Raw genomic sequence first — 141,528 nt, forward strand, 5'->3', positions numbered from 1 at the left:
TTTTTCTTCATGCCTGTCTGCCTGTGATGTTGTTGAGATGTCTTCCTTTAGTCTCCTGTGTTCTCCTCCGCCCTCTCAGCGGTGTGTGACTGAGGATCCAGCCGCACCTGCCGCTGACCACACCTCTGGATGCGCGCATCCTTGCCTCCGGCACTCACCTGTTTTCCAGTTAAGACTCCGCCCCGCTGGACGTGAGCGGTATATGAACCGCGGCCGACTCCCGGAGCCGGCAGAGCAGCGGAGGCAGGCCAGCTAGCCCGGGACCGACGGTCAGTAAGCAGCCATTCATCCAGAGAAGCCGAGGAGCGGACAGGAGGAGCGCACGATGGCCGCGGAGCAGCGCTTTGTGATCAGCGCACGCATGATCAGCGCCGTCCAAAGGGACGCGCCGAAACTTAAGGCGAGTTGGCACCTGAGACACGTGGGATCTGATTTTATTGTGTTTGAGAGAGTTTCCACTCTCTGATCCTTATTTTTTTCCCTCCCTCTCTCCACAGGTGTTCATGATATCAGTGTTATGGTCCGATGAGAGTGAGGTGATTGTCTACAGGTCCTTTCAGGATTTCAAGAAATTTCATGTAAGTCCAAACATCAACAACAACAACAAAAGCACGTGTGTACTTAGTCTGCTGTTTACATGAAAAATGCAAAAAAAAAAAATGCAAAAAAAAAAAAAAAAAGATAATAATATAAGTATTTGTCTTTTTCAAACAGAGGCAGCTGAAAAAGAAGTTCCCTCACTTTAATCCTTTCCGGAGAAATGACAGAGTGATCCCCAGATTTAAAGGTAAGATGTTCCATCTCTTTGAATATTTCTTTATATGCATTATTAACTTTACAAATAGTTTTTTATGCTCATCTTCTAATGTTAATCTCGAAACCCTTTCCTCTCCTCTTTCCAGAGAAGGCCAAGGGGAGCGGCCTCCAGCAGAAAGCAGCCAATCGATCTGTCCAACGCATGAAGATCCTGGAGAGCTACTGCGACAAGCTGTTGAGGTGCAACCAAGCTGTGACTCAGAGCTCAGAGGTCACGCAGTTCTTCATGCCCAAAGACCACGACCTGCAGTCAGACTTCACCAAGAACAGGTGGGCTTGCCGTGTCTGTGTCTAGTTGGAACTGTGCGAGGGGTTTGATGGGAGTTCTGTTCACATCATAGCTCTTCTCTCACACAGCGTCATGATCCTGCTGTCTGAAGATCTGCCCGATGGAAGCGGTGATGTGGGGCACCAGCTGGCCGGCGGCGTCAGCCACCCGTTTATCACCCAGACTTACCGCTGCCTGGCCGCTTATGAGACAAAAGACACCAAGAATCGCGATTTCATTGTTGCCATGAATGAGAAGCTGGACGTCCTGATTAAAGATCCTGCAGGTCAGTGTTTGGCATTCCCCCTCTCCTCTGAACCCCCTTCACGCTCATTTCTGTTGTGCTGAAAGTTTTATTTGCTCTCCAGGTTGGTGGCTGGTGGAGAACGAGGATAAGTGTCTGGCTTGGTTTCCTGCTCCCTACCTGGAGTTATGGGAAGGAGAGGAAGAGGATGACGCTGAGTTTCAGGAAGGAGGTGCGATATTTACCTTTGGTTAAGTTTATTTTTAATGTGAGCACTCAAGCAGAAAGATCTCATTTTACAAGCTTGGTTACATGACTCTAGTTTTGTGAGCCTGACATTGGTGTGAACATTGAGATCATTTGGCATCAGGTGCTCATTTGACTGTGAAGCCTAGTTGTTACAAACAACCAACACTGGAGAGCACTCTTTAACCAGTTAACATGCATCTGCTCCTTTCTGCCAAAGCTCTGTGCACTCTGTTTATAGAAGATAATCTGTGCAGATTTTTGCCGTGCAGCAGTGCCTGCTTTGATGCTTGAGCTAATTTTCTTGTGACCTTCAGGTTCCCTGTACATTGCCGTGAGGAGTTACTTGACTAAGAAGAATGACGAGGTGTCTGTGCCCATTGGCTCTGTGGTTGAGGTGCTGAAGAAGTCTGACAACGGCTGGTGGCTCATCAGGTATCTCACTCTTTACTGTCTGCACTGCAAGTAATAGAGAAAAGGAAAGGGTGTTACCATAGTGAATTATGATTTACAGGTTGAATAAATTCCCTTTTCCTTGCCATCCTCTCTTCAGATTCAATGACAAGGCAGGTTATATCCCATCCATGTACCTACAACCATACAACAACCCACGGGCAGGCTTTTACAACCTGCAGAGAAGGATGCATAGCTCCACTCTGAACCTGGCAACCAGCAGGGAGCCTCAGGCGTCTTACCCAGACAGCATCAGCGAAGAAAGCAGCCCACAGCTAGATTCTGCAGGTGAGTCCAGAGGTGCGGCTGGGCGTCTCTACCAGGCCCGATCTCTGGATGCTCTCTCTGAGGCCTTGTCACAAACTCAGACGGAGAGGGACGCCTCCACGCCAGACGGCCGCACACGCAGCAGGAGCAACACAAGCTTCTCCTCCTCAAGCAGTGAGTCGTCCTCGAGTTTAAAAGAGGAAGCGCAGCATCAGCGCCGCCGGCCTGATGCCAGCGAGAGCAGCCCCGATCTCAGCCTCTCACACCGCAGAGGCTCCATCACGAGTTCCAGCTCCGGCTCTGTCACGTCCAAAGGCAGCGAGACGGCCTCGGTTGGTCCCAGAGTGCCACCCAGGCCCAAGACTGAGGAGATCCTGAGCCGCTGCACCACCATGACCCGCAAGGCGGCCCTGGCCACCAAGACCCGGCTTCAGATTCAGCCAGAGTCCACCCACAGCCGCTAGAGAACTGAACACTTTGAGTTATATTCTTAAACATAATCTCTTGTTTAATGCAATGTTTTTAAAAATAGTAAATCTGTTCAGCTCCACAGACCTCTCCAAGGGTCTGTCAGTCAAAACTGTTTTGTCCAGTATTGTTCATATCTCTGTCTTAAATTCATGCAATACAATTGAAGAGATAGCAGTCATGACAAGATAAGAAAAGTGTGTGTTGAATACCATAAGATGATGTCAAGAAAGTGTCTGTATCATCAAGTGGAGCACAGCATCTGAGGTTGGAATGTTTCACTCAGTATAAGAATAATGTAGCTTCAGTGAAGCGCTGAACAGCAGAAAATGTGGGTGACATTTTCATGCAGTAGTAAAGCTCTCTTTGCTCTTTATCACAGTTTTGAACACATAGAAATCAGTGCATGGTTACAAGTTTTGAAATGTTTGATGCCTGATGAAAAAGTTAATAATGATATTAATGATAATAAAATGTGTTTGTATAGCACATACAAGAAATGCCTTCACAATAAAGACATGGAAGAAGGACAAAACAGGAGATAGAAAATTGATGTAAAATGAGATGGAGAATTTGTGACAAAATTATTATGAACCATTTATTTGCTATGCCATTTACAGCAATACATTTTCCTGTTATGTTTATTTTATTTTAAATAGTATCTCTATTTGGTTCTTATATCTTCTGTTTTTGTGCTTATTGTGTGAATGTGTTGTTGTACCTTCATGTGCAGCATCTCCTGAATTATAGCCCATAAGAGTTCACATGTAAGTTTCACCTAAACAGGTCAATAAAATCAAACTAACAAGCACCAAAGTAACAAGATGTCCCTCTTTCATGAGTGTTTAATGAACATAGAAGAGAAGAGGAGGTATGTATGTATTTTCCTATAATGTCTGGTATTTCTACATAAAACATGGGGCCAGACAGAGACAGTCACACCACCATGTTTTACAAATGTCTGAACTTTCAATATACAATTCTGAGCATATAAAAGATTCTTATGTTAACAGGAAAATGCACTCTAAAGCATACTGATTTTTCTGTACTCATAGAGCCAAAAGTATTAATAGCATTATGATAGCAATAATAATCTTTATTTATACAGTAAAAATAACATTGTATATATAGCACTTTGCCATAGCTTTCAAAGTGATGTCAAATGAAAACAAACAAAAATAAAATCCAAAGCATAAAATATAAGAATAAAATAGTTTTGATAATTACAACAAATACCATCAGTTAAGAAAACGCAGTGAGATAAAGGCGAGTGTTTTAAGAAGAGATTCAAAGAGGTGCAGGGCTGTAACACCAGAGTTCAGGTTTCATGTGTGTCCTGTTTGTCTGTTTAGTCGAGGCGACAAAAACACTTTGGTTTAGTTTTGGTTAAGATCCGCATTTTGTTTCAATGTCAATAGAATAAAAAAATCACTTTCTGAAATAATCATGAAATTTAATCTATAGACGCAATTTGTGCAAGACACAAATTTTCCATTTAAAAGTCGTGCTGAGTGTCATGAAACAATGAAAAATTTGTGCTACAAGAATTGTTGAAATTTCTATGCATGACAAGAGGTAACGTAAAAAATAAGAGGATGCCCAGAATGGAGCCGTGGGGGACTCCACAAAATAGAGGAGCAGGTGAGGAGGAAGCATCTGACAGGTAGAAGAACAGATCCAGAGCCCCATCACTAACACATCACATTGTGATCAAGGCTTATATGGAGTCTTTCTTAGCAAGGTTACAAGGTGCTGCACAAATGAATGCAACAAACATTAAAAATAACTGTCAAGCAATAACACAAGTATCAAGTATCTACCATGTGATTAATACATCAGAGGTACATTGAATAGTATATATTGAATAGTGTTATGAAAATGAATTATTAGATTTATTATTATTATTATTATTATTACTATTATTAGTAGTAGTAGTAGTATTAGTATTACTACTATTATTGTTATTATTATTATTAAATTATTAGTAATGGAATTGATTAGAACATATTAATAGTTAAGATTATAGGGGTAGGCTTAGATAAGTTTATACTTCTTCCTACTCCCGTTCGCTCATGTAAACTACGTTTCTTATGAGATGTACTGTTTTCTGGGTTATTTTTTTTTTTTTTTTTTTTTTTATGTGCACTTATTTCCTTATGATTCCTTATGATTATTATTATTTATATAGGTACTATGTATGTATGTATGCATGTATACATGTGTGCTTTTATTTTTGTTTTCTATTTGTTTATTTTGTTTACGTGATCGAAATAAAGTTATACAACGAAGATAACACAAGCACCAATAAAATCACATCATAAGAAAACATAAAATAAATGAATAACACATCATAAAATCACCCAATAAAAGCTTAAAAAATGTTTTTCATTACAAATATCAAAGCAGACACAGAGCTAACTGACCTGAGAGCTTCTGGTAAGCCAGTAAATCATTTACCACTAAATCTACAAGGAAGTGTTGAATTGTTGTCTTCGGGTATATCAGTTTCTCAGTAATCCACTTCACATGATAGTGTGGCGGCATAAACTAGCTGCCTTTTTTTTTTAGATAAGGCCACCATGTAAAGCAATTCAGTTTATCACAGTAGCTCACAAGAAATACAGCAGCGTTTCCTCCATAAACAGACAACAAACAGTGACAGTGTCAGTGACGTCATTGTCAGGACATGCACATGCTTTCTTATGACAGAATCTGACGGGAAAGCGGTATTTGCTGACATTTGAGTCTAATAATACATCAGACCTGAGGTTCAGTGTCAATCAGAATGAAGGGCTTCTTGTTGGAGCTGCTGTCAATCAAAGATCTGTCCAAGAAGAGGCTGATGCACCTGTTTTAGAATAGACAAGAGTCTCAGCGGACCAAAATATCTGTTGCTCTCAGGTGTCACCACAGGTACTGATGTCTCTCAGTCGACCGACAACTGAATAGAAAAGCAGTGAAATGAACTGACCAACTCAAAAGTAAATGAACCTGACATCATTGAAAACCCTTGTGTTTCAGTTATTTTTTGACAGTGAAGCCAACATACAATTGAAGGTAAGACCGAGACATTTATTTGGATTTACGTGTGCTTGATGCCGCTCTGAATTGTGGAAATACCTTCAGAGACGGTTCACCACTCTGCTGCCACAGCCTCACTCCTGACGCTCTCTTCCTGCCCTGAAAATCTCCGTCATGATGGACAAGTCGCAAACCCAGTGAACTCAAAGGAACCCTGCGTTCCAGTGTAATCATCAGGAAAAGAACACATTAAGCCAATTTTTAATCCCTTCTTGCACTCCGTGGCTGGGAGGCCTGACCCTGAGCTCCCTGCATTCACACCAATGGGTGCTGATGGGCCGGTAAAGGGCCATTTTGTGCATTCACAATGCTGCATCACTGTGAATTACCATCAAAAGCATTTTGGAGGGTTGGGGAAGCGCATCCACGCAGCATTTGATAAAACATGAAAAAATCTTTTTTTAACCATGATAAAAAGGTAGCAAGTGATTATACAGACTTTTATCCAGACTGAAATATCTCAACAACTATTGGATGGATTGTAATAACATTGTACAACAGACATTCATGGTCCCCAGAGGATGACTCCTACTGGGTCCAGTAGCTGTTCATCAACTGCAACCAACAGGTCAGAGTTTTAACTCATCCACTGCAATATCTTGATATTTGCACGATGGTTTGGCACAAAAATTGTAGACATTCATGGTCCCAAGACAGTGTGTCTGAATGCCTTTTCCTCTAGCACCAACATGAGGTCGACATTTGTGGGTTTCAGTGAAACATTTTGACCAGTATCGGATGGATTGCCTGAGATTTGGAACATACATTCATATAGCCCATTCGAGATCCATCATCAGATCATAGTTTGTATGAATCCATTTACATTTGCTTTGTGGCCACCTTTGTGCTTATGCTTAGTGCTAATCAGCAAGAACAAGAGCTTGGTAAACACCTGATAAACATCAGCATGCTGTCTTAAGAACTCAGGTGAAAAACGATGTCCATCCTTTTCACCTCTTTGCTAAAATTCCAAATTTGTAAAGCATATAAAATCATTTTTTAAAAAAAATATTTAATAGTTGTTTCTTTTTTTGTCAACATTTTGTCAGTGTTTCAGGATTTTCACGCAGGTTTATGAAGACATTCCTCAAAGGCCGTTGGCTGGAATCACAAAGACATCAGAGGGCTGAGATTTAAAAAGTCAAACAAAAAGTCCTGCAGTAATAAAAGATTGAACCAAAGTAGACACATACCGATACAGTACACGATTACCAAATGTACCATGAAGCCAGGGTCGTGATTAGTCAGAAAATGAAATACATTTAGCCAGTGACATTTGATCACATTCGACAAAGAGTAGGTAGGTAGGTAGGTGGAAGGTTATCAAAAATGTCTCTGTTCCAAACAGACTATGTGACCTGAAGCTGCAATATATCACCACACTGTTAAATCATTGGCTTTACTAGTCAGACTATCTTATGCAACTGCATCGTTGCATCATATTCTGTTCGATCACTAAAATGTGGCAAGAAAAACTTAAATATACCAAACACTTGACACTAATATCATTTGTTTTTTTCCGTGCAGTAAAAGGAAGTCATTGGTGCATTTTTCTTATCAAGACTCACTGGAACTCCTCAGTTTCCTTGAGGAGGGACAGTCAAGAAAGGATTTATTGTGTTTATGGAGAAAGACAAATAAACCCAAGGTTAATGATTAGTCAGAAATGTGGTGCTGATGGGAAAAGATGCCTTCTGGTTAAACTGCCGCTGCACTTTTTACAATTTTATGGTATAATGACTCTGTGTCTGTGGGTGTGGGTGTGTGGCGTGGCACACGATGTTGTTTTGATCCATCAGTTATGTTGAAGCACTTAAGAAGTACATCAGACACTCTATTACACACACTGTAGTGTGTGTACTTAACTTTGATTCTTTTGAACAGAAACATTCCTGCTTTTTATAGTTTTATTATTATTTTTTTATAATTATTTATTTATAAAGCAGATATTTCTTGTCTTTTCTCGTGTCCATTTGCACCGGAAAAGAAACTATTGTTCTATTGGACCGAATATGCAATTCCCCCATTATGTAAAAAAGTAGGCATTTAAGAGCTGAAAACCTGCAAGAGCTATGCAACACCCACAGTCAACCATATATTTGCTGATGATCAGATAAAGAGATTATTTGCTTGTAAACACATACTTCCTTCAAGGACTTGCATTCATTTTTGAACAGGAAAAAAAGGCTCTCAAGCAGAACTAACCACAGTGACTGCATTATCAATGTGGCGGCAGGGCTGAAGTCTGGGAATGTCATTATGATTATGATGAATTATGATGGGTAAAGGGTGATTCCAACTGTTTAGGTGCAGGATTCAGAATTCAGAGTTGGGTCTCTCAAAAAAGGAAAGGTATATATATATATATATATATATATATATATAGTGTGGTTGTACACTATCTTTCCCCCCACTTACATTGAAAATGCTTTAAGACGAGGAACAATTACAGCCACCAATAATTACTGTACCTTCAGTACCTACAGTAGCGAGTTCTGGATTAAGACATGATCATATCTTTTAAGAAAGAGTCGTGTGGTTGGCAGGTCAATGGAGTGCTGTAGCAGTGGCAGCTAAGTACTGAACAGTGCTGCCCTCTTTTGCTTGCCTGTGGACTCTACGTGGCGTATGATCAGTTTTCAACAGCTGTATGTTATGTGACTTTACATCCCACCGCACGGCATGAAGGAGGGCCACACAGACTTGCCCTTTTCACACGCTTATTCTTTATTCAAACAGCATCATGCTCAATCAGAGCCAGATGTTTTGGCGTACACTTTTACCTGGGGCCAAAACAAGAATAATGGGTTGAAAACCTCTTTATCTGCATTTTTCCAACATCATCCAAGGCATCCCCGCCACACTGCACACCCCACGACACTCCCAGGGCGTTGACTGCCAGTGACACAGCACCAGGACAATGCCAGGTTGGACAAGCTTTGAAAAACTCAGCATCAGTAGCATCAACAAGTTTTGTCGAAAGACTAAAAAACTGAAAAAAGGTAAGAGTGCTCCATTTAGATTTGCCTGCAGTTTCATGTCCAAGCGCCGATCACATGAAGACCTTAAAGTTAGCTTTTCTAAGCAGCAAAAGAAAGAAGTCACGAATCTTGTAAACACGGTCAGTAAGATGTTCATAGTTATTATAAATGACTTCATAACGTGGATTATTTCCACTGTGGAATAATTACATTCACTGCAGCGACGAATCTGCATCTCATAACAGTTTCAAACACAGTCCTGGGGCCTGTCTAATGAACCATACTGCAAATAACTCAACAGCATCCCACAGAGTGACACACACACACAAACACACACACACACACACACACACACACCCTCCCACACATTATCACACTTCTATTCCATGTGATTTAATTTTATGCATCAGGACCTTTTCTCTGGTTCTGAATTTTGTACAGGCTGTTTTTCCACCACGTTCTGTTGTCGTTTCGTCCAACAGTTCATTCGTGTCTTTGCATCTTGACTTCTGTGTCACTGATTTACTTGTTTGTTTGTTTTTATCAATGAGCATTTGTTACCATTATCTTCTATTGCTGTGTTTTCATCAATTTGTTCCAATGTTTGATCCCATGCCAAAACTAATCCTGGCTAGTAAAACCTGATGAAATACTCTCTTTTATGAGTGTTTCTGTTTCAAGCTCAAACAATTGCTAAACGGATATGTTGTTCCTACACCTTAAATTCAGGGACTTGCATTTGAATAAATCTTGAGGTAAATGAGTCATGATTTCTGAGGCATCCGACCATGAAAGACTTTTTTCAAGTACAAAGAAGCACATTACCCCCGGCTTACAATTCACCTTATCTGTCCTGTGAAATGAAGCTCTGCATATGAGATGATGGATGACAGTCATTTGTTCTCAACCCCAAACGTTTGTCAATTCATAACAGCTGCAAATGACATTCGCATTAATTAGGTCAAGTGATCCAGAGCCATGTTGTTCCTTTTGAGCAAACCAGAAAAAGAATTGACTGTGCACCGAGGAGTATATGCTCACCCCGGCCTGTAGGGGGCAGATATTTTCTCCGTCTTTAACTGTGACTGAGGTTGAGACGCTGCTGGCACTGATGTTAGAAGTGTCAAAACTGTTGCTGAGCTTCGATTATCTGTACATATAAAATCCAAAACATGGTTTAAGTATATAAACACCATCCTCTGCATTCCTTACTAACCCTGGAAAAGGACATGAATGCAACCTTGTTATTGACATTGCAAGATATATAACGTAGTAAAATAATTAATTCATTTCCGGCAATTCTAAGATATTTAGAAAGTAACTAACGCATGTGATGAACTGTTTATCAGACTTCACTCAGACTTCAAGCAGGCTTTCTGACAAATATATCATAATAAAGACATTAATGTTGAATACAGCTGTGAGCACCACTGTTGCTCTCTGGTTCAATGTGAAGCTAATTAGCTTCACAGGTAACTTAGCTAGCTAACGTTAATGATGTCTGATTGATTAGGAGGCGCACATCTGCCCATTTTCACCAAAAATGTTTGTTTCCATGCATTTACTGACACTTTTTAGCAAAATGCTATTCATATCTACAATTACAAAAACTGACGTGTTGATGTTAGCGTACTTTTCATGCGAGTCCGGCCTAACATTAAGGGGTCCGCACCACACAAAGCTAGCGTGCGACATGCTCAGAATGTACGGGCTGTTTGCTAGCTAACGCATGGAATATATGCCAGCTAGCTAATGTTCTGACAGGAATTTTGCATAACAGTACAATAAAAATTCACAATTTTCATTAAATTACCACATTTTACAGTTATATAGCCAATGTAACACTCAGATTTCATGTACTTTTCCACTTTTTAATACATTTAAAAGTTATGAATGTGAGGATGTTTGCCATTGCTTGTACCTAATTAGGAATGAACCATTAGCACACCATGGGCTTTTAGGGGTTGGATTTTTGTAAATTATAAGCATTTTTTTAGATTTGCCATAAGGCTGAATATTAGTATTGTCTTTAGCATCCATTAGAAAGGGCAAACAGCACAAAACAGAGAATGGTATGTTTGTACGAGGACAGTGTACGATATGTCAGATCATAAGCGAAGGATCAATGAGCTGCACACCAGTAAAATATGAATTACATGTTTTAATACACAGAAATAATATGTTTAATACATTTTTTGAGACATTTAAATTGAGGGGGAGGTCCGCGAAAGTGCTGCACATGAAATAACTCAAGTATGTGCAGACCCATTCACAAACACTTCATCTTTGCTATTGTTGACTAATAGAGGGAAATGTAAGATTTCTAGAGGACGTGTGCTTTCTGTGTTCCATGGATGTTTCACATTTCCTCTGTGTATGACTGTCATGTGTTTGAATCAAACTGGCAGGAGTTTTTATCGCTTTTCTTTAATAATATCCATCATCTTATATCCAAAGTGACATTGAGCTGTAAACATCAAAGCAGCAAATATTTAGATATATAATCTCATAGGGATCATTCACATGTAAACATTTGCAAAAGGTATCACTTGTTGCTTGTTTTTTGTTGTTTTTTGCTTTTACATCCCGCTCTAACTATAACCCATTATCAAGTTATCCTCTGTTAGATGGTACAATACTCCTCAGACTCTCCATCACATCACACCCACAGCGCTAAACATCAGACCTTCAGAAACTCCTGGTTCAGACGCAAACACAAAGGTTAGTCAGTCTGCCAAAAGAGCTGCTGAAGTCTAGAGGCAAAAAGTCTGTTTGGTGAGTCTCATTTTTCTTCCCTTTGTCTTACTGTGAATATATAATGGTTTGAATCCATTTTGCAGGGTCAGTTGTCCTTTGATCATGGACAGCGAGGCACTAGTCAGACTCTGCCCCAGAGATCTCAGGTGGGATCCTCTCTATGGACTCTGTGGAGGAGCTTTGGGACCGTTGGGACTGAGAGGACAGACGCTGCGATGCTTGAGGGCTGTCTGCCCCAGAGTTCATCAGCGGTAAGTAGATGTCATCCATGTTTGGCAGCACGAACACTTTCTGGAGAAGAAAGAAAACATGACTTCATGAGAGGGGAGGAAAGCTGAGAAGAAGCCAAACAAGGCAGCATTTTTTTTTTTTACCTGGAATTCATCTTGCAGTTTCCTTTCAATCCACTCGGTCACATGACATAAAGTCACCTCCCTCTCTCCGAGCTTGGGTCGGACATGCAGATCCAGCTTTGGGGGCACACAGAAGCTGTACCTGCAGGCGAGATCATCACATTTCAGACTGTTTCAGTGATGTTTTCAGCCACATTTCAGTCTGGTGCTGCAGAATGAATAAATGCTCCGCTGGCAGGAGGTGGAGTGTGAAAGGCGAGTCACACCACAGAAAGTCACAAACACAACATGCTGCTGCTGAACATTGTGAACTGAGCATTGCTTCTGAAGCATTTGTGACATGGCAGTAGTTAATACATCAGGGTGACACTGATTTTTATTGTATACAGTCTGAAATCAGGAGGGTAATCTCAATGTCTGTATCCAGAGCAGAAGCACACCGACAAAGCTGCTGATATAGGCTTATTTCAGCTATATCTGTATGTATAGCTATATACATAAAACAACTTATAGTGAGTATACAAACATATATCTATGTGCATTATGTATAGATATCCATTACATAGTTTGTCCACCAGAGAGCACAAGTTGAATTTTACACTGAAAAATGTCCCACTTGCACGCATCTTGGTCAAATTTTAGGAAAAATAAGAATGAAATCTAAGGGATCTATATAAGGATTGTTAAAAATTACTATCAGCTGATATATCATTAGCATTAGTCCCAAAGTCCCAAATATCAATAACGGTATTGGTTTAGATCCAATACAGAGCCACTAAAATAGTACAAATCTCAAATTCTGATATTGATTCAGGTTCTTAAACAAGGAGCAAAACTACTCTGTGTCTCAGTCTGTCTCCTCTCGGCCACATCCCCAGACTTCTTCACTGCCATCCATCCACCACATGTCCTCGGACTGTCCCTCCTTTCCTCACCACCCGACTGCTCCACCCATCCACACACCTGTTCCATGTCTCCCCCAGTCAGCCCCAACTACATATGCCAGTTCACTTGCTTTGCTCCCTGCCCCAGTGTTATCATGTGGTTCTCTGCACTTGTATTCTGTTTATCTCTAACCCTGAAATCTGCAGCCTGTTGACCTTTTGCCTGTTTGTGGGACTTTGGATTCCTGCCTGCTCTTCACTGGCTGGACTGCCTATGTACCTCAGTATATATCATTAAATCATTGAACTGCACCTGATTTGCATGGTGGACATGCTATGAACTGTGTTGAGCCACTATGCTGGGCTGAAGCCTCAGCACTTACCATATCCTGTCTGTAGGGGGCGGCGGGATGTTGACCACCAGAGTCCCCGACAGCTCTTGGACCTCCACCGTGAGCAGCAGGGGCGTGTTGGACATCTCCTCGAACTTCTTCTTAATGAACTCGTTCTCTGCCGCCTTCTGGAAGTACTTGGATTTAGCGATTTTGTCCACAAATCTCAAAATCTTCCTCCCGGTCTTCCCACCCCCTGTCCTGTGAGAGAGGATTAGAGGAGAGGAGTTTTGAATTGGAGAGCAGATTTAGTATTCAGATGCTAAAGTCAAAACCCGAGGAGAGATGTGAGCCTGAAATGTAAATGGAAGCAACAGCCATCTGGAGTGTGATGTCGCCACAGTTTATTTTCTGCTGTAGAAAAATGAGCATTCACAACACAGAAGGGTAAAAGTAACACTTCCTGGTGCTACTAAACATCACACTTTCGCCCTTTTTAAATGGCTCTTTACGTAAAACTGTTGACTGTCACACGAAAGTAACGTTTGATGTCACATATTCATTTGTAATGCTTTTAATCAGCGTAACATCCTCTTTGAAACATCTCTTTTCTTCGTATCAGTGTTTACCCATCAGTGGCCGGTGTGGATCCCTTCTCCCCCACTGGACCCTGAGGCTCAGACAGAAGCAGCTCTTCCTCATCAGACGAACCAGCGCTGGAGGACTCCTCATCGCTGTCTGCCAGCACGCTGAAGATGGGCCTGTAGGAGTGGCAAGATGGTTGACAGAATGAAGGTATGGATGGAAAAACTTTTGCATTTTTGGCGTAAAAAAAGCAAAAATAAATGGTGCAGATTTAAACCCTCGTTTATATCTCAGCGGACGTGTGCACAGATATATGCATAACAACAAATCTCGTAATTACAGTAAGAGTAAAAGTGGCTTGAAAAGATTAGCAAACAACTACAAATTTTATATCTCTGTGTAAAGCTTCAGATGCACCACAGGCAGCTGTGTGAAGCTTTGCCTGGACTGTAATCCGCACCACTGTGGGCCTACGACAGGCAGCTCTACGCTAATCAATGTAATGTGACGCTCTGCCCTGTGGATCAGAGAGTGGAGGGGATCAGGGGATAGAGAGATGAGTAGGTGTGTGTCTGTGTGTGTGTGTATGATGACGCTGGGCTATCACTCCTGCTACTAGACCTGGGCAATATAATGAAATACACCTTAAGATGGGGATACTGAAGTATTGATTTCCTTTTTTTTTCCAAAGGGGTGCCCCGCAGATTTCACGCAAAGGGCAGTTCAGCCATCGCGAGGATTATCACCCAACCCGAAAACACAGCTGTGTAAAAACAGCTGCGCGATGTCTGCGTTTGGTTTTGGAGGGAGCTTTTTAAAGTCTGACAAAATACCCATGATGCCACCAGGCAGGGATGGTCTAATTAAAGATGCTGTTAAGTTGCGTTATGGGGGTTGTAGGCTCCAGCTGTTGCTGGACTGCTTGACTAAGGACTGAAAGTAGGGACATATCTGATTGTACTGCTTCTATTTTCACGATTGGAAAAAAAACATAAATCTATATCTATATATAAAAATCTGTCTCTCACCTCCATAAAAACCACAGCTTTATGGAAGTACAACACTAAATCAGCAATGCTGAGAACTCCTTTAATATCTCTGGGTGTATTAGATCATACACTGCTTTATCGTATTATTGGATTTATAGGATTTTTGCATCAAACTGATCAAGTCACTTGATTTGTCATGTATTTCATGTACTGGATTACTTGCAAATACACCCTGTGGTTATTGTATCCATAAACTACCTCTGAATTCCATTAAATGTAAAATATCACAGTACAAATGTGTACATATCAATATAAAATTACATGTATATAGTGAAAGAAAACCAGTCACTGATACTGATGCTTGTCCTGGCTGCTGCTACTACAACAAACAATATCACATTCCCATTATTTTTATCCCCAACAGTAGATTTAACAGAATTTGGAAAAATGCTCCAAAACTACTCAGAAAGCGTATGAAGGTGAACAGCTGGAACATGTGTTTGTAGTGACTGTGTAAAGCTTTGTGTGTGTGCTGACCGTGGGCTGCCAGCTTCAGTGGTACACTCCGCATCCTGACCGCCCTCTTTACCCAGCTTGGACAAGTTGAACTTGGTCTGCAGGGTCATCTGCAGGGCACCGGTGTAGACCAGCTGCAGCTCCACCCACAGGCCTGCAGGGGGCAGCACAGAGAGGTCAGCGACCAGACCAGCAAAATGAAGACAAAGCCTAATCTGGACACACGCCGCTTAGTGGCAGATTAAACGGCTTTGACTGTGATTATCAAGCCTCGAAATTAAATTTATAATAAATTACGGCGGATTATAAATCCCCTTTAGGACCTGACACATGTGGACTGAGCAGCAAAAAAACAGGGAGAGGCTCAAAACAGGATCACATGTTGACGTGGGTTGTGTAACGGCGAAGTGGGCGCAGAAATGGAAAAAATCATGAGGGCGCACACGTAGACACACGCTGACACACTTAAATTCCCCCCGTCATTAAGAGCGTTGTTGTTGCCAGATTGCCTGATTTTAAAACACACACATACACGCACACACACAAGCCAATATGCTCTAAATGTTGGAGGCCGAGTTATGGCTCTCCTGCTCTCTGAGATTACAACAGGATAACAGCGTCTGATCTGATGCTCTGCAGTGCTCAGCTGTAATCACGCTGGCATCTTCTCGCTCATCTCTTGCTATGATGGTGTGTGTGTGTGTGTGTGCTTGTGTGTTTGCACTCACCTCTGTGGTTGACCTCTGGTCTGGAGGTAGTGGTGATGTGGGGCATAGAGCAGCCCATATCCAACTCAGTCAGAGTCAGCTCATTCATGAAATAAGGCAGCTGTAAAGAATATACCGCATGGTTTTAAAACGATATGACACGTCTCACGCTTGTATTAAACCGTTTCTGTGACTTTAAATTAACTTTTGAGTGAAACCCCATCGCACTCTGATTTTGCTCAGCTTCTTCTGGATCTTGTGGGAGACCACGTCGGCCCAGTGCTTCTCTCGCAGGAAGTCCCAGAAGATTCGGCCAATTAGAGCGTTAGCCCATGCAGTCTGGCTGGTCCCAGGGTGCTCTGCTAGATCACAGGTACACTGTACAAAAAGACACCTGAGTAAGAGCTGAGCAAAGGCAAGAAAAGTGCAGGTTTAGTACAGTTTGGAACTAAAAACAGGAGAGTGGGAATAGAATAATTAGCTTTTTTTGCTGGGAAATTCCCTGCAAGCTTTTCCATAAACAACAATCTCTTACTTTCACTTAAGGAGGTCACTTTACTCTCTGTACATGCTATACACCATATAAACTGTCCAACTCTTGAACGTTCCGACAGCTTCAGTTACTTTGCTTAATTTTATCTGCAAGCATGACTCACGTTGGCTTTGATGGTGGGACTTGTCTCTGTGCTGCTCGCTCCAGGGCTGGGGAGGGGGGTCACCTCCTCTGCGACCAGGAGACGAGCCATGTAGCGGGTATAGTCTAGTGTGGGGCCCCTGGTGCCGCCGGGGGTCTTACTCACGTGAGCCGCGGAGGAGCACGGTGGAGGCGAGGAGGGGGCGTCATCATCGCTGCTGCCCACTCTGCTGGAGCCTCTGCTGCTTGGTGCATTACCTGAGGCGCTAACGCTCCGCACCAGCGCTGGGTTAGCTGGGAGAATACAGGAAGTATTAACTTGGCTGGTATCAGTGTTTGGGAAATGAGTGTTTTGTGGTAACATCAGTCATTCATGGAAGGAGTAACTAGTGTGATCTTTGCAAGAGAGGATGCAAATGCAAATTTCAAAGGGGTTTCCTCAAAAGTGACATTTTGAGGAATACACTTATTTCCTTTCATGTCTTGGGTTAGATAAAAGGATGAATACCACTCTTAAGGGGCCACACCTTTGGACAGAACCAGGCTAGCTGTTTCCCCCCTTTATGCTAAGCTAAACTAGCTGTCTCCTGGCTCCATGTCTCCTGTCCCAGCTCCATGCTGGACACACATGCACAAACATGACAGCGGTATCAGTCTTCTCATCTGCATGCAAAAAAGCAGATGCGCATATTTGCCAGATGCCAACTTCTCTTTAAAATCACTAAACCAAAACCTGTTCTTTCATTAATCACAAGCTTTTCCCAGGAGTGCAACAGAGCAACTGTTTTTACATGGTGCCCATAAAGTGTAGCAATGGAAAAAGGAAGTGTGACAGATGACAGATCAGATGACAAATTTGCATGAGAAAAGCAAAAACAAATGAGTAATATGCCTGCTCCCTGCAACAACTCAGTAATTTTCTTCAAAGCAAAGCTGGTGCTTCTGATAGATGTTTTCTGATGCATTTGCCCTGTCAACTGTGAGATCTGTGTGTTCCCTCAAAAGGGATTGGCTTTGAAATGCAAAGAATTGGAGCATGTAATCCATAATCCACACATATAGCAGTTGTATAGATGCCTTATCTGGAAGCCTTCTCTTCTCTAATGCATTATTAACGTTACTCGTACCCGATCTGGACGCACATCTGCCAGGCCTCTGTTTGTCCCTCTCTGCATCCGTGGATGCGAACAGGAAGTGACGAAACCACTCTTCTTTCTCTCGTCCCGTGCGGCCGAAGAGGTAAAGAGTGGTGGGCGGGTCATGGGAAGGGTGTTTGGAGGAAGTCTGCCGTGGACTCGCTGCTTCTGCTCCTGGCTCCTCCCTGAAACTATCGTCCAACCTTCCTCCCTCGTCCCCCTGGGAGTTCGCTCCCCCCGCCAGTTGGATGCAGATGGGATACTTTGGGTTCCACACCCTCTTCCGAGCCAACACAGATGGCAGTAGGAATACCTTTGGGGAACAGTGGCAGAGTTTTGTTGTGTCAAAGCACAAGGCAGCTGTCAATTGTGCAATGCTCAGATGTTATTAATCAATGCTGAAGAGTTTCCACGTCGACTTAACTGTTTCTTTCCAATGAACCTTTACTTAAAGATGCTTTTCTCCACCTTTGTTTATGTTCTCCAAGGCATTACTAGCAATTTTCGGGATTGTACTAAATGGAAATGTCATTGCAACATGCATGCATGAATTAGTCCAAATCCTATACGTCCATTAATTGGATCTTGAATGCTTTCATAAAAAGTGAGTACATAGGGTATTAGAACATCACCAGAATACCAAAATATATCAGATCTTCACTTTCCTTTGTATGAAACAAAGGAAAGTGAAAACAGCCTCAGATACAGAACAAAGACCCTTAATGCAGTTACTTAGGCAGGCATCATACTTTGCTCTTTGCAAGCTGAAAGCAGCGTGACTTGACGAAGGCGGCCTCGGGGACTCTCTCGTCATACGTGGCCCTGCGACTAATGTTGGTACGCGGGGAGTCCAGACGGAGACAGGAGCCCTCCAGGGTGGCAAACACGGAGTGACTCAGCGCTGGATGGTAAATTTCAGGGTCGTAGTCTTGTATCTCATTCATCCAGCCCTGAAATGGTAAGGAGCAAGTGTTCGTTTCAATTAGCCCCATGCACAGTTTGAGTTTGCGTGATTAACACTTGATGTGGGAGTCAGTCTGGGAGTTCTGGTGTTTGTAATCAGCCTAAAAATGAGGTAAACAGCAATAAATACATGTGTGATTTCTCAGTGATAGTCTCAGTGACAGATCTCAGGAGGCTGATCTAAACTAATCAGGGCAAATTCACCTCAGTGGATTTCAGCATAAATCATTTTTAACACAATCTGTGGAATAAACGTAGTGCAAATGGCAAATTTGCGATCTGAGATCTTAGAGGACAATTCAGCCATAACACTGTTAGAAGAGGAGATGCATGGAAAATAGCAAAGAAAAAAAAAAAGCTTTTTGTTTGGAGGGACACTGTGCCCTGGATTTTGCTTCTCAGGCAATGCATCATTCCTGGCTTCTTACTGCTGTCAACTAACACAGTCAAAGGCTTTAGTTTACAGATGTTAGATGCAGGGTTGGGGTTAGAGGAGACCAATCCAACAACTGCTGACCCTCATTTACACTTTACATTCAATGTCAGTGTGATGGATATGAAATTCCAGTTTGTCATTTGGGGAAAACATGCTTATTTGCTCTCTTGCTTATTTGCCCAGCTAACCGAATTAGCTTGGCTAAGCTAATCAACTAAGTTATGTGTAAAGCTACGTGCTAGAACTATTACTGGAGAATGACAGACTGGCACATTGAGACTTCCTGGAGACTTCCTGACAACCTCATCACATTGACAAGACAGGCATGAGTCCTAAAACACAGACAGTCAGGATTGTTCTACTTTCCGGTTCTTCTCAAAGTCAAAAGGTTGTTTTGAGTAGGTTTTTGGTTAGATGCCTGAAATGAGGTCTAAGGTTCACACAAACATAAGAGATTTTCATGTTTTTTTTTTTTTCTCTGACATGGTTTGGACATGCGTATCAATGGACACTAGCTTGAGAGACTGGAAAATTACTGTGAGATGTATATATGAATGTTTTATGTCAATTAGCATTTACTTTTGCAAAGGTGGCAGGTGAATATCTTCTCTTCGGACAGAGCTAAGCTAACCTTTTCTTTCCTGTTTGAGTCTTAATACTAAGCTACGCTAACAGTCTCCAGGAGCTAGCTGCATAGCGTACAGATACGAGTGTTGTTGATCTTATCATGCAAATGCCACCAAGAAAGTAAAACTTTGTACAATATCGTGCTATTAGTTATAGTTATTTAATAACTGGACCTCATTAGGTCAGCGTAAATCCAGATGCTTGAACACAACTCCATGATTTTGATAGACATAAAAGCATAGGCTTAATTAGTGTGATGCCAAAGTGTTCATTGGAACAGCTGTATGTGAGCTGAATGCTGTAAAATGAACCTCTTGCTTCTCCAATTGACCAATAAACTACGTATTATACATACCGAAAATTTATTTGTACTTTATTAATAGCAGTCTCTGCCCTCGGCTCAGATGTGTTCCCTCAATCAAACCCCACAACTGATCTCATTCTGTCATCCGATTACCCATCATCCTCTGAAACACCTCACAAACCCTGCAGCTCCGACTTTCACATTGTAACACCGCTTAGACTGAAACCAAACCGCTAATGACCAAACAAGGGAATTATCTCAACACTGAGACAGTAAACCCCCTGTTTCCAACCATCACCACCACTCTCCTGCCTCGCGCCCTGACAAATTGTAGCTTCCTGCTGCTTGGATCCCCCACTAATTGCCTGTGGAACTGACGGTGTCTGGGTGGTAGCTGTCCTCTCCACTTGCTCTGTGTCAAGCTCAGCCAGGAGGAGAGCAGTAATTACCACTGCAGCTCCAGCCGGTTTTATTATTGAAGGCTTTAATTGCATTCTGGGCACCTAGTTGTATGCCCCGTTCAGAAGCTTTAATCTGTGACAGAAACAGTCAGTGGAGACGCTGCAGTGACTCGCCGACTCGACGCTTTCCTAACTGCTCTATTAGCACGGCCCAAGGCTAATTATGAGCACTCCTGTTACTGTATTTGGAGTAGCCTTTGAACACGCTTTTTAAAGTTCACTTTGAAATGAGTCACTTTCACTGCGTAGGTTTTCTGATGAATGGTCTGCAGTTCTGCTATTATGGCACAGTCAGAAAGATACTAAGTTTCAGTTTTTAACCTTTTTTCACTCAATTTCTGACAGAGTTTCAGCAGCATCATTGAACTGGAGAAAATGTGGTTGCTAAGGTATTTTTATATTTCAGTTGCTATGGTCAGAATCTGACACTGGCCATTTTTACAAAGTCCATGTAACAATTTTGTCTAGTAATATGTGTGCCCTATCCACCTGTGTATTTTCAATTTCTGCATAAAAAAAACAAGTTTAATGAAATTTCAAAAAGTAGAAACATCCCAAGATTGGTTGGAACAAACACGAAGCATGTGATTTCCGTTCCTCTGAAGAGACGAAGACTTGTAGAAACCGTGAAGTATGTGTGGACCAAAAGAGTGTAACTCAGATACAGGAGCTTGGTCAGTCGCCCTATGCTTCAAACTACATACCTCCTCTAGTGTCTTTCAAAATAAAGCTTGTAATTGTAATTAAATGTAATTAAAGCTATACTATGCAGGAATTGCCAGTTGCTGTTTCTTAAGAATTTTCTGCACTGTGTCCACTATTTTTGTAGCTTCCTCTTGGATACATGCTGCTTACAGTCCGGCTCCTGGTCACCACTTTTTTCTCAAGTTTCGGGCTCACCTGTGCGTTTTTTATCGGCTGGTGGCAACACACCAACTGACCAAAGGTTGACGGCTAGAAATGTCAACAGCAAAATAAGAACATCAGAAAGTACAGGCAACTGGGAAAGGCGATACAGTTCGCCTGGCTCTGTAGGTAACCATATCAGTGACCATCCACCGATAGCCAGCTATTCCTTTAAGAGAAAAGATTCGAATTGACATTCAAAGTCTGATGATTTCTTTCTGACACCTATACGTGCTCTTTCTCAGGTGTTATTTATAGAAGACATGTTGAGAAATGTGTCAGTATAGGAGTGAGACTGACGTGGCTGAAAATAAGGTGAGAATGAAAATTAGCCATTTTCCTCCTTAACGACTCATTCGTTTACCTTGAGGGTGTCAGGCTCAGTGGTGACAGTGCCTCCTGTCATAATCCCCTCTCCCAAAAGAGTCTGTGGGGGTCTGTATGGAGCATCTGAGCAGCGAGACCTGGAGGAACCCATCCTGATGAGCAGCAATCCTAGCAAGAAGCCCAATGCTAATCCCAGAGCCAGGCCCGAGAAGTATGGACTGAGCGGCAGGATGAAATAGCCATAGGACAGCACTGCCACGCAGAATAAACTCATGCGCGGCAGAGGATGATGGGGTTGAGAACGGGGAGAAGTCCGAACCAGGGGTGGTGCAACAACCTGAGGTGCAGCAGGTGTTCCCCTCAACTTCCCATGAGTCTCAATGGCCAATATTTGCATCATGTCGCCGTCTGTACATATTTCCAGCTCCTCGTCCCTGTGATGTTGTCTGTTGTGATGCACAGGGCAGTGGCTACAGTGACTTCTCCCAGGATGCCTAACAGAGGGCCAGTCAAACACCGGCAAAACATCTGCATCTGTTCTTCTAGTGTTCCTCACAGGAGACTCAGAAAGAACCGTGTCTGTGCTGCCTTCACGCCCCAAACCCCTGGAGCTGACCTGGTGAGCAGCCTGGGTCCTACCCTGGTGTTTGGGGCTGCCTACGCTCTCCTCCCTCATGATCTTGCTGAACATGCTGCTCAGAGGCTCGTGCACAGCCTCCGACAGCTTCCTCTTGGTGTCCTCTAATTCCATTTTGAAGAAGCCCCCTTTCAGAGCCTCTCCACTCGGGGAGAGTGAGCTAGGAGAAGGGGGCGCAGTGCGGGAGTCCCCGTTGCTGCGGGTTTTCGATTGGGTAAGCTGCTTCCACAGGTGGAGGTTGAGGCGGGAGTCTGATTTTGACTGCGACACCTCGGGCTCTGAGCGGGAGATCTCCGTGGAGATCGACTTGACAAGGCTGAGAAGGGGCTTAGGTCTGAGGGTGGAGCCTTCTTTGAGCTCCAGCTCTGTGGAGAGAGATTTGACCAGGCTTGCAAGGGGTCGGTGGGTGGGTGAAGAAGGGCCTGGGGAGAGGAAGCTAGGGCCAGTGGCGGAGCAGTTGCCCAGAGAGCCAGGGGACGAGGGAGAAAGAGGGACGTGGAAAGCTTGGGACTGCAACCCTCTGTCATCCTCAACAGAAAGCTGCCTCTCCTTAGAGAGGGAGATAGAGGGGTAGTCATCATCGTGGTCCAGCGAGAAGATGAGCTCACTGTCGTCCAGACTGTCCCATTCCCCCTCTGTCCCAGTCAGCTGGATCACAATCCCTCGAGGGAGATGCCTCTTGGTCCCAAGGGAGGGGGCACCAACCGGGGAGAGGCCAAGAGCGAGGCTGTGGGTCTCCTGTAGAGGTCTGCCACCTTGTTTCCCGTCGTCCTTGCTTCTTCTTTCCCCACTTGCGTCACTCTCTGCCATGTCTCCACTTTACATCTCACAGCCAAGGCACCTAAGAGTCAGTGAAGGAGAACAAATAAAGAACAGGGTCAGCTACATTATTAAGCCTCGGAGGCAGAGCAAACAAAAGCAGCCAAGGCATGAGCCACAGAGAGGAGAGGATGGGCATCCTTTCTACGCTCGCGCCTCATTTTCACAAAAACTGCTTACCAGTGCCAACTAGGCATTAATGTGTGAATGTCATGTAGTTTGGCTCTGAGGACATGTGCAAATCTTCATTATTCTGAAGACGAGAGAGCCTGAATCAGATCCAAGTAAGTACCTCTCCCAAAGCTGTCGTTCCACATACTCAATGAGTTTTAGAGGCATGCAAAAATAGACAGCTCGTCTTCCCCAAATGTTGCACAAACTAGGGCAGTTCAGGCTTGGATCTTAGGTTTTTTTGGGGCTGATTGGATGTCTGTACACGGTAGAACTCATTCAATTTATGTGCAGGGGCTTTCTGCACACATGAACCTGAAATGAAAAAACTAAATTTGAGTAAAGATACAGCCTTTCGGTAAAAAACAAAGAGCAAATACTAAATGTTTTCATGAAAAAAATAAGCATTACCACACATAGTCAGCCTCATACCCTAAAGGATTAACTGTCAGCAGTAAAAACCCAGAGTTATAACCCTCCTTCTGATGTCTTCTCGAGCTGTTTAAAGGGTTACTTATGCAACCCTGAGATGCACAGCAGGGGGGAGTCCAACGATGCTCCCCGTCACTCTCCTCATGTGGCTTTTGTGTGTCAGTAGCACTGCATGTTTCCACGTAACACATTAAACAGCCACCACACGCTGACTTGTCAAAATAATACGAGCAAAACCCACTACAGGCCGGAGAGGCGATGTGTGTTATCAGCTGTCATTTTGTGGGAGAAAAGAGCAGTTCTGCCTCACTGGACACAAGCTGAGAGACAGCACAAAGGCCCAGCGGGGACCCTTTCATTCGCCGCCTCTCTGGGTCAAGTGCCTTGCTCTTTATGCAAGTTAAACCCTACCTCTGACTGGTCAGATTTACGTAACTGTATTACAAAGCTGTGTGGCACAATTTCAACCAATTCCACAGCAGCTGGTGGACTCTGACTAATCCGCTCTCGCCCAAAATGGACGGTGGGGAGACAGACACACATGCAACCAGGCAGCATTAGACCTTCCTCATAGCTTTTCACAGGGTTGAAAGGGGGACCAGAGCCTGCGAGGAGCCAAAAAAACAAACACACACTCACAGGCACATTAGGCACATTAAACTACTTTTAAGCTAACAATGTTTCGTCCAGGCTAATAACAGGACTGGCAAATGTTGCCATATTGTCATGCTAGTTATGAAACTGCTGTGTTTGGACTCCAGATGCTGCTGTAATTTTCACTAATGCAAATGTTCTTCACAGACAAGCCAGTCCCCCTACTGGACCAGATCAACAAGTTGGTTTTGAGTGGTAGCCTACAATATCCACTGTGGAGAGGACTGGAAAGTAAAGCATGTTAGTTTGTCTACACAAAAGGCTTAAGTCTGAACCAAGGTTTATGTTTTCACATTGCAATTCTGCAAGCACACTAAAGAACTTTACGTGACATATCTATGTCCTGTCATCATGCCTATGTGGGCGGCATCCACCAATACTTAAAATTAGTTTGTGTCTGATGCTGGCGTGTTGTCGATTGGGCAGGTAGCATTCTATTTCTGTTGGGAACATGCATGCAACAGGCTCATTTCATTTGCTGCCAGGATAATAATGTTATTATGGAATTGCTACCAGCCGCTCCGGCTGTAGGGCCCAGACTGCGGTCCGGTGGATGTTTCACACCTGTGCTTTCGCACAAGTCAAGTTCAAGTCAACCTGAAAAGTCCAAAAGTCTGGACCAAACAAGTTAAGGGTGAAAGCCCCTTAAGTCTCTACAGCCACCCTAGCAGCTCTGTGAGGCTGTACTTAGGTACAGTGGTGCTTTGAGTGAAATGCAACCAACATCTTTGGGCACAAGCTCACTGAGCGGCGCAGTGCAAACCATTAGAAATAATGTGTTTCAGAGTGCTGTGGTGCCATTGTTGCATCGTGTCTGAAGAGGCCTTCATGTTAAATCGTCCTGCGGGGTCATGAATGTGAGTACCAAATGTCATGAAAATCCAACCAATAGTCGTTGAGACATTTTGATCAAAACTACAAACCTCATGTTCAACAAAGTCAGTAGGATCAATCTTCTGGGAACCATGAATGCGTGTATGTATGTTTACATGATGCAGACTGGACAAAGTGCCAGCTGCCTGCAAAGCTATCTGATTCAAGTTTTAAAGTGATAAACTAGTCATATAGCCTGTGTGTGGTATGCACAAATTACCAGTCCTATTTTTAAACGTTTTATTATCAGAAATATGAAATATTTCCCCCTGTCTCTGATCTCTGCTGAATCCCCCAACTCTGTCCTTTGGGTTTTTGGTTTAACTGCGTTGTTGGAAGTACTCAGCTGTGACAAACCCAGGGGCCACAGAAAGCTGAGTAAAACTGCGGATTAAATGAGGACAATGAAAGAAAGGCAGAGGGTGAAACTATAAAAATATTACATGCACGTATGTGTGTTTTGTTATTGTTTTTTTTTTTTATAAATCAGTGTCTTCTTGATTTTAGGATTCCACAGGCTCTGGCTCTGGTCACAAGGAGTACCACGCATTTCAGGTCCCCAGCAAGATGCTTAATGACAAACCCCTGATCATGTGACGGCTGCAGCACGAAACACATCTGCTCTGAGTGCACTGCAATGTGTTCAATCAATCCATTACATTCTCAATCAGTAGCAGTATAAGCCTAACAGCGTGTCTGTGACTGTGTGTGTGTGTGTTTGTGTGCCACCCTCTGATCAGACACGAACAGTAACAATCTCAGATTAACATTAATGCAGGGTTTTACTGTGAAATCTGACAAATCACACAGCCGGATTATGAGCTAAGACAACATTTGGTGATGTGTGTTTCCAAGCTAGCTCATCTCCGCGACCCAGTGTTTATTGTAGTTATTAGTAACACCACAACCCTTCAGAGCCCCTTTGCTATCAGTGCTATTATTCTTATGCCAAAAGTCATAAACAAATGCTTGAAATGTAAAAGGAAAAATGTGAGTAATTGAGCAAAGAAACAGATGCTTCTGTGCAGACTGAAAAAAACAGATTGCAACCAATGGGAACTTTGAACTGAAATGAAATGCAACACTTTCTCACAGCAATCGCAGTGAAGTTACTGGGTATGTGGGCTGTGAAATAAAGCAGTGAGTAAATATTGGGTACTGTGTGGTCTGTAATGTGTAGCATTACTCATTCCTGTGCAGTCTTACTATAAAACAGGAAACACCTCAGTGCTAAAGCAGATGTCGAACTGTAATTAGAAACAGTAAGCAAAATGTAGAACATTTGTTTTGATTTATTATTAATAAAGCACAATGATGATTACTTTTACTTTTTAATGATGTACCTGTGGTGAAGGACACATAATCTAAGTCTGTTGGTCCCCTGTCTGAACCCTCTAATTAATTAATGTCTGCCAGTTCATTTTAAAAGTAGTTCTACTGGTATTTTTTATTTTAGCTCCCCTCTAAATGCAAAGCAATGCACACACGGCAGACAGCTGCTAAATCAAACTTGCCTATACACTCTTTATTAAACCTTTATTGAACCCAAACATACAGTACGAACTCACAGAATGCCTGAGAAGACAGACAGGAGGAAGTATTTGCAAACATGAATGATCTCTCGAAGCACTTTGTATCATTTCATGTGAAAGCAGACCTTGAATCAGTTGCCACACTGTATGAAGAAACTATGTATACAGTGTGGCATGCAAAGCTGAAACAATTAGTCGCTTCATCAATTAGTCCAAAAACATTCTCAAATATAACTAAAATGGAATTATTCTGTAATCAATTAGGTCTAATCAGTCACTTTTCAAGCAAACGTGTCAAATATGAGGATTTGCTGCTTTTCTTTCTTATATACGACAGTAAAGTGAGTTTTGGACTCAAACATTCGGAGTGTTCGGACTCAAATAAAACATGCAACTATAAATATGTCACTTTGGGCTCTGGAAAGCTGAACCAGGCATTTTTCTCTATGTTATAAAATACACACACAATAAAGCATGCGGCCCCAAACTTGTGCAGTGGCTAAAATTCACACAGGTCACAGAAATCAGTGTAACACCTCCAGTCAGAGCTGCACACTCGCATCCACGAGGGAAGTGTGACATGCAGACATGAAGAAGCGGCTGAAGCGCCTGAGAGCACGTCCCAAAACGCTGTCAGGGTAAAACGAACTGGGACGAGACCTGTAGTCTCACTTTTGCGTCAAACTGCAAATGTCTGCAGAGCTGCTGATGTTTTGCAGAAAGAGAATTGCAACAGAAACGGAGATGATGGATACATACTTACCCGAGAAATACTTCTGTGCATGGAAGTGTGGCTACGGCCGCCGGTCTGCGGTGTCTTCTGCCGCTTTCCTCTCCATTCGTGCGCGCAAAGACCGCGGAGTGAGGAGTCTCTACGCCCTCTCCCTCTCTCCCTCTCTCTCTCTCTCTGTCTCCCTCACGCAGTCACACTCACCTCCCCTTTGCCGACTGCCTGCATCCAGATGTGTCATGCGCTGCCGAGAATCACAGCTCACCAAACTGATTATGAAAAGCGTAGCCGCGCTGCATGATAATCCAGATTAGGAGTCCTGCAGCCCCAACAGACGCACACTCAAACGCACCCACGCAGCCCTGCATCCACAGTCCGCAGTGTGAGTACTGTCTAATTGTACAAAACACGGTGACAGACGAAGTTCAGCCTGAGGGTTAAAGAGTGTTGTTCTCTATTATGGTGAGCGTCCATGCAAAACTGAAGTCATCACCCCCTATAATAAAACGCAGAAGTACCCAAATAGGTTACATTTTCTCTCATATTTCCTTCATTAACGTGTCCAAAGAGATGGAGTTTGAGATATTCTTGTGACAGTACAGAAAGAACGAGGAGTGTAAAAGAATGAATTTAACCCCCCATCTCTCTCCCTCTCCGTCTCCCCCTCCATCTTGGCCTACATAAAACACACTGGAAGCCCTAGAAATGACAAGAAGAAGAACGGGGCAGGGTGGTGCGCTGGCTGCAGCTGGGGTGAGAGACAATAACCCCCATCCATCATGGACGGAGGAGGAGGTGTTTCTGAACAGGCTGGCCGGCTGGATTCATGACTAACGATACTCACTCAGGACCACATAACATGTACATGCACAGTTTCTATTTTAATGTAAATCTCTCATCTGTTGCCTTTGGATGATTAGATTTTGCTGACTGGCCTTAATATCTGCAGAGTTTTTTTTTTAGCTTTAGTTATTTTATCTGCGCTTTTGACATTTTGCATGTGTTGAAAATGTTCTATAATGTTCAAAATCCTCATGCTGAAAGCTTCACGCAGTAATTACAGTATGTCAATAGAAGCGGGCTGAAATATGCAAAGACTTCAGACTATGGAGACAGTCTTAAAAGCGCTACCTATTACCATAATAACCACTACAGCTGCATTGGAGAGGGGAGCCCACCGAGGCTTTGTATGTACAGAGTTCACATTTTTGTGCTACACCACTGCTTAGAGGTAATGTAATGATTGTAGTGGTGAGATTATACTTTTCATTATCATACACACATGTCACTTTATAATGGAAGCGTTACTGACATTGTGCTTTTTTCCTCAGTCTCTACACGGGAGGTGCAGCGTGAGCACCACGTCAGCCGGGCAGCAGCTTCAGTCCTCAGTCTAATCGCTGTAGATATGACTGTAAAACACCTCGAGGTGCTGCTTGAACCACAGCAGGGCAGGAAGCGTGAGGTGAGAGGAGGTGGGTGGTGACTGCACTGAGTTAATGACAGAACGGCCACTGATGACTTTTGAAGGAGTCTGAGAACTTTCAGCAGCTCACTGAAACTAAAGCTTAATAAGTGCAGTATTCCAATATTACAACATACAAGATACTTTTACTGACTCAGCTGACATTAATTGTATTATTGAATTATTTGTTGATTTGTTTCCTACCTTGTTCCTCACTATTTATCTCAAACCGTTTCATGTCACTTTTATATTAAAGGGTCTCAAATGTTTGACATTTGAGGGGACGCATTCAGGAACACAATAACAGCAGGGACATATAGACCTGAGTTAGATCAATAATGCCGGAAACTCTCCCTGTGTGTCTGGGTAATGTGGATGTGTTGCACTTTTGATGGTGTTCTGCTCTATTAGACAAAAGTGACTTCATGTTGTGTCCCTTTGCTCTCCTTCTATGCAGACGACCTGCAGGGATTTAAAGGAAGCACTTGGCAGGTGTCACAATTGGTCGAGGCCTTCCTCAGGGAGGGCGGCTTTGGTTTTGTATGCAAATGCTGCAGCACTGAAACAGACAGGGCGGTGGCCATTATTCACTCTCAAACTGCTGGACTGGAAAGAGAGGAAACTGCCATCCTGAAATGGCTGCGGTGTCTGGATCCAGACACCTTCAACATCGTGAGGTAGAACAAGAATCACAGCAGCCTCAACTTCAAACTCCTGGATCAACGGCTGTATGACATGGACAACAGAAACAACCAGAGTCTTCTCATGACAGAGCTGAGATCAGTTATTCATCAGCTGGCCACAGCCTGTCCCACCTGAGGTCCAGTCCACACCCCTACATGCTGACCTCAGACCTGACAGTGTTATGGTTGTGAACCATCAGCAGCAGCTTGCTGACTTTGCCCTGTGTGTGCACACCACCTGGTATAGAGTACCAGAAGTCATGCTGCATTTTCCATTTAATAAGGCTGCTGGGTACTCACTCTATGATGAGCTTCATGTCAGAAACTCAGGGCCACCCAGCAGAGTACGTGCTGGACTGTAGACACGGAACAGATTCCAACTTCCACAGACAGCAGAACAGCCAGCGTACATACAAACATCAGGCTTGTGTGTCTTGGTGACCTTGAGCAGGTGATGAAGATGAACTGTGGACACCAGAGAGACTAGCATCTATCAACAGATCTGATCAAGAGGACGCTGCAGCTGGACACAGACCTGCACGTCTAACCCCTGGAGGTTGTGCAGCATCCAGTCTTTACCCGCAGAATCCCTGCTTCAAATATTCATATTACTGTAGTTGATGCTTATACCCTAATAGCAGAACCACCAAGTACCCATAAACCCTAATAACCAGTACAGTATCTACAGGCGATGTTTGTATTAATAGGGGAAGGGGGACCCTCAAGGCTACATTGTTTGCACATGGTTCAGATTTTTGTGCTCCAGAAATCTTCTTTCCCACACTAGACAAACTGTCAAACTTTTACAGGTCATGCAGCATTTTGACATACAGCTGCTTTTCATGATATTCTTTTTAAACACCCAGAAAGTCCCAAACTGGGACTGGCTGAAAGCACTAAACTAGAAATGGTATTATGCAATGAGTGCTGTGATGGAAGCAGTTCCTTCAGTTCATATAAAGTGCCATATAAAGGGACAGAAGGCAAACACTGTACTTAAGGTGGATTAAAGGGAGCATCTCATTTTTTGTGATAGTGATGAATGCTAAATGATGGCGTAATAGGAAAAGGAGTGACGAGTCATTCGCATATGACGAGCATGCTAACATTCGTGGCTCAGTCATGTCAGTTATGCAGTTATGTATATTTATAATAGGGTTGTAAACATTATGCACGAGCCACCATGAGTTCCTGGTCATACCAGACCGAGGTCGGCCGCAGCAGCAAAACTCCCGAGTGTACTACAGTGAGTAAGGGTACGTTTCATTTCTCACAAATCCACTGTTTCATTTGCAGGGGAAGGGATGTTATTCCCTTTGCCTCATGCATATAGTCTCACTTTAAAGCGCCTATCTTGATCTACGATCTCTGTCATTTCTGAGTACACATGATGTACACATGAAAAAATCACTGCACATTACAATTTGCGCTGTAACTAACGGGTGCTATACCGGGTATGAAGTAACTCTGATTTAAATACTATGTAATTAATACCTGATTTCTTTAGACAGAAATTATATAACTACTGTAAATCACCTGACATAGTTTGCAGGAGCCTTTATTCTCAATCATGCGGTGTATAGTGACTATAAAAAGTATCTGCTTCCCTTTTTAAATATAATTTCTCTCCATATTCTTAAACTCTAATTCCATTATCATAATACATCTCCACAGACCTCTTTATCTCGGTATATTACTTTAATTGCTGCTTTGCATAAGAAAGAAATCCAGAGTGTATTTGCGTGGCATGCCTATATTTAGAGCGCAGCTCTGAAAGGCCGGCTGTTTAACATATCTCCCTGGCATATGGCATTATGATAATTACGCAGCTATTACTTCGGTACACGGGTTTGTGAAATTGAATGAGCGGCGAGTCCCGGGGGGCTTTGTTGCTCCCACGAACCCCACCTCAGTCTCTGTGCACGTCCGGCGCGTGTGAGTGGCTGAAAGCGTGTGAGTGCTGGCCGCCCCTTCCCCACACACACACAGATAGACACACATACCTTGCCATCTGTTGACATATGTAGCTGTTCAAAAATAGCCCTCTACCAGAAGCTTCCCTGAGTGGCCCACAGATAGGCAGAGCAGGGATCTTGTCTGTGCATGTTGTTGTGTCTCCAGTACGACCACGTGCAAACTACTGCAAGACTGTTTGACTGGAAAGTTTTAGTAAGTTTGTCGTGTCTTTTGACAGCTGCCCGACCGGGAAGTTCTTGCTTATGGTCCTTTCTGTTCCCTGAATCAGAGTGACTGCTTCGTCTGGTGCGAACAGAACTGAAAATGGAGCCTTTTTCTGACCAGTTCATGGAGTTCCACCCCATCCATGGTACCAATGTCAGACTGGACCACTCAGGGACCCAGGCCACCCGGGTGGAGAGCTTTGCAAATGGAGTGTGTTTCAGCAAACATCCTCTGAAGCCCGGGGAGATTTTTCTCATTGAGATCGAGGATAAGGAGCTGGGCTGGTGTGGCCACCTCCGGGTCGGCCTGACTGCCAGGGACCCCAGGGGCTTAGAGGCGGTACCTGAATACTCCATCCCGGACCTGACAGACTTGGGAGACAGCTGGGTATTTGCCATCACTCGCAACCACAACAAGATCATAGAAGACGCTGGAGCAGAGGGTCAAGAGGGCGGAGACGGAGGACTGCATGAGGGCCACAGGCTCGGACGAGGGGAGGTAGAAGATGGAGCTGGAGGTGGAGATGGAGGAGGAGACGACAACAACAAACCAAAGACTTTCTTCACTGATACTCACCTGTACATTGAGAGCGTTCGGATCCCCAGAGACAAGCTGGTTGGCCGGAGCAGGCCCGGGCGCTACAGCCACATTCTGGATGACTTGTATAAGACTAACGCCCTGCCTCCCACAGCCAGACGCAGCCGGATAGGAGTGCTGTATGTGCCGAAAGGGCCAGACCTGGCCGACATGCACATTGTGATCAACGGTGAGGACATGGGAGCTAGTGCAAAGGGGATCCCCGCCGTCCAGCCTCTCTACGCTGTGGTGGACGTCTTTGCTGCCACTAAGTGTGTCCGAATTGTCCAGGTGGAGTATGGATGTGAGTGTCGCAGTGATGCTTTCAGTCATGGACTGCCTCTCTGGGCACAGACACGTTACTGTGTACTACTGAAAGAGATTCTGAGACCCTCAAAGACATAAAGACGACTGTTATTTGTAATTATTTAGCCTCTTTGGGGTCATTTCACTTGTCTTTGTGGTCATTCTGAGTCTCTTTGTGGTCAATTTGAGCTTCCTTGTAGTAATTTTATATCTCTGTAGTTGCTTTGCATCTCCTTTTAGTCCTTGTGTATCACCTTATGGTTGTTTTCTGTCTCTTTGTAGTAGTTTTGTATCCCTTTGTGGACATTTAGCTTTTTTTCAGTTGTTTTGCATGTTTCTGAGGCTGTTTTGCATCTCTTTGTCGTTATTTTGCGTCTCTTTGTGGTTGTTTTGCATCTCTATGTGCTCATTTGATTGACTTTCCAAGAATAATTGTTAACATCTTTGATATCTTTACATATATTCATTCACTAATTCATAAATGCTAATGAATATTTCTCAATTATTCATTCCTAATTTCTCATCAGATTTCTCATTTCTCATATATTTTGCTAATCCTGTCTTTTTGTCCTGTCTGTCCTCTTCCTGTGTCGCTTCAGTCTCGTCCTTGCAGACGTTGTGTAGGAAGGCCATCCAGAAGCACATTGTCCACAGGATGGCCATCGACTGGCTGGAGCTGCCAGAGGCTCTTAAGCACTACTGCAAGTATGAATGAAGGATATGGACCGGCAATGAACAGAAACAGCATTTATGAGCTCTCTACCACCACTTTGTACCAAGGATATCATTTCCATGATGCTTCATTAATAAAGTAAAGCTAACAGGGTTATACACTTGATACATGCCCAGCACAGAAAAAACTTACATCCTTTGCAATGACAACAAAACTGAAATAAATTCACAATACTGGTTAGAAGTCTGTCTGTGTGCTTCAATTTCCCCTCACAGTATGTGTGTGTGTGTTAGGAATAACTGTGTTCATCATCACTGTTTCTCTTTCAGCAGCCTTTAAATGACACATTGCTTCTATGTTACATGAATTAAATATTTTAACATTAACTCTGGTGTGAAAGAGCCTGGGAAAACTTCCTGCGGTCGGACAGTGACACCTGCTGTTCTTACGGAGTACAGCAGTGGGCGGAGCTCCTGCTAAATCTCCATCCAGGATCTCTTCACACGAGAGGAGGAAAGCTGGATCATCTGCGGCCGCCGTTTGAGGAAAGACTGGACCAGATTAGGATCTACTTTGCCTTCCGCTGACCTGTGCGGATCATGTCTTTCTGTCGCTTTTTTGGCGGTGAGGTCTACAAGGATCATTTCAAACCAGGTGAGCAGGCGGCGGCTGAGCTGTCATGTGACCCCCTTATCGACTGGATTACCGTTTTGTTTTTATTTTCTGCCTTGCTTAAAGCGTCCTTCCTGCAACAAATGAGCGATTTTTGTAATGGAAAATGATTTGTCGGTTATTGTGTGGCATGACAGAGAGGAAGAGCACGTGTTGTGACAACATCAGGGGATATAGGCGGTTGATAAAGAGCAGTTTACCTTAATTTTAGCTCAGATACTTCGGATTTGTAAGATTTCAGTTTCTACACATGGAGAACAAATACAACTGCTGATCACTGATAATAGTGAGAACAGAGGTGTGATGTAGATAATTTTGTTTCACATTAACAGCCTGTCCAAGTCATGGTTCATTTAGGAGAGTGTTTCCAGCTCTGTTCAGCTGTGTGACCCCTTCAAATGAACATGTTATGGCCTTTCAGCTGTATAACCAGACTTTTCCCTCTCAGATTATTTCAAGGAAACAAAAAAAAAAATCTGTTTGTTCATTCTCATCCCTCTAATCATCTTGTGACCTTCGGATTGACCTTATTTATCGTGGTATTGAACCCCACCATGGGCACCACTGCCCTGTTGCACTATTTAAAATCTTTGTCATGAAAAAAAAAAAACTATGCATTTATAGGTAACTGTCCCCTACAGGCATGTATGTGTGCTCCCAGTGTAACCATCCGCTGTTCTCCAGCCGCTCTAAGTTCGCCCACTCGTCTCCTTGGCCGGCTTTCAGCGACACCATCCGAGAGGACAGCGTCACCAAGATGATGGAGACTCTCACCGCCTACAAGGTCTCGGATCAATACTTTCACGCAGTAGCTTTCAGAGGCACGTGCCGCATCGGGGTGTGACACAGGTGTTTGATGTGATTGCGTTTCGCGCGCGCAGGTGCTGTGCGGGAAGTGCGGCAGCGGGCTGGGCCACGAGTTTGTGAACGACGGCCCGGAGGAAGGGGTGTCGCGGTTCTGAATCTTCAGCCACTCGCTCAAGTTTGTCCCCAGCAAAGGTAAGACAAGATCCTCAAAACCAAATCTCGACCTGCAGCCAAAAGTGGAAAATGATGAGAAATGTCAGCAGCGAGGGCTGCAGAGCCTAGTCAGTAAGTAGGGCATCGTCTCTGGAGGGAGAGATAGCCTACAGCTTTTTAAAGGTGTGTGTTTTTTTTTTTTTTTTTTTTTTTTAACTCCTTCCAAATTAAAATCATATCCCTCCGTTGTTCTGGGCTTGGAACGACAAAGAGGCCAAACAGGTCCAGAAATGCAGGATGGCTAAATCTCATGTCTGAGAGTTAGTGTGGAAGTGTGTTTTTAGCAGAACTATTCAGATCCTGGTGAAAATATTCATTTACATAATAAAAGTAAACATAGTCATGCCAAACGGCCCTTAGTTGCACTCTACACAGTATATTACAGTGTATTATAATTGATTTCATTATTGAAATGTAATGCACCACTTGATGACATGTTGGCTGCTTAACATACAGAACATGGTTGGTTGGGATTTTTTTTCAGTTCTTTGAGACATTTGATTTGAAAACCAGCTGAAATATTCCTTCACTTTTTATAAGAATATGAAACTTTAAGGACTCGATTCAACTAAAATAACTTGATGAGGAGGAGATTTTATCACTGATCACTGCATGACATTCTAGAAGCAGCTCACATGATTTTTATGGAAAAACAATCATTAAAATATAGTATAAAGTTACGTTTAGTTACTTTCCACCGCTGCATTATATTCTATGTGTGTGTAATTTGAGCATAACTTGAGTTACAGCTTCCATCCAATGTAAAACTTCTTTATTCTGCTTTGACGCCTCCGTTTGTATGTCAGATTATCAGAACACAACATTAATGCCGTAGCTGTCGCTTTGGTCGGGGACAGAGACCTTGACGAGCTCGGATAAGATATGGAATAATGTTTTTTTCCTTCTCCTCCAGCCGTGCTCATCAGCTGATTCACTCCAAGTTTGCACGTAGAGTCTTCTTTAGAGCAGAGCTCAGATTTAGACTGGAGCTTAGTGATCTGTCCGACAGGTGTTCCCACTCTAAACCGGGGTGATGTCTTGGGATTGGGCGACTGTGAAATCTCTCTGGATACGTGTTGTTGAAACATTAGGAAATGTTTTGATAAACATCTTCCACTTGGTCCAGCCATCTGGCTTTTTGGTCCTAACCCAGAGGTTGTTTCACCACCAGGAGTGAAGCGAGTCATTCTTTCTGCCTCGACAGCTGCACAACAGACCGGCCTTCAAAAGCTGTTTCGGGCTGAGCATTTTATTTATCTTCCACAAAATTCTGCTGCCAGTGTTAATGGTGCACAGCTGGAGACACCATCCACCTGCTCTCATGCTATTGCATACAGGCTGTTCTAACATACATCTTCATTAATGCAGTGGAAATAGTGTTTTTTTTGTTAACTAATGTTTGGTCTGCTTTTTAATTTGATTCATTTTATTTTTTTTATTTCTTTCTTTATATAATTTGTTTTAATTCTAACACTATTTCTCACATTCACTATTTGCTGTGTACTGTCAACCTTTAGAACAAATAAGTACCTGTTCAGAAAAATAAAAAACTTTCAGTGTAATTGACAACGTTTTTCTGACTACACGTGTTTGTGGCAGTCAGTGAGCGTCTCTTGTTTCTCCGTCCCAGGCGAGGACAAGCAGTAAAGAGCGAGGTTGGACTCTTCCCTCCAGCTGCTGGATCTGCTGCTCGGTCCAGGACCAGTGAACAGGTCGGGTCGGCGGGTGACGTGGACGGGAGAAAAGGCCTGAGAGGCGCATCCTGTCCGCTGAAGAGTCTCTGACCGGCCTGTGACACGGGGGCCGGACCACCCCTCTGCAAATATTCCTTTACGAAAACGTCCCTCGAATACCTCATATTTAAATATGTGTTCATTATTGTGGCACTATTGTTGAGATGTATCAGTACATGCATGTGATTTTAGTAACAATTTAGGTTTTCCAAGAACAGAAAGATGCGAGTTTAAAGAAGCTTTCATTCAGCAGGCCCGCACCAGTCACAGCTGTGCAACAGCCAAGAAACTGTTAACCGGCTGTGTGAATCAGCTATATCTTTGTTGTTATGTGAGCAGGTGTGCTTGATCTGATAGGTGGTCCTGTATTTACGCCTATGCAAAAACACAGGTTGATCCACCTGTCAGGACTTACTTTGAAAAACTCACTTCTGAGTCCAGAACTTAGTGGAAAAAAAGGAACATTTGGATTTCTCCTCCATCGTCTGTGTATTCATATGAAGGAAGGAACCGATAATGCAAATAAATTATAGTTTGATAGATTTTTGTCTTATCTGTTATGAGTTATTTCCTGTGGTGAATTTTTAACACATTTACTGTACAATTAGTGTAATTTTAAGGTACTTCACACTAGTACTCTACTGCATATATTATGCTAGTTTACATTAACATTTAAAATTTTAGCTTCCACATTTTTATAAATAAGAATGATCATTTTAAATGCAGGACATTTATTTTCTGTGGAGTGGAGCATTTGTTCATGTAGCCACTTTGACTAAAGTAAGAGATCTGGATTTTTCCTCCACCCTTGTCTGTGCGACACTCCTGACCTGTCAGATAGGCGGCGGAGCCGGGGTTCCCCTAGACTGACCTCTAGATGGAGTTCTCCTCCTGCCAGATCACAGTCGCTCCTCCGCAGAGGTGGAGGTGAAAAGTATGATATGAACAACATCTGTTCTCGCGTGTCGTACCTGCATGCTTCCACTGCTGCAGGTGTAGATTCTTCCTGTATGCGAACACCGACCGGGTGTGTTTGCTACCTCGCTGTAATCATGAGTGTTGGATGTTTCAGGAGCTCGCAGGGGCTCAGCTCTCTCTGTGGCCCAGCTGCAGGCCATATTCTCTGGGATCCGGGGGTTGGCAAACACCCTGAGGTTTAGAGGAGTAGCCTGGCCGCCTGGCGAGAGACTGAGGGCTATCATTACAAAGGAAGTGCACACACACACACACACACACACACACAAAACAAACACACACGCAATCCTAGAAAAACGCATGTGCCAATCAACACACTCTTGGACATCACACACATCTCTCACATCTCTTTTCACCTTATGTCACCACACACATTGATGGATGTCTTACGTGCAGTGTTCACACGTACACACACGGTGGAACACACGCCAAAGGACACACACTGTCCTCCATTTTATTGGTCTCACCACAGACGAGTAAAATTTGAAGCATATTTTCTTTCAAAACATCGCTGCTGGTAGCGTGCAATTACGAGGGGTCATCATAACATTGGGAGATGTCGCTGAACTCTCGGCATCGACAGTTTGAATATTCTGGAGCGCCACTCCGCATCCATCCAACTTGACTTCTCCGCGCTGCCAAAGGTATTCAAATGAATTTCAGCCGTCAGCGTGGTGGCGAGGCCTGACCTTGCATTGAGGTTGTCACGGCTGAGTAAATTTCCTCTTGTGTTGTCTTGGCAGGAACGCTCAGCAGTGTATTCTCTTTACACAGCGCAGTCCATTTGGTGGGATGTTTTTAACCCAGGCTGCCTCGCTGCACTGCGAGCGGCCACGTTTTTAGCATAGGTGGTCCCGCTAGGAATCAGAGCCACAGCCTTGGCGGCGGCGCTGTTTTGCGCCGCCCGTCAAGAACCACAGGAGGGGCCGCGTGAGATTAGCATAAAGCAAATAAAGGGATGTGAGAGTGCGAGTGCTGCATCAGATAAGTGCAGCGAGCTCACTGCAGCTGTTCCTCCATCAGTCTGCGAAGCCTGCATGCCAGCCATAAGTCAACTTTCTGATGAGCGCACTGAGCCTTTAACCTGTCATTAAGTTTAAGTTACTTCACTTTTATTTCCCACAGTAGCCTTTCCCTCAGGATTCTCAGAGGCCGACTCCTTCCACTGTCCCTCTGTTCTTCTTCTTTCTTCTGCCTGAGAGGGACGGCCATTTACTTTAAAGTACTCTTACAGCCGTGCTAGCAGCTGCGCTCGGGTGCATTGCACTGAAAGCTAATGACAATAGCGTGACATGCTGTCAATAACAATACTAACATGCTGATGTTTAGGCTAGAAGGTATAATGTTTACCAATGTAACCATCTTTGTCCCGTGTGTCAGCATGCATGCTAACATTTTCTAATTAGCACTAAACACAAGGTACAAATTAAACTGCCAGCTCGAGGTGAAATGTGACGGGAGGATGGTCAGAAAGAAAGCGAACTTTCACTTTGTGTTATTTGTGCAAACTTGACAGCTGGAGAGTTTGCGTATTCCCCCCAAACAGCTCATGCACCAACTGTGCGGACATTAGCTGTAAGCTGGCTAACGCACGCGCCATTAGTTATTTCCTCCCTCTTCTTCCTCCTCTCCACTCTCTACTTTTGTGGAGTAGATTTATGCAGCTATAGGTAAAACCTATTGCTGCACAATTTACCATTTTATCCACTTCGGTTTGCGATTTCCTTTTTTTTTTAAAGAATTATATTTATGATTTTCAATTTAGATGACAAGAAAAAACATACAGAACACAACAAAAACAACAACAACAACAAAAACAACAAGACACCTGTAGGTGTGACAAAACATACTGCCAAACAGAGAAAGAATATGTGCTCATGTCAGTCCATAATGAAAGAAAAACTGTCCGTGGATAGATGGAAGGCCAGAGATTGTCCATATGCCAGGGCAGGGCAAAGCATATTAATATAACCAAACAGAATGCCGGAGAGTCCATGTAACACAGTAGAGCAAACTGTAAGGTCCACAACACCAGCCAAAGGTCATTAGACCGGGCAAAGAAAGACAACAGGATTAAAATAAAAAAACAGAGGAAAATAGGGAAACAGCAGGGCAAATTACAATTTATTACAATCAATTACACGGAAGACATTTTTCCTTCTTGATGTGTTTAATAAATGGTCTCCAGATCTTGAGGAACTTAAAGTGCATATCAGAGAGAGTGTATCTGAGCTCCTCAAGGTATACGGTTTGCGATTTCTAATATTGCTCACAATTACTTTTCTTTGATTCTCTGAGACTGAACCTTTTGCCCTCATTTTTTTCTTTTTCTTCCTTTCGTTCTTTCTTTCTTCGCCTGACTAGACACATGACTGCTTTTAATGACATAATGGCATCCTCAGGAAAAAAGAAAATACACCCTGAGACACTGTGCTTAAATGCTTTTTTCCGGGAAGGTTGATGAACGTAAACGATGGTAACCTTCCTGTTAGTGCGTTATAATTCTATTTCCCAGTAAACCAGAATTCAAATGGGTGTTTTGGCAGTAGCGGAGTGGCATCTGTCTGAACCACAAACACGCTAACTGCCAAACTGGTTTAAACGGCGATCCTCGTGGCATTTTGTGCTCAGATACTCAGACAGATGCATCAGCAAAAATTTATCTTCTCATCAGCAGCGTCACCCACTGTGACTCACATTTGCAGTATCTTCAGACCCGTGCAGCATTCAGGTTTTCACATTGTGCACAGTTTCAAGAATCTACAGAAGAGAAGTCCTTTCTTAAAGCGGACACCTTTTTTTAACCACTGAACTCGAGGTTAATACTGAACCTCCTCAGAGGTCACACAGTACGCTGCTGGGTCGCACAGGCGCTGCATTAACCTGGCTGCCCCGAGACGTTTTAAAGACGGGGTTAATGTTTGATTCAGTGAGAGGGAAATGTTTCCGTCGGCACAAAGGAGCTACCTACATTATATTATAAAAGGAGAGAGCATTCAGAGGACAGCTGCACCTTCTAAAAGGTCATTTCAGAGCGTTTCTATTGCGCTGTTGCATTCAAGGACTTTCACCTTTCCTTTCTGGGCTGTGCAGGTGAATCTTCCATCAAATATGAACAGCTTTTGTAAAAACCCCCTCCCACAAAATGATTGGATAAATGAAACCAAATTAGTGTATTTTCTGAAAGCAGACATGATCAACATTATTTTAGAGAAACAGTGGAAAAAACACCATTTTTCCCAAAGTGGATAAAGCCCCAGAGTATTTTGGAATAGACGACTTTTCACATTTACAGTCTGTAATTTCTCTGGGTTTCAGCTCATGAGCTCCAGATCAGATAAGATGATTATACGAAATTGTCCCATCAGTCATCGCAGCCCCTGAGCCAAAATACAGGTGAATGACATCATGACCATTAGGGCATATTAGAGCCGCCTGTCATGCCAAAACACACACAAACACTCAAACACACACGCAGACAAAAGCTGTGTTATGGGACAGTGACGCGCTATCCGCTAGATCTAGATAAAGAGACAGGTTTAACCCATGAAGCATTCAAATAGAAGTGCGTCTGCTCACAGGAGCAGCTGCACACTTTAGCACACCAGCACTGGGGCATGTTAGTGGTATCCTGCCCGACAGGAAAACAGATAATCTTCTTGTTCAGGAGTATTATACAGACTCTGGCCTGGTCCAAACCACTGAAAGGGAGGTGTGACTGGGAGCGTGTCAGCCTTACGGGAAGACAATCTCATCATGGTGGATATCACAAACATGTTGCAATTTACATTTTTGGTGTGAGGTTGCAGAAATCAAGCCTCAGCTTGCTCTCAGTTAAAGGTGCGTGATCTAATTTTGCACCAAAGTAATTATATTCTGCTTAACTGCTGCTGGCTGCCAGCTTGTTTTTTTAACATCTGGGTGTGTCGGTGGTGTCTGCCTCTTATGCTGTGATGCATTCCCCCTGCATGAACACTGGTGCTAAATGATTTGAGAGGTGGTGTGGTGGTGTGGGATGGTATGATCGTGCTCAGTGAAGGAGCTGCGGCCTTCTTTATTTCTTTGCTCGTTTGTTTATCAGTCGTCACTGTTCAGTGGATGTAACGCTAGATGGCTGAGAGAGGTTATTCCACTGATTAAGTCTGTGCTTCCCTGAAGCTGGGGGCATTTCTTTTAAAAAGTGTGGTCAAAATTAATGCGTCAGAGGCTGACTTTTAGTTTCTAGCATGAGTCAAGGTCCAAGAACACCAAATCTGTAGCATCCTCTTGGCTTGGTTGTTTGTGTTTTTCTTCATTCTGTATTTCCATTTCAATTTTTCCTATCAGCAGTATCCTCAGTGTTGCCAACACACACAAAAAGGTTTTCATTAACACCACCACTTTCAATTCTTTTAGCTTCGCTTCTGAGAAATCATGTTTTATTCATCATGTTGGCATGGCGGCCAGCAATACCCACGGGCCTCAGCTGCCATTGATGTGGAGACGAACCCTGCCAGAGGCGGAATCATCAAAATGCTTCAATGCTGCAGTTGTCAAAAAAAACAACATGGCGCCATAGTTGCTGAAATGAAATGCAACCAAAAATGAATAGTGAACTGATTTCAGAATTCTAGAGAATCGAGAATAATCTTTAGCTTTAACTGGACCCTACATTTCCCATAGAGTAACTCGGTAGCATCTGTTCAATTAGAAATTTAGAGACTGTGAATTTGTGTGAAATATTCAAACTGCCAGCTAACCAGTCCATCAAAGGGACAAGAGTCACTCAACATCTGGGCTAAATTATGCCCAATCCTCTGGACACAGAGCAAATCTCCACCATCCATCTTGATGTCCTGACAGGTGGAGCCTGTAGACTGCAGCGCCCAGCTCACTGGGACCGCTTTGTCCCCAGTGTCAGCGGCATGTCTCAGGCCCCGGCGGACCCCACGCACGTGTCCCCATACATCATACCCGCAGATCCAGAGCATTGAGCCGCTGCTCAATAAGTCAGTGAACAGACGGCACGGACGGCAAGGAATCGACACCTTTCAGCTCCAGATTGGATATGAGCTAGAATGCAACAAAGGACTCTCCTCACTTATTGCCTTTCTTTCTAGATATTTCACAATGACTCTGATTCAGTCTATATGTGCAACACTTGTGTCTATATGCATGTCATTCCCTGGTATGTTGCTCAGACACACTGTTGCACCATATTTCTGTTGAAGAGGAGATGGTGTTTCAGATGAATACGAAAATTTATTTCTGCAAAAGCACAAGTCAGACCGCTGAGTCCAGAACACCACAGCTGAGGGCAGCGCGAAGCCTGAGGCCGGGGTATGCTGGACATGAACTAGCGTCATCCAAGTCTAAAGGCGCAGTTATATCCCTTCCATACTAGAAGGCAGGTTGAAACCCTGGCATCATATAGAGGGCGAGGGGTGTCGGGTGTGTCACCTCGACACACCGGGCCAGTTGGTGTGTAGAAAGGGCATTTTAAGATAGAAAAAAACAGTCGGACGGCCTTCGCTTCCCAAATCCGAAACAAAACGCTAAATGTCAAACGTTCTGTGTAAATGCATGTGGAAAATGATATTCTCGCACTTATTCTGGAAGAAATTTGAAATAACAGAATTATTATATTATTATTATTAATTATCATACCGACCAGAACATTGCTTCTGGAAATATCTGTTTTTAAATGGTTTTCTGGGGTATTTTATGCTTTTATTACATTGATAAAAACAGAGAGGGGACAGGAAACAGAGGGGAAAGAGATGTGGAAAGGCAGACAAGACATCAGGGTGTTGTGGTTCATGGTTGACTTTAACCACCAGATTCCTCCCACTGTTTGAGTTTGGAAATATTATTTTCAGATGGTTTGAGTGCCACAAATTAACCTCTGATCACCTTGAAATCTGGGCAAATAAAACCAAAGCTGTATCTGTGCCTCCACATCCTACTAGTACAGTAAAGTATGTTTCTTTGTCATTTGGGTGAACTGAACAGGGATCAAAGGAAAATCAGCTGACACAAAGTGCTCAATGGCGTGTCTGGCGGCATGCCCAGGTTTCAAGCTACATGCGCCCAGTCACTGCCGTCTGATTTGCCTTCAGTCGAGCCACAGTTCTGCTGCACCGTGGGTGCCTCCTGACAGCGCCGCTGACTGTTTGTAAACATCATCTCTGGGCGCTGTCGAACTGCTTTATCTTCAGGCCCGAGAGCAGATAACAGCCGAGCACAGCGACCGGCTTCAAAGCCGCTGAGCTCCCCGAGCCGGAGCGCCGCACGCTCCAAAACTATTTAATCAGGAGCTTTTCTCTTGGCCTGCCGCTGCAGACCTGGAACTGCGATACGCTCTGAAAGCAGACGCTGGTGTGTGTGAGCGCTGCTCGTGTGTGGCTGTGGTGGTTAAGGGGGTCGTGTTTGTTTAGGCTGCCTGTCTCTTCCACTGGGTCAGGCTCAGCATCATGGAGGTATAATTCTGTGGCGAGACTGCTGAAGATCTTACTAGTTTTCTAAGTTTTCCTGAGGCCCCTGGTGCACCACACTCCATTGATTTCTGCAGCTTAAATTGTCATATAATCAAATAGAGGATTCTAAGGCATGTCGGTGCAGCTCTAACTCTGAAAAGATCCCGTTCTCCAAACTTAGGCATCTACACAAACACAATGTCAGAGCCCAGTGCAAGCATTAGTCATTTTTATTCTGTCCTTGGGTTCTGCAAGTACCTATCAGATGGTCTACCAGGGCGGCGTGCCTCTATATTTACAGCCGTGTCCAGCTTCTGATATATCATCCTCCTCTGTGGAATTTCATAGCAGAGAGAAGTGACCAGAATGATTACAGGCCAGGCTTTGTTGCATGAATGACATCATGACTGTAGATCATGGAATCGTATGGTTTTGGAAATCCTCTATACGCGGCGCAGTAAATCGCACGGTAGCTGTAGCGTGCCGTCCAAGATTCTTGGCTAAATGTTTGAATTCGATGCAGGGGAAAATGGAAGGTCACCGAGGGGATGGCTGCATGGAGAACACACAGGCGCACACACATACTGCGCTCGCATCAGGAGGGCGGAGTGGCTGCCGTGCGGCTCTAATCGGCACATTTTACAGGGTGGTCGTATTACCTTGAGTCAGATAACCTATCAGAGGAGCTGATTGCTTACTGCTGCGAAGTGCAGCGCAGATCAGCTGATAGCTCTGCTGTCTTTAACCACCTGTACTGTTACCTCATTCCTATGTTTAGCTCTTGGCTGTTTTGTGATCTAAGTAGTTCTTTAGTTGCTTTCTTGCCCAGAGTTAGATGAGAAAGTCAATGCCATGAAGCCACAGGCAGGTGACCGTTAAATTACTTCAAGCATATTTACTCAAGTACTCAAAGGAACAGTTTTACAGTTTAATCTGTACAAAAACCAGAGTGAAACAGGACAATTTGTGTGTGCATTTCTTTGTTTGTTTTGTTCTTTATCTGTACAGGCGGCCTTCACAAAATGCGCCTGCTCCTACAGATTGATATCTGCAACCTTGCAGCAAATTAATGCACTGACATGAAGACCATGCAACTCCATTCGTCTTGATATGTGTGTTAATTAAAGGACTGTGCTTCTATAGAGACAGGAAATTGTAAAAGCTTTGTGTTTATGAAACCTTTTCAAACCCAGCGGCCTCAAAGAAGAAGTGAACATGTAAAAAGCCTTTGGCCACTTCACTTGAAAGAAGTGACTTAAATCTTTGTTTTACAAGAAAAGACACAAAAACATTTCTTTTTTTTAACCTTGGTATTTTATTTCAGAGAAATATACAGTACTCTTAAAGCATTCCTAAACAACTCCTCATCTCGCTGGATGTAACGTTTTGTTTCAGCCACTTTCTTCTCTCGATCTTGCAGCAACAGAGATGGCAGATGTCAAGAGATTAGCTGATTTCGCCCTGTGTTGTTTTGTCTGGCTTTGAAAACGGCATGACACGCCAGAATCTGGATGTCTTGTTATCTCCTCCTGCATTGTTACACCACAAGGTTATGAATGCGCTCAAAACGCTGGAAGCATGTGATTGGTCGACATGCTGTCAACACAGATTAACAGATCGTTATGGGTTTTCCCCGAGTCTTGTTACACAGAGAGCGCATTTATAATGACTGATAGAGGCAAAATATGTTAGTGCACAACCTGAATGTTTCCACAAAGCTCTTCCCCTCTGTTTACACAGGCAAAAAAAAAAAAAAATCTGACAAGCACAGGCAAAAGGCAGCCCCTTTAAACAACCAGTGTAGAAAAACCTGGGAGAGACAATGGCCACTGTTTAACCACGATGACCTGCAGTAAAAGTGGAAATATGATAAGACAGAAAGGCTTCAGGTTGGGTTTCATGGACGCAGCTAATTTCCCCTTCTCCCTCAGCGATGACTCAGCTTTAAACTAGTAAACAGTTTTTATTATTACCCTCAAATTTCCTCATGTCACACAGCGAGGCGACGATCCTGTGCAGGCATGCCTGCCACTTTACGTGCCTTCTTTACTCGTTGATTGAAAACATTTTTTCGAGCAGCGAGCTCGTAGCCACACCCATGTGATAATGTACAGTGCTGCCGTGCCCTATACTTACCCAGCTCGCCGCAGAGCTCTGCCCTGCAGTTATGGCTGAGAGTGAGGCCCTGCCATTGGCTTTCACACAGCACACAGGCTCACAGTGCACAGATGCAGGGGCTGGATGGACGCTCCCATTGGCTGGTGTCTGCGCCTTGGTCGTGTGTGAAGCTTTAAATTGGTAATCTGCAGGGGTTTGTTTTCTTCGTGACATGCACATATTTGGTGCAGAGCAGAAATTCCTGCAGTGTTTACTGTGGTGAATGAGAGTAGATGTCAGTCAGAGAGTTTGTGCAGCATTTTTGTTGCTGGTTGTTTTGTTGATAGAGTAAGAGGTGTGTCCAGACCAGTTCCTGTCCCAGGTGTGGCACAGCATGGCACTGTAGCAGTAAGGGGTTAAAGCACAGATGTGTCAGGCAACAACAAAATCCCTGCGGCCCTAAAGGCATCTTCCTCACAGACCCCTGTTATATAAGAACTTACTGAAAGTCCTTTGAAAGGCAGCACCTCGAACAGCAAACAAGGTCAAACATTAGTTTTGTATTGTTAATGTGTTATGCAATGGTCTGGGTGAATACTCAGTTCTGATTGGCTGCTGTGTCCTTTAATTTTTGAAAACAGATACCTACTAAATAGTTCCAGTGAAACTGTCTGTTCACCGTTCAAAATGTATGTGTCCCCTTCATCTAAACTGAGTAACCATAGCAACAAGGGTGCAGTTAAAGCCTCCGTTTACAATTTACTGCAACACCATAACAAACTAACATCTAATTACAGCAATGAGTGATTTTAACATTTCTTTTAACCTGCAGTATTTGCAGAATATGACTATTTTGATGACTGGTATGCTTGTTTTTTAACACCTTGGTGATGAAGTTATCCAGTTATTACATTTTATTATTACATTTGATCAACATTATCATACCACATGCATATGTGATGTATTACTAATAGTGTTAGCAATGCAATGTTTTACTTTGCTACTAGGTAAAGGTGATAGATAGCTGTAACTAAAGTGGTTGGATCTGTTGTTAAGTGTGCTGTCCTGGGATGCATGCAAACAAAGTGGTCACATCACAGGACACTGTGGTTTCATCTGGGTCCAGTTTCGGTCACAAAGTCCATGCTGTTTTGAATATGGTGCGATATGGTGCCAGTCAAGGTACTCTACGGCCTTTGTCTTGTATCCATTGATGGGATCTCACCTCAGTGGTTTATTACTATCACTGAGTCTTAAGGTGACCCTGGCATGGTAGTTTGCTGCCTTTAGGACCACCATGCACCTTCTTTTATACGCCAGTAGGAAAGTGATGCTTTGGTCCTTCCTCAGTGACATCACAGCCTTCTTTACCCAGATGGTGAGATAGGAGAGAGGTGCAGGTACCTTCAACATGATCTATTCTGCCCCTTTTTCTACTAAATTGTTTTTCTTTATGGGTGACTCTGTTGCAGTGATGAGTTGAACTACTGGTACATGCTGGTGTAATGGCGAAGTTTAATCCTTTGGCTAGAACATCTTGCTCTGGGTACGTTCCCCGTCTGACAGGTTCTTTACCCACCTGTCGTGTCTTTCATCCGGTGTGGAATTATCTTTCTTTAGCCTCCAGGGAAGTTCTTCTGCTTTCCAAGTGTTGCTGGCTCATGACTGTAGATTTTGGAATTTCTGTGTCTGTTTGTGTGTGTGTGTGTGTGTGTGTGTGTGTGTGTTGAGAAAGTTGTGCCTTCTCAATGAAATCAATGACCTTCTCCAGGACTGCACCGGGCAGATTTGGTTTCAGTTTCTGGAGTAAGTCATCGGTTGCTTTATTCAAAGTTTCAAAGATCATCCTGGCTCTGGCCTTTCACCATAGAACCTAGACGCTGGCTGTTTGCTGTGAGTCTCTGTTGTCGGCATCTCAGGTAAAACCACAGGTGGTTTCTCTGGTCTATAATTTCCTGACTGTCCTTTCATTGTCATCTGACTGATTTCAGTGCCATGACTCACACCAGACGCAGGACCAGCAATGTTTAAATCTACAGCCCAGTTAAATGCTACTGACTTTGAATCTTGCTAGCATAAAGTTAGGTTTCGGGCTCATAGCTAAGCCAAAGGGTTCTGTGAGCTGAGCAGACTAGAAATATCTAGCACTGCCATGTCGTATCCAATGTTCATCCTGTTTGCTGGAGTAATGAACAATGTTTCCATTGCATACGAACCTAGGATGGTCACGATTGATTCAGGTATTAGTCAAACCCTCAGGTGTTACCAGGAAAACTGAGTTATAGCTTGTGAAAAACTTTTGATTTGCACTGTAAAACACACGAAGATATAAATTAATGGTATTTTTGATGACCATGGTATTAATTGGGATAATTGGACGGTTTTCCTGTTCTTCCCATTCTGCCAATGTGGCATTAAAGCAGCTTATTCCCTTTTCTACTTGCTAGTTTTGAGAATATCAGCTAACAGGGAAAGTTAACATTAGCTGACCACTGCTACCAGTAAAACAATATAAGTTAACAAAGGACAAAAAGCTAATGTAGCATAACCTACTGGCCATGCAACGACAGCTAATAGAGATGGCAAGGTCAGTGGACTACCAGGCCCCTCTTTAAATTAATAACATTCAGGGTATAAAGTAAAAAGCACTCAAGCTTTGGTGTTCTATCATTAATTTAGACACTTATCAATCAACTGTCACCATGGTTACCCATACTGCTGATAACCAAGTTCATCATCTTCTCATCCAAAATAAACTGTGGTTAATGCTGACATGTAAAATGCAATGATTGTCTGCACACGAGGATTACAGCCTAAACAGCATATTGTGGATTGAATCACTTTGACTTAAAAAAAAAAAAAAAAAACATCCTGGATGATTTTTGAGGGAGTTTGGTGACAAGTTTTTGTGTGTGTGAGACAGAGAGACACATTCCATCCAGGTGAGTCAACAGGCCATTTGAAGACAGCTCTTCAGGAGCTATAGTCGCATGTATTGTATCCTCAGAGATCCAGTACAACACTGGGACAATGCTTTGTGTTCTCCCATGTGACAATGACTGCTACGCCCTGCAGGATAACTGAGAAGTCTGGTGTATTCACTTTGACCTGCAACAGTCAGGGAATCAGCTATTGTAAAAAACACAAAAACAGAAAGCCTTTTAAAATAGACACAAATCAGAATATCAGTGGAAATCACATGCATTGGTTTAAACTCTGAGATAAATCTCTGCTATCCCACCCCCAGAACTCACCCTTGCTCACTTCATTACACTCAGGCCCTTTCTGCTACAGCCTTCCTTGGTCAAACATGCACAGCAGTTTATATGAGGACTCGCTGGCCAGGTGAGACGAGAAATCACTGTCAACATAGCCTTTGTATATAATGTACATATACATAGCTGATTGTCTATTCTACTATTATTTTGTATACCTTTGTTTTGACTCTTTTGGGCTTCCTATCTTTCACTGTTTGCTCTGTGTAACAATTTAATTTCCCTGGCGTGGGATTAATGATGTTTTTATCTTATTTTAACATTCCTCATCATCCCAGGTAGAAGAGTCTGAACTTAGCAAAAGCTGAGCTGACCCTGATGTCTCCGTACTGGTTTGATAAACGATATAGTTCCTTTTGGAAGATAAAGTTTGGTCTCTCTCAGAGATTAAATATCGTATTTGTTGTTAATTTGTCTGAAAGTAAGGTACACGGTGTACACATGTCTTTTTTTTTCTTTTTTTGGACAACAGCACTTCTGCTGTGAAACTTTGGGGTCATCATATGTACAGATATCAACACATTTCAGTAAGAGTGAATAAGGAAAATGAACAGAGGCATAATAGTTTTGACCAAAGCTCACCAACAGTTTGTTACGGACATCTGTCAGTGGACCTTATTTTGCAGTACAGTAGGGTACAGAGCCCAGCTGAGATGGTGGCCTCAAACTGCAAACTGATCGTACACAGTCCTCTGTGGTCTGGACTCTTTGGACTCCACAGTACGAGAGTCTGAGCTTGGAGTAATCTGTCTTGAGAAAGGCGCCCTGTCTTTGAAGCAGCCGCTGCAGGTCATCACAGGGACTCTACGGAGAATTACAGAGCAAAACAGTCACTGCTGATCTGTACAGCTGTCTGCCTTCCCACAGCCGCAGACCTTGCACAGGTGGGTAGGAATTCAACGTGAAGGACGTCACTCGCAGACACAGGTGTGTGTGTGTGTGGGAATGCCTTAGTTCAGGTGTTCTCCTGTAAACTGTCAAAGTGAGCACAGTTCCCATACATTAGACTGTCATCCAGGATTAGACACATACTGTCCATGACACGGCAACACATTCAACACACATTCAGATACGATGGTTTCTTATTGTCTGCAGCTACAGCATAGTTATAGTTTAATAACCCAAAGACTGGGCTTGTTTTTCTTTGCACATTATTTCTGAATTAGTTATATATAAATGGCTTATGTTTAACTCAAGTTTTCGTCTCTTATTGGCATTGATTCAGTCTTGGTGTCCCTCCCAAAAACAAGCAGATGCACATTCATATTTTCACTTATCGGGATAAAAATGGCCAAATTCAAACATGACCGGCACTGATACAAAGACAAAAATTAATAACTGTTTTTATTCAAAAATAAGTCAAGACCTGAATATGACCTCTTTTTTTCACAATGACAACGCACTATGCAAACTTAGTTTAAGACCAAACCAAACCAGTGTAACTGTGCTCTGTCTTGGCCCGTTAAACAGCTGAATACACAGTGTTAGCTCACTGGTGTGATAGCCAAAGCTAACTAACACTAAATTAAACTTAAAATAAACTACGAAGTGATTTTCACCTCATTGCTATATGTTGCCTAAAAATGTTCATCATGTTGTAATGTTATGTTGGTAATTCAGTTTTTTAACGTAGCTAAATGAGGCTGTGTCTCAATCCAATCATGAGAGGGAAAAAAACCCAGCTAACGCGCAACTTTGGCTAAAGCTAGCTAGCTTAGCAGAGAAGCATTAACCGCCATCGCAGCTTTTGACTCAAGTGAAATTCATGCAATCAGGCGTAAGCTATCTTTAAGTCAGTTACTTTATTATATTGTTCAAAGTTAATAGACAGAGATTTAACAAGCAAAAAAAATACATACCCATAAAATAAAGGGTTTTTTTTATTGATAAGTCATGATGGAGATGATTGCTGAAAGACATTTTGTTTGCAGATTTCCATTTTCCCCTTGCGTTCCATAATCATCCAAAGGCAGATGCCCTTAACAATTATCTTACAGACAAATGAACAAATATGAGCCACTTGGGTGTAAAAGTGCCATCAAAAATCCTTTGACCCTTATACCTGAAGTAAAGGGAACACAGCTCTGGATGGCATACATTAAACAAAACAAAGCAAACCCACATTATTGATCACTTTGAGTACAGAGTGGCACGTCTCCGATTGTTTTTCAACATCACCGCGGATCAATACGGAGGAGTGCTTGGAGAGTACAGAAGGGTAAATGATGCCTTCTCTGTTTAGAGACTTGGGGAAATTGACATACTGCCAGGTTGGAAGAAGCCGGCGTCGATAGATATCGTCATCCCTGTCAGATTTATCTTCCATATGGATGTGCTGCCATGTAGCACCTCACTTATATTTCAACATATACGACGAAGGTGCCAATAAATTGTGATTTATACTGTGACACATATATTGTCAAAAACTATTTGGGGAAAATGGGGTTTCAGAGGCATCTCTTTCATAAAAGTCTCACACAGAAGGTTAGTTTAACTCAGCAATGGAAGATTTTGATAAGATCAGCCCAAGATAACACAATGGCACAGCGAGTCTTACCTAAAACTTCTCAGTACATCGAGAATAATGTCATCCGCTTTCGCCTTACCAGGAACCCAAGTGTGGTTCTCTGAGTGTGGTTGAAAGGACAGTAGAGGCAACATCTACAAATGTGACAATGGAAGAAAAGCACCACACGATGCTGTGTCATGTTGTTCAAATTATAATTCAAAATCCTGCATCATGCATTCCACTAACAGCAGCTTAGCAGATTCCAGCTGCAGCTGTGCTGCAGTCTGGCCTGTCAAGGTTTCTGTGGGTTTCTGGGACTAGTCAGTCGGCCTTTGTCTTCTGTGATGGAGCTTCCGCCGCACGACCGCTCATCGTCTGTGTCAAATGGATTAGCTCGGATGAGACATTCTTTGGGACTAACACCAAAGTCTGTTTTGAGACCGATGTCTAAATGATTTCTCCTTTTGGAAACAGTTTTGTCACGGTGATCTACTTTTTTGCTGGATTTCAAAATACGTCTTGGGGCTCAGGTACCTATTTGGCGACACCTGGAGTTGAATGTTATCCTGGATCCATATTTTTTACAGTGTGTTGCAGTCTACATATATCTGACATTTATTTTTTAATTTGCATATACTGTATTTTTATGCTAAATGTCTGTCAGTAGCTGCCATGTCCACTATTAATATTGAGATCAATGTATAAATCTACTTTTAGTAACCTACATTTAGGTGTGTGATTAAGGAGAACTACTAAAGTAGCTCAGCCCAAATTGTATAAATTCCACTTGAGTCAAAAGTTGACAGTTACAACTTCTCTGCTAAGCTAGTTAGCTTTAGCCAGAGTTTGTGTTAGCTGGGTCGCCATCATGATTTGCTTTAGCTGCTGGCCCATTTAATTAAATGGAATAACTAACCAAATTACCAAGATATATTTTGTCAAAATTAACATTAAAAAATAACAGATAACAATAGGGAGAAATCAGTGAGTAAGCCTTAATCTAGCTTTAACTTTAGCCATGGGTTTCCCATCAGGTAGCTAACACTTGACGTGCTCTAGCTCTTTTGCTTTAGCTCTCTATCCAGCGTTTTTTCTGCAGCAGAGGCGGCAGTAACATCGTAATGCATCTCTGCATCTCAAACCGGGGATGACTGGATTTTGGCATGATTTTTTGTGAATCCTGATTTGGACAAACTCACAGAGCTAGATTTCAAAGTCTGTTTGATTCTGAAGTTTCCAAGATCTCAAATGGCACAAGGGAAAGTGCCCAAAATGATGCCAAAGAAATGTAATTTTTCAGATGGGTGTAACAGTGCAGCCATACAACACGGCATCTTGTACTTGATATTTCATCCAAAGCTCTCTGTTACTATAGCTTTGAAGCCACTTGAGGGGGAATTTTATGGGAAATATTGGGATCAGATGGGCTCAATTAACTTAAATAGACTGATCTGTACAGAAGCCTCTATTCTTGTTCTCGGAAACAGTTCAGTGTGCTTTAATCCAGTTCAGTGCATTAATGTGTGTGTGTGTGTGTGTGTGTGTGTGTGTGTGTGTCAGACTGTGACAGTGACAGTACTGTTTATAGTCTTATTAAGAGAGGACTCAGAGAAAGGCCAAAAAAATCCTGGCAGAGAAAGCAAAAAGGAACAGACGGGGGCACATTTCTAACAGAAGAGCCCATCATAATCATCAGCGAGCATCCTCAGGTTGCAGGAATAAGGCAGGCGTCACCTCCACTACACCAGGATCACATTTTACCTGTCTGTGTCATTGCTGCCTGTGTCCAGAGGCTTTTTGGCAGGATTCAGGAAACCCATAACTCAGCAAAAACATATGACAGCTACTTTTTTTTCTTAAAAAATACAAATTCTGTTATACATTTTGTTTTGCTCTTAGTGATTTAACAACATTTACCTGCACTGCAAAAGTTGACAGGGAGAGAAATTGATGGTGGTCTCGATTAACTTCATGTTTACTATAGTTAATTGTGGTCTCACATGTTTACACACACACACACACACACACACACACACACAGAGGGAGAAAGAAATTAGTGAAAGCAGATGACACCTGTCTGTCCCTGTTGGCCAGGAGTGCAAAGGTTAAATGTGTGTGTCATGGCTGGCTCCATAGGGGTGTGTGGTCAGGAGGGCCAGCAGACAGCAGGTGGCCGCTGGCCCCGTCCAGAGCGCACAGTTTGGACAAGACTCGACCCGGAGCTCGGAGGCCTGCAAACACGCACAAGGCTTCGCAGCTAATGCGGTGATTTAAAAGGAAATGAGGGGAAATTGCGTCCTCAGTCTGCAATCAAAAACTAATATCCCACTTTTTCACCACGGTCCAAAGATCTCCCTCCTCTTCCAGTGCATTAAATGCAATTAAACTAACGACTGTATTTCTCTCAAATTGCTTTCAAAATAATGTGACATGAGAGTTCCTCCTTCTCCGTCAGCTCCGTCAGGGCGCAGCGCGCCTATTAATTATTTTTCGCTGTTATTTTAGCGTGTTGCGGGACCGATGATGGAGGGGGCGTGTGTTTGATGAGCAGGGCGTGGATTTGGCAGTGAGACGGGAAAGGGAGGGGGGGTGTTGAGGGTTTCCTATAGAGCCGCTGCCAGAGAAGCCACGGGAGCGCACAGAAGGCACGGCGCGCTGCGGGACAGATTCCCAGGCACCTCTCAGCCGACCGAGCTGGGACATTTCCTCGAGTTCGTGAACGATCTACAGGCTGCATTTGATGCTTTGACGAGCTTAAGAATCCCTGGAGAGGGTTAGGGTTAGGGTTAGGAGATAAGCACAGGAACATGCGGAGCTATCTGACGCGCGCCGGGCAAGTTTTGCGCCACTTGCTGTTGCGGCAGGAGCGCGGCGGTTTTTTAGAAGCCTTCTCAGTTTGAGGAACTTTGAAAGCTAATAGTATGAAGTCTTCTGACATGGCATGTTTCCTGCGTTGTGTCCTCATGCTCAGGATTGCGACTCATGGGATGTAGTAAATGGAGAGCTGCGTTCAACTTTGGACACCTGAAGGTGCAGTCCAAGCTGTCCGTCTTCTTTACCATGATCATTCTCTTCACTTACCTCTTTTACTGCCTCAACGGATACTGCGACTCCCTGCCCAGGCCTGTTTACGACCAACAGAGTAATTTACAAAACAAAATTCTCCTAAATGATGGACATGAGGCGTCACCGCAGCAGCTCGGCGCGTTTAACGCGTCTCAGGGCTCGATCGTCCGGGGGCAGCTGTCGGACTTGTCGAACAGCGATGCTCCTTCCAACAACATCTCTATAGCCAATAATTTCGGCAGCAAAAAGTTTCCCCAGGCCATCATCATCGGGGTGAAGAAAGGTGGCACACGGGCTCTGCTCGAGTTCCTGCGCATCCATCCGGACGTGAGAGCCGTCGGCTCTGAGCCGCACTTCTTTGACCGCTTCTACGATAAGGGGCTGGAATGGTACAGGTAAGCAGCTCTTTTTCTTTCTTTTTTTCCCCAAGTTAATCATACAATAACTCATTAAATACTTATGCAAAATCACGAGTTTTCCTGAGCTGAGTAGTAATAAAGTGGAAGGGTCAAAGTTCAGGGCAGAAGTCTGATTAGAAGTTGTGGCTGCTCACATTCACTTGACTGAGAATTGAAGTTTAAATTATAGCTTTAGAGTTTTTTTTCCATCCACATGGCCTGCATAAACGGGCAGACTTCGTTTTTACCTTTATGGGTTTATTAAGAATACATTTGCCTTGATTTAAGATGAATTAATTAAAAAATTAAACATATTAAATATTTGTTGTTGCATTAGGCCTAGCTGAGCTACTTGCAGGAGCAAAATCCAATCAAGCAGTGCAAATAAACTGCAGTTTACAACACAAGTGCCCGAAAAGTTCCTCTCTATATTATTCTAGACTGCTTGTAAAAAAATGAATGATATGTATTTTATCTTCTGCAGTTGGTGCATCTTGTGTGGGAACTAATTTTGTTTCTTTGGAAACTGTACCTTCAAACTGAACAGTGTGTGTAGAAAAAGGCCTTTTTAGTGATACAGTGTGAGGAGCTCAAATTGAGAAGTGAGCAGTTTTTAAACACTTCTTAGTGCCATATGTGCATCAAGGACTTTCTTCCTTGTGCATGTTCCCCAATCTGGGACCTTAATGGAAAAAAGTGCTTTCATGTGCCGTCCTCATGAGCCAAATGTACACAATCCTTTATTATCGTGTATTTTCTCATTCCCTTATCACAGTAAAGAATTAAATATTAGTGACTGTGCGTGATGCAGCAAAAACAGAGCTAATACAAATGCACTCTCCGCTTATTAGTCCACGTAAAGTGTGTTTTTGTTGTCGAGGCAAACACATTATCTCACGCTGGTGCGATCAGTCCTCTCCTCTCCTCCTGAATATCTCTCAGCACCAATAAGAGGCTCTGCTGATAGCTTCCAAGGATGGCAGCGTATTCAGTCCCCTGTCAATAAATTGCTGTTTATTGAGCTGACACACTGCTTCCTTAAGTGTTCAATGTTGGTCCCCTGAGGGCCGCAGGACCAGCCTGATCGCAGGGGGAGGATGGGTTATGGCTGTGGCCCGTGGTAGTGTGGATGACCCCTCAGTCAGGTAGTCATGTGTTTGTTTGAGGATCAGCCAAAACGACCTTTCTGAAGGTGGAAAGTGATATTTCTCTAATCATAGTCTTCAAACTCAGACAAATGAAAATTTGACAGGACAGCAGCGAGCAGAGAGACATCAATCTTCATTTGCAAATTAAAATGTACACGTTTAAATTGGTGGAACTATATTTTTTGCAAAATAAAGATGTCTTAAGTGGCCGGCTGATATCTGATAGCACAGAGATGAGAGAAAAAGAGACAGAGAGGGAGGGAGGGTGAGAGGAAAACCATTAAAGAGGAAGAACGAGGGGAGAAAAAAACATCTGGGGAGTAAATGACAGTTTGATGAAGAGACAAGGAGAAGAGATGAGAGCACGGAGGTGTGGATGAAAAAAATGTGGAGTGAGAGAGGGAGACGCAGGGAGAGATCAATACAGGCGGATAATGATCTGTTCACTGTGAGGCTCAGGTGGAACAGCACTAAGTGACATGAGAGATCAGAGCGTGTGTGTGCACAAGTGTTAGGAAGGAAGTGGAAGCGGCTCCCGCTGCATGCAGTGCATGCGTGATGATGATGCAGTTATGGGGGATGTGGACGGCAGCTTGTTGAGGCAGTTTAACTTTGGGCCGATGTGCACGCTTTTATTCAAGTAGTTGTAAAGTCTGTGTCCGTTTGCAATCTGCTTGCACAGACGTGAAGATGCAGGATGAACAAAAAGAAGCGTACATTTTAGCCCGCTGACTGTTAATAGATAGAGGATACTAACAGCTCTTTATTCATCTGCTACATTCTCGATTTTCTAGAGTCAAAGGTGACGTCCTCAAATTCCTTGTTTTGTCAACCCGCAACCCACTGAAATCAGAGACTGTTGCACATTTGCCATTAATTGTTTCATCTCTCATAGGCGAGTTGTTCAGTTGTGGGACTTTAGGGAAATGTGTATAAAAACGATGCACAAACTGTCTCCAATTGCATTTAACGTAAACATGAAGCTATGAAAAGGTGCTTCTTGCATGTGAATATTTTAGCCCAATTAAGCATGATTTGTCTTGAAGGGGAGCTCATAACTTAAAAAAAATTCACCTTTTTTATTTATTTTTTTTCATATATCATTACTGTCCTATTCTCAGGAGATGTAAGGGGATACTTTGGGGAAAATACGGGTTCAAGAGGTTAACTGTTGGGTCGTGTCTCTCAGCACTCTCAGGCCAAAACGCACAACAGCAGGAAATAATCAGCAGCACATAATCCTTTAAAGCAAAGGATGCTAGAAAAAATGTATTTTCTACCCTTGTATCCCTGTCCGCTCTAATAACCAGGTTTGCGATTTTTCACTCAGATCAGACAGTAAATTAACAGAACTCTGTGAATTCAGAGATGCACAAAAATCAGTTCATCTTCGCTGTAGGATCTGTAGTTATCTGAATGGTGGCAAAGCAAAAGTAACACTAGAAAGGGTTAAAGGTGTGGATACCAGCGACCTTTACACGTTCCTCTTCCTGCTTTCTGTTGTTGGGAAACTGACCTTACCTTGTGCTCTCTTAACACAGACATGACATATTCACCTTTCTGTTTTTCTTCCTCTCTTTTTGTCTTTTGAAGGCATAATGAAACGTGTGTTTTCGCTCCGTCCTAATCCGCCGACAGCTCGTGTCAACACTGTGTGAATTGGATCGGTGTAATGACAGGTCAGGCATTAACATGGACAGCTCAGGGACGTGGAGAGCGGCCTGAGGGGGATTAGGCCCCCTGTTGCAGTTAAACAAGGCCTTATGAGGCATTAGTCAACACCCTCAACCAGCCACCTCCTCACCTTGCAGCGCCGATCTGAGGAGCACATCAGTATTCCTGCTACACCTCGACCTTTAGGGCTATAGGGGAAGCTTATTGTGCCCGGGGGCTGTGTAGTTCACTGCCTTACAGACAAGCAGTGACAGTTTCTGGGACTTTTTGGATTTTTTTATACAGATATAAATGTTTGGAGCATATACAGGAACCATGTAGCCTAGTGTTTCCCAACATGGAGTAGTTGTAGCCTAGAGGGTACTTAGTTTAATTTATTTGAAAAAAAAAAAGAAAAACAGAAAATATGATTTGATTTATTGAGTCAGCTGCAACACAGAGACCGGCCTTCCAAGAGTAACAGAATCAGTTATTTCAACCTCACGCAACATCCATACATTCAAGTGCACAGCTCTGTGCTGGCTGTAGGTATTATGGCCTGTCTGTCAGGAGTAAAGCACGTTGGATGGACTTCACCATAGGAGCCCTCTGCACGTTTACCCTTTCCCTTTGAGAGTCAACTTTCTTTTAACCATAAGCAGGAAAGTTCCCTTACCTCACTGTGACCATGACAACAGAGGTCCCATAACCTTAACGAAGTAGGAATTCTAACCCAAACCATGACGTTTCCCTAACATGTTTCCCAACAATGACTGTTTCGGAAGGCATAGACAAACGATGTCGTCCTGCCAATACGAGCGTCAGGTCACAAAACGCCTCTGTGTCGTTCTAACGGCGAGTTACAAACAATGTTTTTTGGTTTTCTGGTATCACCTGAACATTAGCTAGTGCAGAGTGAGTGCAGTTAGCGCAAAACTAGTTAGCAAGCAGCACAGAAGTCTAAACAACTATGTAAAGTTAATGGATAAATGGTTATAATAGTTGGCTAAATAAACATTAATGGGTAAATTGTTAAAATAGTAAAAAGTAATGGACAAATAGTTAAAATAGATTGCTTAAAGTAATTGATAAAGAGTTCAAATGTGTAGTTAGCAAAAAGTAATGGATAAATGTTTAAATTGTTAGCTAAATGTAATGGATATGTGGTTAAAATAGCTGGTTAAAACTAATGAATGAATTATTAAAATGAGCTTAAAGTAATAGATAAATGGTTTAAACTTGGTCAGCTAAGATGAACAGTAATGGATAAATGGTTAAAATAGCTAAAAGTAATGGATAACTCCTTAAAATAGTTAGCTGTGGTTGAAATAGTTAGCTAAACGTAACGGATAAAGAGTTACAATAATTAGCTAAAAATAATGGATAAAGACTTCAAATGTGTCGTTAGCTACAAGTAATAGAAAAATAGTTATCTGGAAGTAATGGATAAATGTTTAAATTGTTAGCTAAAAGTTATGGATAAATGGTTGAAACAGCAGCTAAAGCTAATGGTTAAGTAGTTTGAATTTCCAACGTCTGCCACTTCAAGTGGTGCAAACCAAACTGACCTAAACATTAACACTTTAATTTTATTAAAATAAATATTTTAGACGAACAATATGCACATTTCCATAATTGATAGTGTTGAATCACATCCAGCTGGGGCCATGGGGGTAAGTCCACTGCTCTGGTCTTTCCTTGCTTTTCCATCACTTCACACACAGCTCTGAAAATATTAATTTAGTGTAATAATGTGGTGGGTATTGATTGACACATCTCAACCTCGGCCTGTCACCTTTTGATGTCCAGCGGCTTATGAATAATCAGCAGGCACCTCTGACTTCCCTGTTCCTCCCTACTTTCCTTTCTCCCTACCCTTTCTGCCCCCCTGCCTAGGCTCTTCCATTATTCCACATATCATGTGTAGTTATAAAAATATTATTAATTTAGTGTAATTACATCTTAAGTACCCTGTGATTCACATATATCAATTTGAAACAGAACCATTGCATGTGAAGCCAACAACATCATCTGAAACTGGGCTGGAAAGTATCACTTAAACATTTATTCTCTGACAGAGCTCTTCATTTCAAAGTGCTGTCTGTGTCTTTGAGCTTCGGAGCGAGTCTTGGCCCCTGCCCTTCAGCTGGTAACCAAGTAAAACACATGGACATCCTTAAAGGAAGCATTTGGCAAATTGTTTTAGAAAAAATGCTTATATGTGGAAAAGCCTTGGCTTTGCCATCTGCTGGAAACGATTCTGTGGTTTGGTGGTGGAGAATGAGGGTTTAGACAGCCATGGTGTGCAAGTGAGTGAGTGTGAGCATGTGTGTGAGCTCCGATTCATTCACACTGCTTCGGCTCCACCTGAAGTCCACCCGCTCCCCCTCTCCCTCTCAGCGACTCTCCACCTTTTCTTGACGCTATAAATATCCAGCAGATATAAATGTCATTTCCCGATATCGATCACCCCGAATAGGTTCTTTCTATTGATCTGGCTCTCTCTGCCTTTATCACGCCGTTGCAGCAGAAATGAATTAACTTCTGAATATTCAATCTTGTTGACAAGGAGCTGTTACTCCCTTCCACCGCTGACATTTATACCCCGCGGTCCAAGTGTTGCTGGAGTGGATTTATTGGCTCGTTCAGGTCACTCAAACTGTGTAATGTAAAGCCACAGGGCGAGTTCTCGCTCCCGTTAGAGTTGAGTCGATGTTTTTTTCTGCCTGTCTCTAAATCTCCTTCCTTATTGACTCGTTTCTTTGTCTCAGAGAAGCATGTTGTATAATTCAGCTGAGTGCTGGATGCTCTACCTACACAGGAATGTCCAGGTTTTATTTCCTGTTCGACTCTTCTACCAATCACAGGGGATTCTCTGGTTGAATTCCTCCCTGCTCACATTCTTGGAGGCTGCATGTTGCAGAGAGTATTTTTCAGACTGACAGAGGGGTTTTTGGGGGAAAGAGCGGCTTTCGTGGAGGAATTTGGAAAAATAGGAAATGTATAGATCTTCCTGGAAGAAAGAGGGCTTTGTGCAGAAGACAGGGTTCAGTGCTTTGCGAGTATTTGAAGCTGCATCAGCGTAGGAAGGAAAAAGAAGTTGGTTGTATCCATGGCCGCGTGCTACACTGTACGGCACGTCTGTCAGAACTAATAAACATAACATGACACATGCTGCTATTTACATGTAAAGGGATTTTTGTCGTAATTAATACAATATGTAAATGGGCCTGGAAAAACTAGAGGATATAATCAAACGTGACTTGATAAATTGGTGTGGAATAGATATGGATTTTTACTACGTGAAGAAAAAAGGTCTGATCCGACTCCGTCATCAATATTTTGACAGCTTATCACTGGTTGACCTTTGCCCTCCCAGCATGCCGCGTCTCTTCCAATCAGAAATAATGGCATCAGGTGACTGGTGAGAGATGCATAACGGGAGGATCGCCGAGGAGACTCCTCAGTCATGGTTCCAGAGCGCAGAAATAGAAAAGTTTTCGCCGTTCATCACTGTGACTGATTTTTAATTTTGCAATCGTGTGGGTTTTCATTCCCGACTGTCGCACTGAGAACGTGTGTTGTCAGTAAAGGACTGAAGACGTGCTGTTACTCCTCCTCAGCCACAAACTCATCAAAGTCAGCCTTTCCTTGTTGAACAGCAGAGATCAGAGATGATTGATGAGCCGCCATGTTCAACAGACCACAACTAAATAGTCGTCCCTCTCCTCCCTCCACCTTCTCTTCTCTACTTCACTTGCCTTTATTTTCTGCTCAACTTCTTCTTTTTTCTTTTCTCTCTCCTCTGCTTTGTGATTCAGATCAGTGCGCGTAGAGTAAATGAGTAAAGAAAAATGGCAGCAAGCCGGCTGCAAGCGCTGCACGTGACGGGAACTGTCTTATTAATAAAAGAAACAGATAAGCAAATTGATGTGGTCATCATTCCTCCTGTCCACAGTGGCCATTCTGAAGTCTCTCAATGTAAGAAGACTCTTTCTGGGATAAGACTGTAACACTGTATTTATTAAAAGTGTCATAGTTCCGATGAAGTCCAAATCGATGTTTAAGTGCTTTTATCATGCGTGTCTGGCACTATACGTGACCTACACGCCAGCGTCTGGCCCAGTAATGGCCAAAAAAAAGGTGGTTTTTCGGGTATGATTAATGGTGTTTTAGAGTTTGTCATTTCAAAAAAAATGTTGATGACTCATCCTACTAATTTTGCGTCCAATGAAACGCTTTCTTGAATTTTTATGAGAACGCCATAGCGGAGTCTGGGTGAAACCAGATATTTCTATCCGGCTGCTCTGCCTCAACTCATTATAAAGAGTTTCTTGACGGACAGATTATTGCTAAAGTACACAGGGACCGAATGAGACTGAGGCCAGTTTGACAACAGGGAATACAGTATCGAGGTGGTTTACAAGTCACTGATGTGCGTAACAAACGCTCAGCGCTCACTGGCTCACTGTAAACATGATAAGTCCCTCTCTAGCTGCCCGTTTTCTCAGAAAACATGGAAATATGAGGAAGCAAATAGCACTCCGCCTTCTGCTTCATGGGAAGACTTTGGATTTAATCCCCAATCGCCTACATTGAAATTGCATTAGAAGGGGATCTCTTCATGGCCGGTATGGACAGGAGGATCAATTACAGTGAACAAAAAAATATTTAATAGCACATATGGCATGTGAGCGTTGTTTTAAGACAGATTTGGAAAAAAGTGAATGTATCAGCAGTTGGAATTGTCTCTGCCTTGAAAAGCTTTCGATGCATCACTGATAACCGACCAATACCTTTATAATGGTGCTTTTCACTGAAGGTGTGTGATAGCGATTAGAACATTGTGGCCTAATTAAAATGCCAGAGTATATATTAAAGGAGCAATTAACAGTTAGCTTCATTATCAATTAATCTTTACATTGTAATTAACTTGTAATTGTTTGGTTCATAAAATGTCTGAAAATAGTGAATCCCTGTTGTGAAAGCCCAAGATGAGGTCAGAAAATCCAACATATCCAGGTGCAAAACAAATGACTTTAATGACTAATCAATTACCAAAATGGCTCTTACCAAAATTTATTGGGAATCAACTTATCGACGAATCAATGAAGTGTTTCAGCTCTGCAGTACAATGTGATCAAGATGATTATTTTGAGAGTTGAATCGCCCTGTAACTCTGCTGCCTTCAGGCTCTATTTTCCGCTGCTTACATTGAAAAATGGATCACAAGATAATATGATATCGACTCTCTTTCTAAATGTACGTCAATTCCATCATTGTTTTTGTCAGGGAAAGAGATGCACACTGAAGTAGATACATTTATTCATAGTTACGGCTGCTGGGTTTTAGAGCGGATAGTAAAACCCACACCCAGTTAGCCATCCCTGGTCTGTCTGGAGAGGCAGGTAATTATTGACTCTGTGTGTGTGTGTGTGTGTGTGTGTGTGTGTGTGGCAGTGGACCTCTAACTGCTGTCTATCTCTGTTTAATGTCTGACGGCCTGGGTGGTGGGGGTGGAGGTTGTGAGAACCTGCAGCCACCCTGAGAATCCCACAGAGAAACACAGCTTCCTTTGTCTGGTATACCAGCTTGGTAGAAAACTCCCATCAGCTTGACTTAACCAACTTAGAGGAATTGGTTAATTGTCGGTGATGTCTGTGCTGGTTTTCAGAGGAAATGAGATTAATTACGCCTGAAACTCTGGCACAGAGAGCTAAAGCTGTGTTTGAGGACAAGCGAAACATCAAACACGATGCTGTGATTGGGGGAAATCTGGAAACCAACACCAGCTCCCGCTTCATGTCCATCCAAACTCCGCTGCGCCCTGCATGTTTGATGTGTGTGTAAACGCAGCCAATTCCTCCTGAGTCCACTCTGATGAGCCTGATAGATGGCACTAATAGCAGGCCGCTGAATGGACTGCTTCCAGTTGTAAAAGCCATGGCTCTGCCAGCAGCGATTTCCCTTTTTCAGCTTCAGACGCTGCTAACAATGAGCTGAGAAACCACAAGGAGTGGCAGGCTGAAACTGCTCGGAAGTGGCTTTTCAGGATCGTACAGGATCGAGTGTTCTTATTGGTCGGGACCTGGGGAGTTGCCAGCTGAGCAGAAGTCCATATTGAGTCAATTACAGTATTTCTGAGGTGTGTGTGTGTGCACATGTGTGTGTACTCATTTAGAAAAGCTGTTTAATTAGTGCAAACGTGGTTGTTTTCTCTGTCGCCAGTGCAGACTCAGAGAGGAGGGTAAACATTACAGTCTGTACGTGCTGTCTCATGGTTAATCTTTAACTGGACTGACTGAACTGGAGGCCAAACAACATCCATCATTGTTCCATCCATCATTCATAAAATGTCATTTAACCAGAGGGGCAAAATTCAGATATTCAGTTTCTCAATCAAAATCGTTCCAAATCAGTTTTCTGCCAGTCAACAAATGGAGTAACTGAATGGAGTTTCAGCTTGGATGTGCACATTTCGTGATAAGCGGAAAGATTTTTATTCCCAAAGACCTTTTCATGGGGAGTTACTCACATTCCCACCTCATCACACCATCACAACGACAGCCCACTTGAGATCTGCGACAAGGACATTGTGACATCACAGGGGTCAGGATCTACCCGATCTATCTGTCCATCCCTCCCTCCACCCTGTGTTCAGGAGATCGGATGAAGGCAGGGTGGGGCCCCCGGAGGCCCCTGGCAGCTCGGAGATAAAGCCACACAAGTAGGCCACTGTGGGCCCAGCAGGAACACGACGGCAGATTTTCCCATTCGATAAGTCAGGAGGGGTGGGAGCAATCAGCGGCAACATGCACACACACACACACACACACACACACACACACACTTCCACTCTCACATATGGACACTTACAGCACACTCATACATAAACAGTCAAACACACATAACAGGTTTCATGTCAGGTCATTACAGGTTGTTACGCTATCGCAGAGATCAAATCACTGCCTTCCTTCTTCCTGTCCTTCATTTTCTCTTCTTCTGTTGGGCCATTTTGAAGCATTCATTACGTTGATGATAGGTTTGGTTGTAGCTGCTGATGATCACTATCATTCTGACGCTTACGTCTCAGAGACAACTTGTCACTTTAACCCCGTGCGTCATTATTCTTGCTTATTATTTTGTCAGTGAAGTCAGAGTTCTTACACTTGTGTTGCTGTACTTATTTTCCTATTAATTTAAAAAAGCTGTTAAAAAGATTAAAGCGTGGTAATTCTGGGAAATTACCTTATTTGTTCTGTTGCCAAGTGTTCAAAGGAAGGATCACTACCACTCTCATGTCTGTATGGTACAGTTGTAAATGTAAAGCTGCAGTCAGCAGCCAGTTGGCTGAGCACAAACACAGGAAGCAGGAGAACAGCTCGCTTGGCTCAGTTCAGAGGTAATAAAATCCACCTAGCAGCACCTCTAAAGCTCCTTAATTACCCTAACACTTTATATCTTGTTTTATGCTGTTTTATGGGGGTCATGAGCCAGACATAACCCCCCGTAAAATGCTGAATTGTCATTTTGAAACTTAGGTTTTTGCAGAGATTAAACAAACAAGATTCATTGTGTTAACTTTGGACAGAGCCAGGCTAGCCGTTTCCCCATTTCTAGTCGTTATGCTAAGCTAAGCTATCAGCCCCAGCTACATATTTTGTGCAGAGCCATGAGGGTGGCGTGGATCTTTGCATCTTACTCTCAGCAAGAAAGCAAGGAGGATTCAGACAGTTGCTAAAGGTTCATGTAGTGTGGAGTTTGCGTCTTTGCCGAAGTTCACACATACATTTACACACAGCAGCACACACACACACACACACACACACACACACACACATAGATCTTCCTCTGTCATTACGGCTGCCCTGCATGGTTTCTCAGAGGAAACTCTGACTGACCACTTCTGATTTACTCACCACTCTCAGGCCCTGTGATGTCTCTATTAGCTGTTACGCCTCTATTTTTCCCCTCAGCTAGACACATTCTTCAGCTCTTTCCTACCGACCTACCCCAGTGATGCAAACCCCCTTGGTAAAAATACTCCTCACCACCCTGGTGCGTCAGCTAGACGGCAACCTTCAGAGTGTGTAATAGTCCGCCACACACACGCCGAAGTGAGATCTAGTAACATGAGGTGTGAGCAGCGTGGCTTTGTGTAATACAGATATTAAGTGTGAGGGGCTGTGGGATAATAACTTGTGGCAGTATTCAGTGGAGAACAGGGAATCTGCAGGTCTTGAGAAGGTCTTGAAAGCATCAAATGTAGTTCCCTTTAAAAAAAGGCCTTGGAAGACAATAAAACGTCTTTAATTTACAGTGAGAAACTAATAATAATTATTATTTATGCCAGCCATACGTTATACATTTTGAATCCAGGTCACATGAATTATGTTTCAAGGAATTATTGTTACAGTTACACTTAATAAATTGATGTTGGCCCTGTTCTCCTAAATTGTTTTCCAATATTCTTTGACCGTGAAAAAGGTATTCAGTTGCTTTCGATGTGGCATTTAAGGTCTTAAAAAGTCTTTAAATGTGTGAACACTGCAGAATCTCTGCTGGAATTAACACAAAGTATGAACTGTTTGTACCTGAATTTTGCTCTGAAACCTCTGAAACTGCATTTAGGCACAAAATCTCTACAGTAAAAACCAGATGCAATTCCTTATCATTAATCACTTTCGGCTTAAAAACTCTTTTTTGGCAACCAGGTATTTGCAAACCTGAAATAATAAGAAAACGATCAAGAAGGAAGTTTTCTCTGTTTTTATAAAGCAATGGTTACATTTAACAAAAGGCTAAATATTGGCCATCCAACTAATGCAATGGCCCAACCCCAACAGACACAAAGAGAAGTAGTGCTTTACCTCCCCTTTTATTGAGTTGCTTACAGTCTCGGCTGACTTCTAATCAGCCCACAGAAGCTCCTCAGCCCTGTATTTGCTGTCTGTAATGACAAACCTCTCCCTCCACGCAGCAGCTTTTACAGATCTTTGAACACACGGGCAGACTGTATCTGTCTGCATGTCCCTCTGTAGTGGTCGCGGATGTCAATGTGTTTTAAAATTCCTTCACACATGTCAAATGTATTCATAACAGTCTCACTTTGAAGGATACAGCAGAGGCCAAGTGGAGGCTTTGAAGTTGTGAAAGGGGAAATGGGGAATAGTGGAAAAAATGGAGGAGGTGAGTGAAAGAGAATTGGAGGGACAGAGGAAGGAAAAGAGGGGGAAACATCGCATGTACGAGAGAGAAATCTGCACATGATGACATGTTGCATTACATGATCCCCCGTGATCCCTGGTGGTCTCGCCCCCTGAATCACAACCATCTGCCTCCTGCGTCTGACCTTCAGGGTGGAAGAGTCCATTTCCATGCAGCGCAGGCTGGTGGGGATTAGGAGGGTCCGGGGGTCTGGCCTCTGGCCCAGCAGAGCCTGTACGGATCACAGCTTTCAGAGCTCCGAACCCCGGGACAAGAGGGAAACTTCCTAACCCAGAAACACTTCCCTCATCTCCGCCATACACACACAGACAAACACACACACACACACACACACTGAGGACTTCATTGCTCCCAGATGTGGATCCATCCTGTGAAAGGCATGTTCACATGGTTAGTGTGTGTGTGTGTGTGTGTGTGTGTGTGTGTGTGTGTGTGTTGTGTTTATGCGTGTGAGTGTATGTCACAGTAAAAAGCACAGAAACAGAGAGAGAGATGGGTGGTGTACAAACACAGAAATGAAAAAGACTAAAGTTTGTGCTTCCCACTGGAAAAGTGATAATATCCACTGTGTTTACAGTGCAGGTGCCCTTTTTACTTACTAAATGTACACACAGCCACATTTGAAGCACTTCAGTGGGTGAAACCCTTCATTCAGAGCAGCAGTCCTCCCTGTAAAGTCATAAAGCAGTAACTACACAAACAGCTATGTTGATAGAAAGGGGCTGTCAGGTTGCATGAAAGATTGCATGATTTTAGATTGTTTTGCCCAAAAATAAATGGCCAATTAAAGTGAGGGGAAATGCAGAATTTTTAATAGTTTAATTTTTTTAAATTTAATATGTGTGATTTAGAGTTGGACATATTATTTCACTTTTACAAGGTTGTGAGACTTTTAAGAGACAGATTTTTAAAAGGAAAGATTAAACTCTAAGCAGCTGAGGACAAAATATCTGGACATTTATTTCCTAGTATGTCCAAAAACACTTTATCCTACATTTCCCATAATGCACACTAACATTTTTCATACAACTTCAGGTGCCTGAATAAACACACACCTCTTGCCCCCTGACCCCAGTTTGTCTGTCCATAAAAAATGTGTAGCCTCTCAGCTGAACCGGAGATAACCTTGATGACATCACCTGGGTCATTTTATTTTTTTTTACTTTAAATCGCTCCTCCACAGAACAAGTAGTAAGTTAGCCCTCATGACAGGTAAACTGAACTTCATGTTGAAGATCTGATTTTAAATCAGATCAAACAGCATGAATTCAGTTAAAATCGCGTTAGCACTTTTACTCTGCTAAGCTAGGCTAGTTACACTTTCTTTTTTACAACTTTCTTTTTTTCCTCACTAATGATAGGATTCAGCAACTGCATTATTTACGTGTGTGGTTACTAAGATATCAGTTCATCAAAGTTGCTATTTTTTAGCTAAAGCTAGCTGCAGCTGTCTGAGCCCTCGCTACCTTTTATTTGATCTAGCTGTGAGTCTGTGGCAGAGAGTGCAGTAAGTGGTCGATGGGCCCAGTTTACCAAGCCAGAGTGCAGAGTGCGGTCTGGCTTGGATTTCACTGCATTTTGTAGTAACTGCAAACTCTGCATAGCGTCTTCATGGAAATGTTACATTTCTCTGGCATCATCATCGTTTTTTCTGTCGTAAAAATGTCAAAAGATTCTGGTGTGAACTCAATTTTGACCAAATATGTAGTCAACTTGGCTTGTCGGGCAGAAATGGAAAATGCTCTTCAAATAATCTGTCTACTACCTCCACATGAAGCAGCCCTGCTCCTCTCCTGTTGCTTTTACTGAGAGCCTGACGTAGGTCCATATACGCAGCTCGCCCGTGTGCCCTTATATTCTGGTCATAAACAGTAGCCTATTAGCCTGCAGTCCTTTAAACAGGCCCTAATAAAGCTCAGCCCACCCACACAGAGCGCAGCTAAATGTGAGAGCGTCTGGACACGTTGGTGTGCGCAGATAAACGCACATCTGCGTACTTTAAAACCTGACCGCATTCCTGCTCCAGATGCTAACGGTAAAGGTGTGATGAAAACAAACATCGGGCCGCGAGGTTTCCCTAAACTCCTTCTGGAAATCGCACAGAGGCCCGCCGGTCGGTGGCCACAGCCGACTGCTATCAGATAAAAAAGAACAAACGCTGTGTTTTTATCTTCATGAGAGAAAAAGAGATTAGGCGCTCCTGAGCAGTGATTCCAGGTTAACGAGAGGATTTTCTGCCCTCTCTGAGTGCCGCTGTTTTTCCTCTCTCCTTCTGTGCTCTTACCCCTCATACCCCCTTTTCCATTTCTTCTTGCCCACTCTTTTCCTTGCTCTTCTTCTCCTATCTGCACACCCTCCTCCCCCGTGCTCCACCGCTGTGTGGCCTCCTCCTGGGCTTTTTGTTGTAGCCAGGCTGCTCTGTGATTACAGGCTAGCCGTCCGAAATGTAAACACGATGTCAATGGAAGCCCCACTCAGCCTTGAATGCAACACCATGGCTTCCATTAGGCTGATGTGTGCTATAGACACACTCACAGAGCACCAAACAGTGCAAACACGCCGGCACCTCGGCTGTTTTTGCTTTCAGATGTGGATCTTTGGATGTCGCTGTCTGCAACCACAGAAAATCACAAAAAAAACCTCACTAAAAACGCCTGCATGTCATCCTGCATCTTGCGTATTGTTTGGTAGTGTGTTTTTAATTGCATCCTTTGGATAAAAAAATGAGATGATGCCGGTCTAAGTTTTCCTCGAGTCCCGACAACTGTGTTTGACAGGAGAAAACTGATCCACAATCCGCATCACCAGTAACCCTCAACGTTTTAGTCCCTTTAGAGCAGAGGGATTATTACAGCAGCCACTGTTTTGCACCAACTTTCAATAGTCATACTGGGAGAAATTCATCGTAAACGAAGTACACTCCACTGACAGTTATATTGAAGTGCTGCAGCCAAAAATATGTTGATTAAGGGATGAAACTCTCCCTATTTCTGTTCTGGAAATACTTAATTGCGCAGCCGTGTTGCCTCGGGGGTTTTGGAGAGTCAGTAGGAAACACAGGTAAACAAGGCAGGTTGGGTTGATGCACAGAAACAGCATGCAATTACCACAAAATAACCTCACAGATTGATGACACGTGAGAGTAACGGCTTCTGAGGGTGGAATTTCCTCTCCAAGCCAGAGCTGTTAAACTGTCCCTGCAACCAAATGGGAAGTTTAGCCTCTTCTGTCTGGAATCGAGATTCATAAAATCTATACTGCCGCTCACGTCATGTGGTGACCAGAAATAAGCTTGTCTCAGAAACTTGGCTTCGGTGCAATAGGTTGCAGCTTACGCTTTGGCCTGAAACGCTCATTTCAGTACGTCCCAATGCTGAGACCAACCATAAAAACAGTATTGTTTTTCTAAACTTTTCTCCTTTTGGTATTTGCTGTATTTTTCATCGTTTTGTTTAGCCCCGGCCCTGTAATACAACTCAGAGGTTTCTTATGAATACCATAAGTTGTGTATTTGGTGTTACCCTCGCAGCTTCATGCCAGGGGACATGCCGGACTTGGATCTGACTGTGTGTGTTGGATCAGAGAGAGAGGAACAAGGAGTCGGCTCCATCACCACACACCAGAGCTCAGAGCCCCATAAGCCCTTCACTTACAGACCAACCACGAAGACTTCGACCCAACCATCACCACATGCCTGCTGAGGAGGGAGAGGGGGAAGCGTGGAAATTAGCTTGGGGATCTTTCACAGTTGCAACACTGGCATTCCTCGCTGCCTGGATTTCTAGAACACAAACCGAGCCTGAGATTTGAATCTCCTCCTTAAACTCGACAAAAGGAGCCGTATTTTAGTTTTTTTTTAAAGAGAGGAAAATTGGCAGGATATTTTTTTCACAACAGAGGTTATTAGATTCCATTTTAGCATTACAGTAGCATTTAGATGAAATAAAGGACACGAGACAAATAGGTTTTCCTTTCCCTCCCATTTCCCTCGTTTTATATACAATCTGCTCTGGCACATTATGAGGACTCTCAGTCAAACGCAGGCTTTGGTCAGGGTTTGTTGAACTTTCTGAGGCACTACTGCATCTTCTCCTCCTCTGAGTCATCTAAGTAGGGATGAAGAACAGGAGGAAGAGGGCAGCCCAGTCCCCTGAAAGCCAAAGTGTGCCTAGAATACCTCAACCACTGATGATAATAACAATCAGAGGGCCAAAGGCAACAATCAGGATTGAATGCAAACACATGGCTACCAGAAGACGATACTCGACTAACCTGTTGGAAAAGGATATGTTTGGACTTTTGCCTGTTTGCATTGCCAATAAAATACCTTTGGCCTTTATTTCTATTAGTAATTTTAACAGCGCAGTCACTAAGCTAATTCATCAGATCCGGGTACAATTCTGCTGTAACAAAATCTGATTTATGCCAAGGTAAAAGTGTTTTTTTCTTTTCTAAGTTTGGCTAACCCTGAGGTAGCTCACCCTGCCTCACTTCTTTCCAGCATTTTTCCCAGATGTCAGCGATACACCTTTTTCCCTGCAGATATTTTGACATGTCACAGTAGGAAAAGCACAGGTGTAAATAGTAAAATGAATGATGGCTGAATTCCATGAACGTAGCTGCTTCAGTTTCAGGGTGCAGGTAGATGCTGTCATGGCTTACTGGGACAAAAAAAAAAAGGCCTCTTGGGGGAGTTCAGTGTTTTGAATACTTATTCTATGAAAACTACAAAAATAAGATCCTATCTGCAATAAACCAGAATTTTTCTTTAACACTCGTATCTACTCTATTGGGTATTTAAACTGCTCTTTTTCCATCTTTTTGATATGAGACTCTGTAAGCATGAGAAATAAAAACTTGCTCACAGGTTTTTGTTATACACATTATTTAGGAAGGCGTTACAGTAACATGATATCTTTTTTTCAGTAATTATTGGTGGAAGGGACTGCAACTGGAAATTTAGTAATTACATCAGCTGCTAATGCTAGCTTGTTAGCTTGGCGCAGGGGCTACCAAACAAGTAGAAACGTGGTTCCCAGTAACTCCAAAGTAATCTTGTTTTCATGTAGCGTGTTCTCTGAGGGCTTGCTATCGTTAGCCACTGTTAAGCCTTCAGGAATAACCTGGCTTTGTTCAGAGTCGGAGGGTTTGCGAACACCATGGCTTCTGGAAAGCCGTGTGCAGTTACTGAGGCTAACGTTAAGCTAGCTGTTGATGGTCAGCAAGTACCTCCAAACAAGGCTAGCTGCTTGTTCAACCATAGTATCTCATCTTTTTGGCTCTACACCTGTTAGATACTGAATATGTGATGGATGTTGAGGAGTTGAAGTTGTTTAAAGGCACTCCGGAGGGAGCTGGACTGAGTAACACAAGTAACAAATAACGTAGTTAACTTTTACGACTTTTGCTGTTGAGTTATTAGCGTAATACTTTTTCAGTGAGTAAAATGTATTGAATAGATTTTAGTAACTTGCCCAACACTGCCATGTGATACAGATTAGCTGTGCTGCACACAGAAAAGGGGAGAAAAAAATTAGATAAGTGAAAAACTCTGGGAGCACTGACGGTAACCTTTCCAACCCTGCTGGAAGACTACAAATACCAGTGGTATGACAGTAATGTGGCTGTTATTTCAGTCTTTTGGGACAGCAGCACAGGGAGAGTCCGGGCTGTTATGAGACTGTTTGGGAGGAGGCAGCGGATGAGAGGAAATTACTTTTCTGAGGTTAATATAGCCTTGTGGTTTTCCTACAGTAGCCACTCACAGACTCCCTACCAGTCTGCACTGACATGGTCACTCCATCAATGCCAGCAGCTAATGTCATGTTTATCTCCCTCTAATCACAGATTTAGCCCACTAATTACAAAGCAAAATCAAAAAGCCTTCGAGGCAAGTGAGGCATCGTCAGCGGAATGTCATGAGAAAATCAAAGGAATGTATTAATTGTTTCCAAATATGTAGATGTTATTTTTGAAGCTGAGAACATACAGTATGTTTGCTTTTTATCAAGTGGACACTCATGCAATGTCTAGAGTACAGTTTTATTAATAGTCTCTCTGTCCGTCTTTCTTTTTCATGCAGGAACCTGATGCCTCGTACTCTGGAGGGTCAGATCACCATGGAGAAGACCCCCAGTTACTTTATCACCAAAGAGGCCCCTCGCCGTGTCTTCTCCATGAGCCGCCACACCAAGCTCATTGTGGTGGTGCGCGACCCTGTGACCCGGGCTGTTTCTGATTACACCCAGACTCTGTCCAAATCTCCCGGGCTGCCATCCTTCCAGAACCTGGCCTTCCGAAATGCCACCACAGGCCTCATCGACACATCCTGGAGCGCCGTGCGCATTGGCATCTACGCTAAGCACCTGGAGAACTGGCTGCGCTTCTTCCCGCTCTCACGCCTCCTGTTTGTCAGCGGCGAACGCCTCGTGACGGACCCAGCAGGTGAGATGGGCCGGGTCCAGGACTTCTTGGGACTCAAGCGCGTGGTGACAGACAAGCACTTCTACTTCAACCAGACCAAAGGCTTCCCCTGCCTAAAGAAGCCAGAGGGGAGCAGCAGGCCGCGTTGCCTTGGGAAGTCAAAGGGCAGGCCCCATCCCCAAATCCCCTCGGAGGTCCTGCTTAGGCTCAGAGACTTCTACAGACCCTTCAATCTCAAGTTTTACCAAATGACCGGCCACAATTTTGGCTGGGACTGAACAGCTACTCACCAAAGCTCTTGAAAACTGTTAGTACCATTGTTTTTAAGCCAACTACCAAATCCAGACAGGGATACCTTGAAAACCTTGTGTCAATAAAAAGGTTTTACTGTGCAAAATATGCCTTTCCTTCATTTCCTAAGCTATGAAAACCCCTGCTTTGCTCCAGATTTACAACAGCCATGCTAACAAAGGTTGTGATTGCTTCAATTCCCTGAGCGACTTTCACAAGGAATACTAAACAGAAGCTTGGGAGAAACGCTGGTTGCGGCTCGTGCTGCTGCACTGTGACGGGCGCAAGCCGCACTGAAGCATACTGCTCATTTGCTTTAAATTGGAACTTCTAGCACTTGGCACCCCGAGTGCCAGAGGTATGCTAAGCTCTCATTGCTGTCTAAAACACTGAACAGCACAACCTCTAAATTGAAAATAACCCGAAAAAGATGCCAAGACTGGAAAGAGATGTGCCTAAAGTTAAACCAAATGGCACACGGGTAACAAGCCGTGACAGTCAGGCAGAGTTACGATAAACCAAATGACATGTTGGAGTTCAGAGACACGGGAGCCCTGCTAAAAAAACGACACAGGCAGTGAGGAAAGAGGCCAAGGGTTTTGAATTATGCATAATGGCACAATCAAAATAAAAGCAAATGTGTTGTGCTGAGACATAAGTTAGTCATCCAGGGTTACTTAAATCCTATCAGCATTGTTCAGTTCACCTCTGGGTAAATGATCACGTTTATACAGTCATAGGAAGTTCTTTTTTCTTTTGTTCTTTCAGTGCAAGCCCCTATTCTGGACTGTCTTTTTATTTTTAAAAAAATTAAAGATGTAGCAAATTCAAAAGGATACCTGGTAGTGGTGCAAAAAGGTACCAGAAATGTAAAACACAGTCCACTATGTGCTGTAAATTTGCTGTTATTTAAGTTTCCACTGCAATGCTTGTATAAAATGTTCTTTGCAGACAACACCTGTATCTGCGCTTGTTTTCTACTTCAATGAACTGACACTCACTTCCACAGACGGTACTTACATGCCACTGTATATTTCTAAAAGCTTAATTTATAAGATGACAAACTATTGTTGAGATGTTTTCTCTGAGACTTTTGTATTTGAAATTCTGCTGGAAATTCTGACTAAAACTTTTATTCTAAAATGTGTTTTGGGCTCATTTTTGCAGTGAATTCTTTCATCTTCTCTATTTATTCCAAACAAACCAATATTGCTGCTGGCAGGAATATACTGTAACATACAGCTGTATCGCAGATGAATTTTTTGGAAGGTGGAAGTGGCCTACCAGACACCGGATGATTAGAAAAGAAAATGTAATTAATCGCTGTTGTGTGATTTCAAGGGATGCCTTGTAGGAAAGCTGACATTTATTTACAGTATATAAGATTGTTACTTTAATCTTTAACCAGTACTTATTTATAAAATCAAGTGTTAAACTCACAGGCAGCATGAGCAAATAACCTTTTAAAATGGGCATAATCTAGGATTCTAATGAATAAGGAATATTGTTCACATCAACAGTTGAAGCCAGCAGCCAGTTAGCTTAGCATAAAGACTGGAAACAGAGGGAAACAGTTGGCCTGGCTCTGTCCAAATATAACAAAATTTGACTACTGGCACTGCCAGTGTTTACAAAGCTGTTTTCATTGTTTCACAGGGAGCAAAGCTAGCTGCCCTGGTCAAAGTAGTAAAATAGTTTGACATACTGGGAAATACGCTAATTCACTTTTTTGCTCAGAGAATATTGATACCACTCTCTCGTATGTATGGCTACAACCAGTTACCTTAGCATAAGTACTGGAAACAGGGTGGGCAAGCTAGCTTGGTGCTGTCCAGGAGTAATAACGTCAGCCTACCAGCACCTCTAAAACTCACTAATTAACACGTTGTCCTGATTTTGTTTGGACTTGCTAAGTTAGCTTTTCCCCTATGGCCAATCCTAATGCTGAGCTAAGCTAACTAGGTGCTGGCTGTAGCCTTATATTTCACACAAATTATTTTCCAAAATGTCAAGTAAGTGAGTGGTCAGTCGGTCTTTGGCAAACACTCTCAAGTTGAAGTGTGCGACGACAGAATGAGGTTGGTGGTGGGCATGGGTGAAGGGGTGGGGGGACGTAGGAGGTCATATGGCTGCAGGCATCCAGGGCTAAATTTGAAGTTAATGCAGGACAGTGGCTTTTCTGATGTGTAAGCAATCAATTCACTGGGGTGATTGGAGACCATTTGGGGATGGCAATCTTTGACCTCTTTGCTCCCCCTTGACCCCTCAGCCTGGTCACCATAAACTGCTGACCGCCATGCTGGTTAATGGAGTCGCCCTGTGTGAGCTATGAACGTGGATGCATGCTCTCACGCACATGCGCACACTCGCACACAAATAAACACACACACAGGCATACAGCAACTCCCCCCGATCCATTAATATTGCATTCTCAACCTCTGGGACCTCCACTGAAGGGAGATGGTCCGGATCAATAACTGCCTGTTTAGTTTATTGGTGGTGGGGATATGTGCTTATACGTACCATGTCCCACTGTCACTTTGATTTAACTCAGGGGTCGAGCTCAGGTCGCTATCATACATTTGTAAAATATTATTTAACACCTGATATATCTTCCATATATTTGTAATCGATGCAGGGCCTAAACAGACATACACAAGGCCATGTGGATGCTGGACCAGGACTATCATTTAATCTTTCCAGGGCTGCACAGTCACTAAGATAGTTTCTCGTCCATTTTCTCATTTTATTTCATTACAAATTAGTACTGGTATCAATTTTGGGGTTTTTCCATCTTGGCGGGACTAGTCGTGCCATGAAGAACCTTGAGCAGGCGGGCCATGTTGGCACAACTCAGGACCGTTTTTTCCATCATAAAGAGGTGGTCCAGTAAAACTAGTTGCCTAACTTGCTCACCATGATGTTGGGGGGTTCAAGCTGGTGGTTCAATTTCCTGGTTATGATCCCCCACTAGGTACAACACGGCCTCAAATAGAGAAATCCAGCAGACGGGCAAGCAGGAATCACAATGGTAAATGTAGTACAGTTTTTTGTTGGAACATAATAGAGGAACTTAACACGGCACTAATCAAAATTCTTGTATTAACAATTGTTCAAACAACTGCATGTAATGTCCAAGGGGTCACTCATAGTGAAGAACCCACCAAGATTTGCCACCCAGTTCAGCATTTCCCCTCAGTGTCGCAACTCTCAGCTCATTTTTTTGGTTTTCTGGGCCGCAAATGTTTAGATTTATTGGTCACACCACTCATGTCTGCAGCAGACTGTTGTTTGAGTAAAAATACATGGAAAAGTGTTGATGAACCTGCTGTGCACTATTTGTTCAGCAACAAACACCAGACAGACAATCCTAGCAACTGAACATTTAGCAGCTAAAAACAGATAAAACAGATGATTCCACATATTTATTTCAGTGGAGACCAAAAATAGAGCTAAAAATAGAGTGAATAATGGACTTGCACTTGCCAGGTATGCACAAAAATGTCTCCAAACAAATACTAATGTTGCTCCATATCTGTGTAAATAAGCAGCTCTTTGCTAACAGCCTCATTATATCAACTTGAAAGGTGCTAATATATTTGTGCCATTTACAGCTGACCAAAAAATCTGTTATTGCAGATTTAAAGAGCAAGATAACTGAAAACAGAATTAGAAAGACAAAAATATCAACATAGCTTCAAGTCAAGAAGCTACCACTTTCACAGCCAACTACATTTTCAGAACAGGCGTGATGATCAGTTACCTCTGGAAGTTTTTGCTAAAACTTGCTCACATTTGACAGGTGGGTGGTGTTCATTTTCCACCCTGCATACTCTTCAGTTATAGAATATCCTCAAGTCACACAACCCCATTCATGGGTGAGGAGTGCGTAAAGGGAACCAGCCGGCTATGTCGTCTAGTTTCCCGCTGGTGAAAAGTTTCCTTTATGTTTCTCTCTGCACCAAAGAGCCCTGAGACTTGAGATAGCAGCAAATCTCTCATTCATCAGCTGACTGAAGTTATTCAGGCCTGAAGGTATTGATATGCAAACAAGATGGTTCAGCTGCAGGTCTGCAGAACAAGCCTTTATCCAAAAAGCCCTGGCTCCATTCCTGATACATTTCTCTGTTTCTCACACAATGACCCCCCTGTCAATGGTCCATGTGAGTGTCTGGCTCCACTGAGGGTGCATAGGATCCAAACACACATGGATTAGACCAAACCCGGATATTGGGATGGATGGGCGAATGTCACCCCTTCAGATCTTTACACCCGCAATGAAAGAGACTGATGACCCTTACTGAGGAGGTCAAGTGTCCTCACTCCGGTGGGAGAGGAATGGCTGCTTGGGGACTGCCTGCCAGTTTGCCATCCTGCTCACGGGGCACTGCATGGGTTCAGTCAGGCATGGAACAGCTGGAGCACAGGGTGAAGTTTTTAGGAACCACAACACTTGCAGGCCGTTCCAAAGCTTACCACATTGCCTGCTGCATGTCCACACTGATGCAAGATAATTCTTCTATCATTCTGATATACCAAGCTTTTATTGGGCATGTGGCATGTTTTTGGAGCACTACTTTACATTCCCATAAAGCTTATTTGAGGACCATATGCCGTCAAGTTTCTTCTCTTCTTTCCCATCTTCCCATCCACAAAAAGATGCTATCCGGTTCGTACACATTAGAACCCTTTACCTAAAATAACTGAAGAAAAAAACAAATGAAGACACTGAAAATGTTTTTCCATATTTATCAGCATTAGTTTGAAGCTCGCCTGAAAGACTTCTACTTTAGTAGCTTATTGCCACAATTGAGGTCCTGAACATGACGAAAACATTTGCATCAGCCACATGCATCTCACTATGAACACAGCAATGACTTTCACACTGTCCATGCACATGAACAAGAGTCTACAGTCATGTTGGCATCGCTGCATGGGTGCACTTACCCATAGTGGTGTCCTCAGCTATATGTTAATATGAGCATGTTAATATGCTCACACTGACAACATGCTAATATGCTAATATGCTGATGTTTAGTAGGTGTAATGCTAAACATGTTCACCATCGTAGTTAAGAAAATAGGTAATTAGCACTAAACACAAAGTAAAATTACTATGATAAAGTACTTGAACCGCAAGTTCTTTCATGTATCAGCTGAAGGACTTCATGATCCGTGCAATAAGTTGAAAAAAATCCTGACACTGTTGTACTCTGAAAACCCACCGAGTAAGCATTAAAATACTGAAAACAAGCCTGTTCTGTTCCCACAGCAGAGCAGCCACACATAGTCTATCTACTGTCCACATTCCCCTTTAATGACCCAAACAACATCTCCTCTCACTGCTGAAGTGACTCGAGCAACTGGTCACTGGCCACTGCCTCGCTCCGCGACTTGCTCTTCTCTGTGGAGGTCAGGATCAGCCCTCTGGCCAAAGGCCAGAGTTCAAAGTGCATTCCACCGCCAGGGTCACCTATGGTCGTTTGACCCTCATGTGCAGTGGGTTATTCTCAGACTGATGAGGGGAAAGTGATTATGATACGTTACCGTCCCCCGTAATGGACTCGTTTATTTTGAATGATAGAGCTAAACTGGTCATTACTGAGGCAGAAACCCCTTTCGTGTGACCTTATTTACGATCCCTTATGTTTTGCCAGATTGTGGCAGAGTGTGACTGTGGTGGGATTTCAATACCACACAAAACAACCAGTCTGAAATGTAGATCAGTGTAACATAAGGCATTTAAAGATTAGATTTAATGAGACAACTGCCCACCAGAGAGATTTCTTTGCGGGTTGGGTTTGCCCTGGTGGTCATTTGATAGAGGAGTCATCTGTTGCCCTTTGACCTCAAGGTATGGCAGTGTGAGGAAGAGGGAGAGTCTGCTGTCAGCCAGACATACCTGAGTTTGACACCTTTACTCTGTCACTCTCAACATTAAGATCCATCATCAACATGTTCCACAATTTGTGTGACACTTTTCTGATTTTGGCAGTATCTTCATTGTTAAACACTAACTGTCCAGCTGCACCATTAACTCACTCCAGACAATCTGTCTCAGGACATACCGCACGATTCTCAGATAATTATCACGTCAAGACTCTGTCACACATTGATGGACACTTGGCTTGCAAGCTAATAATGTGCTAGCATCAAAACATGCATCTTTGTTGTAGAAACCACATTAATTGTGGCACAAGAGACACACACACAGCTCACACTGCTGAGGGGGTTGACCACAACGAGGCTACAAAGAAACAGAAAATGATCTCAAGATCAAAAAAAGGACATCAAACAACCAGAGATGCAAAATGACCTCAAGGACACACAAAGTAGTACCAAAGAGACACAAAATGCCAACAAAGACACAGAAAATGACTAAAAAGAGACATAGAATGGCTACATAGTAATGCAAAATGAGCACTACAAAGAAACAGATCTACAATCTAAATAGATGCAAAACGACCACAAACAATGCCAAAAATGACTCCTGGGACACAAAACAACCACAAAAAGAGGTAAAATGACCACAGAGAGATGCAAAACAGCCACAGAGACCCAACATGACTACAAGAGAGGAAAATGACCACAAAGAGATCCGAAATGACCACTAAGAAATGCAAAGAAACTGCAAAGAGTTAAAAAAAAAAGCAAGAGACACAAATGCAGCTGTTTGTAGTCGCTCCTTTCAGCCCGGATGTGTTACTCCTTTATATGACTGGTTGAGGAGCTTTTGTATGTTTCTCGGGGCCCATTGTCTTATAATCTGTCCATGTCTGCTGGCTGAGATTGTCTATTAGGAGTTCCAAACAGCAGCTTTTTATTTACATTGTTTTGTATTAGAATATTTTAAGTTGTTTATTTGGCATATGCTTATTTTACTGAATAATTAAACTATAAGTAATGTACAGTTTGTTATTGCCAAGGCTTTAAATTTGAGTCTTGAGACTTATTCGGCCCCTTGTCTTTAAAACTGTTCAGTGTGGCCCCCCGTTCAAAGGCTTTTAAACACACCCCTGGAGGGAGCGCACCGACAGTATAGTGATTGAACTTGAAGCCAGTTCTTCAGAGCGAGAGGACTGTTGAATCTCACTCTTACCCTGCTAACAAGAAGTTGGTCAGTTCAAAAGGGACCTGGACTCAAAGCCTCCAACATCAAAACTGCGTCCTTCAAACTGTCCGTCCTGCTGTTGTCTGTTTATCATAATTGCTTGAATGGACGCCAAATCATACAGCCTGTGATTGGTTTAATATGAGGCCTTCTCTGCTTTGACAAGCAAGCTTCAAATTAGGAGAAAACACTTGGTTTTGGCTGCAAGAGCCGCATTCCTCCAGCCAAGCAGAGAGGATTTGCACCCGAGTATCCTCTCTAATTAGCAGATCAAGGGAAGAACAAAGACATGTACCATACATTAATTACAAATCGCTGGGAATAAACCCAAGTTCCTGCGCTGCATGCTGGTAAGAGCTATTTTCCATTTGAACGGCCTCCTGATGACAGTTTGCTTAATGAATGGACCCTCTCATTGATTCCACCATATGTTCAGCAGAGCCAGTTCAATGAGGTTTTGTGCTGCTTCGGATCCAAGATGTTTGGTGGTCCAGTCATTTACCGCTTCGGGAGCGGAAGGAGACAGAGAAAGTGGAGGAACAGCCAGATGAACAGATTAAAAGAGCTGGATTTTATACGCTTCGTTATGATATCTGGGAACAGGTTGTCCTTTATCATAATAAATAAATAAAAAAGGCTGGGCTAAAACAAAAGGTAGAAACCACAGCTGACAACTTGCCCCCAGGGAGGGTCATTAACACCTAATGAAGCTGACCCCACTGTGGGTATCTATGGATGACCTTTGCCCCTTAAAGTGCATGCCCAACTCCTGAAACAGACAAATTATTAGAGAGAGGCTAGTTGTTCTACTGGGGATATGCAGCTATTTTTGATAATGCACTATGGCTAGTAATTATTAATGATTTTTTTTTGATAATTACTGGTGATTCTCTGAAATTCTAGAATTATTGTGTAAAAAGTGAAATAACTTAAACAACTTTCTCTACTTGGCATATTAAGACAAATATGATTCATCAGCATTCTCAGGGGTCCTTTGAACAAGGCCAGGATCTAAGTGGAGCAAAAGATATTAAGGTTATTCTCTATAATATGTACTCATCCTAACATACATAGAAGAAAATATTTGTTCAGCTTGACAGTGCAGAGAGAGAAACCAAACCCTTAATACAAAACAGCGAAAAACAAAGATATACAGAAGCTTTATGAAACACTTTTGTTAAATAATTAATTTCTAATTAATTGACTGAATAGTTAGAATTTATTGCTGAAGATTGATTTTATTTAAATATTCAGCTGAATTAAATTATAAACAAGTCATTAAAATGTTCCTAACAGAAGGACTGAACTAATGTGAGACTTTTGCAGTTAACCTAAGAACCCTGAATGACCCCCACAACCACCACCACCACCACCACCACCACCACCTCGCCTGCTCACTTCTCTCCTTCCCCTCAGTTTACTCAGTGCTCATTAGCCTGCTGTGTCAGTGTGTCAGCCCATGCGAGGGGCCTGCCGTTACGCAGCTGTTTTGTGGGTCCTGTGCTCTGCAGGCTGCGCTCTGACACTTCAACAGGCTGCTCACTCACGTTTACTCCACAGACAACACGGAGACGGTTTTTTAGTCAGTCCACACGCTGTAAAATGAGGTCAAGTTGTCATCCTCCATACCTCTGTCGCTGTTTGTTATGAATTTAACAGCATACGTGGTGCCGAGTGTTCATTGCAGTTATGTTTCTGGATGTGTGTGTGTGGATCTGTGTGGGCTCTTTTCTTTCGATGCATAGTTCTAGTTTTGTCTCTCTTACTCATTCTGGTTAAATATGTGTTATAAAACCCATCACTTCCTGTGTAGGTTGAATCACTGCATGCATATATGGTGCATAAATGTATGCACCGTGTATGAATGTTTTACGGAGTAAAAAACCCACACACACATATCTCTAATTCCCATTCCCATCTCTGTACCCCTCCCACCTCCCTGCCTCCTGTCCTTTGTTTTTCCCTCTGCAGCAAAAGGTAAATTAGATGCCTTTCTCCGTAACAGATGTCTGGGGAGTCAGGTCTCCTCCTGCACACTGGACTCTCTCTCTGAAGGCTCTCTTAAGTCAGATGGAGTTTCCTCTCGTTCCTGATGAGGAGACGGAGGGTGTCTTCAGGGACGTGATCGTCTTTCAGCAGCTCGGGGGACGATGCAGAGAGGAAGAGTAAAAACTCCTGCTCGAATACAAAAAAAGCCATTTTCTCAGATGTGCTCAGCAACATTATTGCCACTGGTGTCGCTGATATTGTTGTTTAGTTGTTTTCTGTAGTGGTATCACCTATATTAGTTTGCAGGTCATTTAATTAAAAAACATATTTATTTAATTGTTGTGTTTAAGTTATAACTTATACATTATTAGAGGTTCATTCTTGACAAAACGGAAATAGAAAAAAACACATTTTTTTTCTTTTCATTTTCCTTCCATCATTTAATTTATTTCATTATTTATTTATAAAAAAAATGTTGCTGTTGTTGTTATTTTTTTATTTTTATTGAATATTTGTGGCCACCACCCTGCATAAAAGCACTGTTAAGATTTTTATAAGTTTATGTTGTTTTTTGTTTTTTTAGCTCAATGTTTTTTGATATTTTGTAGTTTCACATGATGGTTTACATGATATTTCAGAGGCTATTCTGTGGAGCCCCAACCCTGCAGTAAAATGTAATCAGACAAGTCAAAAATATGACTGAATACATTAATAATGAATAATATTGTTCTTTAATAACTAAGAGAACACATGTATTCCATACTTTTCCTTTAACCTTCAATCAATTAGTAAAACAAAACTTTTTTTTTTCTCGTAGCCCCAATCAGTCAATAAAATAAATTGTTACTTACCTCATACATTTGTTTTACGCCTCTATTCTTTCTTTTCATCTTTCATATTTAGGTGTGCGTGCGTGTGGGTGGGTGGATAGGTGTGTGCATGTTTGTGTGTGTTTAATATCCTTGAACCAATTAGTATGTGGCTAGCAAGCTTCTCTAAAAACCCTGACATGTATATATGTACATATGATTATCATTATTATTATGATTACCGCGACATAAGGGATTATTGCAAATAAGAGAGGTGAGGCTGGTGTCAACGGAGGCTCCTGCAAAGCCTTAGATTCACTTCCACGTTTGAAAAGATACAAAATGCTATTTATTTACACAAAACTATAGTACACATCTTGAGTGTGTTGTGCATAATATCGAATTTACTGCCAATACTAATTAGCACTAACCCTTTCTGCTAGCTAACTAGCTAACGTTGGTCATAAAACTACAGGACAACAGAACAAACTACATGCAATAACCATGCACATGCTGTATGCTGCAGTGCATCGTGCTTTAGCACCACTGTGTAAAGCATTTCAGCTGGAAAGCTAACAGCAATGTCATTGTTAGCTAGCTAATGCTACTTGGACTTTCAATCCAAAAAACGTCTAAAAAAGTCCATCAGTGCAACAATATATATTGGTTATTTTCCTTTCAAAAACTTGTGTTGGTCGATGCGTGCTTATGCTGACTCAGTGTGTGCTCACTGAAAGTCAGTAACTCTGTATAAGCAAATATTATCCGTCGGTATGAGTAAAGATCATCAAGCTTTATTATCTCCAGTGATTACACGGGCACAGTGGAGACAGCGTCCTCTTCCTGTGTACTGCTGGGAGCCAGGCTACAGTTAATTCCCACTTTGGAGCCGGAGATGGGAACAACATCACATCTCATCCCTCAGGGGCCTGACAGGGGACCAGATCACCTCCCTGACTCTCATTATTTAATATTGGAGCGCTTTACTCAGAGGCTGCAAGGAGGTCAGAGATTTACGGACAGTGTTCAATAAGAAGCATGTCACACACATGAGAAGACACGAGCGCAGACACACACCAGCCCACGATTTACAGATGCTAGTTTTGCCGCAGAGAGGGTGAAGCGATGCGGAGATAGAGAGAAAGAGGCAGACTGATGCAGATTGAGACGGCACAGATGGATCCAGGGTGATTGAGAAAGAGAGGGAGAGCAAAAAGATGAGACAAAGATGGAGAAAAGAGGGAATGAGTCCAGGGTTCAGGTCAGGCCTTCAACGCCGTGAAGAGAAATGAGACGAGAGGTCCCAAGAAAAACAGAAATCGTTAGCCACACACATTTTCCATCTTTCTTTTCCTTTCCCTCCATGATAGGAAACACACAAGTTGCGATAGTAGATCACCAACTGTAACTACTAGCAGATGTGGTTACCATTCACAATTCAAATGATCAATAAAAATGATAAGGCACTGACAATATATTCATAATTATGCTTCGTCAACTCCCAAATATCACATTGTTTTCTGGCCATAATGGCCATATGTTGCAGTTCTGCCACATCTGTCACTCAGATGCTCAGACATCAGACTGACATCCCTTGGTTTGAGGGATAAGACAAACCAGAAATTAACAGAGAAAAATTATACATCCTTGAAAGTGCCATTAATCCCATTGACTTTAAATAGCATTCAGCATATGAGAAGAGGTTGGAAAGACAAACATTATTGCTGATAGCTCTTTTTTAATTACATAAAATGACTGCTCTGATGTAACTGATGGACCTCGTGGTCAACTCAGGCGTCCACTTCATCAGCAAGCCCACCACGCTGTGTAGAAATGTTTAAATAGAGGTAATAGAAGCACTGATAGAGCTGCACATGCTCCACAATAAAAGTTCATTTTCATACTAAAAGATTGTTATAGACCTTGAAGTCTGGTCATGTCTGGAGGTGAACCTTCACTTCTTGGAAACAGACACAAAGAGGCTATTCAAGGAGAGACTGAAATACCAGGCCTTTATTGGACCTTTTAATACAAATCTGATATTGGCAAATCACTGTCATAATGGAGGTCGTGATTTATTTTAGTCATTCAGCTTCATGAGAGAATGTCAGGATGTGACAGATTTATCTAAAATAAGAATTTAATCTGTAGAGTTTGGTGTCAGAGGCTAACCTCACATGATGTTCTGAGGTTGTTGCAGACTCTGACAGAAGTCTCTTCCTCCTTTCCATCTAGCGCACTGAATGTACTTTCTACCATTTTATTTGAGTGTTGGAATACTAAGTACAAAACGTATGTGCTATATATGGCATGAGAGAGAGCATGTTAGTATGCTGATGCTAGCATTTCGATAAAAGCCTCATAGCCACGAGCATGTCTGCAGATTTTGTATTTGAAACCACCTTCTTAACTAGCAGTACGTACTGCTTTGGCCAAAATATAGCATGTAGTATGCAGTAAGTAAAAATCTGCATAATACCAGGCTGTCATACTGATTCAGCAAAAATCCTCAGTATGCATCAGACCAGTCTATCTCACCTCCTGTGTCCCACAATGCCAAGCACTGTAGCAGTCGCAGTAACCTGTCGGGCCAACAACAGGAAGTTTTTTTTCTATTTCATCACTACATTCACGTCTGACCAGACACCGCTAGAATCGAAGATATTGTGATGGTCTGTTTACTGTTGGAATTGAATGCTGCTTTCAATTCAAAGCCTCAACTTCCAGTTTCAGCCTCCAGAGATCCACACCAACAAATCCATACAGCCGATGCAGGCCACCATAACGTGCTCCACCAGGCCATAAGCTGTCCATCTGCACCAAAGACACTTCACATTCCCAGAGATCAATTGGTGGTAGCCTGGACAAACCATAATACCCCCCCCCCCCAACCCTCCCATGGTGCACAGTCAATCCCACCATCCTGAGCTGAGCGGCTGACACTAACACACAGGTAATAGAGCACATCGTAACCAGCGCATGAACAGCCGCTGCAGGCATGATCAATAGGCTGCTAAAGGAACAGGTAATATGATATTGATGGACCCACAATTACAAGGATGGTGAGCAGATGTGTGTGTGTGTGTGTGTGTGTGTGTGTGTGTGTGTGTGTGTGTGTGTGTGTGTGTGTGAGTGGAATCTCTGCAGTCACCCATGCATGCATGTGTGTCTGAGTTAATATATCTTTTTACAACACAAATGTATCTTTGGCCAGCTCGACATGCCGTTGCATTCGTAACAGCCGCTCTCCAGGCTGCAGCTCGCTGGTGCTGATCAGTAAGACGCACTGGAGTAGTCATGAGGCCTAAAGGAAATCAATTACACAGTGACTGTGTTGTTAATATGAGGACTGTATTGGCACTTATTCATGACTGAGTCCCCATTTACACACATATCGGTTGTTATTGGAAAATAAACAAGCTTGGAAATTTCCCAACTGATCTTTTAAGGATGAATTAGCCTTAAATCACTGTCTGAAATGCCTTTATGCTATTCCTGGAAATGTTCCGTATCATTTTATAGTCAAAACAATGCACAGTAGCGTTTGAGTTAACCGATTCGGCTGATGGGGCTGAGAAGCAATGAGCCCTTTCAAAGAAAATCCTTCTAGATGAAATTATTCCTACATATAGGTATGTAATCCAGGCCAGAGTGAAATACCAGAAGCCCAGCTCTGGTGGTCCAAAGTATAACGTCACTGACAGTGAAGGGGAAAACGACTTAGAGGTCAAAATAAATGTCCCAAAAAGAGAGAGTGGGAGAGCAAATCAGGCGAGCTGGTGTCTTCTAATCCAAATATAACAGATGCCTGTGTAGGTTCAATGAAACAGACTTGTTTTAATTACAGACAGAGACGGTGAGCTGGCATGGAGGTCTGTAGCAAGCGACCACAGTGAAAAGGTGAAGGAGACGCTAGCAAAAATTGAATTTAAGCTCCGGAATAACCCAGACAGTCACAGGTCAAATATGAGTCTGCTGCCTTCACAGGTTTGATCCAAACTGGTCAAGCTCAGAGGGCGGAGCATAACACAACAGACAGTGCACTTGTCCTGATGGAGCCATTAGGATTCCCTGCATTGCTGTAGGTCTGAACTAACCTGTCATCTCCTGCGCTGGCAGCTGACCGGAGGACAGACGTGTCACTGCATGCTGAGCCGAGGGAGAGGGCCGGGCCTGCCCACCCATGGAGCACCAGCGCCCACTCTCCCCGCCAACTGCGCCACTCAGAGCTCCGCCTGCTCTGTTAATCAAGCCTGATTGACTTCTCACGTTTACGTAAATAGACGAGCGGCAGTATGGTCGTTAAGATGGCGATGGCTGCGGCGAGACTCCGAGGTGGTCTCGCTGGTGGGGTTGAGACCCCCGTGAGAGGTGAAATGTCAGGGTGAGGCTCCCTGTGAGTGTCAAGACAGCTATGTCAAATAAAGTAAAACAATGATTTTGCCTAGAAAGGTCTACCTGACACTAGATCAGTCAGAAACTATTGAATATCACAGTTGCACGGCAGCAATATTATGCTGAATGCTATAATATGTCAGTTTTAGTAGATGTCTCAGCTTTTTAATGAGAGTTTCAAAGGTAACGTAAATATGCAAGATTACATAGTGTGTTAAGGAGAGTGAGTGTTTCATGGATCATGACAAAATGTGCTGAACAACATGTGGAAAAAGAGACACATATGAGTGGGCACATATAGACGCTCATCTACACTAAATCAAATACAATTAACGTGATTTTTAACACCACAAATTGCATCATATCATGACGTGTTTTGTGCTATTTTGTCTACCTCACTTGTGAGCTGTCAAACTAAATGCATACTCAGATGACATATTTTAATTCAGAAATATTCCTCGTGAATTTTTAGTTTTATCAAATCAACAGCAACAGCTGAAAATTTGGGAGGGTTTGTCTCACTTGTTTGTGACTTCAAATAACAATGTGAATGTTGTTTTTCTTGTTCTTTCATTGTGTCTCTGAACATGGTTTTGATTCTTTCCTATTCTTCCAGCGTGACCCCTTTCATTTTTCTTGTGACATCTTTTATGGGTCCCAACCCACACACTGCGATCCACTACCCCAAAGGGTAAAAAAAAGCTACATACTTTATATAAAGTATGTTAAGACTGTGAAGACTGTTCTTTCCTTCCTTTTGACTATTATTTTAAGTCAGTAACTTAATCAATCACTCACTGAACAAGTTCAGTTAAATTTCTCTGTCTCCACTTTTGCATTCCTGCAGCTCCACATCTTTCATGCTTTCCTCTCATTCTCACTGGCGTCTTTACTCTTACATCCCCGCAGTCTCTCTGCATTTTCATTTATCCACTTATTTAGCTGAGCACGACATACCCTCGCTTCCATTTTAATCAAGACTCGGCTTAGCATCCCCTGTCAAACTGCTGTTGACGTTCCATTACCCCAAGCTGAGGCTGTCTCCGAGCTGGCCGCAGGCTTACTCCCTCTCTGTATCTCTCTGTGTGTTCCCCCTCTCCGCCACAGCATCGAACCCTAAAAGCCTGACTGGTTGTTGCTGGGAAGCTCGGCCCTTCCCAGTCACATCCTCCCCCGCTCTCTCCGTCATCCCTCCCAGTCTCTGCTGGTCTGGACTGGCTGCTGAGGCCACGCTAATGCGCTGCAGTACATGATGGCCCTGGCTGGGATGGGGCCATAATTCGTTCCATTCCTTTTTATTAAACCCATAGCCACACTGTTATTAGTGCTTGGTGAGGAGAGCAGCTCTGTAACAGCATGATGTCTTCCATATGTGATGTTAGTACCATCCCAAGGAGAGAAGACTGAGAGAGACAGATGAGACGGAGCCTTTTCCCTCTAATGGCAGAGTTCGGTTTGAAGAAGGCCTAAGTGACATCCAACAGGATATGGGTTCAGAGCGCCATGGCTCGCTCTTACAGGCGTCTAATGCATCAGTGCAGCGCTGCAATGCAGGACTCATTACGGCCATTTCGGCAGTGGCATCGTAGCTGTCTGCCTTTGATGTATTTCCTCTGCGTCAGTCTTATAAACGTATTACAATTTGTATTTCTGTATTAGCAAAAGCACCACAGAGCTGCAGTGTCCCTCAGATAACTCACGCCTGCAGAATTTGCTGTAACATCTGGTCTCTCAAAAACAAACTAATTTTTTTTACTCTTTATGGGGAAATGTACCAGCAGCAGTTTATCGCACTTGCAGGAAAACTAGCGAGACTTTGTCAGGGACATCAACATTTCTGTTTCTGTGTTGAAGGAGTAGTTCGCCATTTTGGGAAATTTGCTCGCTAAGAGTTAGGCCCTTTTCACACCTGAAAGTCCAAACCAAGGTGTGAACCAAGGTTTGCGTTTTTGTTGAATTATATATTTGATCCGATGAGTTTTGTCTTCACATTGCAATCACACAAGCACACAAAAAACTGTACATGACATATCTACGTCCTGTCGTCATCATTTCTACGAGCTGCGTCCCTGTATTTGCAAATGCCGTTTAAACATCTGCTCCTCTCCACATGTGCTACCACAGCTCATTTTGCTTTGCTGCTTCGTTTTGCCGTCTTCAGGTTGTGACGAACTTCCTGTAATTGGTTCGAAAGTCTGAAGCATCCAAAACATGTTTTCAGGCAAGAAACAAATCAAACCGCGGGTTCAATTTGATCTGACCGCATGTTCAGCTGTTCGGTGTTCGGTGGTTCAGGGGAGGTTTCACGCCTGTAGTTTTGGTTCAGATCAAACTGAAAGGTCCAAAAGTGTGGACCAAACGAGGTTGTTGTGAAAGGCCCTTAGATGAGAAGCTGAGGCAGTGATTTATCGATCAGCTGAAATGCCTTGTGTATCAGCAAAGGCATCAACAAAGGAAGTGGGTGATGTATCCCAATGGCTCAAAACAATCATCTAACCCTTAATCTATAAAACTGTGTCAAAGACTCTTAAATATGGATGGTAAACAGCTGGTTAGCTTAGCATCAAAACTGGAAGCGGGGAGAAAGCTAGCCTGACATTGTCAAAAGAAACTCTTGTCAACCTTGTCAAACCGAGTGTAAAAAAGGCAGCACGTGGTGTTATAGGGGTTTGTGTGCAAAGCTAATGCTAAGCTAACCAGAGGAACAGCTCTACTACAGGCAAGACCACTGTGTCAAACAAACAATGTTGTTATGGCACTTTCTTGGTGAGATTTAGAGGAGCGTATTGACACCCCTCTCATATCTGTCTGTTAAAGCTACAGTCGGGAAAGGGTTAGCCTAGCTTAGCAAGCAAACTGGAAACAATTAGCCGCTCTCTGTTCAAAGCTAAAAAAATCTTCCTACACCTCAAACAGTCACGTTCACTTATTAAAATGCTATGCTGTTTACAGTTTGTTCATTGCCTGTAAAGAACAAAGTTTAAAAATGCTTTGCAGTGGCTCTACAGCCGGGCTACATGCATGTTAGCTAACTGCTAGCTTTGGGTTCATATTTGATGGACAGATAAAAGATACTGATCTTCCAAACTGACTCTTAGCAAGAAATCCTATTTGTCAAATGTCCAACTATGCCTTTAATATTTACAACTATTTGTTTTAGCACACAGCTCACATGCCTGCCAATGTTTTAATGGGTGACTGGAAACTGAACAGGACTCCCTGCAACATCTTTAGTGCAGCAGCACACTGTGTACATGACTGACAGTCGACCTTTAGACATCACAGTATCAGAATCTCTGTTATTCTGCTATTTAAATCCTTCAGTAAACAGATCATAACTATGATAAGTAAAAGTGAAACAGAGGAATAGAAATACTGAGACACTTATAACCACACAATGAACTCAAACAATGGATTTTAATAAAAATACTGAGCATTTCTAACCATGGCACCAGTAAATTAGAGGACAAAAATTCCACTGTGTTCGTTCCACACTCGGTAAAAAAAATACACGTGATTCATGCTTAAATCTGGTCCTGTGCTCGAGAGTCTTACAATAAGTCCAATAACACACCATAATGACTTTTATATTCCAAACAGTAGGTATTTTACTAGGCTTGAGGTCACTGTTATTCAAGTTTTATATATTTCACTCTCTAATGAAACAATTCATTATAAATAATAACAGAAAAGCACATGTTGAGGCCCTACAGATGATGCTTAACACAGAACATCAGTCATATGAAATCAGCACCTAAACAAAACAGCACCGAAATCATTTAGCAATCAGCTCGTAAATGCCATTATAGCATGAAACTGTGTCCTGCTTTGTACCACTTTTAGTGGCGATGCTCCAGAATATAATGATTTCATTGTTCAGTGGAACACATGCGGCAAAAGAAATGAAAGCTTCTGTTTCATATATCACTCAGTGATAATTGAAAAAATGTGTTTCCACCCTCATTTTGGGAAGAAAAAAAAACACTTCAAAGATTTTTTTTTTTTTTTTTAGATTCTGAAAAAAGACTCTCGGGGTCAAATCTGGAACGAGATAATTCTGTCAGGGCTTGTCAGAGGGGAACTACCTAAACAGTGGATGTTGTGAAGACATTTGTGATAGGCTGGGACAGCAGGACGGGCTTTGATGTAGCTGAAATACAGCTCTGCACCCTTCCACCGTTAAAATGATGAAATGCTTTCTCTGGGTAACATTACATTGACAGTGGCAGTATATCAGGAGGGATTTTTTTGTCTCGGTGCGTAAAAAGTATGAATTGACTGATGCTCTGGGACTCGCTACTAAAAACTACATATGCACGCACGCACGAAGCACAAGCTGCACACACTCACCAACAGAAAATCAAGATTCAGGATGAGCGAACAATGTCCCACTATTGTCCATAAAATATCTCATGGCCAGCATCTTGTAGGCTGCGTTTCAAATTCAGATCAGAAAGTAACGATATGCTATAAATATACTATAGTGAGAGCTGGGGGGATGTGTGTGCATGTAGAAAGAATTAGGAAAAACTCTCTCTTTTTTTTCTCTAATCTTTTCTTTATGATCCACACTTTTTTGCCGTGGAGCGTGATGAGATTTGGATTCATGTCAACCACAGGATGAGTTGTAACAATTCTGATTCCTTAACAGTTCTCCAGAGCCACCATTCGACCAAAATGCTGCGTCCAGTACTTTGGTTTTTGAACAAGCACCTGCAAAACTAATGACGTTCCCATCATCCTCCACTCTACTTCATGTTCAGTGCTAATTTACAAATGTAAGCATGATTACTATAAAATGATGAACATGGGAAGCATTGTACTTGCTGAATAGCAGCACGTTTGCATGGTGATTGTGAGCATGCTGATGCATTTTGCTCAAAGCAGCGCCTTGCTAAAGGCCTCACAGAGCATCAAGCATAGACCCTTACACTGTGTCTCAAATCTATGCTACAAACTAACCCTATTCAGTATTTAAAACATATTAAACTGACTTTGGAATGTCACTGCAAGTTAATCTGTTTTTGCTGTTTGTGTAGTTATTTCACCATCACACACAATTTCTCTATTTTTTCCCCATGTGAGCAGCTCCTCTATTTTTTTTTTTTCGTGTGTGTGTGCATTGCATTGTGGGAGAATAGCTACATAGCATCTTCTTTTATTATTACTATCTATGCACAGCCAGTTATTGACTCCAGCCATGGTTGCTGAGAGGTCTGTGAAGTTGGACTACAGGCTGAAGATGCTGCCTGTCCCCTCTGTGGCAAGCCCTTTGAACATTTCACCAGAAACCGAAATAACAACTGATGATATCAACAACTGCTTTCTGACTAGGAAGAATTTCAAGCCAAGACGTCCATAAACGTTCCAAGCAAACATGTAATTTTTAATCAAAGCAATCCTAATTCAAGAATGCTCTTTTATTTCATTTCAAAAGTTCACTGTAGATGCCTAAAGATCTTCTTTGATTGCAGGTATCAGAAATAGAATTCTAGATACCTAAAATTAAATTCAAAATTAAATTATTGATGTCGGCTTGCAATTGTAACTAGTAAGAATGTAGTTCCAGATATCTAGAATTGGATTTCGTATATCTGTAATACAGTTGTAGCAGGTGAAAATTATATGTATACCAGTAACAATTATATCTGAGACATCTTTGAAAAGCCGTTTCCACTTGTGCAAAATAAAATGCTACTTGTCAGCCCTACTGATTAAATGTTAAAAGGGTTTGCCATAATCCCCTGTTCTGGATGAAAGCCATCACTGCGCAAGCCAGACAGCGTGAAGACGCAGAACATGCCTGAGCTGGGCGTGAAGCAGGTGGTGTTACCTGTTTTGTGTGGACGCCGACATAAAAGAGTCCAAACCACAGCTGCATCAAAACAGCATTCGTGTCTCACGGAGTGCGAATGCTCCCTGAAAACACACTACAGAAAAGAGCCACATTTTTTATGTCATGTAATGTAACGTTTCCTGCCTAACTCACAGTCTCATAGGCTGGACCTGCAAAACAAGAGGACTCATAGCAGTAACATGACCAATGCCACAGTGTTCCTCCCATTACCTCAGCGTGGTGGCATAATGATGGGATCTGACATCATGCATGCCACTGATTTCTGTCTTTGTGCTGCTTTTCAACAGCATGTTATTAACATCATTTAAGGTTTCCTCCACAGTCGCACACCCCGCACTGCCCCCCGTCCTCACTGGACATGGGGATGAGGAGACAGAGTGCATTGTTCTACCAGAGCCCAGCTGGATTCAATGGCTGCGAGCAGACCCGACGGTGCAGCGGCCATACAGTATAGTTAGTCACACAGGTGGCAGGGAAATTACAGAGTACACATACTTGTAGTTTGGACGTCTTCCACTTCTGGAAGCCAATAAAGACTGCACAGGCTGCTGCCAACAACTGCAAAAGCTATACTTGGATGTAGGAGTTCGGGCCACGCCAAGATATTGCTCACCAAGCAGCGCTCATGCAGACCAATATGTTTTAATGATCGGATTCAATGAAATAATGATGATTGGTTCCATTAGATCCTTACAGAATATCTCTTTCAGGTTGGTGCACCGACACAACTTATTTCATTCCTCACAATAGCTCTATTGTCTTCGTGTGCGTGCACTTATACATACTGCATATGTGCATGCTTGCATGTGATGTAAAACCCTTCGGTGCACTAACCAAAGTACTCCAGCTTGTCTGCCCATTTCCTAAATTACAATAGCGTAAAGCCACGTGTGTATGGGTTTTTCCTTTGGTACATCACATTTGGGTATATAAACACCAGTTCTTAGACTTCCTGATTACAAATGGTCATTAAGATCAAACCATAAATCAGTGCAGCTCTGTTGTTAGACAAAGAAAGCTGTGGTAGAAAACTGTAGCTGTCACATCCTGTGAATCCCCGCAGCTCTAGAAGGACTTGAGCTTGGCTCTGTGTTGTCTCTGTGTTGCCATGCCTCTGAGCAGTCGCTGGTGTCTGTGCTTCATCCTCTCGTCTCGTGTTTTACACAGGGCGCGCAGCTGAACCACAAACCTCCTGTCTGGTGCCATCGTGGAGGTCCAGTGGACGGTTGCATTAAGAAAATTCACTCAAGCACAAGAGCGTATGACCGGCGCAGTATGGTTCAAGTCTCATAAGTTAAAGCGCTGGTGGCAGAATGGCTCCCGTCTGTGTTATATGAATCAATATCTTATTATTGGATTATTGGATAGCGTTTTTACTACTGAGGCATTAACATGTGAGCAGCCTTTTAATGTTGTAGCTGGTTGAGGTGGAGCTAATTCATACACTACCGTGTCATTTAATATGGTACATATCAAGCTATCATTCACAAATATAGCATATAACAGGATAACACATGGACATATAGGAGAAAGCTTAACTACTAAAACAGTCACATTCATCATGATGCATGTTTGAAAGTGGTGTTTGAACAGTCTGCTTCGTTTAGTTGAGATGAATAAGTTGTATATTTCAATCAGCTTCACCCACTGCTGAGGACCTCCAACACTGCAAGCCTGAAGGTGTGTTACTGCTTTAGGCTACATTTGAGGGCGCGCTACTATTTTAACATCACAACCACACAAAGCATCATCTCTGATTGCTGTTATTATGCCTCATTTTCAATGGAGACTAATTTGTGCACTTCGAGCAGCCCTGTGTTCATCGTGCCTCCATGACAATGAATATAACAGGCATACACACAACACATAACCATATGCTCTAATGTGCACAGTAGAACACACACACACACACACACTGCGAGATGATGGATTAATAGCCGAGGAGTGGTCAGACGGCTGCAGGGCCTCCAGGGAGCCGACCCGCCGCCGAGAGGCCACCCAATCACAGCGCATTCCTGCAGTGACTGCTTGCAGCCCCGCAGACGCGACACCCTGCAGGTACTTCCTGCTTGGCTCTGAACGAAGTCGCGCCATCAGGAGCGATGAGCAAGACCTTATGACTGCTTATCACACAGAGATCCAAACAAGTCATTAAAAACACTTCAATGGAGCCGACCGAATATTGAATCAAAGTATGATTGATGGCAGATTAAGAGAGGCCATGAATTCATTAGGATACATCATCGAACCAAAAGTTAGACTCACTTGATTTATCCCATGATGCTTTACAGTGCTGCAGTGATTAATGGACTCACAAACTGTAGTCAGAAAAACCTAATGAAATTAGAATTTGAGATTTCCTTTCATTTGAATAGCCAGGCACGGTTGCAAATAGCAAATCGATTCTTCCGTGTAGGTAAATGTATTTAATCAGTGCAGTTTCACATTATACAAACAGCGTTATACAAAGTCCATCAATACTGTGATGGAACGTTACACACCAGGCTGTCTGATCAGGACGCGTCTCACCATGTTGACGTTGTGTTTTTGTGTTAGGAAATGCCTTCACGACAGCCACAGCACCTTTTTTTTTAAGTGTGATTAGGAACACATTGACCGTAGAATCACATCAACATACACATTACCGCCTGAAAATCAACATTAGTCACAGGGAGGAGACATCCGATCCGAACGCTCGACCGCAAAGATTAGTCACCATGGAAGAGGAGCGAGGCTGTGTGAGGCTGAATAAGGGTTTACTGTTACACCTTGATCCCTGCCGAGGTGTAGGAGACAGTATCACGCGTCAAATGCAGCTTTAGCCATCAAAACATACCAGGAAACTGTCAGATTCATCTCAGCAAAGCCGCCTGAGAACAAATCCCATGTTCTGAATGATGACTTGGATGGATTATCAACGTAATATCAAAGTCTGAGGTGCTGGGATGCTTTCCACAGTCGAGACTTTTAAAGGAATGACTCATGTTGTGTACAAATGTGATGTGTGTGTGTGTGTTTTGGGAAGGTGAACGTGTGTATCATTGACAGCTTCCAGTCAGCGGGTCCATCAGTGGTAGCAGTTGTATTGTTCAGTCCCATTTCGTGCATGTTTGCTCAGCTGTACTGATGTTTGCTGCTCTGAATGTGTGTTGAAATTGTCATCCTAGGCAACATCACCTAAAGTCTACCAAAACATGAGGTGGTGCGGGTCTCTTTTCATTACAGCCTCGTGTAAACAGCGTTTTGCCATAAAGATTTTACCTGACACGCACCGTTACTCACTAAATACTGAAAACAGCTAAATATTCAAAACAAATTAGGATTCATTGGATGTTTAATTACAACAGGGTCTCATTCTAATGTTAATAATGCAGGATTTGTTTCATGTTCATGGAAATTTTTTATGGAGAAACATTTATAGTTAAACAATAGACTTTTTCAGAAATATAACCAAATAAAACCTCATCCATAAATATTTTTTAATCGATGAAATGGAGGAAAAATTTGTTGTGTGCAAGCATGTTCGTCTTTGTGTGCTTCTCATAAATGTCTCCATGAGTGAACGTCAGTTCAGAGCTCATACAGCAAAATAATAACAGACTGATGACGGTAGAGAAGTTATGATGATGATAAATAAATGGAGTTAATTGGTCTATTTATTTATCTATTTATTTTACTGCACAAAGAAAGCTGAGATGATGAAGTTTTAATTTCTGCCTGTAGGATGTAGGCAACATTTACTACCTCTGAGGAAAAGAACAAAAGGACCACAGCTTTTATAGGATATATGCTATACATATGTAATATTTGTCATGCGTGCTGATTTTGTTAAAAAAAAAAAAGGAAGCTGTATGTTATTGATGTTATTGTTAGTGGCTTGATATAAGGATAAGAAAGTATGTATCAGGCATTTAAATTAACACATTTATTAGTGACAGCATAGCCTATAATACTGTATATAACATACAGATCATGCCCTAAAACATATTGCAAAATCGTATCTATCAGTACGTGACAAAGCCTCTATGCTGTCAGACATTTGTACTGCTGTACTGATCTTTTTTTACCATCAGGATTGGCGAAATTGTTTAATTTCCGAGTGCGAGTGAAGGCATCATCTCTACAAATTCTGTCACGTGCAGCAGGTTAGACGCGAAAAACTGATTTAACTGTGAGGGAAAACCCATCCAGGTAAAAATAAAACAAATTAAAACCGCAAAATATTTTAAGTACAGATGAAAATGAGCTATTTTAATCAAACTAGTCTTAAAATTAATCTGGCAAAATCCCTCCAGTCACCTCGAGTCATCAGTTGGAGGAATTGTTGACAGTGAACAAGTCAGCTAACGTTAGCGTTGTTTCACTGTTAGCTAGCTTACTACTTAATCAACAAGTCAGCTACCTTTTTGTATTTGTTTTAAACTAATGTCTCACAGAAAAAGGGATTTTAATAGTTTTTGTGCAAGAGGAATTAAAACTCAACTGTTCACTCTCATTGTTTTAATTTCTTCGCCTAATTTTACAGGCTCTGTAATTGTAATGAAAACTGGACTGGATAGAGAATAAGTAATGAATAAACAAAATGGCTGCCCAGACCTACATTGCCATCTCTGAGCTGCATCCCAACTTCTCCCATCCGGTGAGTTCAGGCGATTATCAGCCAGTTACAGCAGTTTTGTCATGTTTTTCTTCTGCAGCAGCGCTTAAAGCAAACCAGGGTCTAATAGCCTGGGGTGATTTTCTGTAATTGTAATTGTGCACCGGTGAAACAGGGTGTGTATCAGGCCTCTTCATTTTGTAAACTGTTGAAATGTGAAAATACAGTCAGCACACTGTTATTGTCCTTGTTATGTATTTTTGTTTCAGAAAGTGGCAGGCATCATCATTGGGAAAACTGATGTCAAAAGCTTTCCTGACAGAAAAAGTGTGTATCTTTTTATATTAGTGCACCTAAGCTGTTGCTTTCAGTGACAAATTTGTCTGACCGCACGGCACCTCCGTGTCTTGTACACCAGCGCCCTCTTCTGGAGAATGGATAGCCTATGTTTGCTCTCTTCTCTAGCTTTTCTCTCCTCTCCTTTTCCATTGAACACTAACTGAACCTATTTGTCTGAAACACAGATATTGGTACAGACAGATTCACTTTTGGCTTCACTGTTAAGGACTCACCTGACTTCTTTATTAATGTGACCGCCTGGGGAAACGATGGCTACATCAACGGGCTCTCCAGCAGCTTCGGCATCGGAGACTGTGGTGAGGAAGCTCTCTTGGCAGAAATATTTGTCAGCGTTTTATGAGACATTTCTTTAATATGATGAAAAACAAGTTATAAAAAAACAGAAAAAACTGTAACAAAAAAATATTTAACCTTAAATCTTAAAAAAAGATCAACTTTCCACAAATCTGTTTCTTTCTTCCAGTGATCATCGAAAACCCTTTAGTTGCCAGCAAGGACCCAGAGAAAGGGGACAGATTCTGTCCCACAACACCAAGGTAATTAACACTTTGAATACAGATGTTACAGAAGAACTGGAGTCATCCCCACCCTGCAGTTATTTATAGTTATTTTATAGCTGAAGGGTAGTGAGGTTAACACAGTGTAATGCTGTATAAAAAGTGAGGCAACAGTTTGTGATGTCGTCTGGAGGACTCGCTGGTTCAAAGGCTTGAATCTGCTGTCTCAGCCTCTACAGGCTGCTGGTGACCGAGGCTCATTCCCAGGTGTGTCTGTGTGCTGACATAGACGCCATCAACAGGCTGCTGCCACTCATCCACCTGCCAGTGAAGGACTCCAGAGATTTCTACTCTCTGGGAGACATTGTGGCCAATGGAGAGAGGCTGAATGGCACAGTGATAAATGTGCTGGCTGCAGTGAAGTCGGTAGGGCGCCTTAAGGTCACAGTCTTTTAGTTTAAATAGTTTTAAAGGAAAAGCACATCTTTGAATGCATTCATGGTTTTATATATCAGTTTAAGCATTTCTAGGAGTTATTTTTTTTTACAGTTTTTAATTAACTTGTTTAGTGTGCCCTCAACTCCAAAAACCTTCCTTATCTACTTTTATTTAAGTTATTAAGTTAGTTATTTCCTACGTTACATGGAGAGAGTGAAACAATGGTGGTAACGACGCCAGTTTGTTTTTCCAGTTGAGAAAATCTAAAAGTCTTAGAACAATGCTGCATTGTGCTGAGAGGATCCTAAAGGAATAGAGCGAGATTTTGAAAGACAAACTTAGAAACACAACAACAAATATCACTCTCGTGTCTGTCTCTTCCGGAAACCGCCAGTGACTTAGCTCATGAAGACTGGAAAATGGGGGGAAAGAGCAGACCTGGAAAAATATCAAAATCCATGTACCAGCATCTCTAAACCTCACTAATTAACATGTTGTAATTTGGTTGTTTAATACTTTAAAAAATGTAAGTGTAAAAACAACAACTACCTCGTGGCTGGGACAAGATGTAGCATGTTAATTATTGAGCTTTAGAGGAGGTGGTCGGCAGACTTTATTGTAACTGAATGCCTCAGAGAGTGTTATCAATCTTCTAATCCAACTCTCAGTAAGAAAGCAAAGAAGTATGTTTCCCAAACTGCTGAACTATTTCTCTAAATCAGGGGTCACCAACCTTTTTGAAACTAAGAGCTACTTCAAGGACACTGAGTAATGCAAAGGGCTACCACTTTGATAATACACTTCTGAAATAACAAAGTTACACAGTGTACCTTTAATTTTATATTATTATTAATGATATTCTATGTGAAGACACTGATCGCATATGATCCATCACAATAGTTATTCAGAATGATTAAACAAGGTAGGAAACAGATACACTTCAATATGCAATATCCAATTGTTTCATTTTCAAATGATCACTTCCACAACATTTTGCAGGAAATCTTTTTCAATTTTTACTAGCCACTAACAGTTTTTATTGGTAGCTTTTGTGACATGTACTGAAGTGTCTCTCCACGTTGTGCCGCTTAGCCGTCGCCACAGTCGCACCGCAAATGAGACACACACAGTTTTCTTTCACGTTAGTAAAAAGAACTCTTCCTCCCATTCACTGTGAAAATGATAAGTTTTCTTCCTTTTTTCTGCCATGTTTTTGTGGGTAGAAAACATGTTCGTCTCCTCATCTTTGCAGCGCTCACAAGCTCATCTCAGCAAAGCTGGTTTGTCATGCGCACTAGACTGACCTCTGACCCATACTACGTCAGAGTTTCTATATTAAACTTTTTTTTATGATATACATTTTTTTTTACGTTTTTATGTATTCGTTTTTAAATGTACATCACTGTAAATGTAATTCAAAAAGAATAGAATAGCTAATTCGTGATTAGGGCTATTTTTAGAACTGGCTTACGGGCGACTGATGTGGATGCTGTGGGCGACCTGGTGCCCATGGGCACCAGGTTGGTGACCCCTGCTCTAAATACTTTACTGGCAACAGTTCCCCTTACTTACCGTGTTTGACTCCTTTCCTTACTGGTCTGTCTTAGTGGACAACAATGTATCTGCTCTTCTTCTGTGATTGGTTTGATTGATTGTTGAACTAGAATGCAAAATAGTGGTGCCAGCACTTTGATCCACTAGGACTGACAAGGACTGTAGCTGTGGAGGAAATACTCAAAGTCATGGTACAGCTTTGTTGATGTTTGGCTGAGAAGAAGAATATGTCTTAAAGTTGTCTATCAGAGTGTTTTAGGGTGGATGTTTGCTTTGAGAGCATGTGCACTGAGGGCCATCAGTTTGTTTTTTGATACTTGCATGTTCAACTGGTTCTTAAGAAATAATTTTAATCCTGCTGGGCCAACAGTTGTGATTTGCAATCAGATAAATGTCGGCCGTTGATGGTTCCATCTGGTAATGAAATTTTTTGGGATCTCACTGATTTGTGAGAGGTGATTTTCAAACAGCGAACATGAGGAAAAATTGATAAACTCATTGACAAACCAAAATGCGTTTTCCATCTTCCTCACACACTGATTGCACTAGAATCTGGTTTTTCAGCTGTCTTTTCTCCACTGTAATCTCAACTGTGGTGGAAAATAGGTTGTTAAAGTTTCCTGAGCTTCATAACAACATTAACAAGAAGGGAAGGGTGGTTAAAAAGCGGTCCGATGCAACATTTTAAAGGCCAGTCATGGAAAAGTCCTAGAACCTGTCATCAAGGCCGGGGTGGGAGGCCTGATAAGCATGAAGTGGGACGTTTTTGACAATGAGTGTGGCTGAAAATCAAGCTTATCAGACTTTCTAAATTTACTTAATCCATATCTCATCCATTGCCTAAAAGACTACACTGTGTCTGCTTTGTCTGAGTGGGCACATGCTGCTCTGCTTGTTGTTTGCCTTTAACATAGCGACTTACCATAACGGCCCCAAAGACATGCCTTTGAGTTCAGAGAGGGGCCAGACAGGGGCTACACTTAATGTCGCTGCATTTCTTACAGGGAGGGACGATGTTGTGATAGGAACTTCAGATGATTGTGTTTACGTTTGGCAGATTGGAGAGATGAAGCACTTCACCACTTCAGACAGACGCAAAGGGCAGAGGCTGGAAGTGAAGCTCTTTGATGACTCCGTCTCTTCCTTCCCCCTCGTCTGGTGCGTCATGCTCGTTTATTAATTTGGAAAATGAATGCAGATTTATTACTTGTGTCGCTTCCGTGCCATATTCCATCTCACTGTCCCCTTGGATCACTGCCGTGTATCTTTGGGTTACCGCAAAAATTTACTCTGGTGACACGAAGCCTTCGATTAACCTGCATGTGTGTTTGATTTCCACTCTCCCCTGAGCAACTCCCTGACCTCTGTTTCACTCGCAGCTGGGACAGAGAAGCCATTCAGCTCATGCAAACTTTGATACCGAAGGAGACGGGTAGGTTAACAGCTGCTGCTCACTCTCAGCCGCAAAATGAATCTTTATTTAACTGTTGTTCCCGCCTGTCACGTCCCATTAACATACTGCACTGAAGAGAAACATGGACGTGGATATCTGAGCCCTAACTGTGTGTTTATGTTTAAGATAACTCACTGTTGTTTTAACTTTCATTCTTCATTCAAAGTGCTCTTCATAGCCGACGCGAAGATTAGCTTTGACAGCTTTCGCAACGGCATGGCGGCAACCGTTAACTCGAAAACCATTATCACTGTCAACCCTGGTAAGATATCACAGCAGCATGCACAGAAACATAAGACCTGACATAAATATCTATTGTGCAATTGATCACAATGAAATGAAGTGCCATTCTGGGAAACCAACCAATCCCCCATGTGCTGTGTAAGAAAAAAAAAACACCCTCTTCCTGCTGTGAAGCAGAGTGTTGCGAGTGTGTTGTTGTAAATCATTTGCTCTCAGACACCAGAGAGGCCAGCCTGCTGTTCAGCTACGCTAAAGAACTGTCTGAGTCTGGTGCTCTGGATCAAGATGAGAAGCCAGAGGATGTGGCTGGTAGGTCACAGCGAAGAATTCCCCTCAATCTGATACTGTTTTTTACAGTCAGCTCTTACTTCTATTTCTGTCTTCCTCTTTAAAATGTCCTCCCGGGTCATAATGTTAATAGACAGCTCTCTGTGTGCTGTAATCGCACTCCATGATACAGGTAACTCTCTAAAAGTTCTGAAAAGTTCTGGCCGCAGTATGGCTGATATCATATATTTTGTACTTTAAAGGGATAAGTCTTGTGATGTTTTTCTTACTTTAATCAAATCCCACGAAAAGACCAAAACTAATAATGAAAGGATCTCACTGACAGCTGCTGCCTGCGTCGCTGAGCCACAGTGTTAGCTGATTTTCAGTCAATGATCATGGCCGAAAATAGTCCCCGACAAACACGATTTACTTCTGTTAAAGTAACGCTTCTTAAAAACAACAGTGAAGAAATTGCTGATCCTTTTTAAAACTTAAACTACGTAATTTTTAAAGCTTTACATCATAGTACGACCAAATGGGGCTTGGGACTGACCGCAATTTGTCTCATGAGCCATTCAACATGTGGAAGTATTGACAGATGGATGAACACACTGTTTGCATTGGCCTTTTTATTGGATTTGTCAACAATAAAAGAAGGAAATATAATCACCACCCTGTCACTTAATTTGTCCTGATGTAACATTAAATTATCAGATGACAAGTGCAGCCTGTGTTGCTGCCTGTTCTGCAAAGACTGCAGACCTGATCGCGGGGCTGCCTTTGTCTCTGCAGTGGACTCCATCAGTGACGTGTACACAGTGAGCCAGCTGAAGCAGAAGGCCCAGGAGAACCCAGAGGCTTTCTTTGGCATCACGTACAGCTTCATCTCCAAGCTCGACCTCGACTCGTCTGTTTCAAAAGTCATCAGGACACGGTGGTGAGTTCACACAAGCGCAGAGAGTGGATGCATCGTTAGATTAGACGTCAATCGTTTGAACGTGCAGAATAAAATAGATTAATAAACATTTCCTTCATCAGTCTGTTTTCGTTCGTGTCTCAGCTGCAGGTGTAAGTTTCAGGCGACGGGGGACCTGCAGAGCTGCACCAACCAGTTGTGTCCAGGGAGGGATCAGGCCTTTTCAGCGTCTACAGGCTTTGACCTGCTGGTGGACTTCACAGACCATACCGGCACCCTGCAGGCCTGCGCCCTCAGGAGCCCAGTGGCAGAAAAAGCACTCGGCTGCACGGTCAGTGCCACTTCACACATGGACGATTATTCAGCCTCAGGCCTGCATGTTGTAACCCCTGTGACTAGGGATTAGAAAATATAAGAGAAGAGAGGTACAGACCGGTACATGTTAAAACTAATATGAAGAACACTACGCTGCTATATTATATTCCTGTTTCCAAATGAGATGTCCTGGAGAGTACTGAAACTCTGCAGGTCTGGAATATCATGTAGGATTTTATTTTTTTCACTTCTAATTCAAATAAACTCTTGTTGCAGTTCTAGCACATGAAAGTTTTAACATCTGTGCTTTTTCATTTCGTGTGTTTGCAGACGGAGGAGTTTACCAGCTTGACTGATGACCAGCGGACTGCAATGAAGTGGAAGTTCCTTTTGGAGAGATGCAAAATATATGTGAAGGTACATTAGCTATAGCTATATATATTTGATTCTGTGCTATGTGGATTAGCTATTAAAGCATATCATATGTTTAAAGAGTCTCACATGTTGTAGATACTTCCCTCCACTAAAGTGAGGAGTGGGATCAGGGCGGTGGTCCTGGCCTGCTCACTGGCTGACCCAGGAGAGGTGAAACAGCACATGTGTGCCCTGCTGCAGCGGCTGTGATCACAGCACACGCTGTGCTTTACCTGCTGTGTTGCACTGTTCTGACTGACATGTTAAAAAGAGTCATTTACAAATGTGGGCTTTGTGTTCTGTTTTTATTTATGTATTTATTTAACTTAATTATTTAAATAAAAAGAACATCCTGTTTGACTTTTTAAATCTGTTAAAAAACTAACGTATGAGTTTAAAAACAGTTATATGTCAATATGTTATGTGTCAAGTGTCTCAATCAACCTTCATTGTTCTTGAATTGGTATTTGATGAAGATTTGAAAACACCGCAACTGACTAATTAAAGTTTACTGTTGTTGCATGTTCCTGTGTAAGTTGCCTCAATTATTACTTCAATCATAACATTTTTCTTTTTTTTTTTCCAAACAACATCCATATCAGAGTGTACTTTTCGTTGGTGCTACATTAGTATTGATAGACTGCATTTCATTAAGAAACTGGATATTTTTGCTGTGGTGTAATTTACATTTACTCAGGTACTGTATCTACTGTCAATACAACTTTGAGGTCCTTGTGGTAAATTCATGCTACTTTTACTTCTAATCCAGTACATTGCAGAGGCAAATATTGCACTTCTTACTACATTTAATTGGTAACTTTAGTTACTGGTTACTTTGCAGATCCGATTAATAATGCAAAACATAAGCAACAAATAAATTATGATGTATTCTTATAGGTTCAGATAAGACTTTAATGAACCCCTGACTGAAATTCACAAGCTATCTGCAGTGTATAAAGTAATTACAATTAGCTCCATCATTGCCAACTGCAGCATTGAAGTGATGTACTGTATACATGAATGCATCAATAATTCTAATCCAATGATATACATTAGTCTGCAATTTGTGGTACCCGGCTGCGGTCCACTTGTCCTGCTATTTAGAAGTCAGCCAGTAGATGGCGGCAAAGCGCTGATTCTTAAAGCGGAACTCTTGAATCATCGCCGTATGTTGCTAAGGGACACGTTACGGAGACGTACTGATTTGTCGTCAACACGAACAACTTAAGGTAATCAATGTTTGTCAGATTTGTGCTTTTTTGTGGTCAAAGTTGTCATAAATATTGTCCTACAGTGAAATATCGTTATAGTCACAGTGTGTTGGCTTTTGAATTAGAGACGTTAGCGAATTGTCTGAATTGCAAGGCCCTTTAACATAGCTAGGCTGCTTTGCTAACGTTAGCCAGTGCCTTCCAAGTTGTATATTTAATTTCCACAGTGTGACAATAAGCTACGTTACTGTTTAAAGTGAATTTTACCGACAGTCAGAAAACAGCAGCAGCTGACCGTCTCCTGTGTTTCCACGCAGTGTCATACATGCCTGTCTCCGAGCACTGACAGTCAGCAGTGAAGCATGAATGTGAACCAGGGGACGGTGGGCAGCGACCCGGTCATTCTGGCCACGGCTGGATACGACCACACTGTCCGTTTCTGGCAGGCCCACAGCGGGATCTGCACCAGGACAGTCCAGCACCAGGACTCTGTATCCTTACTCTGATTAACAGAGTTTGCAGTGTGATAGCAGAGTCTACAAACACAGAAACATGTCTGACCTTATGTTGATTTTTGTCTTTGGAGCTGCTTCATAATTTGTCTATTAAAATGACAATAACAATAACTTTAATTATGTAGCACGTATATGAACAAGGTTACAAAGTGCTTCACAAATTATGTCAGAATAAAACAAAGACTAAGAGAATAAAAAAGGAAAATAAAAGAAAGTTTATCTAAGCTTTGCTGTAAAAAAAAAAAAATGTTATAAGCAATGATTTTAAAACTGGTGACGAGCTGAATCTCTGCAGGCAAGGAATTGCAGGGTTCCTAATGGCAAAAGCCTGGTCGCCCTTAGTCACCAGCCTTGACCTAGGAACTACTAGCAAGGTAGGTTAGAGGGTCTTAGTTTACATCTTGGAGTATAGGGAGTCAGTAGCTCTGTAATATAACTGTATATCGAGCCTTTAAGTTATTAAAATAATCTTAAAATCAATCCTGAATTTAACCAGAAGCCAATGAAGGAAGGCAAGAATTTGGGTGACATGGGACCTATAATTGGTTTTGTTAAGTTATGCCATGTAGATGGTGTCATCAGAACAGGGTGACCTTCTGCTTTTAGTGTTTTAAGTTGACAAATTGTATCCGAGCTGTAAAATACAGACAAACAAAACAATCCACTTCCTCAACATTTGCTTCCAGCAAGTAAATTCACTCGAGGTCACACCTGACAGGAGTATGATCGCAGCTGCAGGTTGGTTAAGAATTTTTACCAAACCCTCTCCTCATTTCTTATGTTAGTGTCATGCATCCTGCACAGCCTGCATTGCATAATTCAATTCACAGCCGCTAATTTTCACTGTGGTTTCAGGTTATCAGCACATCCGCATGTACGACCTGAACTCTAACAACCCCAACCCTGTGATCAACTACGACGGCGTTAGCAAGAACATCACATCTGTGGGCTTCCATGAAGATGGACGCTGGATGTACACGGGAGGAGAAGATTGTATGGCTCGCATATGGGACCTCAGGTACTTTCAGTTAAACTCACTATGCTCACTAAACACATCCACTCTAAATCTGGCAAATCTTAACTTTGATCCGTCCTCCCAGGTCAAGAAATCTGCAGTGTCAGAGGATATTCCAGGTCAATGCTCCAATCAACTGTGTATGCCTGCATCCCAACCAGGTGAGACATTGCAAACTGAGTCATGAGTTGGCAGTGATACTATTGTTTACATGTTATTTTAGTAGTCTCAGTGATAGCAAATCAAGTAGAGTATGTTCTTACTGCCCGGACAAGTATGTGAACAGTCGGTGTTGTTTGTTTTTCAGGCAGAGCTGATTGTTGGAGACCAGAGTGGAGTGATTCATATCTGGGATCTGAAGACTGACCACAATGAACAGCTGATCCCTGAGCCGGAGGTCTCGGTCAACTCAGTTCACATTGACCCAGATGCCAGTTACATGGCAGCGGTCAACAGCTCGGTCAGTCCCCAAACATTCTCAAAAGGGTCCTTCTTATTCATGCGTTAAGTTATAATAACAGCCTCTTCCTGTCCTTTTGTCGTCCTTCAACAGGGGAACTGTTATGTGTGGAACCTCGCTGGAGGCATCGGAGATGAGGTGACTCAGCTCATTCCCAAGACCAAGATCCCTGCACACAAACGCTACTCCCTCCGCTGCAAGTTCAGCCCTGATTCCACGTGAGTTCCCCTCTCCTCTGCACACTTTAAGACTTTCTCTGTCGGTTAACTCTTGAGTAACAGCTAATGATAATGCAGCTAGAAATGGCTTGACTTTAATTGTTTGTTGCCATCTTTGCCTTATGCAATACTTTAGTGAAATGCTGCAGGAGTAAAATTGTGAAACTAACTTGGCATTCTGGGATTTAACAAGAAAGTTAGTTTCCTGCTGTGATGTTGTTGCTGATCATACTGAGTTCTTCTGTTGCTCATCTTCAGTCTGCTGGCCACCTGCTCAGCAGACCAGACCTGTAAGATCTGGAGGACGTCCAATTTCTCGCTGATGACGGAGCTGAGCATCAAGAGCAACAATCCCGGAGAGACATCAAGAGGCTGGATGTGGGACTGTGCTTTCTCTGGAGACTCCCAATATATTGTCACAGGTTAGTACATGAACAAACATTGCAAATTGGCTATCACTGCAATGCATTGTCAGTATACTGACATCGAAGCCATTCTGTCGTGACTCGCCTTCAGACATAAACACAAGGATCCCACGCTCCTAAAAGGAGATATTGAATTAGACTTTTATTTTGGACTGAAAGTGTGTGGGAACAATTCTCAAGTTTCAGGTTATAAATTATGTATAATCTGAAAAATCAAATGTTAACAAGAAATGGTAAAATGAGCAGGCTGATGCTGCTTGTTGTCGCTGTGACTCGAAAACAACAGATTGCAAAGAAGTTGCCTTAAACTTGCTTTAGATGAAGATGCTCATGAGCAGGAGCAGGTGTGGAACAGTTTGTAAAAGTTTTCTCAATTGAGATGGGTTTTTTTTTTCTTAAACACATTTAGTCACAGATTAAGTGACGTTAGCCTTTTAGAGAGGAGCAGGTAAAGGTTTCAGGTTCTGACTCTTGTTCCCATCCGACAGCCTCCTCGGACAACCTGGCCCGCCTGTGGTGCGTGGAGACCGGGGAGATCAAGAGGGAATACAGCGGCCACCAGAAGGCCGTGGTGTGTCTGGCCTTCAATGACAGTGTGCTGGGCTGAGGCAGACAGTCTGTGCAGAGTTGGAACAAGGACAGGAAAAGCAGTGGACTCTTTGGAAGAAGTGCAGTTGGCATTAATGGGAGTTATTTAAAGTGGTCCCAGAGACGATCATCTGGAGACTCATGTTTGAACGTTACGATGAATCTCAGCTGTGTTTCAAGATGTCTACAGTGCTCCTCCTTGCCGGGTGCCTGTAAGTATTCAGCATCACAGCAAGGCCGGAATTTATACAGTAAAAATCCAAGTTAAAGGAAAGTCGTGTGGGAGAACATCTGTACCAACAGTTTAGAAACTGGTTGAAGATCAAGATGCACGATTATATTAATCAGGTTCCCTCTATGTTTTTAACTTTCTCACTCTTTACGCAACAGGAGATCCTTTTCAGCTCTGTTTTTATAGTGCTCTGTATTTATTGTTATAAAAGGACCACATTGTTCTCATGCATGATGTATGTAATTCACTGGATTCTCTGTATTCACAGTTATGTTGTACTGTTCTTGATGATCACATGTGTTTTAGGCGTGGAGAGAAAATGATGTACAGAAAGTGATTCCACAGTAAACACGACATTCACAGAAGACCTTACAGTCCTCAAGTCCTCTCCTGTTTTTTTTTTTCCAATGTTTTTTTCAGTCAAATGAAGAAAAGCTGGCCAAAAAAATACACAACAGTCTTTTATTAGACAGAAAACACTCTCATTCAACAGGAACGGTTACACATAATTACACTGCAGCAGTGGGTTACAGGATAGACGATCAGAGGCACATACAAAAAACGGGATCTTTCCTCTGTAATCTCTGAAGTGTGCCACCAGAGACGGTATTACGCATGAAGAGAGTGACGACGGGGCTTTGGCGATAACGTGACAGCCTGTCTCCATCTCTTCTCTCTCGGAAGGATGGAAATGGACTGGGAGGGTTGGCTGCTTCACTGGTTTACTGGCGGCTGTATGGCACAAAGGAAACAGTCAAAGCTGGCTTTTGTTCTTTTTTTTTCGTTTTTTTCTGTCTTGTAGAGGGAGCTAAAAAGACAACTTTGTTTCCCTGATCTTTTGCTGGGAGACGAGGAGGAGAATGCACAGTCACTCTGGTAGGTAGTAGAAGCACACGGACACGCAGATGTTGCTGGGGAAGCAGATGTCGATGCAGAAGTAGACCAGCCTCTGTTTGCCCGGGCCTGAGAACAACACAGAGACCACAGTGAGAAAATCCTCAAACAGGCCATCACAGCGGAGACCGAGCAGCAATTACTGTTACTGTGGGACTGTAGAGACCATGAAGGATGGAATAACATCCCACCTTCCTACATTCAGAATATAATCCCTTACTTCTGCAAACATTACCTATATTTCACACTGCTAGCAACTTGCATGAATGATAAGGTAATAAATCAATTAATTAGTCACAAATCTGAAACCATTTAGGCACAATTGACCATGTTAAATCAGCCCAATCATCGAAGCTGCTTCTGTACGGGGGCAGTTTGTCCCCAGCAACACATGTAGACTGTACAGTGAATATAATGTTTTTTTCAGCCTGTCATTCGCTGCATCAATGTAAAGGTCACGGGGCATCATAGCTTAGGTTTCAGTTGACTAAATTTAAAGCCTCCCTCTGCACACTGTCTGTGGGAGCTGCTGTGTGCTATGACCAGGCATCCTCTGCTAATGTTTAATGTGCCATTTGACACTTACATCCAAGATGTCAGCACACAGTGAAAATAAAACCATACGGTAGATCAGAATAATGTCTGTTCCATCATTAAATCTGTGTTAATTGATTTGTTGAACGGCAGGACATAATCAATGAATAATTTTAGTGCCAGACAAGGGAATACTGATCAGATGAGCTGATAATTGAAACCATCTTTGCAGCCTGACTGGTTTTGACATTGAGCAAAGGATTACTTACTTCTCTCTGGGCAGGGGGCATCCTGCTACTCCAGTGAGACCATTTCAGAAATCAGCAGCTCAGTGAAAACCACATCAGTTTAACTTGTTGGACCAGGATTTAAAGATATAGCTGGCATCATTCTGTGTATTTCTTGTTGCCAGCAAATGCCACGAAAAGACCAAAAGCAACAATGTGGCAGTCTGTGTCTGAACTGTGTCTACCATGTCTTCAGCCCGAAGCACATTCGTTTGTGCTGAAGACATAAAATCTTTAAAAACTAGTCAGAAATACATAGGATGGATTGTATTAATGTTATGATTTGTCTTTAGGGCTTAAGGCGCCTTGTTTAAGGCTAAGGCCAATGAAACAGCTGGGCACTGTAGCCGTTAACAAACAACAGTCAGCAAGGAGTAAATAGTGCATTTGTTGGGAACTATTTTGGGTGGTGGATGAATACACATTTGGCTCTCTCGAAGTATTTAACAGTGTGATAGTGTCTTTGGGATTGAGTCCAAATAAACTACAGTGTCTGTTCATGATTACATGTCTAATAGTGTTACTCACTGGCGTGTTTTTAATAGTTTGTGGACAACAATGGACTTCTGTGGCACAGAGACAGCTACTTTATAAACAGGGTGGTGAACAGGTTTGATCCCCCCTCGCCTTTTTTTTTTTTTAACATGACATTTGATGTGAATGTCTGGCTGTCCTCACCCTCTGCCCTCTTGGTCCAGTGGACGGAGCTGTCCTGACACAGACCCTGAATGGGCTCCTCCAGCGTGGACACGTCCACCTGACCGGCCGCCAGCACTCCCAGGAACTCCGTCCGCCTCTGGGTCCCGTTCCCAGACAGCTGGAACTGACTCTGCTGAGGACAGTGTCGCAATATCTCACAGGGAGTCCCCAACAGACCGAGACTTTTGTTTCATTTAATAAGTGTGAGAGATCATATTCAGCTCAACGGTGACAAAGTAAAATGAATAACTGGGACTCAAAGCGGGAAGATATGAAGAAGACTGAAACTCAAGCTGCTATTAGCCTCATATCTTTGCCGATGAGGTCAACAGGGCTGCACATTTGCGCCCTTATTCGTCACAAAGGCTGTGTGTAATTGCAGCACTTACACCTCTGATTGGCTCTGATAGTGAGCCACTTAAAGTGCTGTTATGCTCAAGTGGGTCACGTAACAACCAGTTTTCCAACCAAGAGGGTCATTGTGCTGCAGAGCAGAGGGACGAACACAGCTGCTCTCCATCCATACGGGGCCTGTCCCTCCTTTTGTAGATTAAATGGCCCCAATCAGCAGCTAGGTTTGAGTACTGAGGAGCTGCATGAGATACGTGACACCGGCAGACAGGACCACAAAAACACCCCGAGACTCTGCTTTTGATGCGTGGAATGGGCTATTGTGCAAAAAAAGAGAAAAAGATGATAAGAAGGAGAAACTGGACCCCATCATAGTTTACCTGCAGGGTCTCTGGCCTCTATTTAAACCACAGCTTTCAAATACTCATATTGTCAAAATCACAATTGAAAATCAAGATAGAACACGGGCGTCGATATCAGAGGTCCAGGTACTGGCCACAAAGCAGACACATACATGCACACACAGGCCCTCCCCTGACCAGCCAATGCACCGGGCCATATCTTAATTCAACAGAGGAGTCTTAAAAGCCAAAGAGCCCTCACACAGAGTGACCATTGTGCCCGCTCCGGTGCTCGGGCTCGCTGCCGCGGCCTCCTGTAAGAGGATCCCGGGCAAAGCAGAGGGGGCCTGGAGGGATCAGATGTGCTGAGGAATTCAGCCGTGGAGGCAAGAGAGGGAGGCTATACTTGATCTTCGAGGATCTGCGCAGAGCAGCCGGGAAGTCATGCAAAACCCATGAAACCCAGCAGGCCCCGGCTCAGCGGCGCGTTTGGGGTAAAGCTATGAGTCGCGGGCAGGAATGCCAGTTCACACATTAGAGTGGGCGACTTTAGAAACGCCTGGCAGAGCGTAAAAGGGCAACCACAACTTTCTTTTTCTTTCGTTTGCCCTTTGGTGGCTTTTTCCACGTTGAGCTTTGTGGTCTCACATATCCTGAGTGCAGCGAGGGAGACCCTATTATGTAACACGACGGCTCGGTTCTCACGTGTTGAAGCGCCGCTGCCCGTTACCTTGTGCTCTGACTGGTGGAGGAGGGAGCGCACGTTGTCGTAGTCAGACTCCTCCATCTTTCGCAGGAAGCAGCTCTCCTGGTCCACAGGTTTGTAACATATCAAACCCTGCAACACAACAGCACACCATCAGACCTGTTTCCCATCGCGGTCTGCAGACCTTCTTGCTTTTTGTCAGTCAGGCACACTTAAACCATAAAACATAACAATCTCATGCATATCACCCGGACGTACATGTTTGATATCAAAGAGCACAGTTGATGTCTGATTTGCTGGTGAGGTCACAGAAAAGGTCACCAGGTCGTTCTGCGGGTCCACGACGGCCGACTGGTTGATCAGAACTCCAGCCTGATCTGGAACTGTGATCCGGACAATCTGTGCGGACTAACAAAAACAGACGGGTCAGAAATACTCACTGGGACAACACTCAGGGGCTGTTCTGGACCGTCGCATATACCTGAGAGTGAGGCTGCCACAGCCCCAGGTGGCCCGTCAAGCCGAGGGCAACGATGACCAGGAGCAGAGAGGCCGACAGGCTGACCCAGAATGCCTTGTGCGGGAAGTGGGACTGGGAGGATGCAGCAGAGCCCCCATCCTGAGAGACGTTTCCACACACAAGCAGCAGTAACAAGCTATTTCAACAATACTTGACATCTTAGTATGGGACACAAACACAGGCCTCCAGCTGACTTCATGTGAACTCTGACTGGCTGCTCAGAAATTGTGCTTAAAGCAGATCTCTAAGTCACATCCTATCATGCAACAGGTTGCTGGTCTGAAGGGTAACAAAAGTGCCTGAATTTGCATGTAAGCAAAAATCAGAAGTTTTCTGCTTTAACCTGTTTGCCAGATTTAAATGCACATATTTCCTCAGTCAGTAGTTGCTGTTCTGCTAAATCTGCTTACCGTGCACTGTGCTTCCTCCAAACGGCCGTCTGAATGTTTCCAACACCTCACCATCCTGTGTCCCTTGACGGCTCCTCACTCGGTCTGCTCCCTTCTCGTAGCTATCGGCATGGAGCTGTGGTCATGTCCAGCGCTGACTGAGACTCGGTACACCTGGCCAGCTTCTCTTTGTCCCTGCAGACCTCCTTCCCCCCTCCTCTCCTCCTCCTCCTCCACCTCCTCCTTTGCCCTCACCGTTTCCCTCCCAAAACAGTCACCCACTTCACACAAAACCCTGCATCTCGCCAAACTCCATTTTCCACTTTTTGTCTTCCTGCAATTTCTCCCTTTTTTTGTCTTCCCTGTCTTATATGACTTAATATGCCTCTCTAACATCATCCATCTTTCCTCTGCCCCCACCCCCCCCTCACTCAAACATACACTTACACGAGAGGAATTGGCCACCCTCCCCAGGCCAGACAATGGACAAAGGGGTGAGGCAGACGCAGCTTGGAAAGCCTCTCTCATCAGGTGAGAGGTGATACGAGGTTCTGGCTGTAGCGGCATCCAGCCGTTGACAACCCAAGGTGACTTTAAGCACAGGACTTAGAGGGAAGTTTACTGTGTTCACTTTAAAACTTGAAGCCACAGAGAGCAGACAGCGATTTAGTCAAGATAATTTGCATTTTATTAAGAATTTGAGCATTTTGTTCAGTGACTCTGGGAGTCGGGGACAAGTCACAAAAAACAGATGGTAAAAGGATCGGATGTATTCCAGTCTGTTAATCACTGTTTCACTAATGACACAAAAACAGGGTATCATTGCACCGTCCCGTGAGGGTAACTGTGTTAGTGCTTTCTGCTGAGGTGTGAAAACATAAAAAACAGACAGCTCAAGTCAGACCAGTTCCGTGCCATGTAGCTCTGCTCTGTGGATGCTTTTCGAAGACTTTGGAACAGAGCTGTGAACCTGAACACACATATATGATCAAACTGTTGGCACACATTTTGTGTGCTCACTTCCCTCTTTCAGTTTGACTTATAGTTGCTTAAGTGGAGATTGCATCACAGACAGGGTGACACTCACCATCCTACAAAAGGAACACACACTCTACTCCTTGAGTTTCTTTAGCGATTAAATGACATTGAAACAATACTGAAATCATTGTTGTTACGTGATTAATAATAAAACATCAGTACCATGAGGTACTGCAGGTATTAATAATGGTTTAGTCTAATAATAATAATTATAATAATAATATAATAATAACAGTCTTTGCCTCCTCTGTCACAGAGCAGCTGGCTGCTTGGTTGTGACCTTGTAACAGAGATGATCTGAATTATATTAATGTGAATGAAAAATATTCCCTTTTAGAAGACAAAGGTGCCTGGCATGTGGCAGGTGAGCCAAATTCCTCAGGTTTACAGCTGCAAGGCTGACAGGTACTGCAGTTTCATCCCTGCAGAGCCGGAAGAAGGTCTGCAATGCTCTCCACGTAATAGTCCGGCACCATCCCCTGCCTCTCCGCGCAGCCACTCTTCTGATGGGCCTCCACGTCCGCCACAGTGCTGACCCCCGTGAGGGTGAGGAGGGTCTTCAGGCCGCAGTTGGAGCCCAGCATGATGTCTGTGTCGAGGCGGTCGCCCACCATCAGGCAGCGGCCGGGCTCCACGCCGAACTGGGAGGCCACGCAGTCGAACATGAAGTGGTTGGGCTTGCCCACCGTCTGGGCCTGGTGCTGCGCCGCTGTCTCGACGGCCTGCAGCAGGCAGCCTGTACCTGAGGAGGAGACCCAGAGACCCTTTTATTTCTTTACCCTGCAGATCGCAATTATTTTAGTATTTTTCATGTTTTGTAGAGGAAAGCAATCCACTTAGACACACATCTGAGTTCTTTAGGAGCTTTAAATTTCTTAAAACTATGTGCATTAAGTGAATTAGGTTGGGAGACCACTGCATCCTGAAGCTCTAAACAGAAATTCTAAATTCCCACAGGCTTTGAACACTCCTTAGGTAGGTATGTGCCAAAATTCTTCTATGATTTTCCTGATTTCTATGCAGGTTTAAGTGTATGAGGGTGTATGATTATATCAGTAATAAGGCTCAGCTCTCTGGCCCTGCCTCCGTCCTGTCCTCAACACATCAGTGCACAAGATTACCATTCAAATGAATGATTCCCTTGTATTCCATGACCTGATGAATTCAAAACTATCTTTGCACAGCATGTGCATATCAGTTTATCTGCTGTGCATGATTGTGCATGAGTGTGCAGCGAATACCCCTACCTGGCACAGCCTTGCCCCCCTCTAGGGGCAGCCTGGTGTCCCTGTTGGTTCCCACGAACAGACAGTCCTGCTGGATCAGGTACTGCAAGGCTCTGTTCAGCTTCATGTAACTGAAGTGTTGATCGAAGCCGACCACCACCGCCTTCACCTCGGGATCCAGAGGCACGCTGGCCCAGTCGCTCTGCTTCCCGGAGATGTGGTCAGCTCCCACCCCGGTCTGCTGGATCCCCACCGCCTCCAGCTCTTGCCTCATCGCGTCGCTCCCGATCAGGTACACTTTGCCCTCCAGCTTGCAGACCGTCTTCAGGTACACGGCGGCGCAGTACGCGGTCCCGAACACCTCGTCTTCTTTCACGTTGAAGCCCAGCGTGGACATTTTGTCGGCGTACATCTTCCTCGTCTTGCTGCTGTTGTTGGTGAGGAAGAAGACTTTCTTCCCGTTTTCCTTGAGCAGGTTTATGACCTGGGGAGCGCCGGGGATGGCCTGGTCCCCCCGCCAAATGACCCCGTCGCAGTCAAACAGGACGCTGTCCACCGAGTCCAGCACTTGTTTCACCAGCGCCCCGCTGAGCCGAGTACATTTGGACCCAGACATCACGGAAGACTTAAACTGAGCCGTTGGGTTTAAAAACGAACACCGACTATGCGTACGTGCTGTTAGTGCACGCTGCTTTCCCACTGACCAAAGTCACGGACGTCAGCTAAGGCTGTCATAAAGTTAGGCAGTAGCTTACTGGATGTAAAAACGTCCCTTCACCCTCGTGGCAAACAACGACCGGTTCAGGAAACCGGTTTGGTTTAATAAATGCAGTGTTGAAATTCAGCGGATAGAAAGCCTGACCTTTATCTGAGTGTTGCATCAATTCTGCGGTTACTTCCGCACCGGCTTAAAGTGACAGGAACCACACACGAAGAAGTCCAGCCCTACTTCCGGTTAGGCTGTAAACACGTCAACAAAATGTACACCTTTCAGAAAACACATGAGCGAATCAGAGCACAACATGTTGATATGTTTTCTGTAACACCGCTGTGCTTAAAAAGTTGTTTTATTTCGTGACTGTTTTTCATCCAAAGGCGTACTGTATTGTCCAAATAATATGTGAATGCTAAAGCAAAGTTCTAGTTTTGCCTCTGGGCTGTCCAGCTGTGTATGTTCTACATAGAACAAATTAATTCTAATTAACATCAGTGTACGGCTCCCCTTGCTGGCCTCATTGATCTTATCTTAAAATTTACCCATGCCCAATACAAAACTATGTATATCATGTTCAGAAGCTGAGGCCTAATGCCATTATTATGTATTGAAGAAATTACAAGTGAAAAATAGAGGTTTGCTCCAGCTTCGGAAATGTTCATGCTTTAATTGATGGCAGGCAAAGGATAAAAAGGGATTTCATACCGTGTCCTAAGCTTCCAGCGATAACATTTAATTAGCAGACAATGATTTAATCCAACGAGGATTACTTTTGTGTTTGCTGACAATCTTGTCAAAGCTTTGAGGGGGGTAGACAGGACAGCCCATAAAGAAATGGCTTACATAAACTTTATTTCTTCAGTCAGCAGTAAATCTTAAGGACAGTAAACGCCAGGGGTGGTACAGTGAATGCAGCATAACAATACAGGAAGCAGTGTCTTTTTTCAGTTGTCTTTTTTCTGAACAGGGTGTGGAGGGAAGAAAATCTCTCCCAGGTTTCGGAGTAGCCCCCTGCTGTAGTAGTGTCTTTTAGAGTGGTCTGGCGCTGTCAGGTGGTCTGCCGTTGCAGTTGGGTGGCAGTGCTGACAGACGTAACCTCGACTTTTGTACCACTCATTGGCGGTCTGGTTGACAAGAGCCAGGTAGGAATGGAACAGGGCATAACCCGCCAGCAGAAAGAAGACAAAGACCAAAAATCCCAGCATGAAGACGATTCGAGGGAAAGTCAGGAATAGATGCTGGTGGGACAGAGGAGGAAAAAGAAAATTATTTGACTTCAACATAAGATATTCCACTGGAAAAAAAACATGGCTGCAGTAATATGCAGTATGCCAGCAGTTCTGAGTCTCACCTGTACAACAAACAGAGGCCCTGCTGGCTGCTGCTGGCCATATTCATCTATATAACTGGCCGTCAGAAGGCCTGACCGCAATACAGCATGAAGCAGCATGTCTGCTGTTAGTAAGGCGATGTCGCCTGCCATGGCGCACACGCTGACGAGGTAAAGCAGGAAGTAGCGCGTGTTCTGAGCACCAATGCAGTTGTTCACCCAGACACAGTGGTGATCAAAACGCTGGACACACCTGTTGCAGACCCCTGAAACACAGTGTTTCCAGTGAGCAATGCGCCAAGCAATGACGGGAACAATATTTATTTTATTATCAAACCCAAAGCGAGCAGGGAGCTGGTACAACAGGTGTGTATAACATAGTACTCACTGCAGTGTTTGGAGCGAGCTGGTTTGACAAGCTGGCAGGTTGGACAGGAGACTCCCGGGTGAAACAGCCTCCTGTCATACGGATAGATGTGCAGCTGGCCAGCGACTTTCTTCTTCGTCACCGTGCCTACCAGAGTCGAGAGGAGGGAGTGTAATAACACAAAACACATACTCCAACCATCATATGATAAGGAGAGGTTTTTAAATGTATCCTGTCCAGAATTAATTTGTAAGTGATTTTCTCTGGAATTACCTGCTTTACTTTCAACTGACTGTAGTTCTACTAGGATATTCTTAAGTCCTTTTTCTGCACACCCACAATCTACAAGGGCCATATAACCAGCAGCAAGGTAGACCAGCATCACTCTTTAAGACTAAACTGAATGAATCTTGAGTGATCCTTGTAAGGAAATTAAATGTAACAGGAGTAAGCATGTAAACAACAGAATTAAAAAAAAAAAATCAAGCACACAAACCTAATACAAAGTAAAGCGAAATACGAAAAGACAGATGATCTAAGTTGAGTTTGGTGCCAAGAACAAAACAAAGACAGTAGAAATGAGCACAGTAGCTGTGTCTGGCATTCCCAAGACATGGACTCATATGAGGATACATTTGCCTGTTTTACTGTATTAGCCTGTCCCTTGACTACCAGACTCCCCCAGAACACTGTTTCACCCTCCAGGTGACAAAATGAAATTCCAATGTGCATGGGTGATATATGATCACCACCATCTCTAGTTATTGCAGTACTATAAGACTGTCTAGCATGTTGGGAAGAGAGGTTACATATCTGTTCTAACATTGCAGCCAACAACAATGTATGTTTAAATATATTTCAGATAGATTCACCTGGATCCCTCTTGATGCAGAGGTAGAAGAAGAAGGTCTTGATGGCCAACAGGATGTAAGGTACCGACAGGCTGGTCAGGGTGGTGTCCATGTCCCTGCAGAAGCCAAACACCTCATAGCTGAACTCTGCATACACAGCAACCTCGAGCAAGATATGCAGATAGATGAACATGTTGTTCCTGCAAGTAGAAGCAAAAGACTGAGGGCAAACATAGAGGATTATAACAGTCTGACACAAAAAAGAAAAGCTAAAATACAACATTAGACCATATAAAGATACAGATTTACAGCATATTATGACTTTACTTATGGCTTTAACACGATAATTACACACCTTTGGTGAAACAGTCTGTGCAAGGTCCACTGTGACAACTTCTGGAGCCATTTTGGAGTAAATGGTGCAACTACCTGTGAAGAGAATTGTGAATATGTTGTGTTTGTATGGTCATAAATCAGTCTAACAGCGCCGCACAGTGTCGGTTGGTGGAATTACAGCCAAAATGCTTATTTTCTTACCTTTACTACAGAGTTGAAGAGGATACTAAAGGGGGTTTGCTGCTGGCCTGAGTATTTGCAGACTAGGACTATACATGTCAGCACCACTACGACGTAGATAGCAAACAGAGTGAGGAAATCCATGTTTCACCTGGCAGCTTGAGAGACACAAAACAACAGGTGTTTATGGTCCAAACTCACAACGAACAGGTAGCAAACTCAACACGAAGCCATACTATTGTTAACGTTGCTATTAACTCTTTTCTATTCATTCTGCTTAAAGATTCTGAAGACTTCTGAATGAAATAATGTAGTGCGTGTCGTCTAAAACGACTCAAATGAAGTTTACGTTAGCATGCTAACGTGCGTCAGCGCCCAACGTTAGCAAACCTGCACATCTATTCCCGCTTTCTTTCCTCGCTAAAGCCATTTAATCATTAATTTCTTCCTTACCTTGTAACCCGGCTCACATGTAGCTGCCTTTGAATGTTTTATGTCACGTCAACATCGTTCGTTTGGCTGGCGCTGAAGCCACCAGCTTCACTTTTGGTCCATGAACATGCTCCGCAAACAATGCTACTTCCTTAGCATCGATGTAGCTAAGTTCCAAGCTAACAGCTGATGGGTTCTTGCTAACATGCGGAGGCTGACACAGCAGCAGGGAGGTGGGGCAAAAGGTTTGTCAGCATCCAGCTGTATGTTGGTATATATATGTTCTTTGTCTAAATATTAATAGTTACACACATAATGTTAACAAAATACACACTTGCACAATCCTGGATCCCGTTTGAAATATTACAAATAACTGAGGAAAAGAGTAGAAAACTCCACTCAAACTGTTTTCAAAGTTTTCATAATGAAGTCACACATGTCATTTTGGAGTGTCTTGAACACTTGAGGTCTTTTTCCACAGTGTATATCCTTTCAACTATAACCATCACACATTCACCTTCACAGGCTTTAAAAGTGTCAAGTCTCCTATGGGTTTATCAGAAATGTGCCTTGTTTCCAAGCTTTCACCTGGTTACAGGACGTCAGTTTATTACATGCAAAGAACACATAACTTGCTCCAAGTCAAAGCAAATCAAATCACTTTAGAAGAGTGGACTATTTCCCATGTTTTGCCTCTAGTGCCCACATAAATAACTTACTTGCAGTTACTTAGTATTGTTTTCTGTCTTTCGCTGCCATCAAGTGCTCCACACAATGCCACGAGGCATCACAAGACACCTGTTGGATCTGGTTGCCGACATGGCCCGGCACTCATATTACGGCTCACAGTGCTGGAGAGGGGAGCATTACTCGGGAGCTCTGCACACACATCTATGGATGCTGCTTAAAAAGGTACGAAACATCTGTGTAAGTTATGTGGATGGTCACAATGCGTTGAGTGTATTTTCAGCTGCAGTGTTTCTCAATACTTGTCACCTCCTTTATGACAAACGAAGTGCAAGTTTTGCTTGTCATGAAGTTAAATTATCTCAGGTCCCTTGTTTTTTAATACAAAAGCATGTGTAAAGCATAATGTATATATGCTCAAACGTATAAGTGATTTATTTGAATAAGAGTTTATTACAGTGTTATTAACTGAGTGAAATTGCTGAAATGTCTGTTTTCTGTCCACCATTGTGTCACACACGAGTAAGCGTCTTGGCTGTAGTGTAAGAGGAGAGTTTGATTGAAGTGAGCAGTGTCTGTTTGGCGATACAGCCATTGGTGTTTAATTATTCAGTTGGCCACAGGACTGCCTGTTCCTTATTGGGTGCGTTGCCACTAATGACAGTTTACACTCCAGTAACCTGCAGGCTTCCTCACTACTTTCTCTTCAGCTGTAATGAATTCTCATTTAAATTTGCTGACTGAAACATGTTAACTGCTGTTATTGATAAACCCACTACTGACTAGACATCATGTAATCTCATATTCAAGGGTAGAAGTTATATATTAGATTTAATCCTTTTAGTGTAAGTGAGAAGCTTTGTGCACTCTAAGTCTGCACTAATTTTCAATAAAAAAAATCTTGTGGGAACTCAACCCTCTCAGCTCTTTGCAATCATAAAAATCATTGTTAACAATGTACTCTTTTTTGACTTGTATTTCTGTAAATTTCTAATGGCCCTGCGTACTTATTCTCGCTGATTTGAGACCTTCACTGTGATTGAAGTGAAAAAAAACATCAGGGAGATGTCAATCAAATTAAATCTGCACAGTAAAAACACCTGTATGGGTGTACAATGGCCCTTTTAACGCTGTCATAACCAGTTTTCCCTCTCCTACCTCAGTTTTGGTCTCTACCAACCCCTGAGAAATAAATGTGGGCTTTTAGCCGCTAAATGCTAAACTGTGTTCAGCAGCTCTTTGCTAATTTTGCTGTTTGTTGCCCGGCAGTGCGTAATCATAGCAGCTGCTTGGTGTCACTGGAAGAAAGGGTTAATGAGAACATTGAGAGTGAACCAAAACAGTAATGTGTGAATGAGCGAAACAATGATGATGATGCACTAACAATGCTACAATGCTACAAATGTGGTGAAAATTCTCTGTGGGGTTGTCAGTGACCCGTTTCACATTACTCATAGTCATTGGATCCATTGTTTTTATGGATCAAAATATTGGGTAGTGCAGCTTTAAGTAAAATATTGGTAAGGTTAAAACATTTCTGCTTGAGTAGTACATTGTGACATCACTGCAACAGAACCCAGAGGGAAAAAAAACAATTCCGCAAATCATTTGAACTCGTTCCTCTTCCTGTTATATAATGATTTCACTGTTGTCAGGGCTCTTCTGCCTTGACCCTTTCACTCTTTATTATTAGTCGCGCATAATACTCGTCGTTTATAAGATTAAAGCCAAAAGGATTTGGACATTTTTGAAAAATGTGGGATTAAAAAAGGCTCTCTGGCAGACAGCAACGCACTCTGCTGCTAGCTCAAGAGGAGATGCAACATAGACGACACCAGTTTTCACCAGGGGTTTCTCATTTTCTACAGATTTCATCGAAACAATTTGAAAGATTTCTCTCCAATACAGACTGTATCTTGACACTGCAGTGCTCTGTCACAAATCCTGACTTGTCACCAGATAATAATTGCCCCAGAGTATGCACAATTCCTGTACGCTTCCACTATAGTCAGTGTATGTATTCATTGAAGGAGGGGAGCCTGTGTTCCTTCAGTGTTAATGACAGGGGGTAGGAGGAGAAGATTCAGCTCATAATCCTTCTAATCCTACAGGCTAAAGTCTTAAATTGCCCCTGCTCCTTCTCAATGGACCGAACATTTCGGTGTGCTCACACACACGGAAACACGCACATGGACACACAGAATTCCAGGCAAGCAGACGCTCCAATTAGTACTCATCAAGCTTCCTCGCATCGACGCAGAGTGATTCTGGGCCAGGAGCGGTCCCTCAGAGAGCCACCTAGCCGAGAGAGGAGGAGGAGGAAAAAGACACATTGGTGTATTTATAGAAAAATGAGGCCTCACAATACCCTTTTTGGAGAGAGAATTATTAAGGAACCGAGGTGCGCGGGTGCATGCGTCCCAGTTTTCTGATTAACACTGTGCACGCAGGCTGGCCCTGGGATGAATCAGGCATGAGACGCAGGACTAACTCCTTGACACACTCACAGAGAGACTGCACTCACTCTGCGTGCACACTCACCCTTTGCTCATGAGGACACAGCTGTGGCTTCAGGGTGGAAGAATGGGGCAATGTTTTGAGTTTGTCACCCTTTCTGTTTGACTTTGGTTTGCAGGGTGATCAGGGAGGGAGTTTTTCTTTTTTTTTTTTTAAGAAATTACATTTGAGAAGACAGATTGGATATCAGGCCACCTGCTATTTGACGTTCAAGATGAAGAAGTTTTTGCAAACCAAAAAAGGCCGATATTCTTTTCGGCAGAGCAAACGGGGCTCTCGGTATCCATCTAAAGATTTCTGTAAGTCTTTTATCAGCTTTGTCCACTCTGAATCCTGCTGTGGCTTGGGAGGCTGTGGAGCACATCATTAACTTCCAGCTGCGCTGGAGGGTTTAGAGTTGATTATATTTAGCAAAAGCCAACATGTCAGTTTGTGTTATTCTGTATTTGTGATATTAGAGATGTTTTTGAAAACTGTCACAAGGATTCATTTATTCACATTCAAATGTTTGGCCTTCAAGTGCCTTTATATTTGCCAGTTTCTCTCATTTGGTTGTTTGATGCCATTTTGTATCTCTCACCTGCTTAGAAATGATCAGTGCAGTCAGAGGTGTGCTCTGCAACTGGATTGCATAATTGCCATTCAACAGGGCAGGCTTGCATGTGCACTGAGTAAAAAAAAAATTGCTGCAGGAACTTTTGTCTCTCAAACTAATTAAGGTCACAATCTCTGTGATGCCTTCACTTGATTGGCTGCCATGGAGTTTGTGAACCAGGTCAGGGACCGCTGAGTGTGTCATGGTTCAGGGTAGAGGGTTACAGAGCCGCACTCGATAGTACAACTTGAGACACGGGAGATAGCAGGAGGGAGGAGAGACGGGCCACGAGTAGCTAGAATTGCAAAACATGCAAAGGATTATTTGAGCCAAAGGTGTTTTTGCAATGCCGATAGACTTGAATGTAATGGCTACAGTGGGTAAGTGTGTGTTTATCTTCTCTTATTTTAGCGTGCTGTCTCATAAGCGCACACATTTTAGTCTGCAGTGAAGCTCCAGAGTGCAGTCCACTTGGATTATGATTATGATTATGATTATCTCAAATATTACGTATTTTCTTTCTCCCACCTCACCTGTTTTATCCCCATATCTCTCCTCCCTAAAGTCCTCAGCATGCCGTCGTCCAACCAGGGCTGGCCGGAGGAGTTCGGCTTCCAGCTGGGTGGGCATGGACCCAGCTACATCCTGTCTGTGGAGGAGGGCAGCAGTGCCCACCTGGCGGGGTTGCAGGCCGGGGACCAGGTCCTGGAGATCGAGGGGCACAATGTGTCAACGCTGGGTCCCCAAGCTGTCATCGCCATCGCCCAAACTCAGAAGAACATCCCTCCCAGTATCGGAGTGGTGTCCCGCATACAGCAGGTCTCACAGCTTTTGAATCCATCACAGCCGTAATATATATGTGGGTTAGAGCCTGTGGTGGTCCCAGCAACCGGGAATCCAGAGTGAATGATCTAGAGCCTTTCGGGTTTCATATTTTTGTCCCCCCTCACAGATGGACATCATACCAGGTCCGGACGGTCGTTTTGGGTTCACCATCGTGGGAGACTGCCCCCTGCTTGTGGAGGACTGCTCGCCTTGCTCTCCAGCCGGCCGTGCAGGTCTGAGGGCTGGGGATTACGTCATGGAGGTCAACGGCATCCCCGTCAGGCAGCACGAGACGGCCGCGGCGCTGATCAAGGCCTCCCAGGGAAGAACGCTCCGTCTGGGGGTGCTGTGCCTCGGCCCGAGACAGAAACACAGCATCAGCATAGAGGACAGTCAGATGGGAGGAGAGATGGCGCGACTGGACCGTAAACATAAAGCTCTGGAGTTCAACAGGAAGGTATGTCTCAGCCGAGTCCAGGTGCAGTCCTACACCTGGTCCAGTTGAGTTGTGGAAAACGTATTTTCTCAGTAATCTTATTACTGGGAGCAATGGAGTGAAAAACACAAACACAGACTTTTCTGCCAAAGTTAGAACAGTTTGCTTATTTCTTTAAGTTTTTTTGTGCTCATCTTACTGGTTTGATGTGGGAAAAAGCTAATTTCTGTGCACCAATCAGAATTTAGCTGTACATACATCTATATTTGAATCTGCTTGTTGTGTGGTTGCTTCCTTTTGTCAGTCAAATCAGATTGAGCCACACCCACACAAACTTTAAGTGTAATTGTTGCTTATTTAATCGTGATTATTTACTGGTAAATACTCATGTGTCGAGACCAGGTTCTCAGTGTGGTATTTTAAGACCAAAATAGACTTTAATAGAAATAAAAAATGTCTTTGCATATGTTATTGTAAAGACGTTTAATCCTTTAACGTCCAACAAGTGTATGTGTATTTCTTACCGTGGTCAGATGTAAGGCTTTTAATAGTTTAGAGTGAAAAACATTCCCACAAAGTTGAATCTCTTTGAAAAATGGTCAAATCTACAAATATAAGACAGACTAAGCCCAAGACACGTGAGGACCAAGCTCATATAATGTGGCCCTGAGTGAGGCTGCTTTCTTTTTCCAACTGCAGATGAAGTGTTGTTATGGTAACGGCCTGGCACTGTGCACTCCCAGCCTCTAACATCTTGACCCAACCTCCGTCAGGTTGACCAGATTGTAGGCGATGAACCTGAAGTGAAGGAGAAACTCTTCTCTGTGCTGAAGCAGTACGCAGCCGAGAAGCGAGTCGAGTGGCTGGCCTCGGTCCTGCCCGACATACTCACCACTGATGAGCATCGGCAGCTCATCTCCAGCATCAGGTAAGAGCCACACGTTTCAGCTCCCCTTACAATGGTCTGACAACACTCATTCTTGCCTGGCCTCTCTAATCCACCGTCTGAAACCATGTGAAAGTGGCCAACCATTGATCATAGAAAGCATTATCCTGGGCAGTCTGAGACGCATATTACATAACCAAAGCATCCCTTATTTGACTATTGCTGGAAGACCCTTCTTGCTTGTTATCCCCCTCTGTCACTCCTCATGTTTTCTGTCATTGTGTGCTCTGAAATTGTCAAAATGCTCCCCAAAAATCCTACATTTTTGCTCCTGGGAAGCTTCTAGATTATTCCTCCCACTCTTGTTATTGTATCCCCCACACGTCCACACTTGTCCTTTTTGAGTCTCAGTGAAAAGTAAAATAATCTATAGGGATTTAATTCATAATGACCACGTAAACAGGCTTTTCCTGTTGCTCGCTCTGTTGCAGGATGGATTAGAGAGGGGTCTCGCCCGCTGCCTGCCATTTTAAAGCTTCAGTTTTGGTTTAGGTGGGCCCCATCTGTCACCAGTAAATCCACAGCCCCCGGGTAAATCCACACTGACCCTCCAAGTCACTTAAAGTGTCATCAGTGTTAGTGAAACCGGGAGACTGAACTCACGTGGAGGGGCCCGAGCTTAGAGTTTTTAGCGGTAATTGAGGATTGGCAGCGTGAACTGAATCACAGCATGGACAGATTGAGTTGAGTACTCGCTTCATGAAAACACAATTTAATACCGGCGGCCGTGCAAAAAGAAAAAAGCCGAGCCAAAAGCTGCAGCCAACAGGTTTTTTGAAGGTGTGTGGCTGAGTGTTACCTTGAAATGGACTAACGCCAGACGACTAAACGTGAAAAAAACACTCAGATAGCCAGTTCCATGGTCGTCTGCGTGCCAGAATGACCAGCGCTCCTGCCTCTCTCTAAACCCCCAGACAGTTCGTCCACAGATTGCACTTCTTCCACAAGTGGAGCCAATCAAACCTTTTGTTCTCTTACTACACTGGCTTCCTCCACTACTACACCACTCTGAAGTCTTTTCGGTGGTATTAATATACTATAAGAAGGCTTTCCAGCAGCATGATATCAGTGCTGAGGTGGTGTCGTTGTTCCCCTACCTGAAATGACGCGAGGTGACAGGATTTATCTGCCTTAAATTGGTCATGAATAATTCATTCTCTGGCGATGGAGAACTCCTCATTGGTATGTGTATAATGAGGGACCCTCCTATTTCCACAAGCACCAATAATAACATTAATGCCATCTCTATGTGTTTTTTTCATCCCCCACCCATCTCACAACTCTGTTACCTCTCTCTCCCCCTCTCTCCCTCTCACTGAGGGAGGGTTTCTGTGTTTTTCTCTGATGGATTTTCTTCTTCATTATTCTGCTCAGAGCTCGGGCTGTTCCCTGCTCTCCTCTCGGTGTGTGACCGTTTTCCCTTGACACTTGGTAAAGACAGCCTCCCGCATGCACCAAGGCCCCGCCGTACCTTTTATCAGCAGCTCTGAAGCAGTAGGTAGTGCTATTACATGGTGCAACTTAGTGTTTAGGTTTAGTTTATTTCCAAGCCATGGGTGACAGCTAAAACAATGAATTGTCTGGGGTGAGTATACCTTTCCATTCTTTTCAGTTGAATTTGTTTAAGATTTTATGAAATGTGCCTATGGTTATTTTTGAGGGAATATTAAATGCACTTTCATCAGTTGCACCATTTAAACGAAGTGCCATCAGTGTGATTATGTGTGTGAAGCGGGAAGTGACTGAATATTTAATGTGATCAGAACCCTCTATTCCCTAGTCATTTTCTAAGCTTTCTTCAAGGCAATTTCAAGCTTTAAATCTATAATTTATTAATACAAGTGAACCGTCAGCAGTGTGTTCATGTAGTTTGATAAGATACGGCCATACTTGGATGGACACTGCTGGCTGAAACACAGTTAGAAACATAAAGACGCGTTATTGTGCTATTGTCTTTTAAGTGGCTGAAGTCATTAGGATGAGTGATGCTCTGCTTTCAGTATGTAATCTCTTGCCACGTGTTTTAGGGTGTGCGCTTGTCTGTGCATGCTTTTGAGCTGCATGTTGATTTTTCAGATTCCATAAATATTCCTTTTAAAGTTCATCTGCCTGTATTGCACCAAATCTGCGTGTGCGTTCTCTGAAAACAGCAGACAGTTTTGGCTTTTCTGTACCACATGATGTCTGCCAGAAACTGCGTGGGAAACATTATGGTCATGGAGATTTGTTTGAAAGCAGATCGACCTTTGTAGCCATGTAGTTGTGCCCTGTGGAAGAATATGAGCGACCAGAGGTTGATCGTGATCGGTCCGAGTGATCCAGAAATCAGCATTTATCAGCTCCTCTTGACCTGAAGTGCATGCTGTGCATAAAGCTTTCTTTTTTGATGGTGCTGATAATGATGGTGTTTAATTTTAACTACAGGAGGCAGCGGCTCGTTTGCTACCGCTGCTGAGCTGCTACTCTGCACAAGGTGAGCAGCATTAGTTGCTCACGAGCACCTTTCATTGGTGGGCAAGTGGGCGATGAGCACAAATTGTACTAACAGCAGTATATGCAGTGCACGACTTGTGTCTTTTCTTCAGTGTACACAATCCATTCATCTTTGATGGTAGGATTAGGCACCGACTTGTTCAGGCTGAGGGAAGAACAAAAACCACAATGAACCAAATATGACAGTTTGCTCTTTAGCAGTGCCGGTCGGTCAGATCAGGTCAGTCCACCACTTTGTCAAGACTGATACATCTTGACCAGTACTGGATGGATTTCCATTCATTTTTGCACAGATATTCACGATCCCAGAGGATGAATCCTTCTGACTTTGACTTTTCATCTAGTGCCACCATGAGGTTGACTCATTTGGTTTTTAGTAAAATATATTTTGCCTTTAAATGTAATACACACATTCATGTCCCCATCAGGATTACCTGTAATAACTTTACTATATATCACCTGACGTTTCATCTAGCTAGTGCTATATCAAACTAAGCTTGGCCAAGAATTCATTTTGCTTTGACTGGCAGCTGCGGGCGTGTTATAGCCAAGAGAGCAGCGAGAGGGGTGGCTGTTTGCTTGAAAACAACCTCCTACAGAGGTTAGCGTAGATGCTGCTATGGCAACAGTTATATCAGAACTGGAGAGAATTTCTTAAGAAAGAAAAGGGAAGAACAGCACTGAAGGCTTTTCTCAATGGAAAAGATGCTCTCACTCTTCTCCCGACTGGCTTCGGCAAGGGTCCTATTACAACATATGGTTCGCTGATCTGATTGGTTGAAGTTTGCACCCTGATAGACGGTGATAGACAGATGGTTCATCCAATCACCTGCCAAGTTTTTTTTGAAAGTGCCTGCCCTTTTCCAAACAGTGTCCATGGATGACTTCCCAGATGGGTCTGTGTAACAGTCTGGCACGTCAAGTTATCTGCAGTCTTGCTTAAACCCACAACTCTCTAGATGTGATGCAACATATTTTCCAGATTTATCCATTTTATCATATTTCAGCTGGTTCTCTTTCATCCTTCACTTTCTATCAGCATCCCTTTTATATGACTGAGGTCATACTTTGATCATGTATACTTAACATCATTAATCCAGTGTGCTGACCTTTTTCACCAGCACAATTTTTGATCATCTGCTTTTGACAAGTTCCTGGACACAGACCAGCCCCCCAGTGCTGCTCGTAACAGATTTGAAAGCATATAATTATCTCTTAATTCCACTGGCTTTATCCTTAAATGTGTGACCCACCGCTGTGGTTCACTTTTTTGGCAGTGTTCAAGTGAAGCAGGCCAGATAGATCACGACAGAAAGATTCTCTCTGACACATTCCCCATTATTATACACCTCTCTGTGTGCTTCAGACATGGCAGCAGCCTCACACTTTTGACATTTAAGCCACATCTGGACACTCGAAATGAAATGAGGTCTCCTTTTTGGAGTTTTCTGCTTGTCATTCCTCCCTTTTGAGAAATCTGTCCCTTCCTCCCTGCTTGCTTCCTCCTCCACAACCCTCCTTCAGATAATTATAGATCTCTGTTCTTTATAAATGAGGTCAAATCAGAGCACTCATTTAGTTTCAAAGAGTCGACGCGGAAAACTTTTTGTGATGAGGCGGCTGTTTCAACAGATGGCTGTGCGGTCCGAGGTGGACGAACATCAGCATTTCGTATAAAGACATAATGCTGATTGCAGCAGCTACACACACCCTAACACATTCTAACAAAGACATGTATCGTGTGAGAGACAGAGACATATTATCACTGTGATATGAATAGATGACAAATAGCAGGGAAGCAAAGATAGCAAACAGTGAGGGACTGTGTGGGTTGCGACACCTACATCACTACAGAACATTTATTTATATCTCAGGAGTCTGCTCGTTGTAGCTGGTAGTGTTCAGGCAACACTGTCTGAGGCTGCAGTCAGATGTACGTGCACCTCAGACCCAATCAGACTCTGCAGACAGCGACAGCAGGCTAAGAATATGTGGCCTATATCTTTAACCGAACACATTTGTTCCAAAAATGACATGCCCACCATTTCTTAAAGGTGGCAGCTATGCTAAAACGAGTGATAGCATTCAGTTCAAACAAATCGTGTATCAGGGTAGCTGGTAACTTAAAGCCACTATGTATAGATTTGTTGTCATCTTAGCATCTTTTCAAATGATTGTCTTTCCTTCTGAACTGGGAATAATATTGACACTTTTGGAAATGCCCCACAAGAGGGAGGCAAAATGTGAAGAAATATTAGTTATTATTTGTATTATTATTATTACTGTTGTTGTTTTTATTAAAATAGTTTAGGATAGGATTAGAAATCCCTATCAGAGTGAATATAAATCAGTGGTAGATTAGTGTGGACTAGAGTAGGCAGAACTATTCTTAATGTGTAAAGTTGGTGAAGTTTCCCTTTCATAAATATTTAATTGGCTCCTTTAATCATGTTGCACTACCCGAACCTGTTGTGAGCTGTTAAAAGTCAGGAACAATACATGATTCAAGCAGGGGGCAAGAGAATCAAGTGAAAAAAACGCTGGTCCTTGTGTCTTGTGTTGTTGTGGTGCTGAATGGAGAGCTCCTGTACAGAGCGTAGTAGCATGCAGTACAATGCCTTCGACCACGGTGTGGTTTTTTATATGACCACTGGAGGGGCCCAAAGATGCTCATTCTCTTTTAATCAGCATCCTTTTGTACAACTATGATCATACTTTGATCACATATTCTTAGCTTCATTAATTCAGTGACAGATATGGAACAATAGACTTTTATACCCCATAGATCTGTAATGTAGCATTTTCCCTCTCCAACACTCAGTATATAATCATCGTGGACTTGGTTGAGCTCACCTGCAGTCTTTGTATCTGCATCTTATTACAGGCAAGCAGCACGAGTTGGCTTCAGTTTGTACACAGCCTGTCCTCTGTGAAGAATGTCTCTGACCTTTTGGCAGCCTCCTCGCACATCACATAAAGAGATTACTTCCCGACAGCTTTGATCAAAAAGAAAACTATTACCCAAAGTCAGAACATAGTGAATGGTGATTTTTTTTTTTTTTTAGAGAACAGATACTAATGTTGCTGCCTGGTTAACAAAATGTGAACACAGAGCAAATCTAGAGTGGCATGTCTGACATTATGAGCCCACAGCACAGAGATATATCTGTGTCTACATGTATTTTGACTGGCAACAAGAAATTGCAGTGCAGAAATGGCAAAGATGAATCAAGAACAGTGTTGCCATCACACAGTTTACCCGTCAGAGAGAGCTGATGAGTTAAAACTGTAAAATGTTGCACACATTACATATCATCAAGTCTGTTTCAGTTTTTGTGTATGTGTTTACATTGAAAATATGATCAGCTGTTACCCTGTTATTACATTTTTTTCAGTGTCTGCATCAGCCTCAAAAAGATCAGGCTCTAATTAGATCTGCTCTGTCTCTATAGGCCTGCCCGCACAGCTACTAAAGAGTGAAGATGTGCAGTCTTTTAAAAAATGAGCTCCTCATACAGGCGACCGCCGCTGTTAACAGAAGCTGTGACCTTCAGGTTCCACATGTAAATGACATTTCATTATACGCCACATGGCAGGAATGGCACAGGGCTGAAAGTCCTCTATATTTACCCGAGTACCTCTTTTATAAAGTGCTTAAACAGCTGTTGATAATGAAATGAACAGTGGCCAGCCCTCTCGCTTGCCGTGAAGATGCTTTTTAAAATCTCTCTCTCCTACTCTGTGTACAATGAGTGTGTCCTAATTGCTTTATTTAGCTGTCAAAGTTGTTTTTATGCAGCTTAATTAGCATCCCGTGAACACGTGCAGCGGTAGCTGTTATCCCTCTCTTGTCTCTATCAGCGAATTTGTCGCTAATTACTCCACTGCTGCTGTTTTTTCACAGGCCCCGCTACACCCAGCCTGCTTATGGCTGAGTCATCTGATCAGCAGATCAGCAGCGAATCAGCTAGTCAGAGCCCAACAGACTTGTGTGGGTGGGACTCAAAACGGTTGTTTGTGTGAATCTGCGTTCAGTGCTTTGCTCTCAGTTGGATCTTAATGCCTCTGTGATTTCACAAACATGGATCAAATAATTAACTTCTAACTTCGCTCCACGTATCAGCTGAGATTTTGTACATTGTCAGTACATTTCTGCCTTAATAAATCCTCCAAAATGAGGTGATTTTGGCCTGTTTTTACTACTTTAAGGGGCTAGTTTAATGGGTATAAAGCAGTAGTTTGATATTTTGAGAAATGCACGTACTTCCTTTCTTGCCAAGAGTTAGACGAGATTATTGATACCCCTCTAATACAATACCTGTATGGTAAATATTGAGCTACAGCCAGGAGTTGGTTATCTTAGCTTAGCATATGAAGAAAGAAAACACAGAGCCTTCCTCTGTCTGGAGGTAGTAAAATCCACCTACCAACAATTCTTAAGCATTGGACAGCACAGTGCTAGCTGTCTCCTCTGGTTTCCAGGCCTTATACTAAGCTAAGTTAACTGCGTCAGCTCACAGAGCGAATAAGCAAGTTTCCCAAAATGTCACACTTTTACATTAAAGGGAGGGAATCTTGTTGTGAGTTACTGTTTTGGTTTTCAGCTCATAATTTATTTTTATAGAATTAACGTTTTACACAAGCGTCATATCACACAGTAGAAACTTATACTTTAAGGTTACATATCCAGTGGAACAAATTAAGATTACTGTTAGTTGGCTGTAACATAAATATCCTCACAAGTAAACAATAGCTATAGGAAGCGTGTGTATGTTTGCGGGTGTGTGCGGGTGTGTGGGTGTTCTTATCTCCTGGCAGTGGTTTTGATCACTCGAATGAGAAGTTGTTTTCTGTTGTCAGCTGAGTCCTTATGTGTGGAGGACAACTTAATTTACTTTGTTCTCGTAGTCTGAGTTGTGCTTTTGTAACCAGCCAGTGCTCTAAACAGCACGGGCAGTCTATGCTTATTCCCCTCTGACATTTTTGCTTGTTTATTGCGCCACAAAATGCATGTTTTAGTCTGTTTAGTAGGGCTTGGTATCTCAACTTAATACTGTTTTGGAGTATCACACATTTTTAAATCAGATTCATGGTGTTTAATCAGATAGTTTGTCATTTGAATCAGAATTTTGCAGGTTTTAGACAGTTCTTGTATTCCTGTTTGTGATCGCCAGAATTTAAAGTGAGATCTTTGACACACTTTGTGAAATAAAAAAGTGGTGACTTTGTGAAGTTTGCGTCTCCTCAAACTAACATACTGGAAAAAAAATATTGCCTTGGTATTGAAACAGCTAGCCTGACTCCACTGCTTTGTGCCACATAACCCCCAGCAAAACCACAACTAGTAATTTTATACTTCATATTTTTATTTACAGATTAAACAAATAAGATATTACATGTTAATTAGTGAGCTTTAGAGATGATAATAACTGGATTTCTTTGTGTTGGACAGAGCCAGGATAGCTCCTTCCCCCTGTTTCCAGTTTTTATGCTAAGCTAAGCTAACTGCCTCCTCTTTATAGGAGCCATAAGACATGAGAGTGGTATCAATCTTCTTATCTAATTTTCGGCAAGAAGGGCAGGATCTAATGAAAGATTTTATCAAGTTGGGAATTGATGCATATTTGCCGTTTAACCCACACTGCTGCAGACTAAAAGTCAGCATATCTTGACCTCTGCTGGACCAATTTGGACCATTCCTTTTTAAATGTGCGTCTCATATCACTCCCAACTTTGTGAAAGTTTAATACTAAATGTCCCTTTAAAGAAATACAGGACGGTCGAAAATGTCATCAGCTGAGCATTTTTTTGTCGTAACATGATGCTGTTGGAAAAATACTGGACTCCTAACTCAAATGAGAATGATTTGTCGTTAAAACCTGTCCGCCTACTGAGTGCTGCTGGGAGAACTGGTAAGAATCTGAGTCTGAGGTCAGATAAGATGATGACAGCTTCCTGCTCTGTGCTCACACTGACAGAGTGACACAGAGGTGAGGCGTGGACGGAAGTGTAGGAGAGTGAGAGGGTGACAATGAGATACTGTAGATGGAGAGAGAGACAGAGAGAGAGAGAGAGGAGAAATCCCATGCTCGCTCACTCCCACACCTTTTTCTCTTGCTGTATTCTGGCTCTGGTACCTCACGCTGCAGCAGTGAGACTCTAGCAAGCAGCAAGTGACGCCAGCATTTCCTCACTGTCTCTCCTCAGAGAAAGATCTTTTCTCTCCGGCTTCCTATTCAACTTCTCTTTCTTTGTTCTCTCTGGGGACAGCAGGGGAAGACCACCTCACCTGTCCATCCAAAGCCTTTTTCTGTTCTTTGAATCTGAGCCTTGAAGGAGGAAGCCTGTTGATTTGTATTAGTGAGGCGGCAGCGGTCGAGTTGATCATCACTTTTTAATCACTGCTCATGCTGGATGTTTGACTTGCTGCTGTTATTTCACTGGAAATCCAAGTTTTTTGGTTGTGGTCTCTATGTTTTCCAAATGGACCGAGGTGGATCTGTGATGTAGATCCATCCTCTTTCCTGCTCTTCTTCTCTTTCCTGAGGCAACTCGTGGGCAAAAACTAAAATCACCTCCTTCATTTTCCTCACATGCCACCATGTTCGCCAGAATATTCATTCCCAAGAAGCACCGGCAGCGCTTCGACGAGGCCGTGTCCCAGAACGTAATCAACCGACTCTGCCGCAGCAAGAGCATCAGCGAGCCGCAGGGCAGGATCCGGCGCAGCCGGAGCGAGGATCACTCCGAGCGCCACCACGGGTCCAAACGGGCCAGCTCTGTGCCCAGAGATGGAGAACCTGGAGGCAGGGGTGAGGAGAGGGAGAGAGAGAGAGAGAGAGACAGGGGCTTAAGGAAGTCCATCTCTGGCTTACCTGCACATCCCCCTATTGGACCCAATCAGAGGTGAGCACACATGTATGACACTCCTCATTTGTTGTTTTGTGTAATGATATGATGTTAATGAATCTCTTTGGCTGTGTTTGAAGTGTTGTTTACTGTTGGAGACCAGGCTACCAACAGGTTCACCTCAACACGTAATGCAGCAGCCACAACCTGACTTTATTAATCTGAGGTTTACATGCTGGATGTTTTGAAAATGAAAAAGAAACAGAGGACACTGGGTCTCTTTTTCCATCCTTGTTGTTTCTCTGTCATCTCCACATTCCTCCATCCTAAAGCTCACGTCTTTCTCACGCAGCTACACTTAGAAAACCCCAAAATCTGTGATGTTTTCACACACCACAATAGTTAGAAAGTGCTCAGGCACAGTTTTCATCCATCCAAATAACCACATCTTTAGCTCCTCAAAACCGAAACCACCATCCTGCTTGTGTGTATCCCCTCGCCTATTCAACATGTTAATCCCACGCTGTTGTGGAGCCCCTGACCATTCAACATTCAACCTCTCCCGCTCATCCTCCACCCACTAACACACTGATTACACGACTGTCCAGTTAATAACACTACAGCAGAGTGCAGGATTACAGGGGTGGCAGTGCACTCCCACACTCAGCCAACTAACTAAATCCCAAAATCTGCCTTCATGGATGGATGGATGGACAATTGTCTATTCCGGCCATTATTGGAGCTGCTGCACAATGAACCATAGGCTGTTGTCTCAGAGGTTTCGTTAAGTAATTATAATTATTAATTAAATGATATGCATAGACTAATACTGCTAACATTTTGAGTTCCGCAACGACCAACAGCCACGTTGACTGGAATCAGGAGAGGCCTTGAGCAGCCTGACAGCTGTAGGCGCTCAGTTTGTCAAGTGTGCTCAAGGCTGATGCTGCGGCTCTTTTCGTGGCAGCACAGCTCGACACACTCCTCACACACACACACATGCAGCACCCAATGCACCCATCTGCATTTAGCTCATCTTACATAACAGCCAGTAAACGTGGCTATCAAAGAATAGATCCGTCTGTTTTCCCTCGCATCTTCGTCTCCCCCTGTTTACATATAGAGGCAGTGTTGCCTTGGGTCGTTTCCATGGCAACGCGCTGTGGGTAGACAGCTCAAGTATCTTGTTTTTGATATAACGGGAGGTTCCACCGTGCGTTCTTCCACTGGGGTGAATGAGAGCAAAGCACCACCTTCAGCAAAATGTCAAAAAAGCTTTTTTTTTCCTATGTTGAGTCTGTGGTGAATTGTTTTTTATGTGGGCTGGAAGCTGGAGAATAACACTGAGAGGCAGACGTGTGGAGTGACATGGAGTTTTAGGCTGCACTAGTTTTGATTGTTATGTAAAAAAAAAAGAAAGAAAAGAAAAAAAAGAAAGAAAGACAAAGAAAAAGCCATGTTTATCAGCCTAAATCACAATGTAGGATTGCAGTACAGAGCGTCACATCTCCTCTTGTTCAGACTCCCACCTACAGGAAGTGACAAATCAAATCAAAAGTGAGGCATAACAACAGCCTCGTAAACAGCAGTGAGCGAGCGCTCCGTCCAGAGACAGCTGGGCTCTCCGTCCATTCACAGAAAGGTTGTTAAGCATCGCTGCAGCTAAATGATGTCACAGTTGATGCTAAAATGATTCATTGGTTAGTGGATTGGCAGCAGTTGTAATAACTGATTGATCTTTTATTCAATCCAGTCGGTCAGTCTTAGACTTTGCCACCTTTCTTTGTTTTGTGTTATCATATCTGGGCTCTGGGACGTTTTGTTGGTCCTTTTTCACTTTTTTCTGACATCTTATTGACCAAATGATTAATCACTGGATCCAAAAATGTAACTGACATATTCACCGATAATGAAAATAATCATTAAGTGCAGACTTAGCAACATTAAGACTTAGAGTGGGAAAAACCTGGATTGCATTAATTTTGTCCCCTTCGCTCTCCCATCTGAGGATGAAGAAATGCATCGAAAATGCCTTAACAAGCTTATTATTGGGGCAATTGAGAAAGGCAAAGTAAGAATGGACTATTAAATGTCAAACAAACTTGAGAACAAAACAAAGCTTTGCTCATTATTTATAAGACGATCATGTGAATGCATTTCAGAACAAGTAATGTGAATTTATCATACAAAAACAAAAGGAGTCTGCAAAGCTTCTGCCTTTAATGGTGTAGAAAAAGATCTTTGTTTTGTGTCAGTTGACGTTAGTGTTAAACATTTTTCATTATAAGCTTGTTGCACTCATATGTGTTGTATCATTGGTATTATAAGTGAGGAATTATTTCCATGGCTCTGCTCGTACAGCCGCTGTTGAGTTGCTCATCTCACTTCCTGCCTTTCGTCAGGATCGTTCGTGTCTACAGGGGCAAGAAGAACTTCGGCTTCACGCTGCGAGGTCACGCTCCCGTCTGCATCGACTCGGTTATCCCAGGTACGGCTTCTATATTAAAAACCAGTACGGTACAGTCCTGATAGATGCCTCCTCTCTCTGTGTGTGGTGCTTGACCCAAACATTGTTCTGTGTTGGCTGGCGAGGGAGGAGGGGGCCGATGGGTTTTTTTTTGTGGGCGAGTCTGTTGTGGTGCCAGCCGCTGGGGGTTGAAGGTGATCAGGAGGTGTTTGTGTGTGTGTGACTATGACTGTACCAGGAAGTGGATCTGTCTGACTCACCAATGAAATGTTAAGAGGAAAACACTCAGAACAGGCTGTACTGTACAGCAGCAGACTCTTATAGCAGCCAGTCAGTACTACGCAGCTATAATCAGAGACCTTACGCAGGTTTTTATCTCAAGTTTATCTTTCATTTTTTTTAGTATCCTGTTTTTTTTTCTAAGAGAAAGGCAGCAGTAATTTTATGACATGGTCCTAGAGTTTGGGAGTATAATGTGTCAGTGTTTGATTCATGTTTATTTATATGCTCAGCACAGTCAAATCATTTTGTGTCATGATGCATTATTGTTTTGTAGAAATTGATTTAGAAAAGCATTTACAAGACATAAATGCGACGTCAGGTAAAAGTGTTGAATCTTTTATCGTTTTCATCACAGAATCTCGAAAATGCTTCCTTGTTTTCAGACTTTACTTAAGTTTATTTAATGGACATTTGGGGGAATACTCACATTCGCTTTCTTGCCAAGAGTTGCATGAGAAGATCGACACCACTGTCATGTCTGTCAGGTAAATATGAGGCTACAGCTAGCAGCCTGTTAGCTTAGCTTAGCATGAAGAGTGTAAAATAGAGGGAAACAGCTAGCCTGGCCCTGTCCAAAGTGAATAAAATTCACCTACCAATACCTAAACCAGTCACAAACATGCTATATCTTGTTTGACATCTCAAGTGTAAAAAAGAATATTTGAGGTTTTATGGGAAATATGAGCAGGACTTTTCCTTAACATAACCCCCATAAAAACCACAAACTGTCATTTTTAATGTTATGGATTTTATACATATTAAACAAACCAGATGTATCATGTTTAGTGAGCTTCAGACGTTCTGGTAGGCTGATGTAGGCGGAGCCAGGCTACTCTTTTTCCCTCTGTTTGCCATCTTTGTGCTAAGCTAAGCTAACTGCTGCCTTTAGCTTCATACTGAATGGACAGGTACAAGAGTGTTATCAGTCTTCTCATCTAACTCCAGCTAACAGAGCAAATAAGTGTGTTTCCCAGAAAAGCCAAATGGTTCCTTTAAGGCAGGCATGTCCAAACTATTCCATAAAGGGCCGTGTGGCTGCAGGTTTTCGTTCCAACCAAGGAGGAGCACACCAGCTTAATTAGCTGAGCTCAGTCTTCAGCTGATAACTCAGTGATCCCTTGATGTTGATTGGCTGGCCTGGTGTGCTCCTCCTTGGTTGGAACGAAAACCTGCAGCCACACGGCCCTTTATGGAATAGTTTGGACATGCCTGCTTTAAGGTTATTGAATTGTTTTAACTATGGATCGTGTTTCGCAACTGGTGTTGATTCAGGTAGCTTTTCTTTATAGACTAACATCAAACCACAGAATAACTACAAAGCCCCGTTTACTGGTTCCCTCAGGTCAGCCATTCACAAGGTTTTTTATTGTTTTTTTAATCAGTATGATCCTCTCAGTACCCTCAGTCGAGGCAGTTCCACTGCCGGATAAATTTTTGGATAAAATACGACCCGAGGTTTTTACCAGAGAGATCATTGGCATGAAAACCAAACACTGTTTAATATTTGTCAGGGTGATTGCCACTAAAAGCTTTTGGTGAACATGTTAATTACTTTAATTTTTTGTTTTTTTTTCCAGCAGTAAAAGGTCATTTAATTAATTGTTATTGCTTTTCCAAATAAAAGTAGCTGCAGACAAGAGAGGCTGTGAAGTTACTGTAGTGGGACTTTGCCAGGTTCCTCTCTGAGGAGGGTGGTGTGTGTTATGTGTGTGTGTGTATTTGATGATGACGGCACCGCTCCCACCCACCATCATCTCCCACCATCGTGTGCTGAAGCGGCCGGGGCGGACTGACTCAGTGGGCCTTATGGAGGTTGACATGGAGATAGTGGGGGTGGATGGCATGTCTCTGATCGTGATCTGTACACAGATCCTTTCTGATAACCAGGAAACCGCAAGCGGTGATTTAAAGTGTGTCTTGCGGCCTGCGAATGCGCCT

At 43.0% G+C, this 141,528-nt stretch overlaps 11 protein-coding genes across 12 annotated transcripts in view; 7 read left to right on the plus strand and 4 right to left on the minus strand.

The window, feature by feature from the left end:
* Positions 1-325: 325 nt before the first annotated feature.
* Positions 326-2,758, plus strand: LOC121625317 (NADPH oxidase organizer 1-like). Its single transcript, XM_041963401.1, has 8 exons — positions 326-400; positions 498-578; positions 715-787; positions 903-1,086; positions 1,174-1,370; positions 1,453-1,560; positions 1,892-2,009; positions 2,128-2,758. The coding sequence occupies exons 1-8, from the start codon at positions 326-328 to the stop codon at positions 2,756-2,758; spliced, it is 1,467 nt and encodes a 488-aa protein (XP_041819335.1).
* Positions 2,759-11,691: 8,933 nt separating this feature from the next.
* On the minus strand, positions 11,692-27,691 carry tex2l (testis expressed 2, like). The gene is made up of 13 exons (XM_041963152.1): positions 27,623-27,691; positions 21,779-23,219; positions 18,467-18,667; positions 17,709-18,030; positions 16,604-16,875; positions 16,176-16,325; positions 15,969-16,068; positions 15,262-15,394; positions 14,213-14,218; positions 13,780-13,911; positions 13,202-13,411; positions 11,956-12,076; positions 11,692-11,872 (listed from the first exon to the last, which is right to left on the minus strand). Exons 2-13 carry the CDS (start codon positions 23,186-23,188, stop codon positions 11,699-11,701), a joined length of 3,231 nt encoding a protein of 1,076 aa, XP_041819086.1. The 5' UTR covers positions 23,189-23,219; positions 27,623-27,691; the 3' UTR covers positions 11,692-11,698.
* Positions 27,692-31,830: 4,139 nt separating this feature from the next.
* Positions 31,831-33,643, plus strand: neurl2 (neuralized E3 ubiquitin protein ligase 2). The gene is made up of 2 exons (XM_041963197.1): positions 31,831-32,798; positions 33,400-33,643. Exons 1-2 carry the CDS (start codon positions 32,018-32,020, stop codon positions 33,513-33,515), a joined length of 897 nt encoding a protein of 298 aa, XP_041819131.1. The 5' UTR covers positions 31,831-32,017; the 3' UTR covers positions 33,516-33,643.
* Positions 33,644-33,990: 347 nt separating this feature from the next.
* msrb1b (methionine sulfoxide reductase B1b) lies at positions 33,991-35,107 on the plus strand. Its single transcript, XM_041963237.1, has 3 exons — positions 33,991-34,127; positions 34,787-34,929; positions 35,027-35,107. Exons 1-3 carry the CDS (start codon positions 34,073-34,075, stop codon positions 35,105-35,107), a joined length of 279 nt encoding a protein of 92 aa, XP_041819171.1. The 5' UTR covers positions 33,991-34,072.
* Positions 35,108-54,847: 19,740 nt separating this feature from the next.
* Positions 54,848-75,563, plus strand: si:dkey-121b10.7 (heparan sulfate glucosamine 3-O-sulfotransferase 6). The gene is made up of 2 exons (XM_041962587.1): positions 54,848-55,670; positions 73,785-75,563. The coding sequence occupies exons 1-2, from the start codon at positions 55,192-55,194 to the stop codon at positions 74,401-74,403; spliced, it is 1,098 nt and encodes a 365-aa protein (XP_041818521.1). The 5' UTR covers positions 54,848-55,191; the 3' UTR covers positions 74,404-75,563.
* Positions 75,564-99,158: 23,595 nt separating this feature from the next.
* meiob (meiosis specific with OB-fold) lies at positions 99,159-105,843 on the plus strand. Its single transcript, XM_041963205.1, has 13 exons — positions 99,159-99,215; positions 99,443-99,500; positions 99,698-99,829; positions 99,997-100,069; positions 100,261-100,456; positions 103,080-103,180; positions 103,402-103,454; positions 103,642-103,737; positions 103,935-104,027; positions 104,781-104,925; positions 105,049-105,235; positions 105,550-105,636; positions 105,730-105,843. The coding sequence occupies exons 1-13, from the start codon at positions 99,159-99,161 to the stop codon at positions 105,841-105,843; spliced, it is 1,392 nt and encodes a 463-aa protein (XP_041819139.1).
* A 968-nt stretch (positions 105,844-106,811) lies between these two features.
* mlst8 (MTOR associated protein, LST8 homolog (S. cerevisiae)) lies at positions 106,812-110,657 on the plus strand. Its single transcript, XM_041962963.1, has 9 exons — positions 106,812-106,862; positions 107,162-107,335; positions 108,046-108,097; positions 108,215-108,377; positions 108,460-108,535; positions 108,682-108,834; positions 108,928-109,052; positions 109,311-109,474; positions 109,966-110,657. The coding sequence occupies exons 2-9, from the start codon at positions 107,207-107,209 to the stop codon at positions 110,082-110,084; spliced, it is 981 nt and encodes a 326-aa protein (XP_041818897.1). The 5' UTR covers positions 106,812-106,862; positions 107,162-107,206; the 3' UTR covers positions 110,085-110,657.
* A 434-nt stretch (positions 110,658-111,091) lies between these two features.
* bricd5 (BRICHOS domain containing 5) lies at positions 111,092-115,164 on the minus strand. The gene is made up of 6 exons (XM_041963378.1): positions 115,040-115,164; positions 114,591-114,728; positions 114,368-114,517; positions 114,134-114,241; positions 112,691-112,841; positions 111,092-111,260 (listed from the first exon to the last, which is right to left on the minus strand). The coding sequence occupies exons 1-6, from the start codon at positions 115,091-115,093 to the stop codon at positions 111,166-111,168; spliced, it is 696 nt and encodes a 231-aa protein (XP_041819312.1). The 5' UTR covers positions 115,094-115,164; the 3' UTR covers positions 111,092-111,165.
* Positions 115,165-115,689: 525 nt separating this feature from the next.
* LOC121624982 (phosphoglycolate phosphatase) lies at positions 115,690-118,174 on the minus strand. Its single transcript, XM_041962979.1, has 2 exons — positions 117,304-118,174; positions 115,690-116,798 (listed from the first exon to the last, which is right to left on the minus strand). The coding sequence occupies exons 1-2, from the start codon at positions 117,896-117,898 to the stop codon at positions 116,473-116,475; spliced, it is 921 nt and encodes a 306-aa protein (XP_041818913.1). The 5' UTR covers positions 117,899-118,174; the 3' UTR covers positions 115,690-116,472.
* Positions 118,175-118,361: 187 nt separating this feature from the next.
* Positions 118,362-121,654, minus strand: zdhhc4 (zinc finger DHHC-type palmitoyltransferase 4). 2 transcript variants are annotated; one of them, XM_041962854.1, is made up of 7 exons: positions 121,515-121,654; positions 121,083-121,219; positions 120,901-120,974; positions 120,567-120,661; positions 119,716-119,841; positions 119,349-119,593; positions 118,362-119,235 (listed from the first exon to the last, which is right to left on the minus strand). In XM_041962854.1, the coding sequence occupies exons 2-7, from the start codon at positions 121,203-121,205 to the stop codon at positions 118,942-118,944; spliced, it is 957 nt and encodes a 318-aa protein (XP_041818788.1). In that variant the 5' UTR covers positions 121,206-121,219; positions 121,515-121,654; the 3' UTR covers positions 118,362-118,941. The 2 variants fall into 2 exon arrangements, with proteins under 2 accessions (XP_041818788.1, XP_041818787.1); XM_041962853.1 differs by having other exon boundaries at positions 118,364-119,235; positions 120,567-120,745.
* The window catches only part of grid2ipb (glutamate receptor, ionotropic, delta 2 (Grid2) interacting protein, b), a 38,610-nt gene continuing 18,195 nt past the window's right edge, over positions 121,114-141,528 (plus strand). Inside the window, exons 1-7 of the mRNA XM_041962855.1 lie at positions 121,114-121,271; positions 122,257-122,405; positions 125,858-126,111; positions 126,245-126,574; positions 127,327-127,481; positions 136,605-136,898; positions 139,244-139,329. Coding sequence (XP_041818789.1) covers positions 125,866-126,111; positions 126,245-126,574; positions 127,327-127,481; positions 136,605-136,898; positions 139,244-139,329 — 1,111 coding nt within the window. The 5' untranslated portion in view covers positions 121,114-121,271; positions 122,257-122,405; positions 125,858-125,865. The remainder of the gene's footprint in view (positions 121,272-122,256; positions 122,406-125,857; positions 126,112-126,244; positions 126,575-127,326; positions 127,482-136,604; positions 136,899-139,243; positions 139,330-141,528) is intronic.

This window comes from Chelmon rostratus, chromosome 21 (genome assembly GCF_017976325.1).
Source record: "Chelmon rostratus isolate fCheRos1 chromosome 21, fCheRos1.pri, whole genome shotgun sequence".
In the NCBI taxonomy this organism is placed as follows: Eukaryota; Metazoa; Chordata; class Actinopteri; order Chaetodontiformes; family Chaetodontidae; genus Chelmon; species Chelmon rostratus.

Bases quoted from the DNA above. Each gene is read 5' to 3' on its own strand.
- LOC121625317 (XM_041963401.1), top strand. From the start codon at position 326: ATGGCCGCGGAGCAGCGCTTTGTGATCAGCGCACGCATGATCAGCGCC. The intron at 1,561-1,891 runs GTGCGATATTTA...TGTGACCTTCAG, and splicing joins CGCTGAGTTTCAGGAAGGAG to GTTCCCTGTACATTGCCGTG. The intron at 2,010-2,127 runs GTATCTCACTCT...TCCTCTCTTCAG, and splicing joins AACGGCTGGTGGCTCATCAG to ATTCAATGACAAGGCAGGTT.
- tex2l (XM_041963152.1), bottom strand. From the start codon at position 23,188: ATGGCAGAGAGTGACGCAAGTGGGGAAAGAAGAAGCAAGGACGACGGG. The intron at 18,668-21,778 runs GTAAACGAATGA...TTACCATTTCAG, and splicing joins CTGAGCCTGACACCCTCAAG to GGCTGGATGAATGAGATACA. The intron at 18,031-18,466 runs GTATGATGCCTG...TGTTCCCCAAAG, and splicing joins TTCAGCTTGCAAAGAGCAAA to GTATTCCTACTGCCATCTGT.
- neurl2 (XM_041963197.1), top strand. From the start codon at position 32,018: ATGGAGCCTTTTTCTGACCAGTTCATGGAGTTCCACCCCATCCATGGT. The intron at 32,799-33,399 runs GTGAGTGTCGCA...GTGTCGCTTCAG, and splicing joins TGTCCAGGTGGAGTATGGAT to TCTCGTCCTTGCAGACGTTG.
- msrb1b (XM_041963237.1), top strand. From the start codon at position 34,073: ATGTCTTTCTGTCGCTTTTTTGGCGGTGAGGTCTACAAGGATCATTTC. The intron at 34,128-34,786 runs GTGAGCAGGCGG...TGTCCCCTACAG, and splicing joins CAAGGATCATTTCAAACCAG to GCATGTATGTGTGCTCCCAG. The intron at 34,930-35,026 runs GTCTCGGATCAA...TCGCGCGCGCAG, and splicing joins AGACTCTCACCGCCTACAAG to GTGCTGTGCGGGAAGTGCGG.
- si:dkey-121b10.7 (XM_041962587.1), top strand. From the start codon at position 55,192: ATGGGATGTAGTAAATGGAGAGCTGCGTTCAACTTTGGACACCTGAAG. The intron at 55,671-73,784 runs GTAAGCAGCTCT...TTTTTCATGCAG, and splicing joins AAGGGGCTGGAATGGTACAG to GAACCTGATGCCTCGTACTC.
- meiob (XM_041963205.1), top strand. From the start codon at position 99,159: ATGGCTGCCCAGACCTACATTGCCATCTCTGAGCTGCATCCCAACTTC. The intron at 100,457-103,079 runs GTAGGGCGCCTT...TACGTTTGGCAG, and splicing joins TGCTGGCTGCAGTGAAGTCG to ATTGGAGAGATGAAGCACTT. The intron at 103,738-103,934 runs GTAAGATATCAC...ATTTGCTCTCAG, and splicing joins CATTATCACTGTCAACCCTG to ACACCAGAGAGGCCAGCCTG.
- mlst8 (XM_041962963.1), top strand. From the start codon at position 107,207: ATGAATGTGAACCAGGGGACGGTGGGCAGCGACCCGGTCATTCTGGCC. The intron at 108,098-108,214 runs GTTGGTTAAGAA...CTGTGGTTTCAG, and splicing joins GAGTATGATCGCAGCTGCAG to GTTATCAGCACATCCGCATG. The intron at 108,536-108,681 runs GTGAGACATTGC...TTTGTTTTTCAG, and splicing joins TATGCCTGCATCCCAACCAG to GCAGAGCTGATTGTTGGAGA.
- bricd5 (XM_041963378.1), bottom strand. From the start codon at position 115,093: ATGGTGAGGTGTTGGAAACATTCAGACGGCCGTTTGGAGGAAGCACAG. The intron at 112,842-114,133 runs GTAACGGGCAGC...TGTCCTCAGCAG, and splicing joins TCCACCAGTCAGAGCACAAG to AGTCAGTTCCAGCTGTCTGG. The intron at 111,261-112,690 runs GTGAGGACAGCC...TGTTGTTCTCAG, and splicing joins CTGGACCAAGAGGGCAGAGG to GCCCGGGCAAACAGAGGCTG.
- LOC121624982 (XM_041962979.1), bottom strand. From the start codon at position 117,898: ATGTCTGGGTCCAAATGTACTCGGCTCAGCGGGGCGCTGGTGAAACAA. The intron at 116,799-117,303 runs GTAGGGGTATTC...TCTCCTCCTCAG, and splicing joins GGGGGGCAAGGCTGTGCCAG to GTACAGGCTGCCTGCTGCAG.
- zdhhc4 (XM_041962853.1), bottom strand. From the start codon at position 121,205: ATGGATTTCCTCACTCTGTTTGCTATCTACGTCGTAGTGGTGCTGACA. The intron at 120,746-120,900 runs GTGTGTAATTAT...TTCTACTTGCAG, and splicing joins CACAGACTGTTTCACCAAAG to GAACAACATGTTCATCTATC. The intron at 119,842-120,566 runs GTGAATCTATCT...CGACTCTGGTAG, and splicing joins CTGCATCAAGAGGGATCCAG to GCACGGTGACGAAGAAGAAA.